The sequence below is a fragment of the Biomphalaria glabrata genome, chromosome 16 (genome assembly GCF_947242115.1).
Source record: "Biomphalaria glabrata chromosome 16, xgBioGlab47.1, whole genome shotgun sequence".
Taxonomy (NCBI): domain Eukaryota; kingdom Metazoa; phylum Mollusca; class Gastropoda; family Planorbidae; genus Biomphalaria; species Biomphalaria glabrata.
Window position 1 is genome coordinate 4,336,430 of NC_074726.1, and position 113,265 is coordinate 4,449,694.

General features: G+C 36.2%; 3 protein-coding genes across 4 annotated transcripts; 1 reads left to right on the plus strand and 2 right to left on the minus strand.

The window, feature by feature from the left end:
- The first annotated feature begins 4,633 nt into the window (after positions 1-4,633).
- On the plus strand, positions 4,634-55,039 carry LOC106068203 (innexin unc-9-like). 2 transcript variants are annotated; one of them, XM_056013763.1, is made up of 9 exons: positions 4,634-5,252; positions 39,784-39,929; positions 40,949-41,115; positions 42,344-42,512; positions 43,805-43,916; positions 44,419-44,520; positions 46,564-46,698; positions 50,638-50,773; positions 53,167-55,039. In XM_056013763.1, the coding sequence occupies exons 1-9, from the start codon at positions 5,248-5,250 to the stop codon at positions 53,419-53,421; spliced, it is 1,227 nt and encodes a 408-aa protein (XP_055869738.1). In that variant the 5' UTR covers positions 4,634-5,247; the 3' UTR covers positions 53,422-55,039. The 2 variants fall into 2 exon arrangements, with proteins under 2 accessions (XP_055869738.1, XP_013082957.1); XM_013227503.2 differs by lacking the exons at positions 39,784-39,929; positions 40,949-41,115; positions 42,344-42,512; ... (3 more) ...; positions 50,638-50,773; positions 53,167-55,039 and adding an exon at positions 30,034-35,011 and having other exon boundaries at positions 4,868-5,252.
- Positions 55,040-57,377: 2,338 nt separating this feature from the next.
- Positions 57,378-87,939, minus strand: LOC106068196 (mucin-12-like). The gene is made up of 8 exons (XM_056014289.1): positions 87,912-87,939; positions 67,338-79,307; positions 64,594-64,709; positions 63,671-63,729; positions 63,325-63,500; positions 62,263-62,434; positions 60,742-60,879; positions 57,378-58,986 (listed from the first exon to the last, which is right to left on the minus strand). Exons 1-8 carry the CDS (start codon positions 87,937-87,939, stop codon positions 58,875-58,877), a joined length of 12,771 nt encoding a protein of 4,256 aa, XP_055870264.1. The 3' UTR covers positions 57,378-58,874.
- Positions 87,940-89,828: 1,889 nt separating this feature from the next.
- LOC106068193 (mucin-2-like) lies at positions 89,829-107,561 on the minus strand. Its single transcript, XM_056013967.1, has 8 exons — positions 107,360-107,561; positions 102,552-104,911; positions 101,809-101,924; positions 98,941-98,999; positions 96,231-96,406; positions 95,494-95,599; positions 92,445-92,573; positions 89,829-92,174 (listed from the first exon to the last, which is right to left on the minus strand). The coding sequence occupies exons 2-8, from the start codon at positions 104,890-104,892 to the stop codon at positions 91,847-91,849; spliced, it is 3,255 nt and encodes a 1,084-aa protein (XP_055869942.1). The 5' UTR covers positions 104,893-104,911; positions 107,360-107,561; the 3' UTR covers positions 89,829-91,846.
- Positions 107,562-113,265: the final 5,704 nt, after the last annotated feature.

A 113,265-nucleotide genomic window follows, 5' to 3' on the forward strand; every position in this document is an offset into this window, starting at 1 on the left:
GTAAACTAATTCATTTCATAATAGGCATGCATAGATCTAGGTCTATGTATACAAACTTAATATTGGGACTACCAGCCAAAAATATAAACAACTTGTCTAAAAAGAATGAACTAAATCAATTTGTCATATGTTGTAGAAATGACTGACACACTCTTGTCAATAATACAGACTCATTCATTTCTGCTGGTGTCAGACTTACAAATATGTTATTATGTCAGTTTTGTGCATTTCCCCCCCCCCCCTTTGTTTTTTTAAATTCTTGATGTAAACTAAATGGTTTAGGTAGAAGCATTTATAGTTTGCTTTTTTGCTAATTATTAAATGTACAATTTGGTCAAACAATGAATTATATTTTAACCTTAAAATGTCATATTTTAATGGTATATTAGACATTATTACAGCCTGCAATTAGGCATACAACTCAAAGATTTCTTGGTGCAAACTAACTATATTTCTTTTCTGTGTTATGTTTTTTTTTTACTGACAAATGAAGTAGGATATAAGAGAATATGAATAGAATATTGAATTGTCCAGATCTACTAGAGTAACTAATCAACTTTCTCCTTTAGGGCATTAGACACACTAAACAAAAATTATTCTCATTCTTTTCAGTGCATTTACCTAGTTTGTCTTCACTGTTTTCCCCAGTATATTTCAGTAAGACTACTAAATGTTTTTTTTTTTTCTGTTCCCTTAATGGGTGGCGTCTTATCTTTTTCTTTCAAAATTGTAACTGTAACATTAGTTCTGGAGCAAAAGTTCAATGACCTTGTATGTGAATATTCAATGGTGAGCTGTTGTACATAGCAACGAATACAAATAATTCTTCACGATTTATTATTTTATTTGTTTCAATTGGTATCCTTTGCATTCAAGGAATAAATTAAACCTATGAATAAGAAATACTCCTATTAATTAATATAAAATTCGTAATCTCCGTGATACGGACATTTTATTGTTGTTCCAGAAGTCTCCTAAAGAATGAGAATTTTTTAAAAATGTATTGCGCTGATTCTATACAAAAACTGAAAGAGACACCATCGTATTTATCTTATTATGACCTTGACAAAATCTTTTTGGTTCAACAGTAGGCTACTTCACCATCGGACTTTGGGCAATTCCCCTCAGTTAGGTTCATGGGCAATTCCTCTCAGTTAGGTTCATGGGCAATTCCCCTCAGTTGGGTTCATGGGCAATTCCCCTCAGTTGGGTTCATGGGCAATTCCCCTCAGTTGGGTTCATGGGCAATTCACCTCAGTTGGGTCCATGTCCTCTCTGCCGTCTTTGCTACTTGTTCTACTGGTCTCCTCCCTGTTTGCTTTGACCTCTCGGTCTTTCTCTTCCTTGTGTGTCCCAGTTTAGAGCCTGATTGACAAACCCTTACTATTAAGGCTGCTACCGATTGCTTTGAAACCCCGATCCTGTTCATCAAGGAACCTGGACACAAAAAAAAAAGTGCCTGAGCTAGAGTGTAAACAACATTAATTGCTTGCAAAACGTCTAGGAGGATATCCTTGAAATTTTATATACTTTTTATTGTCTTCTGTAACACAGTAGTGCGATTCGTGTATGGTCTGTAACATCAAATCTATAGCGGCCACTCACAAAAAAAGATGAAACAACGTTGTGGATAACGTTGTGGATAAAGGTCTGTGACATCAAACATCTTTAGAGACCACATGTAGAAGATCATATGATGTTATGAAGAATGGGCTGTTGTAATAAGTCACACGTCTGTACAAAGATGTGTCGACAGAGAGATGCTAGTGCCTTGGGGGCACCAGGCTGGCAAAAAAAAAAAAGAAACAAACAAGGATGCTGTCATCAGATGGTTTTGAAATGATCCTGTTGGCAACCAATTTCAGAGCTAAACCTAGCAAACAGCATTTCTGTTGCTTTGTATCGAACAATGGATCATACAGTTTCCAAAATGAGGCGCAAAACAAAAACGGATACAGTACGTCATCTCACTAGTTTCGCTTTGAGTCATCTCACCTCATCGTTGTTGACAAAACTCAGTGTGAGAGAGTGTGTGTCTTAGGTCAACATTATTTAATTATTATTAGTATTATTCGCTTTTTCGTGTACATTTTAGATACGTCCAGGACTCACTGGTTTATATCGTGAACTCAATGAACTTAGTTTGAATAACAGGCTTAACAAAAGCACATACACATACAGGATGTCGCATTTTTTGTTTATTTCACTTTGAAGACAATATGAAACCATTGATATAGGCCTAACTAGGTTTCTGTGTCCGCACCAGTTCTTTACAAAACATCAACTTATGACCGACTGGGGCTTAGGGGTCGACAGCTAGTACGCACTGACATTCATTAAGAATGAATCTTTTATTTAAAAGTTTACTTATAATTGGTTAGTTGGTTTTGGATTATGCAAAAATGATTCTAGCGTCCCTATTTTGTCTTTGAAAATTGTCTTGATGATTTTGAGTTGAGAGAATCTGCAGTGGTTTACACTAGTTTTATTTTGAAAACGCCTTTAAAAGTATCGATGATGAACATCTAAAGGGCTTCTTACTGTAGCCTGTGTCCAACCTTTTCCTGTTACAAACAAAAACTTATGTTCGCTCTCTCTCTTATATACACACTCTTTGGGAGAGCGTTGTTAAGATTCTCCAGCGGAGGTCGGGGCGGAGACTTTTGGACAATGCATTTTCCTGTTCGACTTCATCCCACTATTCATTCTAGTTTTAAAAGCCCAAGTCAGTGTCTTATTTTAAGTTACATATAGCGAACGTCAATCTGCAATGGGCTTAAATCAGGTCATTTTTTTTTTTTACTTTAAAAGTCATCAGTAGAAGAACGATGGTGTACGAAAATCGTGTAGAATGGAGTGGGCAGACTGTCTTGAAATGATAACGTTTTGGAGTTGATCTCCTTTTATTTGGGCGTTCCTCATAGGTCGAGAACCGCTGCTCTAGTCTATTTGAATACCCTCACTGAAGAAACATGTTTCCACGTTGGCATTATGGATTATATAGTGAACGGTGAACACTAAAATAAAAATAGCTAATCCCTATGTGACTAAAGTCTAGTTCCAACATAGATCTTTGGTACCGTCATTAGTTGTGATTGTGTGACATGATTTAGAAAAAAAAAAGTATAATGATGGGTGACCCCGGACAGCAGTTGTAAATCCGGGTAAAACAGGGCTTTTTTTTTGGTAACCCTACTAATTTGACCCTTAGGACGTAACTTACAACTAAGGAAAATAAAAAGGAAACTGACTGTCTTATTGTAGATAATTAAATTTTATAACGTATAGAGAAGGCGAATCAAAGTGTGATATACAAAACTGGTTTGAAAAGACTACCATTAATATCTTAATACTTTCCCGTGACATCACATGCAATGTTAAGTGATTTTTTAACTTAATATATTAGCATATTGAAAAAAGGAATTCCTGTATTGTACAAATAAGCTTCAGAAAACAAGATATGAATACAAATGTGCTTCATTTTAAAATCATTTTCTTTTCATCTATTATGTCCGCATTTCAGTCATAAGATTTTTAGATTTAAATAGGTGTGTATGTGTGTCATTTCGATTGGGGGGGGGGGAGGCATTATTCTTATAAGCCACAATAAATGGATTCGTTTACTCTCTAAATAGCCTTTTTTAAATTTTTGAAATTGGAAATACTCTCGACTACCGATACTTCGTTATCTTGTCCTAGATTTGTTTTTTTTTTTTTTTAACGCTGCATAATTTAAAAGCAAGTCTAATTAACCGGTGACTTTTTATCTAAGCATGACTGATTTATTTGTGGATTTATTTATTTTTTTACAATATTTATGAACATTGGCTTGGAGAAATATTTGCGTTGAAGTCTAACTAAAAGCCTAGAAGAATAATAGTAATTATTAATATTATTACTATAATAAAGGACAATAAAATCAAAACTATATATATATATAGGCCTAATTTATTGTACTATACAAGATTACTTTGAGTGAATATGCTCCTGATATTCTAACTCCATATTGGTTGCAAATCTTACACTTTGAAAATCGGGACATTTTAGGAAAAACAAAATGGGGGAGGATTCCAGAAAATATCTTCTCCCCCAACTTCTCCATACATTTAATCATGTCCTTATTGTCTTGACATTCAGCCACTTCTCCCCTCCCCTGTTGTGTATTCAGCGCCTCTATCCCGTCCTCTCTTGTTGAAATCTCAAGTATTTCAAACGCTCTCCTAACACATAGACCATCTGATGGATATTATTCCTTTTTCCGTCACCTGTTTCATATATTGTATTAATTATAGAAGGACTGAATGAACTTTTTTTTTTTTTTATAGTTACATAGGACAGGTAGACAGTAGAGAGCGGGAGTAGTAGAGATATGTAGGTCACGTAGAAGGTGAGCCTCTCTGTGGTTACCACAATCTCGCTCTGTTTTGTTGTGCCCGTGGCTCACACTGCGCGCGAGGGTTTCATTCAGTTCCACGGAAAAAAAAAATAAAGCTTTCATTTGATTGGTCAGCACCACTTGACTTTGGTTTCCCGCCCTTCCACCACCCCACCCCCGCTACACAAACTTTGTTTAGTCCGGTTTTAGAAGTACTCTGTGTATGTCATGGGATTGTCACGTGGGCCCCATTCCCCAAAAATCGCCCCCCCCCTACTCATTACAGAAAGGATGATGAAATCACCGAATGCGAAGTTTTGTACCTTTTATAATTAGAAACGAAAACACTACCTTCAGCTTGTGTCATTGAGCAGTTGATTGTAAAAGAGATTACTTCATTTAAAAACGATCGATCCTACATTTTTTTTTTTTTAGATCTAGTGAGTTTAAAAACAATAGACCTTTTTTTTTTTAACTTAGGCTATCTAAAATTTTTTTTTTTAAATTTATGTGTGTGTGATACAAATATAAATATTATAATAAGAAAAAAGAAACAAACAGCTAAAATACTTAAGGCTGTATAATTGAGATGTGTTAATTATACGCTCGCGTGGATATCGAGCAAGGAAAGGACTTTCAACGTACTTCAAGATAGGACAACTTTTGTCGCAGCGCATAAAAATACAGGCCACAGGAGAAGAAGAAAAAAAAAAAAAAGGCGACCAGGCACAACGTGGTTTCATTTGTTGCTGTGTGTCTTCAGCGCGTGTGTCGGGAGTCTTGTGTACGGGGACCGGGATATACCGTCTGGTCCTCCACCCCCCCTTCTATGCTTGACGTGTTTCTTCTAATCTGTAGCGTGAGCAGCCACTATGTCGTGAGTACATTTTTATTTTCAATTTTAAATTATTATTGTTTTGTTACAATATTTTAGATCTAGAGTTACTTGTTTGATTTCAGTCGATGTTTTTTTTTTCTAATATTTGAAAGTTGTTGACCTGGTTGTCACATTACGTTGTTGTTTGTTTTGATTGTTGCGTGTTTACCTGTTTGGTTTGTTGAACATTTGTTGTCAATGTTGACTTGCAGTATCCAGGTTTGAATGCAAACAATGCCCTGTGGCTTTATGGCCTTAAATTGATCATAAAATTCATATCACATTAAGGCTTCATTAGGCTTACTAAAACACCTACAAGTCAATGAGTTCTAATTCTTAGGCTGCTAGATCTAGATTCTACTCTTTCCTATCACCGTTTACCTTGCATGGTACTATTTATCTTATTCTACTTAATACTAAATAAACACTGGCTACCCTGCCTTGTCCCCCAGCCTCAATGTTTTTAATGTCTGTAACTTAAAAATTGCTGTTGTAGCCTAAAACTGCACACATTTGTATCGTGAATCTTCTATGGTAGAACTCGATACTCTACTTTCAATTGCCCATCTTCTACATTGTAGCTTTATCGTTACCACTATTGGGGGCTCAATCCCTAAGTTACAATACGTACGAGTGGGTGTGATTATTTAATTAATTACATTTGTGACGTCAGTGGGATCAACTTTGACTTAAATTGAGACTTGAGCACACGCTTGTCTTTACTATTTCAGGGGCTTTATTTTGTGAGTTGAACGTTATATAATCCACTATGTTTGTTAACTTCCTGGCCTAATGGGCTGTTGGGCATATGCTCGTCTTTTTCACTTCGCACACAGCGACGTACACTTAGGTCGGAAATCCCAAAAGTTTTTAAAAAAAAGGTAAAAACAAAACAATGTGTGACTTAAAAATATATGAGAAAACACCTGTCTGCTTGTGCATGTGTCAGCACATTACCCCAACCTGAACTAATGAAATGGGTCCTAGGAAAATATTCTCTCGCTTTGACTATGTCTGACTTCTTTTCAGCATCTAGTATTTCTAGATCTTTATTTATTTGTTTGTTGAAGGAGCGCTATTTGAACCATTTACCTTTTTTTTCTAAGCAGTCCATTATAAGACTGAATTGTGCACTTATAGTTATACTATGGATCCTTAAATAATAAGCATCAAGTTTAGTTGGCGTAAGACCATACAATAAAGTGATGGATGCCATCGCCCATACATTTTTTTTGGGGGAAAGAAACTTATTTCAGACTTGATTAAATTCGTACTAATTGAGAATCTTGTCCTTCTGATTTCTGTATTGATTGGGGCAATAGGAATGATCAGATAGCATTGAACTCAGTTACAATTTCAACAAAAGTGACTGACAAAAGCGCCTTCTTACTGAAAGTTGTAATTTATTCGCTTGACTTCACCGACCAAGCTCACTTAGGCCTACTTGTAGTGACTGCATAGAAGTATTCCCCTACCGTGTACATTAAATCGTGTTTTTCTTGTGTTGTTTTTTTTTTAGTTAGGCGTTTGCTACTACATTACCAACACATTAAAACTGATGTTCTGGTGTTCTAACAATTTTTTGGATAAAGTGAAATGTTCATTCTATGCAAAACTCTTATCAACAGCGTGTCCACCACGTGTTGTTGAATTTATAGCCCCCCCCCCCCCTCTACCATTCTTTTTTCTTTCCCCCACCCCTGAAATCACGCTATTTGCTTGACCTGGTCAGCGTCTTGCTGCGTACATCGGGTCAAGGCCAGATCGTGTCTTGTCCCTCCAAGCCTAAAGCTCAAGCACACCTAGTACATAGCGGAGGCTGTACGGAGCCCTGTATGTAGTAGTTACGTGCTGGATTGACACGGCTAGGTTCCTTAAGCCCCCACGTCCGCAGTGGTTGAACAAAACAAAAAAAAAAAAAAGAGGATAAATCCCTTTGGGCTGAGAGAAGAGGGGATGGGGGGAGGAGGAACGGACCGCTCAGCGTTGGAAGTCAGAGCTCCACAACGAAGGAATGAAGTCTGGGGTCAAGACAAACATGCCACACAGGCTTTAAAATACAAAATCACTAGACGCTGGCCCTTGAAACAGTTAAAGAGAAACACCCTTTTCATACACACTATAGCGAGTCTTATATTGACCTCATTTCACCAGATGCTGTGTAAAAGTTGACACCAATCGCCTCCTATTTATCTATTTACGGGTACTTGAAAGTGCTTAATGGACCTCATTCATTAATCGTTAGCCACGTGGTTCTCTACCTCTTCTATACAAATTACGTAATCCATGAAGGCTGTCACGTGATACGTTTTGTTTTCATTGTTTTATCAATATCACGTGGCAAAATGTTTGTTTACGATTGGTGAATGAGGTGCATTGAAGGTACACTATGTTCGAGCTAAAATGAATGAGTGGCAATGTCTTCGATATCGACGATTAAGGATAAGTGCAATGTTTCACATGACCATGCAAACCCAGTGGCAACCTTCATATTTTCTCATATCTGATGTTTTTGCTAAAATAGAATAGCAAACTAACTAGTAAAATAAAATAGATTCAAATTCTATGTTTAAATAATAATAGTAAACTAAACATACATCTTTTGTGTTTGAAAAATTAAACTAAAATAATCGAAACGAACCGACGACATTTGCGTTGTTAGCGAGGCGATCAAGTTAACTATCCATCCATACAACTGTGTTCTAAATTTTAAATTGAAATTTCTTTACATTTATTATTTTTGAGCAACTTCCACCTTCCTTAGACTATGAAGGAAGTATTATTTTTATAGTGGGAAAGAATCTACCAATGTTTCAGTGTATTTTGTTTTTCTTTTGGAGCTAGTCAATACTGGACAAAAGCAAATCTTATTAGTTGTGCTATCTAAAAGTCCACACAGTCTAACGCGAAGTATCTCTCAGAAGCTACTGTCCTGTTTTTTATAATATAATAATATATAGTTTTAAATTACCCAGCTCTACCTTTAAGTTATATATTTTTTTTAAAAGTATTTTTTAAATTTCTTGTTTAATTCCATTCGTCGCCGGATTTTCTTGACAAACGGCGGTAAAAACCCACGAGTTCCTCCTGTCACACATACACATTATCAATCTTAAAAAAAATAATAAAATGTTATTTTTTTGTTGTAACTCATGTATTGCGTACAAAAGTACGCTATTGTAAGGGGAAACCCTTTCAAACCTCGTGATCAATGGGGCAGACGATGTAAAGCTCCATCTTCACCGGATTTCTTAACTCGGGAGGGCAGCTAAGCGCTCGGTCACCACGCCCCAGTATATGCGGTAGATAAATGCTTGGCGGCACCCACCTCTCACCCTACGTCATCTACTTACCTGCTAATGAGTGCTAGATACATTTTAGAGCTGGCTTGACTGTGACTGGAAGCTCAAATCTTAGGGTATCTGAATAGCATAGACTTTAACTCTTTGTTTCCTGATTAACGCTACTATCGTTGATTTGACCCCATTTGATTAATTTTCGGTTTTATGAACTCTAATTTGTGTTATATAAATATAAAAAAGTGCATGCATTCTCCTAACAATCTGTACCAAAATGTAGCGCTTTCTGATTACAAATAAAGTGTTATTAAAATTTAATGATAACAGGGTTGAATGTACAAATGTGAAAAAATGAACAATTCTGACAGAATGTGGAAAACAATTACTGAGATAAAGAGTTAATAGAGGTGCATGCGCATTGCTATAACCTTGATTCTCGTGTCTGAACCGCTATCTTAGTTGATTGCGCTGTCTAGTGAAGATGTTAATATTCTGGAGACTGATTCTATATTACTGTACATCTAAGTGGTCTATGATGAGTCAAACTTTGGTTTAGGCCATAGGATCATCCCTGACAGAAGCGCTCTGTCTTTGCTAGACTACAGCCTGACATGCGCACAATTAAGTCATTATTTACGCTGCATCCGCCTCGTTTTTAACACCTACACCCGCACTCACTTAGAATAGAGTGACCTTCTGCAGTTTGAAAGGAGTGTCACATATCAATCTGTTAAATGGAAGGGAAAGGGTTATCTGTGTAAGATGGTTACTACAGATGGTTATTTCGTTTAATAGAAAACAACTAATCAATTAATCAGACTAAAACAGGTGCAGTTTGTTTTGCATATTGAACTCACACTGCATTTCAGATTTACTAGTAAACAATAAAGAAGCAAGTAAAGATAACCTCTATCAGACCTATGGACGAAGGTTAACGAGGGTGTCGTGTGGCTTGCTTAGCGATCTTTACGTCCCCAACCAAAATGTAAGCTACTTAGTGAGTTGGGTCGACTCAGTGGCGTCCTCAAAATCCAAATGTTAAAAACTGAGTCTTTACCGGTATTCGAACTCGAGATTTCTCGTTTTAGAAGCCGAGCGCTTTACCACTCAGCCAACAACAACAACAAAAAAAAAAAAAAGGTTTATTCATATCGATACTGTAAAATAATTCATTAAAATCTCTGATACCGATACTGTCAAATAAAGTGCAGTCATATGCTGATACCGATACTGTACAATTAAGTCTAATCATATTCCGATACTAAAAAAAAAAAAAAGAAATAGGTGACTTCTTACTTATCAACACCTCCTGTGACGTCACTGTGTGTGCGTGTGTGTGTGTGATAATTGTCTCTATCCGGTTCTGGCACGTTCCCCTAACTTGTGTGTCAAAGTGTACCACTATATAGATTAGCTAGGTTCAAACCAAACAATATGTAGACATAGATTATTGACATGGCTGGCTGTGAGAACAAATACTATTGAGCCATTTAGATCCAGTCACTGCTGGGAAATGCCATTGTTTTCACCACTGCAGTGGTATTTGTTTTTTTGTGTGCCCTTAATAAAAAGAAATGAAAGTCAATCACGTATTGCAGTTTCACTTCCAGACTGCAAGGATAAAATACAAACTTTGAATGCATGTATGGCTACTGCTTAGTGCTTGCAGGTCGGACCAGGTTTCCCTCACATCGCCCAGAAAGAGAGATAAAACAAGCAAAATACAAAAAATCCTTTAAAAAATAACAACAAAGCTTACATTAAGTGTATCAATTAGTTTGGATCAGTTATGTAATTAAATTTGATGTAAGCCTCTAATGACTATCTATAAAGGGGACTGCTTCAGCTTATGCCACCACTTCAGCCAAGTACTGTTTATTTCCCTTGCAAAGAGGGGGGCTAATTCAGATTATACCTCCACTTCAGTCAAGTACGATTTCTTTCCCTTGTTTGAGATACCAAACAAAATAATTTATTACCAATAATTAATCAACAAATTGGTTACATTTAAAAAAAATCGATTCTTGTGTTGTCAGGTAAAAGTAATAATTGTGCAAAATTTCAGTTCGATCCGAGATTGGGTGCCGGAGAAATAAAGTGTACAAACAAGCATTATTTTGTTTTGTGTGTGCAACACTATTAGCTATAATATTCCTGAACTCACAATTTTGTGTTATAAGTAGCAACTTTTTCCCCGACCCGGGTTTCAGAACCATTGTTTATATTTATATCAGAAGTTAAAGTAGCGTCCCGCAATTCCATAACTAATTATTGACCACATTTTGATAAACAAATTAATAGTCCTTGGCCCCTCACCTTCGTTCACGATACGAGTGATAACTCGTCTGAACTTCAATCACATTTCCTACCGTGTGACAATAATGGTGAAAGTTTCTGGGCTATGAATCGCTATCATGGTCTGATAATACGAGGATAGCGAAGTCTTCTCTCTTTTTTAGCCATGTTTATCTTTCTGAAAATATTGAAACCTGCCTGGGTGGACAACTTCGGGGGCCGATTTTGAGTTGTTTGTTTTGTCTTTGTAAACTTGTTATTTTTGACATTGTTAGTATAACTTCTTATCCTAGATTTTCTATAGGAACTCCCCTCGTACACACATTATCTGGACATTTCAACGACATTTTATTTTTTCTAAGCATGTCGATCGTCAACTAGAGCGCATGTCTTGCCTACGTATTGCCTACTCTAGATAGAAGTAGGCCTACTCTGTGACTTTGTTGATATACAATGATAAAGTGAACATTTTCTTAATAGCTTGACGTAGATACAGTTCGAACGTTTGATAACGAGTCTATGCATTATGAGCAGTTTGATATCACTGAAAGTTTTATTTCAAAACGTTTGAAGTAGGCAACTCTTTGTTATCAAGTTGTAGATTATATTTTTTTGTAATGGTCTGCACGCTTGTTCATTTTACTTTTTTGAAATATAACTTTTTAAAACCAATGCTACCAGTTTGTTGAGTGGCCTGAACACCACCATTATCTTGGTCTTGTCAAGTCCGACACGCTTATAAGTTATGACTTGTTAGTATACCCACGAGGACGAGAGTCTAATTGTTATCTTACATCCAAACCTATCAGAGTACATAGACTCCATACGAGCTCTGACTGATCACGTCAATTGAAGGGTTATCGAGTCCCGCTACTTGTCAAGATAGTTTTATGTTGTGAGAAGACATACCCCCCTTCCCCCATACGTTTTCATGTAATGGGCTTTAATGGTAACATCGTATGTGGTATCTGTTGATATATACTATGTGCTGCTGCCAACCTTTGCCTTAGCAAGATTACATTCTATAATCGGATGTCGGAAATAACAAATAATACTAATTATTATTATAGATAATGAAGTTCTAAAGATGGACACTTAGGCGATCTATTTTGAATATAAATATTGATAATTAATGTAGTTTCGCTTTTTATCAATAAAACACGAAATGATATAATGGTGAGGGAAGTTGACAAAACTATGATAAACACGTGAAGAACGGAAGTAGTAAAAAAAAAAGTTATATTAAACTTTCCATTTCGAAGAGCTGCCTGTTCATTCATTCAATTTAGCGCGAACATAATTGAACAATGCTATTCATTGCTTAGCTGTTTAGCCTCACCCCCACTAACATAAGGGCTGTAACTTTCTAATGGGCAAGGGAGGTAACTAAAAAAAAAACACACCCCTATCGTTAGGTTTTCGATGTGTGCAGCTAAGTCGTATTGAACTAGGCCTGCTCTCAGCGTACTCTCACTTCTAAATACACATGTCAGCTGGCGAGAGTCTACTCATAATACGTAGCTGTTGACATTGTGTCCAGGCAGATCCGTCATAACATCCGCACCAGTGCCGCAACATGTCTTTCTTGGGTCAACCACCTAAACGCGCCGAGCACTTTTTAAAAAAATGTTTTGGCACTTGGAATAGTTCGGAACGTAAAGATACCTTTAAATTTAAGTAATGTAATATATAAAAGGCTCCTTTTAAAAATTTCAACTTATTTTCATTTTAATCATTTTGTTCGTGGTGAAACACGGACTACTTTCTTCAGCGGAGCTTCTCTAGCCAGATCACAGCTTGGCATGATCGAAAGTTAATCATTAATAGGTACTAGCTAGGTTGTTTTTTTACTCGGCTTTCCTCATGTTTTTATTTTTTTGTTTTTTTTTTATGTGTTTTTTTTTTTTCTTTTATATTATAAAAGATATCAATACTGTTGTAGTAGGTATAATCTATGTCAAGATGCCTCAGTGCCGTAAATCTAATAAACTCTCTTGTTGTAGGACAACTTTGCATACCGGTATCATAAGATCACCTCTATTGTCTAAGGAATGTAAATGCCAAGTGTCATCGAGATTGGTCGAACGGTTTTGATCTCTATGAAAGACATACAGACACCTGACATTCTAATTTATATATTAGAATATCAAATGAATGTATTTCTTTGACTATCAACCGTAGGGAGGTTGTTTCAGATGTTGTTGAAGCTATTGATTTTTCACTGAATTGAAATTAAATGCCTAGAAAGCCGTTATACTTGAGTCAAGACGTTCATTACTAGTTTATTATCTCATCAATGAGCGTTATCTACTGTGTGTTGTGTTCTTCAAGTCATCACATTCTTCATGTAGATCTTTGTCGTAGAACGGAACACAAGAGATAAGGAACTATTTTAAACTGATTTTTTTTTTAAATAACATTTCCATTTTGGAATGTTTATATAAGAAAAGGGACTATTGATTAAACATTGTCAACTGTCCAGTTTTTTTCCCCCTCCAGTAACGATAGAAATAATACACCAAAAGATAAGACGACGCAATAGAACTAGACTATATCACAAAGAATGTTGAATTGATTAAACAAAAAACAATATACATTAAAAAGGCCTAAATACTAGGAATATACCATATTTGTGATCTTTAAATTTAATGACCGCATCTCAAACGAAGAGATTAGAGACAGGGTTACTACAGCGATTGGACCCCACGATGATCTGCTAACTATTGTAAACAAAACGCAAAGTAAAACTCTGGCCATATAACAAGGCCCTCAAAGACCTTCCTTCAAGGAACAGTGCCAGGCAATGAAGAACAGGCAGAGAAAGCGATGGGAAGACAACATAAAAAAAATGGACGGGCCTGCTATTGAAAGATGTCATATATTTTTAACTTTTTTTTTTGGTTAAAGGAAGAATTGATATTGTTTACAATCGATATAAATTGTTGTTTATTTACTGAACTATTAAAATATAACAATACTCTTTTTTTTTTCCTTTTGAGGTTTTCTGTTCTCGAACCACATTCTACAGTGTATGTCTGTCAACGATTCATTCATCGCTAAGTCAGTTTCCCTAGTCTGCTATGCTATAGTTTACACAATTCATTGTTCCTTAACGATATTTCATGTGCGGCCTTTCTTCATTTGTTAATTGTATGCAGCCAGTGATATGTCATCATTCAAAGTCTATGGATTCATTGCGTGTGAATGATTCAGTTGTAGGCGATGACGCAATACATTTGACCGGAGTCAACTCCGATTTCTTTTTTGTATAATGTTTACAGTGTCTACGTACATTGTCTACAAGGTCAATTTGTTAGCAGCACTATTGTTGAATTTCTTATCATTCGTAGACTAAGTCTATGTAGCGTTATCTTAAAAAAAATATTTAAGTTTAAGTAGCAGTAGGGATGCACGTGTTAAGACTCGTGACTTTTTCTTCTTTGTTGTAAAGTAAAGAAATGTTTCCCTTTCTTGAGATCTAATTAATAAGGTTACATTACAATTTAATGTTTCTTCTTGGTGTAGGCTTGCAAGGCTAACAACTCCATTGAATGTTGATTATTAATGTCACATTTGTACGGGAATGTGGGAAGCGTGGTCGAGAGGCTAAGTGAGCTTGAACTTGGCTTGTCTATGAAATGGGCTCGAGGTTCGACACCCGACTTGGGCAGAGTTGTGTTTACTGAGCGCCTAAAGATAACACCCCCCCCCCAACTGGTCAACAACTGAGATTGGACCAAATCGCTATAGGCATGAAAGTAGCGCTATATAAAAGCCATAATTTATTTTAATTTAATGTCCATTTTTAATATAACAACAATACGCTGAGATGGTCAGTTGTAGTCTAACTGAATTTCCATTTGATTGGACCAATAACAATTATCTGAACTTCGATTGATGATCAACTTGAATGAATACCGAGAGATTTGACTTAATGCTAATGAGTGTTGATGCTTGATGTAACAACCTTACATAATATGGTCTGAGGTCTGTCTGACTCTGTAAACGACTTTCGGGAGTCCCTGGTTGATATTTCGCAGTGTTTGTTGTCCTGGGTCGCCGGTTACATTCCGGCGCCCCAAACATGTTTGCTGTTGTGATCAAGGGCGCTGGAGAAATTTGTGCGTTGACTCTTCTATCTCTCTCTTGCATGACATCATGGAATGACAGGAGTTTAGGATGTGTAACCTTTCTCTGGGTACTTTTCTATTTGGACAAGTGCTGACGGGACGATACCAAATGTTTAGACAAGTATCAAGCTTTTTTGGCAAACTGAACAACAATTTGCCTTTACCACAATAAACCCTCCCGGCTGGATTGGTACCACAGCCATGACCTCGACCCCCCCAAAATTGTTTTGTTTGTAGTAGACTGTTGTTCTCCGTCCAAAACCTGTATATATTGTGATATTGAAATACAAACCTGTATGTGATATTGAAATACAAACCTGTATATTGTGATATTGAAATACATGTATTGCTAAACAGTTTTTGAAATGTAGGAAGCGTGGTCGAGAGGCCAAGTGCGCTTGACTTGGCTTGGCTGCATAGAAGGGGGCTCGAGGTTCGACACCCTACTCGGGCTTAGTTGTTTTTACTGAGCCGATACCCTCTTCCCCCCCACTGGTCCACAAATGAGATTGGACCAAAAGCGCTTTGAGCATGCTATAAGCATGAAAGTAGCGCTATATGAAAGCTATAATAATAAATAAATAATGTACTAACACCCGAAATGGTCTGGTAATTGAGCTTACAAAAGAAGTTTTAAATGTTACATTTCAGTTTCATTATATTTTACTCTATCCCCCTTTCTTTATCTTAAATTAAGTTGGCTCAAGGGCGCCAACGTAAAGGACTGCAAAACTCTACTGAGATCTTCCGTGGACCAGACGAAGGTTCTTTTAAAAACCTTTTCTCATTTGTTTTCTACTCTTAATAGTCATATTTTTCTCAAGTAACTGTTTTAGACAATTGTATATAATTAATCTTTTTTTTCCCCTTTTCGCTTCAAACTTTTTGTTTATGGTAATGAAATTACGAAAGTTGTCAACAATCGTAGACTTAAAGGATATAACCGAGACCCGTTAGGTTTATTATAAACGCAAAATTTTTAAGCGTTAAGACATATCACATGGCGTAAATATCTATGTTGTTAATCAGCATACAAATGTAGATGCCTTTTTTTTTTCAAACGCCTGATAGTCGTATAGATGATTTGTATCTTTGTCTGTTACACGGGGATTATGTCAACTGGACTAACAGACACTGTCTTGGCAAACTAACGTAGAACAGTTGTGACTTAATGTCTATAGTCGTTTCGTTCGTGGTAATTGAAACACTTTGCCCTCATCACATACTTGGTAGGGAGTTACAATGGCTAGGTGTAGATAACCCAATATGCCTCCCCCTTAGCTTAACAAGTATTGATCCGACAGTGATTTAGTACCGACGTCTCCTTAGGTGGGATTTAAGTTTATAGATTATTAAACGCTATGCAAGTCTCAAATATATTTGTGTCCATCGTTCGGTTTACTATCTTAATGTTTTCAAAGGACCGTACATCTCTTAAGGACATAAACTACTTTTGTTTTTTTCTTTACTCGATCAAAATGTATAACATTTAATTAAATTCACTTATAGATCTACTCAATATTTAAACGTAGTCAATGCACCATACAGTTATTAGTGAACACATCACACAGTAGGAAGTCCTCAACAGATTTAAAAAGGCTGGATCTTATCCATTCTATATATCTCTGGCATTTTACGATCTTTTCCCTTTGCAACATCTTGTGTGACTAAAGAGGCCAATCCTTGATACACAGCTGCTATCGCAGGTTGGGCAATTATAATCACCAGGCGCCGTTGCATTTTCACCCTTCTTTCTGCTTCTGTTGTGTATGACATCTGCAATCCGTGACCCTTCCTTTATGTTCTCTCTCCATGTGGATCTATCCAGTGCCACCTCTTCCCAGCTGCTAGTGTCGATTTTGTCGCGTTTGCATACATCAGTATAAATTAAAAAAAAAAAAGGAAACTGGTGCAATGGCCTTATGATAAGATCCTGAGAACTTTCGAAGACCTTCAAGGAACAGTATTAGGACAAAAGGCTGAAAGAAACGAACGCCAGACAGTATCGAGGAATGGTCTTGTGCTTACATAGCTTGATAGCAACAAACATGGAGGAAGCTGGTGGCTAAGATTCACTCTTTGCCATTGGTTCAACTTGGGGACAGAGGAAAGTTATCTACGTATCGGAAGTTATATTCTTTCTCTCTCTTTCTCTCAATCTTGTGGTTGTTATTGTTGTTGTTATTATTGTTAAATGTCCATTGAGTAATTTGCAATTCCAAGCTTCATTTGTAACATCTTTTAACAACTGTTATTTGTTTGTTTGCTTGATGCATTTAATTTTACATTGCGTCTGGGTCCAGAAGGAGATGTAGCTGTCATCTGTTAGAAAAATGACCAAGGGACCGAACTTTGTATCACTTGACTTTTGACCTCGAAAATAACTTGTTTTTCACTAAACTCTAAACATAAAATAATTAAAGAATTATTACCTAATTTAATTAAGTAATATTGTCCTGTCTGTCCGCTATTCACATCCATCTACAAACACACACACCCCTTGTTTCTGTGCACGCGCAGACATTGTTTTCACAAGCATGATGGGATGTCACTGATTTACTTAGTTACCTGGTGTGGTTCTTTTGAGTTTCTGTCTTTATTCAGAGCCACTCTCCCCCCTTTTCAATGTTCCCCCTCCCCATTAATCAGAATACACCAGGCAGAAGTGGAACCTCTCGAACTGGATACCTGAAGTAATCTTAATGACCCCCATAAACATGACATCATGTCTTGTGGCTCTGTACAGGTCTTGGTATTGCACCAACTTACCATTAGTAAGTGTGGGCTCATGTAATAGAAGTCTTAACCTTTTTTTTTCAAGTTCACCTTTTCTCATTGGCCTGCCTATTAATTAGGCTTCAAGTTTGGGTCTCTGTCATATAATTGATTTTTAAATTATGTTTTTATTGTCTTGTATTAGTATAAATGTATCTACTGTTGGAATCTCGCTTGTTTGGCTGTGTCGTGAAGAGTTATAGTTTTATGATCCGCCACTTGGCCCCAGGAGGAGAGGTCAAAGAATGACAGCCAAGTTCTGCTTCCAGTACCGGAAATGTCGCCTGAATGAGTTGATGAAATATTGGCTTTCAATTTAGACAAGTGTCTCTCTCTCTATTTCTCTTGTTCACAAAAGTACGAGAAAATATTCATGATTAACTACTTTTTGGACATTTTTTTTTTGTAATCTTAAATCTGAAAAAAAAAAAAAAGAAAAGAAATTTTGATTTGTTAAAATATTTTGTTTTATAAATGTATACATTTCCTAAAATTTTTCTTTTACATGCATATATCGCTTTACTCTGTCTGTTTGTCTGTCTGGGTAGAATCTTGTAACCTTTTACTTCTCCCACTTCCCATTCTCAGATTAAGTTGAAGCTTTGCACAAGTATTCACTGTAATGACAACACATGAAAAAATATATTAAAAAAACCCTTAGTTAATCAGTTAGTCGTAATTAATTAAATTTGTTGTGGATAGGAAATGTTACTAATCTAAGCCTAAGATCTTTCGCTAAAAAATGGGAAACTATAGGCTTTGTTTTTTTGACTATAAATATATTTTCAAGTACTTGAGTAGCTCAGTGGCTAACACGTCGGCCTTCCATCGTTGAGGCTCGAGCAACTTTTGAAAAGGCAGCACGCAAACTTTCTCCCAGAACACCCCCCTCCCATTTTCCCCCCACAACTGGTCCACTGATTGGTCCATAAGGCACTGATCATGCTATAAGCATAAAATTTGCTCTAAGCAAACGCAATTAATTAAACTTTTTTAAAACCCACAATTAATTAATGTTAGCCTGCTTCTAGTAAATTGATTACATGATTAATTCAAGATAATAATATATATTGCCTTCTGTACAACACTTTTACTATCTGGTGACTTATAGATACCACTTTATAAAATAGACTTCTATTGTTGAAAAAGGGATACATGCACTGTAGTGGAATAGTCTTAAGGATTGTGATGTAGAATATAAAAACTTAGTCAACCCAGAAGAGAACTAGGTTCACCTTAAATTGTTTTCTAGTTTATTGCATTTAAAGAATATAACAGTCTGGGAATTCCAGACACAGACATTGGTGTGTTGTCTTGAAAAAATGTTTATCTTTCTTTCCATGATAACAGGAAAAAAAAGCCAATGAATTCTTCACTGCTGGCCTTAGGCTAATGTAATTAATGTACCAATATCTATATTTTCACCCACTTTTTATCTATCTTACTTATCATTTTCTTTTCACGGGAAAAATTAATGTACGCACTCGTAGGCTTGTGGTAGTTTTCTAGAAAATATTTCAAACCGAATTTAAATAGATAAACGCTGTTTCAACATTTGATCTTTGGTCAAGATTATAGAGGAAGTCTCATTTCTTCATTTTTTACAATCGTGACAATCTGATGATAATCCTTTACACAGACAAAGCATCGTCTATATCAGTGTTTCCCAAACTCTGCTCCGCGAGGCTTGAATAGGTGTTCCACGAACCGCTGGATTAATTATTATTAAATAGTAGGCCACCACGTGAATAAATCTCTCTAAAGAAATAAGCAAAAGGTTACACTAAATACTCAGAATGTGCGAAATGTTCCGTTAAGTGAAATGTTTGGGAACCACTGGTCTATAGCTTGCATCTGACTTGCTACTCGACACTAGGAAAGTAATCGAGATCCTAGTTTTCTGATTTCTCGCCTCTGTAGAGGAGGCACACAGCCGACGTCTACTGGTAGCTCAGCATAGGCAGTGGCAGAGCAGACCCGAACTATTTTTCTGGGGGAATGTTCTTAAGCTGAAATTAATCACAATCCATTGGTGTTTCTTATATCGAGCTGATCGCGTAGTTATCTGATCTATTTGAGACACATTTCCTGTTTAAAAATTTTGTCTCCTCCATTGTCATATTAAATGGGCTGAATAGCTAAAAAAAAAAACGATTAAACCCGTTTCATTTTGGAATAGTGAACTTTAAATGTATATATCTAAAAATATTTGAAACGAGGAAAATCAGAAACTAGACACTTTGCCAAAAAGAAACAGTTCAATGCAGAAACACTGGGAATTGAGAAATAATCAAAACTAGAACTATCAAAAAAAATAAATCAAATCTTGTTGAAAAATTACCTAAGACCTAAGTCAAATTGAAGGAATGTTATATGTGAACGCTAATGAAGAGTTGGTTAATTTAACTTCTCCAATATATATCAACTATCTATAATAATGCATGAAAGGTCAATCTCCTTCCATTTTATTCTGTACAACAAAATTGACGTCATCAAAATCAGCTTACACTGGGTGCACGTGATGCTCGTTAGCCGGTGCAGTTAGAAAGTGACATTTGGTAACATGCCGCTATTACAGCCAGATTATCGCAGTTCTCTACTTGGACCTTTCAGCTCGAACATCCAGAGTTAAATGTCATGTGGACCAAAATGGCGGACAGGATAAAGAAACGGTTTCTTTTTTTCTTTTCTAGATAAACTTCCCAAAATACTTTTGGTTGTTGTAATTAAAAATGTGCTGTGGTGATTTCAGGGTGACCTTCTGTCTCACCTTTTTCCAGCGTAGGGGACGCTATTCTACCGACCTGCCTGTGTTGATTGTTAAGTCAGTGTTAGCTTTGTCCTGGCTTGATTAAATCTTTATTACTTTTTTTTTTGTCACAAAGTAAAGTGCATGTATGCAATGGTAGTGTGTGTTTGGGCTCTGCGTGAAGGCTGCCATTAAGGTTTAAGAACACATAGATGTATGAGGACAAACAAAAAACTGTGAATACAACGAAATAAGTTATTTACTGGCTCACTTTGGGCAAATGTGTCCTTAAGACATGAAGCGCAATTAAAACATAAACTAATTACATTTGTATAAGAAACTCGTGGGGAAAACAATGGATAACTAACGGCCAGTGACTTAACTATCGTGTTTCCTTCAGTGTTTCTTTTAGTTTCTTATACTTTTCGATCGTGGTTGTAAAGTGTATTAACTATAAATAATAATTTATTCCTGCCTCATTATGTTTTTTTTTTTAGTTTGTTTTGTTTGTAAGGGATGCTGCATGCAATTTGTGATGACGATTCAGGTGACAAATTGTATAATTATATAAAAATAACTTGTTTACTGTTTACAATAAACAAAAGCAACAAACAAACAGTACCTATATATATAATTATACATTGACTTGTCTCTTTTATAACTTCACTTTACATCTTGTTTTTACACATCTTTTGATATTTACAACCAAAGTTACTGGGCTTCCAAAATGTAAAATGCAAATAAATTTGCTGCTTCCTAAATTATTTCTACCAATCGGTGATCTTGATTATAATTTTTTTTTCCCGTGAAAGACAATATTATCACCGACGTAGCTCTAAAAGATGGCATGTTGACTAGTGTGGTAGATGTGGTGCGCATGTTTGTAACGGGTCTGATTACTTAAGTTACCAAGTTTATCAACACTACTTCCCTAACCTGTTGCACCACTGCTGATGGGAGTTCTCCCAAGACATGCACCACCATCTCCGTACAGCGGCTCACCTTTTTGGCGCCGACGTTTTACCGCTCACGATGAGGTAGAGGTGCATATGCATCGATCTGTTTCTGTCCTGTAGTGTACAGCTAGATTACCGGCACCTCAGGCTTGCGGTAGGGGAAGATTCTTCTTGTGATTAGGTGTATACGATTCCCATGTGTGCCAATTAAAACACTTTTCGTTAAACGCAATCATTAGATATTAGTCGTGTACTGAGAATCTTCAAAGTATGTTCCTGAACACTAGAACGGCCCCGCTATGCACTGTACCTAGGGCTTGGCCTCTATACTGCTTGTGCTGGTTAAAAGTTGATCGGAATAGTAAAGCTTTAACTTAGTAACATTGATGGGTATCTTTTTGTTAGATGCTGAGCACGAAGTCATTACATATTGTATTACATATCTACGGTTAAGACCTTCTAGAATGTAACTGAAGTAGATGAATGTTTATATTACGTAAATATTGGAGTGAATTTGTTCATGTTTTATTCAGTTGTTATAAGGTACAAATAATGCTATTGTTAGCCTCAATGTACTTGTTCACTGTATTAAAATTATGAAATTATTGTCTCTGATAATTGTACAGTATGTAGAGAATTTTTTTTTCAAGATGTTTAATCTCTTTTTTTTTTTTTTACTTTGGGAAATTAATCTTTTTTTCATTGTGGAATGTCTACATTTTTGACATTTTAAAAAGAGAAATTGTTTTGTAAACTTTATCAATTTATATAGTTTATATCGACCTAGTGACCTAGAAGGACAAAAAGAATTTAGGGCAAGGCAGATAAACTAAAATCTTTTTGATTACTTCCCCTTTTATCTTTGCGTGAGCTCAAATCACATGTTTTGGAGACCAGTACATATTTATTCCCCACGTAGAGGTTGCCATTTATCTTGTAGCGAAGTAGTTTGACATTGTGTACAGTGGTCAAATAGGTTGTCGTACCATGATTGTCATAACATTACCAAAGATTAAAAAAACAAATACCACACAGTAGAATAGTCGTATTTTGAAACATGCTGTCACTTGTTGTACGATTAACGATCTTGTAAAAAGATAAATGGATCATGAGACATAGAGATTGAAACGAGAAAAAGACAGTGCTCTTCAGTGGTCACTGAAAAGAGAAAAAGACAGTTGCTCTGTAGTCAACAGATTGCAAGAATGTCGCAAAGTACCAGTCAAACTTAGATCTTTTTAGCACCCGAGCTGAATGGACTGTTCAGTGATCGCTTGATGAAACAAAACAAAAATGATTTCCACCGCTGTCCGAAACCTAGAACATTGGTCCACTAGTCCAGTGTCAGACGTGTACAATCTGTGTCTCGAGAGTTGTTCTCTTCCTTTTGCAACTTCTTGTGTGAACAGTGTGACTAAAGAGGCCAATCCTTGATACTCAGCTGCGGTCACAGGTTGGACAACCAGGCGCCGTTGTACTTTCTCCCTTATTTCTAATACTGTTGTGTATGGCATCTGCAATTCAGGACCCTTCCATTATGCTCGCTCTCCATGTGTCAATTTTGAAGAGCTTCATGTCGCGTTAGCATACACCAGTATACCTTAGAAGTGGACGACCAGCGGTTCTCCTGCCTTCTATTAGATCACCGTACAGAATGTCTTGTGAAAATCGACCTCGTGGCATTCTATGAACGTGACTAAGCCAGCCAAGGCGCCTGCTGCTGATTTCTTCATTAATACGCAATGAGATTGGTGTCACTATAATCTCATATTATGATGACCAAATATTTTATATGTAACATTTTACAGTACACATTCGGTTTTGGCTGAGCTAAAAAGTGAATTAAATGTATTTTTAAGTCGGCTACCTGTACGCTTAGTAGAAATATTATGGTATATCTATATCATTTACAGATCTACATCACCTGTTGCATTCCTTGTAACCTTTATCTCATTAATGTTCCTCATTCATAGTGACTTGATAGCTTCCCCCTTCCCATGTGCACTGTCTTGTCCTCTCTCTCTCTCTCTCTCTCTTAATTTCTAGTTTTCAGCCTCCTAGACGTCAATATCTTATGCGATGTCTTTACCACAGAGTTTGTTTCACACGCAGGCTTAATGCAATTTAGTGGGGTAATTACTAAATTAGTTCTGTGACATCACACCGTCTCAATGCCGGGCGGGGCGAAACGAAAGCTTTTAATCTTGTCTCCTTTGTAGGATTAAAATAAACCACCACGTAGAAAAGGGCAATGTTCTTTCCTCGCTTGTTTGATCGCACTGTTTTATCGGACAAGAGAAAGACTTACTAGACGCTAGCCCCTTTCCTTTTCCCCTTTAAAAAAATCTGTAATTTATCAGATCGCAGCTGTACTGTATGTTAATCATTGATCGACAGATAAATAACAAAACTGCCATTACCCCCAAAACACACCGGTAGAGAGTTTGTGCGCATTATTTTTAGAATTTCCCTTTAAGCTTTGAATCTACACCTCACATCACCACACTTGAGTTTTATCTTCTGAATTTGTTTAATAACCACATGAAGGCAGTTCATTGTATCGCCGGGGGGGGGGGGGTGAGGATGAAATGTCTTCATGACACATTGCCTTCTGATGTAATCTTGGAGTCTGTGAATTTCATTTGGTTGTTCTGCCCTTCCCCCCGTTTTCTGTTTTAAAAGCGCACAAGAATTTCGTTCTTTGTTTTCCGCTTACGATCCATATTTGTGGTTCATCATTTGCATTGACCCAGCAGCGCATGAATTCAAACATTGTGTTGATACAGTTAGATCACCAACTGCCTTCAGCTTTTTGGTTTTTTTAGACTTTAGTGGCCTTGTTGTTTTTTTTTTTAAAACTGACTTAAAGTTTGCATTGCTAGTATGTACTGGTTATTGCCGATGTCAGGGCGACACAGGACGGTGCTAAGTGTGTGTCCTCCAAAAGTTTGAAAGTCAAGGTGACACTATCACGTTTTTTTTCCTGACTGTTTCTTTTATTTGTTGTTTATTTCCTTTGTCTACAATATATTTATGTATCTCAAGGAAATAAAAGTTTTTAAAAAAGGTGTGGTGGGTGTGTGTGTGTGTGTGTGCACGCTGCCCTGCTACCATCAAAACACAACAAACGTACTGGACTACGTGCACTGTATTTCAAGTCAATACACCCATGCAAATGCCAAGGTCCTTTCTGCAGTAGTGTATCCTTATGTAAAGTGGTGGGGTTCAGGGGTCACTAAAATAAAATGAGACAAACATTCACATACATAAGGCAAAAGTAAATAGCAGATGTTGAAAGTCTAGCACTCCCAGCTAAATCAATACAGAAGAACTTGGTATATAGTAAGTATTAAGAGATATGAAACCGAGTATAAATTGTTCGTTAACGAAATGTGGATCTATAGTTCATAGTTAGTGTTAAATACATAACATTCTGATAATATAATTCTATTCAACGGTTTAAAACAACGTCTTCGGTTTCTGATTATTTTTTTGTTTTAATTGACTACTGATGGTATTGATGTCTCAACAGTAAAGATTTACTTGTTCCTACCTGGACTGTACGTGATTGGCATGCCCTAACTCTGAAAAGATTGCTTATAGAACTACCTTGTAAGACTGCCCCCATGCTGTGCTGACAATCAAATTTATAGCCTGTCTTGGCTGAGTTTTATTATCGTATAGATCTAGATCTTTTACCGACTATAAATCAACTAAGTCTATTAGACCTGCTTACTCAGGGCACTCTTCGGTAGCAACTAGGCCTAATTAACAAATACAAGTCAAGATTATAACCTTTAATGCCATCTTTGGTATTATCTCAGGTGCTTTCGGGACTTAGAATGATCGAAGTCACGAATCAAAATATATTGTCTCTAGCCAAAATGAATCCTTTGCCGTACCAAATGAAAGACGTCTCGCATGATCTGGCTATGTTAAAGCCAATGAAGGCCCGTAAAAATCTTTTTCGGATGCATGAGCTTGTAGACAGCTGCCGCATGCCGAACAAATTCAATGGCTGTCCATATCGAGCATTTGGGAGGAAAGGGCAGAGAAATCTGAATGGTGCCAAAAAAGGACAGTAGAATTCTGTATGGCTCATTAACGTATAGAGAAGAACTTTGCATGGTGCAAAAATGACATAGAAAATCTCTGCATGGTGCAAAAATGTGACATAGAAAATCTCTGCATGGTGCAAAAATGACATAGAAAATCTCTGCATGGTGCAATAATGACATAGAAAATCTCTGCATCGTGCAAAAATGACATAGAAAATCTCTGCATCGTGCAAAAATGACATTAGAAATCTCTGCATGGTGCAAAAATGACATAGAAATAGAAACTGTCTGCATCGTGCAAAAATGACATAGAAAATCTCTGCATCGTGCAAAAATGACATAGAAAATCTCTGCATCGTGCAAAAATGACATAGAAAATCTCTGCATCGTGCAAAAATTACGTAGTAAATCTCTGCATGGTGCAAAAATGATAAATGAGATTTCTGTAGCACAACTGAATGTTGATGTCTTCTCTAATTAAAATAATGCAGAACAGTGAGTCTTTCAGTTTTCTTTGTTGACGACCAGTCATAGTGTCACAATGAAGTCAAATTTTAATGTTATTGATTTTGGTTGTCACAGACATGTTACCACAAAGATCTACCTGCATTTCTATACAATGAACCAATTTTACCCCACAGTAGCCACAGAAATCTACAGACAAGGCCCAGAAGTTATAAAAAAAATAACAAAGTCAATACTGACTTTTTTTTTTTTTGAATGATTGTCTATGTCACTCATAGATCTATGTCAGAAAGGTTTTGTAAATTTAGATCCTATACTGGGAAGTAGTTTTTTTAATGGAGTCCATGAAGTTTTTGGTAGTTTTTGTTTTTGATTGCACATAGTCTAGATCTGTATTAGAAAGATGATAAAACATGAGCGTTAATTATCGTTGGATAAATGTAACTGTAGATAGTAGCTCTTAGTTGTCTTGACCTTTTGAAAGGATAATGTTATTTGGAATGGTACGAGTCAGGGGCGGACTGGCTATAAGGGCAACTTGGCAAAAGCCCTGTGGGCCGTTGCCTAAAATTGGCGGTGGGGCCTCCGAATGGGCCACATTAAATGTCATTAAGTCCCGTAAACTTGATTGGTCTCACCTTACCGTTGATAAAGACCTTTACATACTTTTATATACTTGACAGTGTATTAAAGCCACATAATGCGATATAATGGATTCGCTTATAGCAGTTTACTGTACTTCTGTAATAATCCTCTTAACACACTTTATACACACACTAAGAGATTAACTAACAGCCCAAGACCTATAAAAGTCGAACTAGTGTGAACATACTTGTGTGAATCTAAAACGGGACCCTGAACTGAAAACTAGGAATAATTCCCTCGTGTTATGATGTAATGTTTACACCAGTCTGTAGACCCATTGTTACTAAAAATTGACCCAGTGATAGATTGTCCTCTCTAATGTGCATTATATAATTGGATTGATCGGTTCGTCGCAAGATCCCGGGATTTCTCATCTACTAAGTCATTGATAAACCACAATTACTATTTAAACAGTTAAACATGTAACCAAATATAAATCGTAATGAAAAGGCAGAGAAAAAAATTTAGGGAGAAAAAAAAACATGCTGAAATCCTCTGCTAAAAGATGCAGTCAAAATACTGATTTCTTCGTCAGTTAGACACAAACAGTTCAGGAATGTTGCTGAATCTCATGATAACTCCATTTACCACTGGAGATCATGCCGCGTCAGGCGACGAAGAAACACTAGCTCATATCCACAAAGATGCAGACTTTAAACGCTCTTATTCCTGGATATACGTGTGCGCCTTTAAATTCAGATGACTTTTAATAATTCAGTGTCTTATACTTATAGGATACTTTCAACATTAAGGTTTTTGAGTATCTGAGATTTCTTAAACGCTTGAAGGAACTCTAGCCTCATTTCATTAAAGAAGTAAATTTCCCTTTTCAGACCATGCGATCTATAGGGCAGATGATGTTAAGGTCATGTTATTTTGGCCAACGGTTAACGAACAGGGTGCCATGTGGCCAGCACAACGACCAACCGTCTTTACTTTCCTCAACTAAAGCCAGGTACCCATTAGAGTTAGGTGGACTCAGGGGCGCCCTAAAAATCCCAAAAATTCAAAATCCCAGTCTTCACCGAGATTCGACCCCAGGACCTCAAACTCAGAAGCCAAGCGCTTAACCACTCAGCCACCGGATGGTCTCGGAGCTGATGAACTCGTGCCAATTTTTAATCGATAACTGATATTGGCACCATTTTTGTAATCGTGACTTGTCGATTGCCCGATGACATAGAGATTGACGCGATTAACCTGAGACTATCGTGCTGGAAAGTCAATGTATTTGGGTCTAGGAAACACGTAGCTAACTCAATTTGATCTCGTGATATTTCCTGTGAAGTTAACACGCCATAAAAAATTTGGGGAGGTCTGTTTTTCCAACAGAATGTATCTTTTCCGTTTTTTTTTCCCAGTTTGATTTTGATCGTAATTAAGGCGCATTGTTTTCAGGGACCAAGATTGATCTAAATCGTCTGAAGACCACATCAATAAGTTTTAAAATCACTTTGATAAAATAAAATATTGCGCATGTCTTCGTCTTCTTAATCGATATTCATTTACAATGTTCAAAGTATTTGAATTAAGGACAATAGCATAATTATTTTGGCCTATTACCCTTGTAATTGTAGACATTCTCATTTGATAAATGTTTATTAATTAGAACCTATAGACATTATTATTATACATAATGCTTCAGTTTTATGTTGTCACGCTTTTAAAAGTCCATTGACTGCTTGCTGGCAAGCAGCTCTGTTCTATTCAGTTATTAACTGATGTAGAGATGCTACCTGTACGATCTATTTGGGGGACTTACAAACCACATGTTGCTCTAGTCTAGTTCTCACGGTACAAACTTTCTATTGTTTGCTTCACTTCCCCAATATGATACTCAGGAGGTACTGGAAATCAATACTATTGTAAACATTTTTTTTTTTTTTGGTGAATGTCTGCCCGAAATAAGATCTATATCTAGTTGGCTACACACGATACATGCTTTTGTTTAGTGGACGAGATGCCAAAAGCTTAAAGCTTTTCACCTTTGACACCTGTGATTGATAGAACTTAGAGTATTGGCTTGGAATATATTGAATACACACATGAAATACTTACCTTATCTTTTGTTATAGGCCTAATGGTGTGGCATAAACCCTGACTTTAGGGGAACTTTTCTTAACCAGGGCTGTCAACAGTTGCCCGGATGCACTATTGACTTTTTGGGCACCTAAAAGTTGTGTACAAATAATTTATGTCAGTGGGAAAATAATATAAAATGGGCTGTTTCTACTTCCATGACTTGTCGATCCTCACTGCCTTAAAAAAAAAGTAGACTCAATATGTGTTCTAAAAAATGAGAGTAGTTATTTCCCTTCAAGAATTGTTTCTGTACGTTGTATTGCTCATCATTGTACACACCCGTCACTTTAGTTCTGAACATTTCTTCACTAAAAGTACCAGCCCTTGTCATGCGATCTCTTCCTTCTGTCTTTCCCTCTTGTAACCAGTTCACAGTAGAAATAAATGAGTTTACCTAATGACATGGTGCAGCTCTGTGGCTTTGGTTCGGGTCGTCACCTCTTGAAGATGTTTCTGGCAATTACTTTGTTAATGTGTCTTCCCCCCTGTATTATTTAGGGCCTTACGTTATAATAGACGGCCTTCTTACAAAGTAGTTCCTGTAAAGCCATGTGGCCACCATGCGCATGAAGTAACACTAGATGGGTGAACTCCTCAGGTCTAAACAAATCCCAACTCTTGTCTTCTACTTGGGCGCTAAGGTCGCTGAGAGTAATTCTAAGCGATTTGTTCACAGTGCTAGGGAAAATGAATACACATCTATTAGCTCATGGTTACCAGCATCACTAAGTAGATAACAATATGTTTTGGAGGTGATCTTAAAACGTAAAGGTCTGAGAAATTTTTTATTTGCCTTAAGATGATATGTCGTTGATTAGCTTGGTTATGTCAGATGATAGTTGGTTTTGCCCGATATTATTTGCTTAATGTCAGAGGTTAGATTGGTTTTTCTAGTTTGTAGTTTTTTGTTAGAGGTTAGTTTGCTTTGTCAGAGATGTAAGTTTGGTCATGTCAGATCTTTGCTAGTTTTGTTATGTCAGATGATAGTGTTTTTTTTGTCAGATGATAGTTTGTTATGCCAGAGGTAAATTATTTTTTTGTCAGAGGTTAGTTTGGTTATGTCACCTGCTCATTTGGTTACTTTGAGGAAGTCTCTTCTCTACTATGTTTCTGTATTTGATAACTTTTAAGCCATTGCTATTATATAAATGGATTTTCACTTGATACAGAAAGAGACATGTCTTTTAACCCAGGTAATGTTTTAATATATGGTGTTTGTTTTATTGTTTTGTTGTAATTAATTGTTATATGTATTTTATTGTAGTCAATTTTAATCCAGTGATTATTTATAGAGAGAATCACAGATTTATTTTTTGTTTCTTTTCAGTGTTTCGGCCATTCTCGGTGGCTGGACTTCGTACTCCAAGCTAACATCCAACAATGATGATGATTGGGTAGATCGATTGAACCACTTATACACAGTCATTCTTTTAGCCATCTTCACTGTTTTCATCAGCACTTGCCAGTATGCCGGCAACCCAATCGAGTGCTGGTGTCCAGCTTATTTCACCGGGTCCTATGTTTCGTACACGAAGTCCTACTGCTGGATCAAGAACACGTACTACATTCCAATCGATGAACAGATCCCAAGCTCCAAGCATGATAGAACATCAGAGGAGATCACCTATTACCAGTGGGTGCCCATCATATTGCTCTTTATGGCATTCTTGTTCAAGTTCCCAGCTTTGCTGTGGAGGATGTTCAATGGGGGCTCAGGCATCAACATCAACAAGATCGTAGACATGACATCCGCCGTCCAGATAGGGGGCCAGGACAAGAGAGATGAGACAGTCAACCACATTGCTATCTACGTGGACCGCTGGCTGGACGCCCACCGGCAGTACCGCTTCAACATTGTGGTTCGGATGAGGCAGAAGCTGTCCAAGTTCTTCTGCTTCTTGTGTGCCAAGAGAGACGGAACCTACCTGACTGGTCTGTACATCTTTATTAAGCTCCTTTATGTTGTCAACGTGGTGACCCAGTTCTTTTTACTCAACGCCTTCATGGGAAGCTGGTATAACATGTATGGATTCGAGGTCATTGGCGGCCTAGCTTCGGACCACACCTGGCCAGACTCACCTAGATTCCCCAAGATCACCATGTGCGATTTTGAAATTCGGCAACTGCAGAACGTCCAGCCCCACACAGTCCAGTGTGTGCTTCCCATCAATCTGTTCAACGAGAAGATATTCATCTTCATCTGGTTCTGGTTTGTCTTTGTTGCCATCTGCACTGCTGGCAATTTCCTGTTCTGGATCTGGCGGGCTCTCTTCCGCTCTAACAGGGCCTCTTACATCAAGAAATACTTGAAGCTTCTGGACCAGATCAAAGGCGAGGAGGACAAGATGCTGCTGCGTAAGTTTGCGGACCAGTATCTGCGCGACGATGGCGTCTTCATCCTTCGTTTGATTGCCAGAAACACCAGTGACATCCTGCTGTCAGACATTGTTCTGAAGCTGTGGAGCACGTTCAAGAATAAGCCAGGAGTGAAGAAGCAACAGGAAGATGAGATGAGCAAATTCACAGATTCACAGGCATAATGTTGAGTTGTCCTTCAGCGTTTGTACGCTCAAGTCACAGGCGAGGGAAAACACTTGGTTATTGGAGCTACTGAAGAAAGGAACCAGAGAAATCAAATCATTCCTTCTGTTTTGTTTGAATGCACTGCCCATGGCTTGTTGAGCCTCAGGGGGCTGTATATGCTCCTGTGAGCTAAAACCTTAAAGGGTATCATGTAATATAATAGTTTTTCATTGAGAATGTGTAGAGTTATAGATATGTATATATACGTTTTTACAAATATATGTTTAAATTGTGTGCAAGTCACATTCTAGAGGGTTGAATCAAAAAAGTAATTGCTAATAACAATAATTGTTTCTTTTAAACCTGTCTATAAAGTCTTCAAATAAAATTTTTATGATTTAAATTTTTAAAATTCATATATGAGATTTAGGAATTGAATGTGAAGGTGAGCTTAAACATATCATTATAAACATAAATATATATGTTTTATGTAAATAATTGCAGAAAGTTTTACATAATTCCAGCTATATGATCTTCTCATCTTCTAATTGGTCATGTTATCTGCTTACCATACTCTAAAAGAAAATTACAAATTTTATTTCCATTTAGTAACCCTAATCTTCAGTAAATAGTACTACCAATCCAAACTTTGTGGCATTAATTGGTATTTTTGTAATTTTTATTTTTATTATTAGTCGGTGGCATTAGACGAAATTTATATTTTGAACTTAGGCATTGTATTATTATTAGTATTTATAAATGTCCTTCATTTACTGCCAGCAACCTTTTTTTGTTTCTAGGATTTAGCTCTGGGCATTATTAACCTAGCTAAAGTATAAGAACAACATTACATTTTTAAACAGCATTACATTCTCTTGTTTGAAGCAGTTTCCAAGTTGTCTCTCATGACCTGCTGTTAGTGTAGAAATATTTTAGCCTAGTTTCATTTTTAAAATTTACATTGCCTTTACTATGTTTTTAAATACTATTTGTTCACCATGTAATGTCATTGTTGAACTCATTCCCTTTCCTCCCTGTTTTGGGGGAACACTAAATCCTTGTCTTCCAATGTTTGAGCACAACTGTATGTTATGCACATGTGTTGATAGGGAAGCTGTCCCTTTTTTTTTTTTATTTAACTCTTTCTCTTATTTACCACATTCTGGTGGAATCAACGTTGGTATCGTCTGTTAGGAGAGAAAGAGTTAAAGGCACCTGATTTCTTCTGAGAATATAAATATATATTTTAACACATCCAGAACTAAATGCTTCTTGAGTTATTTTCTTTGGTCAGTGGTTTACTGTCAGAATGTTCTCAATTAGCCAATTAAAATATCCAGAAATTCACCAGGGATCCAACTGTGGGCACTTGTTTTTTTACAGTCTGGTAGGACTTGATTTAGTATTGCATTATAATTCTTTATTACTCACCTATTGGGTTGAATGTGTTAGTTCTTAAGCACAAACTAAAATATGGGCAGATATGCTTTGACTGTCCTTTAGTTTAAGGGCACCACTATGGATTGTTAAAATTTGATTAGACATTTATCTCTCTTCAGGCTTCTTAATCATATATGGGGGATTGTATCAGTGTCATAATGCACAAAATCCTTTTATTAGTAGATGGTAAGAGTCACGTCTTTCTTAAACTGAACTCAAAACTTTTATTTTCGGCTATACTTGGGTTGTGACCATTTCTGATGTTTTATCTCGTGTGCAAAGCAAGGCATTCCTACATAGACCTGTACAAGAAAACATCAAAGAGATTGAAATCTTTTTTAATGGCTTCATTGACCTCCAGTTTGATTATTTTATTATTTAAGCTCAGCACCTTTGTTTTCCAAGATAATGTTAAAGTTCTGAATTTTTTTATAAATGATTTATTGATGCTTGTCTATTTTATTGGAAAGGGCCTATACCCTACCTGTCCTGAAGTCACATGTACACTTAAACAGACTCCAACTTGCGAGGTTAACGTCGACAAAGCTCCCTTATGATCTTACGTTTCTATTTTAAACCTTTCACTTGCCGCTATTTAAGAATCTTCAGCAACAAAATAAAATAACCAATGACTATAAATTAGACTGACCTATGTTTGACACGTCAAATATTCTCATTAGAACATCGGTCATCATAAACAATCTGGATTAAGCACTCTATACTAGAAATGGGAACGTTACTTTTTTTCTACTTGCTTCCTAGCTTAAAATATTTCTATAAGACTTGATTGCAAAGTTATTCCCCATGTAGTTTGATTTTGTTTTAAAACTATATATATATATAATATATATATGACACTAATGTCATTTTTATATGCAATATTGACATATTTTCATGTTCATTTTTAAAACTATTTTTTCATGTGTTAAGTGTGCATTTATTGAAGTTGAAGTATTAGAGTACATTTGTTAACCAAATGATAAGATGTGTAAGAAATACAATGAATTCCTGTTTGTTGATCCTGTGTGCTAGTTTCTAGCCTTTAAGTCCCCCACGAAACACACTTGGTTAATTGTCTTCTGTTTTCTTTCCATTGTGTGTTGATGTTTTAAAAATGATATCAGCTAAATAGGGTTTTAACAGTAACTTAATTGCAGCATGCTTATGAACATGTAGTCAGTACAGTCGAAGGGGATTAATTAACTTGTTTGCAGCTGTAGTTTAAATTGTTAGCTCCCTTTGATATGGCTGCAAACGGACATGAAGAGGATACAAATTTAACACTAAAGATAGCTTTGTCAATGTAACCTTTGGCAGATAGCCAGATCCAGTGCTGCCTTTATCTAGGTAGTGAGACTCAGTGTTACCTTTATCTAGCTAGTGAGACTGTTGGCTTTATCTAGTGAGACTCAATGTTACCTTTATCTAGCTAGTGAGACTGTTGGCTTTACCTAGTGAGAATCAGTGTTGCCTTTATCTAGCTAGTGAGACTCAGTGTTGCCTTTATCTAGCTAGTGAGACTGTTGGCTTTTTCTAGTGAGACTCAATGTTTACTTTAGCTAGTGAGACTGTTGGCTTTATCTAGTGAGAATCAGCATTGCCTTTATCTAGCTAGTGAGACTGTTTTGGCTTTTCTAGTGACACTCAATGTTACCTTTATCTAGCTAGTGAGACTGTTGGCTTTATATAGTGAGAATCAGTGTTGCCTTTATCTAGGTAGTGAGACTCAGTGTTGCCTTTATCAAGGTAGTGAGACTCAGTGTTGCCTTTATCTAGGTTAGTGAGACTCAGTGTTGCCTTTTGTTTGGTTGTGAGTTGTAGTGTTGCCTTAAGCTTGATCCTAAAACCTGTTGTTGCCTAAAAGTGTAGCCAATGTTTTTATATTCACCTGCAACTAGACCTGTTCTATTCCAATTTGTTCAGCTCTTGTCTTGTTACATCAGCATTGAAATTAACCTATGCAAATACGAAATGATGTTTACATGTTAAAACTTCTTGTTAATTCTGATAACTTCCAAACAAAATGTATGCCTTAAGTTGTTGTATATTTAAATGTTGTTTTTTTTTTTTATAACAAATTTACTTCAAATGAACTTTACTCATAATGAACTATCTCAGTACCACATATACATTGTATTCTTAATATATCTTATATGTGCACCCATAAGATTTGTATGGTTTCTTGATTCAGTTAGCCTTGTGAACCTATTGCTTATGTTTTATTATTGAATGTGAAATATGTAAAGAAATCAGAAGAATTATTCAATGTACATTTGATCATGTAGCTGTTTGAGACTTTGAACACTTGAAGACAAACCAAATAAACTGATTTATTTACTGTGTGTGTGTGGTGTTGATGTATCTCTTGCTTATCACTGCTGGCCCAAGGTTATCAAGATAGACAGTGTGGGATGACCCATTGGTTGGACCTGTTATCACTTGCTGGTGCATCTACCTCACGTGGGTGGTGTACAAGTGACAGCTTGTTGTAATTAGTTGGCTAATTATGTTAGGGGTTGAAGGTTGAAGTTGGAAAAAATCGATCGGCTATTTGCTTAAATTCAATAAAAAATGTAAAATGTGCTTGGCATTCTAGGTCAAAGGTATAACAAATAACTGTACAATGCCCAATCTTGTTTTTTTCCTAGGTTGAATCCTCCTTTTTTCTCTTTCAAAACAGTTTAACGTACGCCTACACTATTGCATCTAAAAGTAGCTCTTTTTTTTTAAATCAGAAATGAAACTCGCCATGCACCACGCTACTGTTGGTTTATTGCTATCTGGTAATGTTTCGTTTATCTATAGGCTACCTTACCGAGAATGATTGGTCAACTAAATAGGTGAGATACCTGGTTTCCATTCAAAAAGCCTTACATTGTATCAGTAGAACTAAAGCTTGACGCTATCGCTAATGTTGATTAACAGTAAAAAAAAAAAAAAAAAATCCGGTAAACGAACATTTTTTTTAAATCTTTAAATTTATAGAAAAACAACACCCCCTCTTCCCGCCCACAGTAATAAAATTATCAGAAACTGTAAGTTTGCCTCGATTTTTAAAATAAACTGCCAGTAACAATACAAATGTATATATTTTTTAAAATAAAAGCCTTTCCCTATTCCTTAGTCTGTTGGGGCACCAAGCAAGACTTGTCTTTCTTCATTCCTCCGCCTTTTGCCTTGTTTAGAACCTCTTTCGATGACAGGCCCGTCCATTCTTTTATGTTGTCCTCCCATCGCTTTCTCTGTCTGCCTCTTCTTCCTGGCACTGTTCCCTGAAGGAAGGTCTTTGCGAACCCTGAAGACCTTGTAATATGGCCATAGATTTTAAGCTTGCGTTTATTTTTACGATAGTTAGCAGGTCATCACGGGGTCCCATCGCTGCAGTAATCCTGTCTCTAATCTCTTGGTTTGTGATGCGGTCTTCAAATAAAACCCACAGTAATACAATACCATAATCAAAATAAAAACAACATAAAAATGAAATTTCTATAAATCTAAAAGAAAAGAAGGAAACTAATTTCTTTCATAAAAATCTGTAATAAATTATAAAAACAGTCTGTTTAGGCTCCCCTAAAAAAAAATGCAAATAATAAACTATTCCACTGTCGCATAAAAACACCCGACAAGTTATTAGACCTACCAGTAGTTCCACGGCGGCTAATTGCTTATTCCCTGTTTAATACAACTATCAGACTTGTTATTATCCTTGAACAACAATTAAAACTATTTTGTTAAAATGTTTTCAAGACAGAAGGTTGAAAATCAAAGCAGCAATAAAGTGTGAGCACTTCACTTAGCTAACATCAAAATGTAAACTAATGAATATGCCATTGATAAAAAAAAACTCTCGTATTTCATACGTCCCATCTCGTCTGCTCGTCACTTTGGTCCTAGGGATGCTCGGACAGTTCCCTCAACTTTTTTCCGGTCAGCAGCTTTTCGTAACAGGACATGAAGAGTGAGGCCGGTCCTTTTTTTTTCTTCCAGCTAGTTCTTCGGATAATCCTTTTGCTCGTGCTCCTTCCACTGCTACCTTGAAATGATGACTTTTGGCAGTGAGTCATGTCTCACTCAATATGACTGAACTAGCTCATCTTTAAAACTCTTCACAACAGTGCCAGCCAGAGTGTTGACTTGTAAATGTGTAAAGTCATTTGTCTTCTTTTCCTGGTGACTGATACCCAGCAGTTGGCTGTAGCATTTTGACTCTCAAAGGCTTGAATTCTTCTTTCAGCCTCAGTGTTCCGTGTCCAACTTTGACAATATGAAGTCAGTTATCGCTAATACGTTTGTTTTGTTTTTTTTTGTTGTTTTTTTTTAAATACTCTATGTGGGAAGCGTGGTCGAGAGTGAGCTTGAACTTGGCTTGGCTTGGCTACCTAGAAGGGGGCCCGAGGTTCGACACCCGACTCGGGCAGAGTTGTGTTTACTGAGCGCCTAAAGGCATATTAGATATCCCCTCCCCCCCACTGGTCCACAAATGAGATTGGACCAAAAGCGCTCTGAGCATGCTTTAAGCATGAAAGTAGCGCTATATAAAAGCTATAATAATAATAATATGTTATAGTGTAATGATAAGGGTAGGGAGTATTGGTTTGGGCGGGTGCGTCACAAACCACCTACATACATGGAGTTGCCCTGGCTGTTTGTGAAGGTCGTTGTCTGGGGGGGGGGGATTATTGGGAAATGACTTCAAGCCTTAGTTCAGTCTTGTGACGACAGGAACATCTTAACGTCTAGTAGCGGAGCAGTAACATCTTCAAAGAGACACAACTCAGAAGTAGGCCTATAGTTTAAACGTTAGTTAACTATATGCATATGAAATATCTACACAAGACATCGTCCAACCTGGACTATCGTTGATAGGAAAAAAATACACCCCCTTTCTTACACTCACAACTCTCGACTAACTCCAACTATAGTCTCTGCCATCTCACTCTCTCAGAGTCCAGTCACTAACTAACTCAAAATCACACCACTCATATACCCCTACACACATTCACTTGGACCAGTTGACCAGAATCTCACTATCTCGTGCAAGCCATGGTAGAGTAAAACTATCAATTTAGCCCTACCATTACAATAACAAACACAATTTGTAACAAGGTGGACAATGATGAAACCATGTCTGTCTTCATCTATGTTAATAAGTCCCTAGGCTGTGAGTTGAAGCGAAGCCCACAGTTGAAGAAATTGACGCCGGAGAGTAAAGGCGTGTTTCTGCAGTGTGGTTTTGTATAGAATATAATTTCATATTATTATTAGGCCTATATTTAGATCTCATCTTAAGTTGAGAATCTGTGTATATATATATTATTGTAATGAAATAAAAGTTTATAGCTTATCTATTGAAAATAGAATAAGTTTACATCGGTTAAGTTGTAATAGCAATCTAGTGCTACAGTCCAACGACCGACTATCAACATTATAGACACTCAACTTGTCGCTACAATAACTGTTAACTCTTAAAAGAACGTTTGTACGATTAGATAGGATTTCCAACATATAGGCCTACGTAGAGATAGGACACAGTGCAAGGGACACAACTGCATAAACAAACTGGATATTTTGAGTTAACGTTACTGTTTTCTATTTTTTTATTTTCATTTTTATTCTCTCTCGATTTGTTTCAATTTTCTACAAAAACTAAAAAGTTGAAACTGGCTTACTGATATTTGATGACGATGTTTTACATACAATAACTCAAGTTAGTCCTTTGGGTAAGTATTTTTGAAATGTAAATACTAAAAAGGTATTGATGTTTACATTAGTTTAGAATATAAAACCAATAACTACAGTTAGTAATATAATGTCGTTCTGATTGTATAAAAACAACAGTCTGTATACTCTAACTCTACTACCATAATGATAATGCATAATCTAAATCTACGTCTACGTAGGATAATTAAACGTTTTGTCAGAAATATAACTAAATAAAGAGACAGTGTAGATCTATCAGAAATTTTTAGTCTACAAACTTACTGAAACTTTTTCATAATTAATTCAACCATAAATGAAAATTTTTTTTTTATATAGATATAATCTAGTTACAAGTAAGACTAAGTAGAAATTAATAACATAATAAATCAAAATCTAAGTTTTCGGTATTCTTATCTAGATCTATATAGTTTTTTTTCAGTGCAGTGCTACAACTAAGTTGGACCTGTAGGTGTCAGAAGTTCCTTCAGAAATGATAATGATTTCAATGCAGCATAGCCCAAACTTCTGAAGGATGATTGAGATCAAGAATCAAAGTTCAAACCCAGACCATCAAAAGAACAATCTTCAGCACATGCCACACTGCTAGGCAGCTATCCAAATGACATAGATATTATTGCTCTTTAAGTATTTTACAATATTGTCCCTTACTTTATAATAGATGTAGGCCTAGGATGTGCATTTCTGACTGTGGTCATAATGGTCCCAGTTCAAATCCTACCAACTATCATTTCCCTGGCAATTTTCTTTAGTCTTTTGGCTGGGATGTAAATATCTGCAATATTTAAAGGTTTGTCTTTAACTTACAAGTCACGATTATAATGTCATTAATAGTTCACTAAATGATCTAGTTTCTTACTGCAGTGAAACAAAGCAGATGCTTCAAAAGACAGATTATACTCTCTAGCTGCCAATTACCTAATTTTATTGATATATACTTTTTTTTTTTTTTTACAAAGCTTATATCAACTCACTCAGTCTGGTACAAATCTTATAACACGTTAATTCTCCCACTTCTCATTCTCAGATCAAGTTGAAACTTTTCTCAATTATTCAATGTTGATGACAACACATAAATCAATAAAAAAAAATAATTAACCAATTAATTAATCAATTATTGCTAATTAACTAATTGTGTTTTATATAGCAAAGGGAGAAAAATCTTGCATCATTGAGAGCTTTGGCATTCATTGTTCGGTTCTTTCCCTTATGTAAGCTTAGTTTTAAAAGAGTATTTAAATTTTCTTTTTACAGTTTAAATATACATCAACTTGTCATAATATATCCTTCTATTACTTAAAATATCCATTTTATATTTTTATTATCGGTAAATATTGGTTGGCTTAAATCACAAAAAATGTTTCTTTTGTTCATTTTTCCAATTTTCTGCATTTAGACTTGACTATATTATTGGAGGGTTTGCTCGCTACCAGCGTCTTCAGTCTTCCAATGATGATGATGCCGTGGACCGCCTCAACCACATCTACACTGTGACTCTCTTGGTGGTTTTCTCAATTTTTGTTAGCGGCAAACAATATGTTGGTAAGGAGATACAGTAATGTTAGAAGAGACAGCTTATTGTTTAATAAGTACATACTACAAGCAGATGTTTCAGTGAACAAAAAATGGTAAAAGTTTTCTTTTCATACCATGAAGTCCATGGGCCTAATGATGTAAAGATGTTTCTAAGGCTGATTGTTAACGAGGGTTTTTATGTGACCAGCACAATGACAGGTACCAATTAAATTTGGGTGGATTCTGAAGCTCATTTTCCAGTCTACACCAGGTTTCAAACTCCACTCCTTGATTCGGAAGCCAAGCTTTTTACCATGCTACCACATTACACTTTTTGATGAATATAGCATCTTAAATATTAATAATCCTAACTTATAATTTAATTTAAAAGTCTTAGACATTAATCCTTCATAAAGCTTCTCTGTCTTGAAATAAAGTTTTTAATACCAAAGAGAAATTATTGACATGAAATTGTCAAATGTTATTGGAAAATCCACATTGGAAAATTCTTAAACAAAGAAAACCAGTAAATGAGAAACACTTTGTCCATGTATTGATCATTTTATAACAATATAATAAAATAAACTCCCCCTTTCAGACCTTGTGATCTATAGGGCTGATGTCAGGTACCCATTAGAGTTGGGTGGATGCAGAAGTGTTGTAAAGATACTGAAATTAAAAATCTCAGTTTTCACCAGGATTCGAACCCAGGAACCCCAGTTTAGAATTCAAGCGCTTTACCTCTCAGCCACTGGGCCTCCTTATAATATCATACTATGAAGATGATAATTATAATACTGCACATTATGTTTGCATAGCCCTGTAATGTAGCCTCAAGGTGCTAGAAAAAAGAAAACATAGAAAAAAAGAGTTACAATAATTATTGCATATTAATCTAAATAAGGTTTTTGAACATGTAGATCTCATTCTTCTTCTTGAAACTTGTGAAGCTGTTGGTTTTGTGTGAACTTAATGTGGTGCTAGCTGTTACTTTATTAAAACAATTTATCTGAATGTAACTCTTAGAACATTGTTTTGTCTATCAGGCAATGCCATTGAGTGTTTCTGTGACTGCGCTGAGTTCCCACCATCCAAGCGTGACTACGCCCGGACATTCTGCTGGCTGAAGAATACATACAAAGTGGACATCAGTAAACCTTTCCCAAAAGACCCCCAAGTCAGAAGAACTGAAGAGATAGCCTACTATCAATGGGTTTGTCCAATCTTTTTCTCATGCTAAATATAAGCTCTCCTTGATCTAATAAATCAACTCCCATTCCTATAACCAAAACTTTTTCTTAGTGACAGTTCTGTGTATATCAATGAATGTAGGCTACAATCTAGTCAGTTACAGGGGATAAATAAGTAACTGTAAATCTGAAAATACAAAAAAAAATGTAATTATTATTTCTGCTGTCGTCATTTATCATGTATCTCTTTTTAAAGTAATGGCTATGATAAATCTAGATTTCAACATTATTAATTGTGTTTATGTGTGTTACTAAAATGACATGTTAGGCCATGCTCTTCCTTTTATAGCCAGGTAAAACTGTACATTAATAAGGTAACTAAAAATAAAATGTAAGAATTATAACTTTTTAAGTGCAGTATATGTATGTCATAAAATAATAAATAAAATGTCTTCCAGCCACTAGATTCAAGCTCTGCATGTTAATCGCATATCTTAATTTATAAGTAATAGAGGCTCATTAAAAAAAAAAGAAGATAATTGAATTCTACAAGTATCCAAGAGTTTGTTTGTTAAATGTTACACAAGCTTCAGATCTTTCCTCAGATTTGGACAAAAGGGGATGGCAGCGGGCAGGGTTCAAACCTGGGACCATCAAGACCATCAGAAAGAAGGCCCAGTGCACATACCTGAGACCATTTGTTATTAGAATACCGGAATACTGACCTGCAACTTCACAACCTATAGGCACTTGAGACCTGTTTCTTGTTTCCACATGGTGCAGACCTGTAACGTGGCAACAAGCTATTGGTCTGAACTGCCCTTAGGTTGTGACATTACAGGTCAGTGTTCAGACTTCTATAATGAATACCACACAACCAAGCAGCCAGGCAGTTAATGTGGTTCTGTATATTTAAATTACAGATATTAATGGTGTTTTAAGGAGTGGGGGGGGGGGGGGTCGTTAAAACTAGCAAAACTTTTTTATTCATTGATATTAATTAACACTCTAGCTGAACCCCGAATGCAACTGAGACTGAGAACTTTGTTATTTTAATTTCTAATTCATTTCATGCAAACTGAAAAAAGGTTTGTTTTGAAGTAGTGATGTCTATCAAATTTCCTTGTATGTAAATGAGCTTAAAGATAGGCTGTAAGTAAAAATGTAAAATTGTTTTGTTATTTCATATATAAGTGTTTAATTTAAACTAGTTCATGTTAACAGCTCTACTTTTCATTCCCCATCTCCCAGGTACCCATTTTATTGCTGGTCATGGCTGCCTTGTTCAAACTTCCCAACTTACTGTGGCGTGTCTTCAGTTACAATTCGGGGATGGATCTCAACCAAGTGGCCTCCCTTGTCATCAACAGCCAGGTGGGACCAACAGAAAAGGCCAAGGATACAATTCGACAAGTGGCTGGTTAGTTGTAATAATAATATTTGTTCATTGCGCTTAATTTTTTTCATTTTGGCAGATTGCTTTAGTTTCATATAAAATAAATTTCTAATATTATTTGATATTATTAGATATTTTTATCAAAGTGGTTTTAATTGTCTTTAAACAGATATGAAAAGATATTCTCTTAATTAGGATCTTAATAATGTACACTATTAATCATGTGTATTAGTTCATCTGTACTATATTGCAAAAGTTTGGTTCACACTAAGGAAATTAAATTCGGACCAACTCTGCTAAATTTAGTGCTTTGTTGTGTCAAACAGTCTACAGTTTTTGTTTCAGGCCGCAAATGTAAGCTGCGGCCCAAATTTTAAGCAACACCCAAAATTTTGTCTGTTCAAAATGTGAACGTGTGTGTGTGTGTGTGGGGGGGGGGGCGCTTAGATTATAGAATATGTAGTAATTATTAATGAAATAAACTTAGATATCCATAATGATTTACTTGTCTTGACTTTAATCTTGTGCACACCCAGTGTAGCATAGGGCTCCCAACCACACCTCTCCACAAAATGTAAGCTGCGGCCCAAATTTAAGCAACACCCAAAATTTTGTCTGTTCAAATATGCAAACAATGGGGGGAGGGGGGGGGCTTAGATTAAAGAATATGTAGTAATTATTAATGAAATAAACTTAGATTTTTTAAAAATGTATCCATAATGATTTACTTGTCTTGACTTTAATCTTGTGCACACCCAGTGGAGCAAAGGGCCCCCAACCACACCTCTCCACGAAACTCTTCTTCATCTATTCCCATCTAATACCAGTATCCTCAGCTTCACTGACGACTAACCTCTTCCAGGTTTAATTTGGACTTGTCAGCCATGATGACATCGACAGTATTTTTTGCACCATACTTAATTAGCACATGGATACACTTAAGGCTGCTATGTTTTGTTTAAAGAAATGCCTTCTTATAAAATATAATGCCGAATATTTGTATTTGTTATTTTTCCACTTATTTATATTTCTTTGGTTCAGTCTGTCTTAACGGAGCAATGAAAAAATACCGTTAATAAAATTATTCAGATGAGGCAAAAAGACAATATAGTGTAGACATTGTAGCTTTTAATGTAATGTTTATGATAAGAAAAGGATAGGCTATGCAAGGGAGACAATATGAAAAAAAAATTTTGATCTTTACTTTTTTAGTTGCAAATTTGTTTTAAAGAACCTGACCTAAATATCTCATAGATCGTATTTATGATTTTGATGTAGAACTTAATGTTTGATTTATCTTCCATGTCTGTTTCTAGAATACATTGACCGTTGGTTAGAGGGTCACCGACAGATCAACTGGAATGCTGTGGTCAGAACTAAGAAGTACCTGTCCAAACGGTGCTGTTTCTTTTTCTATGAGGGGAAAAGGTGAGGATTTGCATGACCTTGAGGTTTCAACATTAGCAAACCATTACTAATACAAGAGTCGTGGTAGCTGAGTGGTAAAGCACTTGGCTTCCAAACTGAGGGTTTCTGGGTTTAAATCCTGGTGAAGACTAGGATTTTGAATATTTTTTATTTTAGGGTGCCTCTGAGTTCACCCAGCTCTTATGGGTACCTGAAATTAGTTGGGGAAAAGTATAGGTGGCTGGTTGTTGTGTTGGCCACAAAACACCCTCGTTAACCGTGGGCCAAGAAACAGATGACCTTTCCATTATCAGCCACAAAGATCGCACAGTCGAAAGGGGCACTTTACTCTTTTTTTTACTAATAAAATATCACCTATTATAAGTAAGAGAGGGGTAGACTTATTCATGTTTTGTCTAATTTAAAAACAGAAAAATGTAGAACTAACTCTTAGCTTACTTTCTCACTTACTCTAGAAGTATTAAAATACTTACATTATAATCTATTGAAATTTTAACTCAAGGTTTGGTACCTACTTAACTGGACTCTACCTACTGACCAAACTCCTCTTTGTTCTGATAGACATCTTTGTCTTTCTCATTCTACAGAAAGTTTTGGGCAACTGGTAAGTTTTTTTTTGTATTCAACCATTTAGTTCATATTTGTGACTAGATAATCTAATTGTTTGTTTAATTATCACACATTAGAAACAAAGATCATTAAGTCTCTTACAATAAGTTACAGATGTTCCTTCAACAAAAAAAGAAGATAAAGATCTGTCTCATGTGTTGAACTATGTCTATCATGTTTCTCTTACATGTTTTGGATGTTCCTTCAGTATTCAATAGACATTATTGTCCAGACCTCCCCTTGACAGATGGTATATTTGATTAGAGACTGTTAAATAATTGGTTTTACTGGCTGATGTTAAATAATTGGTTTTACTGGCTGATGTTAAATAATTGGTTTTACTGGCTGATGTTAAATAATTGGTTTTACTGGCTGATGTTAAATAATTGGTTTTACTGGCTGATGTTAAATAATTGGTTTTACTGGCTGATGTTAAATAATTGGTTTTACTGGCTGATGTTAAATAATTGGTTTTACTGGCTGATGTTAAATAATTGGTTTTACTGGCTGATGTTAAATAATTGGTTTTACTGGCTGATTCATGGAACCTGCTCCATGCCAGATAGCACTAGGAAAGAAAGAGCACTTTTACAAACTTCTCCTGTTTTGAGTATTTTGAGGTTATGTTTTTGTATATGGTTGCTTTGTCAACTCTTGAGGCTTGTCTTTTTATTGATAGATCTGAAAGATTTTATTTTTAATACAATCTACAGTACTATTAATAATATAATATCTGAAACAGTTTTTGTCTTCAATGCTTTTAAAAATAACCCAACTGGATATATCAGATAAGAGATATGCTTTCCTATGTGTATCAATAGGTAAAAGAGGTTAGTAATTTCCTTTACAAACCTCTTGACTTACCAAGTTTACTTTCAAGACTTATTTCTTTAACAGCTTTTCATTTTAAAGAAGAAAATTCATGTTGTCATTTCAAAATGAATTTAATGAATATCAAACCACTCATGGTATTGTGTGCGAATGAATTTTTAAAATGCCAAATTGAAATGATAATGGGATATTGCAAATCAAATGAATACCTTCAGTGCATGAACACATCAAAGGATTGTCATAATGGTGTATTTTACATGTAGCTAATGATCAGTATAATATTGCTTTTCACTACCTAACACATTTTTGAAGAAACCAGACACCCTTTAGCTTGGTCTGTTATATGAGAAAGATAGAAATATAACTGAAAAGTACAGGAAATGTAATTATCTACTTATAAACAGAAAAACGAAATGATCATTGATTTTGCAAGGAAAGTTAGGCACTAAATCTAGTTTAGTGAAAAAAAAAACAAGTAGCAGAAATTTGTAACCATCTGATTACAGGTTTAAACTATACTTTGATATTATATTCAAATTTTTAACACCAATTTACAAGGCTCAACAAATTAAATTTTAAAATATGTAAGACATCTTTTGTAATTCTGAATTAGAAAAACTTGGTCATTTTTTTTTTTTTAAAGTTCAGCTATATTACCTGTTTTGGTGATTTGAACATATAAATTTCATTGCAAAATAGAAACAACGATATTATTACAAGTTAAAATTGCTATATGCTTTATTATTGGAAACAAATACATCACTATTAGAAATAAAGTTAAAAAGAAACATCCTGAAGCAAAGAAATGAAACTAAACATAAATATGTCCTTATCATAACATGAAATAACAAAAAATAGCTCCCAAGTAATCTTTACTGTAAATTCTAACCAGGTGGAGGAAATATTTTAAATTAAACTTTTAAACTAGACTTACATCCCTTGGTGCTTTATATATGTATATCTATGCCCATTGCACATTCGAAGCAAAGGTGATATAAACTAAAAATGTTTGCTATGATAAGTAACGTAGATCTAGATTTAGTATAGATGATAAAAACTTTGTGTGGTTTTATTTGTGCAAACATAGTCACTTAAGAATTGCATGGTACAAATAATGATGAGATCAAATAGTAGACAAAGATAGTCTAAATGTATAGATATTCTAAGAATTGAGTATGTAACACTTATTTGTTGTTCTTTGTCACAGGTACAGTTTCTATGGGTTCAACCTATTGGCTGCAGCCTTAGACCCAACACAGGAAGACTTGTGGAACGAGTCGCCTTTCTTTCCCAAAGTGACTTTTTGTGATTTGGACATGTTACAGCAGGCGAATGTTATCCCGTGAGTAGATTTTGCCTTTATTTTAGTCTGTTTTCATTGCTGAAATAAAGAAGTTTAAAATTTGACATTCAATATCAATATGAACCTGAATGCATTTATTATTGAAAAGAAATCAAATTTTTTATCTGTGCATCTAATGAAACAGTATTAATGTGTTTGGCCATTTTAAATATAGAATAATGATTGACTAGAATGATCTCCTAAAATACAGATCTGGCGTATTCTTTATGTGCTAAAGATTTGTATAATATGAATGAACATTGGAAGTGCGTTGGCTGAGTGGTAAAGTGCTTGGATACTGAACCAGATTTCCGGGGCCTGAATCCTGGTGAAGATTTTTTTTGTTTTGGGGTCTTAAGGGCGCCTCTGAGTCCACCCAGCTCTAATGGGTACCTGACATTAGTTGGGAAAAGTAAAGGCGGTTGGTTGTTATGTCGGCCACATGGCACCCTCATTTACCATGGGCCACAGAAACATAAGGCGTTTAAATCATCTGCCCTATAGATCACTAAGTCTGAAAGTCATGAAAAATGAATGTGTATTTCACCATAATTTAACCCCACATCTTGCCTCTGATCCACTGCTACTTACTCTTTAATTTAACATTGTGGTTTGTCTCTTATCTACTGCTACTTACTCTCTCATTTGACTTTGTGTTTGGTCTCTTATCCACTGCTACTTACTCTCTATTTGACATTGTGTTTGGTCTCTTATCCACTGCTACTTACTCTCTCATTTGACTTTGTGTTTGGTCTCTTATCCACTGCTACTTACTCTCTCATTTGACATTGTGTTTGGTCTCTTATCCACTGCTACTTACTCTCTCATTTGACATTGTGTTTGGTCTCTTATCCACTGCTACTTACTCTCTCATTTGACTTTGTGTTTGGTCTCTTATCCACTGCTACTTACTCTCTCATTTGACATTGTGTTTGGTCTCTTATCCACTGCTACTTACTCTCTCATTTGACTTTGTGTTTGGTCTCTTATCCACTGCTACTTACTCTCTATTTGACATTGTGTTTTGTCTCTTATCCACTGCTACTTACTCTCTAATTTGACATTGTGTTTTGTCTCTTATCCACTGCTACTTACTCTCTAATTTGACTTTGTGTTTGGTCTCTTATCCACTGCTACTTACTCTCTAATTTGACTTTGTGTTTTGTCTCTGATCCACTGCTACTTACTCTCTAATTTGACATTGTGTTTTGTCTCTTATCCACTGCTACTTACTCTCTAATTTGACTTTGTGTTTGGTCTCTTATCCACTGCTACTTACTCTCTAATTTGACTTTGTGTTTTGTCTCTTATCCACTGCTACTTACTCTCTAATTTAACATTGTGTTTGGTCTCTGATCCACTGCTACTTACTCTCTAATTTAACATTGTGTTTTGTCTCTGATCCACTGCTACTTACTCTCTAATTTGACATTGTGTTTTGTCTCTTATCCACTGCTACTTACTCTCTAATTTGACATTGTGTTTTGTCTCTGATCCACTGCTACTTACTCTCTAATTTGACTTTGTGTTTGGTCTCTGATCCACTGCTACTTACTCTCTAATTTAACATTGTGTTTTGTCTCTTATCCACTGCTACTTACTCTCTAATTTAACATTGTGTTTGGTCTCTGATCCACTGCTACTTACTCTCTAATTTGACTTTGTGTTTGGTCTCTGATCCACTGCTACTTACTCTCTAATTTGACTTTGTGTTTGGTCTCTGATCCACTGCTACTTACTCTCTAATTTGACATTGTGTTTTGTCTCTTATCCACTGCTACTTACTCTCTAATTTGACATTGTGTTTCATCTCTGATCCACTGCTACTTACTCTCTAATTTGACTTTGTGTTTGGTCTCTTATCCACTGCTACTTACTCTCTAATTTGACATTATGTTTTGTCTCTTATCCACTGCTACTTACTCTCTAATTTAACATTGTGTTTGGTCTCTGATCCACTGCTACTTACTCTCTAATTTAACATTGTGTTTTGTCTCTTATCCACTGCTACTTACTCTCTAATTTGACTTTGTGTTTCATCTCTGATCCACTGCTACTTACTCTCTAATTTGACTTTGTGTTTGGTCTCTTATCCACTGCTACTTACTCTCTAATTTGACATTATGTTTTGTCTCTTATCCACTGCTACTTACTCTCTAATTTAACATTGTGTTTGGTCTCTGATCCACTGCTACTTACTCTCTAATTTAACATTGTGTTTTGTCTCTTATCCACTGCTACTTACTCTCTAATTTGACTTTGTGTTTGGTCTCTGATCCACTGCTACTTACTCTCTAATTTAACATTGTGTTTGGTCTCTGATCCACTGCTACTTACTCTCTAATTTAACATTGTGTTTTGTCTCTTATCCACTGCTACTTACTCTCTAATTTGACTTTGTGTTTGGTCTCTTATCCACTGCTACTTACTCTCTAATTTGACATTGTGTTTTGTCTCTTATCCACTGCTACTTACTCTCTAATTTGACTTTGTGTTTGGTCTCTTATCCACTGCTACTTACTCTCTAATTTGACATTGTGTTTTGTCTCTTATCCACTGCTACTTACTCTCTAATTTGACATTGTGTTTCATCTCTGATCCACTGCTACTTACTCTCTAATTTGACTTTGTGTTTGGTCTCTTATCCACTGCTACTTACTCTCTAATTTGACATTGTGTTTTGTCTCTTATCCACTGCTACTTACTCTCTAATTTAACATTGTGTTTGGTCTCTGATCCACTGCTACTTACTCTCTAATTTAACATTGTGTTTTGTCTCTTATCCACTGCTACTTACTCTCTAATTTGACTTTGTGTTTGGTCTCTGATCCACTGCTACTTACTCTCTAATTTAACATTGTGTTTGGTCTCTTATCCACTGCTACTTACTCTCTAATTTAACATTGTGTTTTGTCTCTTATCCACTGCTACTTACTCTCTAATTTGACTTTGTGTTTGGTCTCTTATCCACTGCTACTTACTCTCTAATTTGACATTGTGTTTTGTCTCTTATCCACTGCTACTTACTCTCTAATTTGACTTTGTGTTTGGTCTCTTATCCACTGCTACTTACTCTCTAATTTAACATTGTGTTTGGTCTCTGATCCACTGCTACTTACTCTCTAATTTGACATTGTGTTTGGTCTCTTATCCACTGCTACTTACTCTCTAATTTAACATTGTGTTTGGTCTCTGATCCACTGCTACTTACTCTCTAATTTGACATTGTGTTTTGTCTCTGATCCACTGCTACTTACTCTCTAATTTGACATTGTGTTTTGTCTCTTATCCACTGCTACTTACTCTCTAATTTGACTTTGTGTTTGGTCTCTTATCCACTGCTACTTACTCTCTAATTTGACATTGTGTTTCATCTCTAATCCACTGCTACTTACTCTCTCATTTGACATTGTGTTTCATCTCTTATCCACTGCTACTTACTCTCTAATTTGACATTGTGTTTTGTCTCTTATCCACTGCTACTTACTCTCTAATTTGACTTTGTGTTTTGTCTCTTATCCACTGCTACTTACTCTCTAATTTGACTTTGTGTTTGGTCTCTGATCCACTGCTACTTACTCTCTAATTTGACTTTGTGTTTGGTCTCTGATCCACTGCTACTTACTCTCTAATTTAACATTGTGTTTTGTCTCTTATCCACTGCTACTTACTCTCTAATTTAACATTGTGTTTCATCTCTGATCCACTGCTACTTACTCTCTAATTTAACATTGTGTTTTGTCTCTGATCCACTGCTACTTACTCTCTAATTTAACATTGTGTTTTGTCTCTTATCCACTGCTACTTACTCTCTAATTTAACATTGTGTTTGGTCTCTTATCCACTGCTACTTACTCTCTAATTTGACATTGTGTTCCATCTCTTATCCACTGCTACTTACTCTCTAATTTAACATTGTGTTCCATCTCTGATCCACAGCTACACCATCCAGTGTGCTCTTCCAATCAACATGTTTAATGAGAAAATTTTTGCTTTCCTTTGGTTCTGGATGTTCATGGTCTCCATTATAACAGTCATCAACTTTCTGTACTGGGTTTACAAGTGGGCCTTTGGGGTAAGTACACGGATGTCTTACTGGTTGACGTCGACATTGCTTAATTTAAATAGTTAGAATGCCTTTATTAAAGGCCCCTTTGTCTGCGTGCTAATTAGTTTTTCCTCATCATTATTTTAAAAACTTGTTGATGTTTATAAGTTTTTAGTGATCACTTTGATCATTGAAATAGTGAATTTCTTAGTATTAAAGGTTACCAGCACCTAAGAGTTCTATATGGATGGCTGCCTGGTCAGGTCATGTGGTATGCATTCTGAACTGTCATGTCAATGGTGCTGGGTTCACACCCTGCCTGCCTCTATGTATAAATGGATGTAATTGTCTTCAATTATGAAGAAAGAACATATATATATAACAAAACAAATATTTGTTTAATATTAATAGTAATTTTTTTGTACATGTCTTTAAGTAAAAATCATCTAAAAAAAATCTTGGGCTAGTCACATTTTATTTAGATAGTGGATTACTGTTACCATTAATGCAAGACTATTTTGTTTTTAATTAGTGTCCATAATGTCTATGTATCCCTTTTGAAGTGTTGTAAATTTATTTCTATTTTATTTTAGCATCCTTTTGTGCTTAGTCTCTTTAGAAATTATTTGAATAATCTTCTTTAGTTATTATATTCATTTTGTTTGTTGATGGATTTGTTTGGACCTGCTTTATTCATAATTGGGATACATTATATTTTCTTTTATAAATTACAGACATTCTTGCAAAAAAACCTTGTAATGAAATAACTCAACTAGAAAACCACTATCTTGGCTTTATTCAACAAGATTAGACTACAGTAAACAGTGAACCTCTCACATGACATTTATGAAGTATTATGAACACACACACACTAGACATGACCTTCATGTGCAGAAAATAAAGAACTCATTTATGTCCCACTGTTCTCCTTGTGCTTCTGCAAGCTATTATAGCACAGTGCAGGACAGGCCACTGTCCTGTTGGCTCATATTTCTCGCGGCTATGGCCAAATTTCGATTCATGGTGCCCTCGCTGCGGGGAAGAAGAGGAAACAGTGCCTCATATTCTGTTTGACTGCCCCAGACTTGCTGATCTCCTTCTCGACAGGTCTGGGAAACCAAAAATTCTCAACCTGTATGGCGACATTTATACACTATGCAAGACAGCAGGTTTTCTATCCAGGGCTTTTGCAAAAGAGGATTTGAGCCTCTCAAGCCCTCACTCTAATGGAGTTTGATGATGATGATCCTTGTGCTTAGTTCAACATTGTGTTTTTCTCTTTCTTTTTTTTGTCTGATTGAATGGAATCAGTTTTAAAATAAATTTTTTTTGCCTATCAGGTGTATTGTATTTTGATTTCACTATTACACAGAAAGATTTTTACTGAAGCTTTTTTTTTTCTGCATTTTTGTGTGCTAGTTGTTTATCATTATTATTATCAAATAGTCCAGGAATAACTTCATCTACCACTCCCTGTTTGTTTGGGGGATGTGCTTAAGACTGTCATCACTGTCATGCGCATCTACAGCTGCTTCTTTCTGGTGTTTTTTTTTTATGCACCATAATGATTCACGTGCTCTAAGTTTCTAAGGACGCGTTTCATTGATGTCATTGCCTCTTTGCCTCTGTTGTGGTTGTGGCGATGGCGAATCTTTTGTTGGAGTTGTTTTCTTTGGTATTTTCTTCCCGAGTATTGGGGTTGCAGGTTTGGGACTCTGTTAGAGTCAAGCCTGATTGTATGGTTTGGTTCTTGCCTCCTTGGTTTTAGGTTGAGGGCTTCGCTGGCCCTGATCAAGTTGAGACACTGAGATTAAGGTGTGCTATGTTATTTGAATAAGTTGCTTGTTTGTATTTGACCATGTATAATACTAGTTACCAAACCCGTATTCATCTGTTTTGTCATGTTACATTATTTATTCATTAAATTGTTGCATTTACATTCTTGTTATTCAACTGATATAAGTTGTATTAATATTGTTCACGCTGAAAAATTGTCGTTCATTTGGATGACATGTATTCGAGGTTCAGTTTAAGCCATAGTTCTAAAGGCCATTATTCTTTGTTTTGGTTTATACTGTCGAGGTGGGGAACCTGGGAGTTCAAGGAACTTATGTCTACCCCTAAATCAATGAGCTGGAAAACCCACCAGACAATCACAACATCACAATTGTCCTAGGTCCTAATCCCACCCCCTTCCTTCCCCTTCCATGTGTTAGGACACAGATACAAAAAACTTTATTTCTGCTGAATGAACATCCAAAACTATTTGTATTCATCAAGCAATAACAAAACTCTTCTTTTTATGAGACATGTTTATGATAATCTTCATGGTTTTTAGCACAATTCTCATAGATTTTGTTTCCTATGTTGTGTAAGTTTAACTCTATAAATTGAATGTTCATTTTTTTATTTATTGACAGGGCTTAAAGTACATTTATAATGTCAAGAAATTCTTGAAAGCTAAAGGAGAACTGGTGACTGAGTATGACCGCCTTCTGGCTGCCAAGTTTGGGCGTCAGTACCTTCGCCGTGACGGAACCTTTGTGTTATCTGTCATACTGAACAATTCTAATGAGGTGGTCATGGGTGACCTGGTGTCTGAGCTGTGGAAGCTGTACAGAAGTAAGCCCATGAGTAAAAGTGACAGAGCCCAGGGAGATGTTATGTATATCTAGACTCTGATTCTCGCTGTCTTTTTGTCATTGGCTTTTTTTTTTGTTTGATGTACCATTTAATGAATTGTTCTGTTGTATGACATTAATAGTTTAGTTTTCAATTTCTTGGGAATTTTTTTTGCCCAGTTATTTTAAGCTTATGCTGAAGATGTTTATTCTTAGTTTATAAAACAATTAGTTTGATCAAATTTGATGCTTAAAAAAATTGTGATCAAATTTGATACTTTAAAAATTGTGAAACATTTGGAGATATTCAATAATAAAGTCTCTGCTGTACTAATTTATTGATAAGCTATATATTTTTTAAAATGTAAAACACATTTTCGAGCCATTTTTAGCACTGAAGAAATAAATTGCTAAGCTCTCATAGCATGAAATATTTTTATTATTATTTAGTTAGTAATATTGTCATTCAGTATTACAGTGAAGAGTAATCTCTCCCAACCATTCTCTTTTTATTTGCATATATTTATCTTAGGTTCCATTACATTTTCCCACATCTTCCCATATCACGCTCTCTTTTTTGTTTCATATGTTTCAGACATTCCTTCAGAAATGAAAATTATTATTTCCTAGCCTAAACCTTCTGTAGGATGGCAAACTACTGAGATGACAGCCCAAAGCGCATAACACACAACAAGACAGCCATTATCTTTGTTCTGCTTGTTGTATTTTATTACTTTAAAAATGTAAACAAAGAGAATATGATTGTGATGAACTTTAAGTATTGACAATAACCTAAACATTTAAATCACTTTAATAGGAAGATCAAATTACTTTAAGTCAAGGGTTCTCAACCTGTGAGTCGAGACCCCCTTGGGGGTTGATTGACGATTTGCCAGGGGTTGCCTAAGACCATCAAAAATATGGATTGCATTTTGTCTGTGAAGGGGGGGGGGGGGGGGTTGGCAGAGTTGGTGATTGTAAAAAGGTGTCGCCGAGCATAAAAGGTTGAGAACCGCTGCTTTAAGTAGAAAGACAATGGAACCAACAGTTTAAGATTTGTCTCATGGCTTTCATGAAATTTAAAATGATAATGATTTTTTGTTGTTATTGGCAGTGTAGTAAATTAGTTGGTTTTATATGAAATGTTAGTTTTAAAGATTTAAGAGAAGGAATAGTGACTGAAATCTTTTATTCTTAGGACATCTTAATGTATACTGGATTATGTTCTCTACCTCAACTGTTTGTAAAAGCTGCTTGCATTTTTTTTTCCTTTTTTCTCTCTGTAATTTTTGTATGTAAATTTTTTTTTGTTCTGCAAAGTATTAAACAAATAATAATACAATTGATTTAATGCTTCCTAATTGTGTGAGATCAAAAACTATATTTGTTCCCCACCATTTCGTTAATAGACTTAAATTATAATAAGCTTTCTTGTCCATGAGGAACTTTGTCTCACTTTTTGTATATTATAACTATAGACAAACAAATATACCTTTTATGTCAGTTAAAAATCAAATATGGTGGCAAGTTAGCAGCTTTTATTTTATTTGGTTGCCACGCCAATTGAATATTTTGAGGATTTGAAATGAAATAACTTTTTCAGGTATTCATTTATTGTTTGATGTCCCTTTTTAATATTCACATTGTTTTTAATAAAAATTATTTAATATAGGCCATAGCTTTTATGTAGTTTTTAAAAGCAATATCTTACATCTTTTTTGAATGCATGCTTTTAAAATTTAGCTGAATTTAGGATTATAGACAGTCAAAGGTTTCTTTTTACTTCTTGCTTTAAAATGGAAGAAAAAACAACAAAAAAACTTATCACTAGGTAACAAATGTACAATTCTATAACACTATTGCCTGTTAGTGGTCACAAATGTATTTAACCTCAAATGTGAATGTCAATATCAAGCTTACTAATTCTGAGAAGAACTATAAAGTTCCCCTTTCAGACCCTGCAATCTATAGGGGCAGATGATGTAAAGGTCATATTTTTCTGTGGCCCACGAGAGGTGTCATGTGACCAGACCAACAGCCTTTACTTTTCCCCTATTGTCAGGTACCCATTAGAGCTGGGTGGACTCAGAGGCCCCCCTAAAGATCCCGAAATTTAAAATCCTAGTCTTCACCAGGATTCAAACCCAGGACCTGTCGGTTCGGAAGCCAAGTGCTTTACCACTTAGCCACTGCATCTTAAATTTACTAATTCTGAGAAGTCCTATACACTGTAATTATTGTATGTTGTTTTTTTTACTGATAATTGGGTTATTTAAAAAAAATGTTCTTAGTTTGAGGGTCATAACTTGTCTGCCCTTACATCTAAATTCTTTTCTCTGTTCTGTTCTTATATCTACTTACCTTTATTTATTTTGTTATTGCTTGACTTGCTAAGTTAACATGCTTGAAAAAGTCTTGGTCCTCAAAGTTAAATTATCATGCTATTTATGCAACAGTGTTATTTCTGTAAAAGTACTTGGTAGTTAGCTTGTCATTAAACTTGAAATTACATTAGGGTAGAAAAAGCTGAGTTGGATAAACAACATTGAATTGTTTCTAATCTAAAAGTCCACAATCGCTATCAATTTATTTTCCATACCCTGACACCCTTCTTCCCCCCCTTCCTATTACTGTAAACCTTTTTAGTCCAAGAAACATGAGAAATCATAAAAAGAGATTTTTGTTGCTTATGCCCCTCACCTCATTTCTGCCTTCACACATTTCCACTTAATGGCAAAGCATTTTTTTTTCCACTTTATGGCAATGCATTTTTTTTGTCCACTTAATGGCAATGAATTTTTTTTCCACTTGTCAATAAAGGCTGTATAATGGAGGATTGGAACATGCTTGTTGACAACAAACAAGGGAAATAAAGGATGTTTGGGAGATAAAAACATTGTTCGCCAGAGCTAAGTTGTAAGCTGACAAATCCATGACTAACATAACATTAATGATATTTCTTCCTGGGTCCTAATCACCCAAATGTGTTATTGTGGTTTTTATCTAATCCTGGAACACTTCACTGATTTGTTACACCACTTGTAAGATGTTGACACTTCCAGACCCAAACATGGCATAATAGTAATTGCATATTTATCTCCCTTCACTTTTTTTTTTAGTTTCTAAAACAAAAAAAAACAAAAACTACAATTCTTAAAGACACTTTTTTTTTTTACTAAGAAATCGTTTTTCGACTGAAGAATGCTAATATGTCATCAATTATACTAAGATTTAATTTTTCTTTTTTTTTGTCTCTCTTTTGCTTCTCTAAAAAAATTGACACAAGAAATAAACGAACCAAAACAAAAGAATTTTTTTTTTACAAAGTTCATATCAACTCACTTTGAATAGAATCCTGTACACATTTCTCCCACTTCACTTTCTCAGATCAAGTTGAAATCAATAAAAGAAATTACAAATCAGCCTATCAATTAGTTCTAATTAATTAATTATATTTTATATAGAAAATGTATTAAGCTATGATGAGATAAGCCTTGTGTAGAGAATTTGGTTGTCCGCTAAAAAATAAATTTGAAACTAACCGTAGATGACTATAAAACCTTCTGTTTTTATAAGTACTTGCAAAGCTCAGTGGTTAAACACCAACCTTTCACTGTGGACATTCAAGACCTCAAGTCTGAATTGACTCAAACATATTTAAAAAAAAAAGAGTGTAACCCCCCCAACCCCCCCAAAAAAAAAACCAACAACAACTGATCCACAAAAGTGATTAAACAGTAGCACGCTCAAATAGCTTTTCAAAGGGAAGCACTGAAACCTTCTCCCAAATAAACCCCTTCCACTCTCCCCAAAAGTGGTTCACAAGAGTGACTGGGCCATAGTGCACTGATCATGCTTTATGCATAAAAGTTGCACTAAACATAAAAAAATTAATTTTAAAAAATTCCACTGGCACAAATATATTCTTGCTAGCCTAGATCTATGAAATATTAATTGCATGATTGATTCAAATTAGTTGATGCAATCTAAAGCTTTTTTTTTTTTTTAAATTTCATTTGGTTTAAATCATTTATTATTTTGTGTATATACTACTTCATACTAAAGATAGTAAGTCCCCCCCAGCCCCTTTTACCCATTTATTAATTAAACTCATTGGTTAACATGCGCAGGATGTAATCATCTTCTTTTTGAAGTAACGTCTGTATTGTGGAAAAGATAAGATACGAACTACACTCTTTGTTCAGATCATGATTAATACAATGTAGCTAAAACATTGATCAAATCAAAAGCGTACCGGTATATAGATATACAACAACTTTCATTGCATTGTACAATGCTATAACTTATATAGAGTTTACACTGTTTAAAAAAAATTAAAACAAGGAAGATGATGATGATTGTGTATGATAAAAATGAGAAATAGTATATTTGATGAGCATATGAAAAACAATAACTACATGATCTGCATCTTATTATAATATACTTTACCACAAACAATTCAAAAATCTTCTGTACATTAAGAATCAAGTTTTATTAACACAAACTGACCGCAATTGTTCAAATGTTGATGACATTACTTTTTTGTATGGGAGATAACTGGAACTGAAATGAATTAATCTCAGATTGTTATCTCGAGTAGTGGAGCCCATTTTATTTCCGGATTTAAACCTGGGACCCTAAGGTGGGTGAACATTGTAAAAAAAAACAACCAATGTAGCTCTCGTCAAGTGTTGATTTGTACATCTAGTTCACTGTAGATCAATGGAACAAACGTAGGCTTTTTTTGTTTTAATGAAAGTCTTACAGAAATGAACTAATTCCCTGGCACCTCCAAGCTCGAGCCTCGTTAAAGGGAAACAATTCATTTTAGTTCCCCATAACAGTGTCCATATTACAAGATCCACTGGGCTCGCAAAGACCTTCCTTCAGGGAACAGTACCAGGAAAAAGAAGAAGAGGCTGACAGAGAAAGCGATGGGAGGACAACATAAAAAAATGGACTGTCCTGCCATTGATAGAGGTTTTAAACAAGGCAAAAGACAGGGAGGAATGGAGAAAGACGGTCGACAAGTCTTGCTTGGTGCCCCAACGGTCCAACAGACTAAGGGATAGGTAAAGGTAAAAAAAGTAACAGTGTCCATTGAGGAATTTACTTGTGATGGGGCAGGTCTGGAATAGTGCCCCCCGTCCCCCTTAGCTACTTTGCGCACCGTCTCATATAGGTCAAGACCGTCTTTTTTTATGTTTTTAGTAACGAAACTAGAATCTGAGTAGATTGATACAAGGGCGTAACCAGGAATTTTTGCGTGATTGAGGGGGGGGGGGGATAGGAGAATACGTTTTCCTTTATCTGAGTCCTTATTAAGAGGAAAGTAATCGCTCTTAGAATAAGACACCAGCTTCAATAAAGAATTGTCTTTATGTTATAATTATGTTACTTGAGTTCACTTCAGATCTATTGTTGACGCCATGTTTCATTTTGCTGCTGAGATTGTTTGTCGTTGAATTATGGGATCGTTGACCTCATTTTTTTCAATCTCACTTCCTCTAAGCAAGCCTGGGACGTGGTATCGTAAACTTTGGTAGCTCTGATGTGAGTTCTACTTCCTGTTCACTTGGAGCCTCACTATCAATGTCTCGTGACGGGGATACCCTGTTGCTGTGGTGATGGTGGTGTTTTTAATAGAAGGAGTAAGAAAAATGAATCTTTGTAATGTTCATTAAAACAACATATTGAAATGTACACTTTTAGTTAAACCATAGAGGAGTTCGAGTTGAGTGAGATAACTGAAAAGAAAGTAGCCAGAACAATCATCCCATATTAGATTAGCCCAGGGGCGGACTGGATGTCAAAATCAGCCCGGGCATTTCTTAACAATCCGGCCCATAAATTGTATGTCATAATGATATAAACTTGTCCCTCAACCAATGCCAGGTACCCATTAAAGCAAGGTGGATCCCGAAATTAAAAACCACAGTATCACTTACATTAGTTTTACACTGTAAAAGATTTTTTGAATACCAAGCTCAAAAGTGACTTTTATAAGATAATATTATAAGACCTCAATTTAGTGAGAATCATAATGGCATCCTTGAGATTCTTTAGGTTCCTTACCGGCCCGTTTGGGTACCGGCCCACCGGGCATTTGCCCGAATGCCCATATAGCCAGTCCGCCCCTGGATTAGCCTGACAGTTTGTATGTGAAGTAGCTTGGCTCATAAAATAGGTCTCTACAAAGTAGGCTACATCAGCTTGTTTAATTACAGTAAGCTTGCAAACACACAATTTTTGGTGCTTATTCAATGATTCTAATGATTGATTTGATAATTTGTAAACCCGTCAAAATTATGAATTTTCCAAATTATGTTCGATGCAGGGGCCTATCTAGGGATTTGGGGGCCCGGGGGGACTCGACCTGACATGAGATAATGTACTTAATAAATAGGCCTATATAAGTATGATTTCTAATTGGTACAGTACCGGTAGGCCTATATAAGTAAAATTAACAAAGAATAATCATTTAGACTCTTTTAATGAATAATACCGTTGTTTATTGGCGAGATAATGCACAAGTGACAACTCTCAATTGACAATTCTGTGCAGCAAAGCACCTATAACATCATCTTGATCAATGATGTCTAGTATTTTTGACTCTACGTGATTACATGGCAGTGGCGTAATATATTATATTTAATGTAAAAAGATAAGGACATTCATTAGGATCCTTTCCCCCCAACCTATCTACGCCACTGGTTCGATGATTGAGGGATATAATTAAACCTTACATTTGTAAAACTCTATTAATAAACATTTTATAGACTGAAGGAGTTGTGACAACATAAGAGACAAGAAAAAAAGTTACTTAAAGTTCGTCATCAGTTTAGTGAAACATGTGGTTTGTTTGAGTTCAATTAAGGGTAAGAAGTGCTGGATTCACCTATAGGCAACATAATCTATAATTTATGACCCCCATTGGCCTGTTCTGTGGGCCCGAAAATAAAATAGGTTTGAAGAAAAGTACAGCAATAATTTGCCTTGTGTTGATTACAAGGGACCCATATCTCAAATAGCTTAGGGCCTTATAGAGTCTAAATCCGGCCCTAGGAGTGAGTTTCAAGTTTCAAACCTCGCTTTTTTTCCCCATGCAGTACTGCTCCGAATTCGCTTTCAGCAAGCATTGCAGTAGCTGAGGCGGGAAAGTATAAATGCCACGACATAGTATAGCTTTATTTACATTCTAATTAGACTAACCATTTCTTCTTTAATTTCACAAATTTAATTCTATAGTTGCCACATGGTACAATAACCAAATATTTATTTTTACGATTTGAAAGGTAAAATACAAATAAAGGTGGTTAAAATGTAAAAATGTTTAAGATGTGTATTAATATTGTAATTTAAACTCCTACTCACCTTGGTCTTTTCAATTTCATAATGATTACGATAATTAAACTTGCAAGGAGCAAAGCCCCACAGCCCACTCCAACTGATATACCAATGATCTGTTTCTCGGAATCGCTTAAGCCTGAGCAGTCTTTGTCGGATTTACACCTGCAGTAGAGTGCATAGAACAAGTGAAGATGGATTTACACCTGCAGTACAGTGCATAGAACAAGTGAAGATAGATTTACACCTGCAGTAAAGTGCATAGAACAAGTGAAGATAGATTTACACCTGCAGTACAGTGCATAGAACAAGTGAAGATAGGCAAGTGTTTAGGTGCATTGTAAGTAAAAGTAAAGTTCCCCTTTCAGACCTAGTGATTTAAGGGGCTAGATAATGAAAGGTCATCAGTTAACGAGGGTGCAATGTGGCCAGCACAACGACCAACCGCATTTACTTTTACCAATTAATGTCAGGTACCCATTAGAGCTGGATGGACTCAGAGGCTCCCTGAAGATCCCGAAAGTAAACATCCCAGTCTTCACCAGGATTCAAACCCGGGACCCCCGAAGCCAGGCGCTTTACCACTCAACCAACGCGCCTCCTTTAGGTTCATTGTAGTGAGCTGCATATTTAAAACTTGTAAGATTAATTTTTTAAACACAAGGAATCCGCTATTCGTCCGTGTTTTGATTTTTAAATCCAAGTAATACAATACAACAAAAAAAGCTGAGAGAAGAAGAGGGTCTATCTGCAACAGAACAAACCCACCCATGCATGCGGCTGGCATTGGACTTTACAGTCACCTTCGAGTACATAGGAAATGAGAAATGTGCTCATCTTCGATCACGAAGGAGGAGTTTTGTATGAAGGAATAGAAAACGGTTTGGAGAAATGTCGGTGCGATGTAAGCTAACCTAAGATATTGGGATATATGGATATGAATCGAAATGTTGAGAGAAGTTTTTAGCTTAGTTATACATAAGTAGGTGAGTTGGTTAAATTTGTATTATTTCATTATGAATGGGTGGAAAGCGTGGTCGAGAGGCCAAGTGCGCTTGAACTTGGCTTGGCTACCTAGAAGGGGGCTCGAGGTTCGACACCCGACTCGGGCAGAGTTGTGTTTACTGAGCGCCTAAAGGCACGGAAAACCAACTCCTAGATAACCCCTCCCCCCCCCCCCAACCGGTCCACAAAAGCTCTGAGCATGCTATAAGTAAAAGTAGTGCTATATATTGGCTATAATAGAAGAAAAAAAGAGAATATATATATATGAATCTAGTCTAAATATTTTGGTTGCCAGTCCAGGCGTTCTCCCCTTATAAGTTCTCTCCCCTAATAAAAAAACAAAAGTGAAATATTTAAAAAAAAATTAAAACTATATCTACCTGTAATGTACAAGCTAATTCCCTTATTCGATATCAAAAATAATTAGGGCCTATCAATAAGAAAACTGGCGGATTAACAATTGAAATGTTTGAGGTCGAGAAAATAGAGGTTACCACTCCACGCCGCCCTTCAACATTGGTAATGGTATGCTGGTAATCTTACCTGCATTCGGCGTTCCCGTGTTGATCAAAGCGGCAGTAAGAATTCTCCAGACACAGCAATGTGTAACAGAGTTTATAGCACTTAAAATCTTCTGCGTCACAGTAGAAACCAGAGTCGCAGGAGTCTTTGGCCAGACATGGGTTGTCAACAGCCTGCTGAAAGTGTTCCACCGCTGGGAATAGAAGCAAAAGCTAGCGATGAAAGGCAAATGTCAAAACCTTTATAGAAAGTATATAATGTGAAAATATTGTCAACTATTAAATTTGGATAGTTAATAGCCTATTAGGCCTGTTTTCTTATAGCGCCTTTACGTGATTTTACATCTTGCTCAGTTCCATGTGCGTAGACAGCATTTTTTTCGGGATGGGGGGGGGTGGTAAGGGGTGTATGGAATTAAGTGACTGTCGATTTTCTTTAGTTTTTCTTTTTAAACTAATTTATTGGAGATGGGGAGATAACCTTAAAACACTCATGGACTTTGGTAACTGTAGTTTAGCGTTAGTATTTTGTATGCTGAGTACAAGGGCATGAGACGCCGCCATGGAGGGTGTATATGGGAGAAGGTTTCCATGATGATCGTAGAAAACAAGTTAAATATGTAAAAATACTTTAAAAAAAAAACAATCTTATATTTAGTGAAATTTCACCCTTCACCTATCCTTTAGTCTGTTGGACCGTTGGGGCACCATGCAAGATCTGTCGACCGTCTTTCTCCATTCCTCTCTGTCTTGGATAGAACCTCTTTCAATTGCAGGCTCGTTTATTCTTTTATGTTGTCTTCCCATCTCTTTTTCTGTCTGCCTATTATTCTTTTTCCTGATACTGCTTAGCTTAGTAGGCCTACATTTTCTTTATAAAGCAAAATTAATTAATTTCGACTAATTGAATAGTTGGTTCATGTTTTCATTGATTCATGTGTTGTCATCGACAATGAATAATTGTGCAAAGTTTCAACTTGATACGAGAATAGGAAGTGGGAAATATAACGTGTAAAAATTCTATCCAGAGTCACTTGATATTAGTTTCGTAAATAAAGTCTGGAAAACGTAACTTCTTCTTCACCTGTCTTTATTTGGTTCTCAAACCCAGTGTTCAGGAAGTCCCTGTCTATCAAAGGAAGAGTTAGCATCTCTTCTTTTACTTTATGCAAACCGGCCTCAATTTGAGAACTGTTAATAGCGTTTGTGATGTCATAGACATGCAGTTGGACATTGCTGTCCACGTTGATACTTCCTGGTCTGTTGATAACAAAGAAATGACCTTTGAAATAATTAAATATACACACAAAATATATGGTGAGTAACTTCAAAGAAAAACAAATGGTTTCTGGTTTTCAGAACTGGGTCTTGTTATATGTAATCTTTGCATTGCTAGCTGTTTAGCTCTAAATTGCAAATTTTAGACTTACGTAAACTTGAGAATTTCAATTCCTTTAAAATTCGGCAAATTCTGGAATGGTAATTCTAGCTAAAAAAAGAGAAATAATAAATAAAATATTATTTGCAGCTTATTATAAGTGAAATAAAAAATTATATTGGAAAACAAATCCAGCAAGACAAATAGATCTTATTCTTCGCAATAGATTCAATGCTATGGTACCTACGAATGTCAAATTTAGTTTTGCTTTTTTGTAAAAACATTATTTTGAAAAACAATATACTTGTCTTCTTTGAAAAATGATATGTAATTATATCACAATATAATAGCCTTTATAAAGATCTAGTTTAACGCTTATAGAAAAATGTTCAGAGCGCTATCTCCTTTGTGGACCAGAGGGGGGAGGTAATTTTCCTATCTGGGAGAAGGTTTTTCGTGCTGCCTGTAGGCTCTCAGTAAACACAACTCTGATCGAGTCAGGTGTCAAACCTCAAGACCCCTTCATAGGTAGCCAAGTTCAAGCGTACTTAGCCTCTCGACCACGCTTCTCACATAAACATATACAAACATTAAAACAAATAATTGTTACTATTTTGGTTATTTAAAAAAAAAAAACAGATGAATGTACTTTTGTATAGAACAATTCTACATTAATAAAGACTATCTTTTATAAATGACAATATAGTTGTTTAGAGAACAAAGATTTTTTATGGAGGGCAATTTAGCTTATAGAAGACAACAAACTAAAGGTATAGAATTACATAATATAGCCAAAAAATATCAACTCAAAACCTAGAATGCGACCTTTCAGATTTAAGCTCGGATCCCCAAGATGCTTTGTGAAAAATTGGCCCCATAGTTGAGAAATTTGTTAACACGATAAGTTTATTGAACTCTTTTTAAAGTACTTTTGCTCGAAACATTAAATATAAGAGAAAAGAAAAAAGGTCTAACCATAGCTTTATATTTACTGGCTGCTACTTTAAACTCTTCTGAATCCTTTCGCCTTAAGTTTTCATGAAAAGTTTCGTTGAACTTTAGTGTAAAATTTGTTTCCACTGTACTCAGTGCTAATAGAAGAAAGGAGAGAAGAAAAGAAGTTAAATTAGATTTGATCTGACTAATATACGTACAAAGGAATATTAAAGTATATTCTATTTTTTTTAAATTTCTTATTAACTCTTTCTCTCCGTAATTATTTACCACATTCTGGTGGAATCAACGCTGGTATCGTCCGTTAGGAGAGAAAGAGTTAATAGCCCATTTTTTTTTAAAGGTGGAAGGTGGTCAAAAGATAAAAACTCAAACAAGGTTACAGAGACAGTTTGTGTGGAAACACAAACTCAAAATCGGCCCCCGTAGAGTTCCTTTAAGTGGCTCTAAGGCAGGTAAAAAGGCAGGTTTCAATATTTCCAAAAAAAATATCAGAAACTATGAACTACAAACTATCAACAACTACAACCTTATCTCCGTCGATACAAAAAGAAGAGACGTGATTGTGTCAAAAGTGTTGCCGATACTGTCGTATTGTTAGTTCGACTAACGACCTGATACCACAGGATACGGAGATTTATTCATTTTATTATTATTATATTGCTAATATTCATATGTATTCAATGAACTGATAGATATAGTTAAATCCTAGGTGTCACTTACAAAGACCGCATCACGAATGAAGATATTAGAAATATGATTAATACATCAAATTGGACCCCAAGATGACCTACTAACTACTGTCAAAAACTCTAAAATTCTATAGCCACATCATAAGGTCCTTAGGGCTCGCAAAGACCTTCCTTAAAGGAACAGTACCAGGAAGAAGATGAGAGGAAGACATATAAAGCGATGGAGAGACAACATCAGGCCTGTTCAGTGAATGAAACTCTATAAAAGGCAAAGGACATGAGGAATAGAGAAAGATGGTTGACAGATCTTGTGTGGTGCTCCAACGGTCCAACAGAGTAAGGGCTAGTTGAAGGTGAAGCTAAATGTGAACCTATCCTAAATGATGTTATTGAATGATTATCTAATTGATCTACCTTTTTTTGTAAAGGGCCAATGTCTCATTCAAAGCCTAAAATAAAACAAGGCTACAAAGACAGTTTGTGTGGAAACACAAACTCAAAATCGGCCCCCTTGCACGTGCAGGGCAAGGTTCTCGTAATGATCATGGCAAATGCTACACCCAAAAAAGTTGATGTAGAACCTCCAGAAATGATATTGTCAGCAATCCATGGTGACATTTCAATCCAACCACTGTCAGTCTATCTATCTATCTCTATCTCACTCTCTCTATCTCTCTCTCTTTCTCTCTCTCTCTCTCTCTCTTTATATATATATTCCACATATATATATATATATATATATATATATATATATATATATATATATATATATATATATATATATATATATATATATATATATATATATATATATATATATATATATGGATCATCTCATGGAAATGAGATGAATGCCAGGGCATTAGCAGTGGTCGGAACGATGTCGCCCACACATCAGTTCCCTCCTCTCCACGCAGCTAATGTATACAAAGGAACGGCAGTGCCAATACAGTTTGGGGTCCGCGGCGTCGCAGGTTCTGCCAGGGTTTAGCACTGGGTGCTGCAAACTGTCTAAGGGTCGCCAGCTCCTGATTTTTCCAAAGTGTTGACTCCCGAATCCTTTCCTATGACTGGGTATAGCAGCAAGGCAACAGAGGTTTTCTCCTAGGTCAGGGGTCGGCAACATGCAGCTCGCGAGCCACATGTGGCTCTTTGTATTTTCAGTTGCGGCTCTTTAGTTCTATGCGCAAATATTATTTACTTTATTGAAAATAAAAACATTTAAAAATCGTTATGATTCGATTCTATCTCTCAGCCACTTGTACTCGCTTTTCAGCGCACTCCGCCCCCATGTCTTTAAATGTAACGTATTTGCAGGTGGAAAATATTCAACTTTCTTCTGCCTTATCACTTGCTATAGATGAGCCTTGCGACATAAAAGACACGGTACAAGTTAAACTTTTTGTCCCATATATATCTTCCCAAGATCCAAAAGAAAAACTTCTAGGATTTCTACCGCTCTCGTGACAAACTAGAGGAGAAGGTACAGCTAATGGCATGCAAAAATACTTTGAAGATAATGCAATCAATATTAATAAAATCGTTTCAATAGCAACTGATGAAGCCAGAAGTATGACAGGAGAAAATAAAGGAGCTACTACAATTCTTTGGCGCAAAATAAACCAAGAAATTCTTAGGTTTCACTACATAATACACCAGCGCTTTGTGTCTAAACATTTCCGGCCGAAATTGTTGAGGTCAAGATTTTTAACAGTATCTTGTCAAAAGCCCTCTGCCATCTTCAGTTTAAAGAATTCTCAACGCAATGGAGACTCACAGTATTCTGACCTCCTTCTTTACAATAAAGTGCGATGGCTCGAAGCTTACTGGTTAACGCGCCAGTTACTCGTCTTTGCCCCATCTACTGTTTGGGAGAACAGTTCCGCCGGACTCAATAACTGAGCCACACGTGAAGGCCAGGAGTTGGACTGGTTGTCAGAGGTTATTTGAGACGCATGCCATTTGGAAGCATTTTATAGGTAGTGGAGTGCTTACATCCATTACCACTTCAGGCAATTTGTATGTAATGTACACATATAAATTAATTAAAACAATAATACAAAAAAAACATACCGTAATTCCTTTCACTCCAAGTAAAATCTTTCTTCGTATTCGTAGTGGGAAAAATATGTTGTGTATTTGTAAAAAAAGTTCGTGTAGCTAGAGATGCTGGTGTAGAAAAAGAAGCAGTAGGTGTTTTAGTTTCAAAACTAGTAGAGATTTTTGTGCGATCAGAATTATTAGATGCTGGTGTAGTATCATTAGTAGTAGATGCTAGTCTCGTTTCAGTAGTAGTAGTTGTTGGTGTGGCTTTAGTAGAGCTTGTAGATGTCAGTGAGGTTGTAGAACCAGTAGATGCTGGTGGAGATGTTGAGGTAGTAGTTGTTAGTGTAGTTGTAGAACTAGTAGTAGTTGGTGTAGTTGTAGAAATAGTAGTTGTTGGTGTAGTTGTAGAACTAGTAGTTGTTAGTGCAGTTGTAGAACTAGTAGTTGTTGGTGTACTTGTAGAACTAGTAGTTTTTGAAGTAGTTGTTGAGATAGTAGTTTTCGGTGTAGTTGTAGATGCTAATGTAGTTTTAGTAGTAGTATATGCCGATGTTGTTTCACTATTAGAAGATGATGATGTAGTTTCAGTAGTCGTAGATGCCGGTGTAGTTTCAGTAGTAGTAAATGCTGGTGTAGTTTCAGTAGTAGTAGATGCTAGTGTAGTTTCAGTAGTAGTAGATGCTGGTGTAGTTTCAGTAGTAGTAGATGATAGTGTAGTTTCAGTAGTAGTAGATGATGGTGTAGTTTCAGTAGTAGTAGATGATGGTGTAGTTTCAGTAGTAGTAGATGCTGGTGTAGTTTCAGTAGTAGTAGATGCTGGTGTAGTTTCAGTAGTAGTAGATGTTGGTGTAGTTTCAGTAGTAGTTGATGATGGTGTAGTTTCAGTAGTAGTAGATGATGGTGTAGTTTCAGTAGTAGTAGATGATGGTGTAGTTTCAGTAGTAGTAGATGCTGGTGTAGTTTCAGTAGTCGTAGATGATGGTGTAGTTTCAGTAGTAGTAGATGCTGGTGTAGTTTCAGTAGTAGGAGACGCTGATGTAGTTTCAGTAGTAGTAGATGCTGATGTAGTTTCAGTAGTAGTAGATGCTGGTGTAGTTTGAGTAGTAGTAGATGATGGTGTAGTTTCAGTAGTAGTAGATGATGGTGTAGTTTCAGTAGTTTTAGATGCTGGTGTAGTTTCAGTAGTCGTAGATGCTGGTGTAGTTTCAGTAGTAGGAGACGCTGGTGTAGTTTCAGTAGTAGTAGATGCTGGTGTAGTTTCAGTAGTAGTAGATGATGTTGTAGTTTCAGTAGTAGTAGATGCTGGTGTAGTTTCAGTAGTATTAGATGCTGGTGTAGTTTCAGTAGTCGTAGATGCTGGTGTAGTTTCAGTAGTCGTAGATGACGGTGTAGTATCAGTAGTAGTAGATGATGGTGTAGTTTCAGTAGTCGTAGATGACGGTGTAGTTTCAGTAGTAGTAGATGATGATGTAGTTTCAGTAGTAGTAGATGCTGGTGTAGTTTCAGTAGTAGTAGATGCTGGTGTAGTTTCAGTAGTAGTAGATGCTAGTGTAGTTTCTTTATTAGTAGATGCCGGTGTAGTTTCAGTAGTAGTAGATGACGGTGTAGTTTCAGTAGTAGTAGATGATGGTGTAGTTTCAGTAGTAGTAGATGCTGGTGTAGTTTCAGTAGTAGTAGATGCTAGTGTAGTTTCAGTAGTTGTAGATGATGGTGTAGTTTCAGTAGTAGTAGATGATGGTGTAGTTTCAGTAGTAGTAGATGCTAGTGTAGTTTCAGTAGTAGTATATGATGGTGTAGTTTCAGTAGTAGTAGATGATGGTGTAGTTTCAGTAGTAGTAGATGCTGGTGTAGTTTCAGTAGTAGGAGACGCTGGTGTAGTTTCAGTAGTTGTAGATGCTGGTGTAGTTTCAGTAGTAGTAGATGCTGGTGTAGTTTCAGTAGTAGTAGATGATGGTGTAGTTTCAGTAGTAGTAGATGATGGTGTAGATTCAGTAGTAGTAGATGCTGGTGTAGTTTCAGTAGTAGTAGATGCTAGTGTAGTTTTAGTAGTAGTAGATGCTAGTGTAGTTTCAGTAGTAGTAGATGATGGTGTAGTTTCAGTAGTAGTAGATGACGGTGTAGTTTCAGTAGTAGTAGTAGATGATGGTGTAGTTTCAGTAGTAGTAGATGATGGTGTAGTTTCAGTAGTAGTAGATGATGGTGTAGTTTCAGTAGTAGTAGATGCTGGTGTAGTTTCAGTAGTAGTAGATGCTAGTGTAGTTTTAGTAGTAGTAGATGCTAGTGTAGTTTCAGTAGTAGTAGATGATGGTGTAGTTTCAGTAGTAGTAGATGCTAGTGTAGTTTCAGTAGTAGAAGATGACGGTGTACTTTCAGTAGTAGTGGATGATGGTGTAGTTTCAGTAGTAGTAGATGATAGTGTAGTTTCAGTAGTAGCAGATGATGGTGTAGTTTCAGTAGTAGTAGATGATGGTGTAGTTTCAGTAGTAGTAGATGCTGGTGTAGTTTCAGTAGTAGTAGATGCTAGTGTAGTTTCAGTAGTTTTAGATGCTGGTGTAGTTTCAGTAGTCGTAGATGTTGGTGTAAATTCAGTAGTAGGAGACGCTGGTGTAGTTTCAGTAGTAGTAGATGCTGGTGTAGTTTCAGTAGTAGTAGATGATGGTGTAGTATCAGTAGTAGTAGATGCTGGTGTAGTTTCAGTAGTAGTAGACGCTGATGTAGTTTCAGTAGTAGTAGGTGCTGGTGTAGTTTCAGTAGTAGTAGATGCTGGTGTAGTTTCAGTAGTAGTAGATGATGTTGTAGTTTCAGTAGTAGTAGATGCTGGTGTAGTTTCAGTAGTATTAGATGCTGGTGTAGTTTCAGTAGTCGTAGATGCTGGTGTAGTTTCAGTAGTCGTAGATGACGGTGTAGTATCAGTAGTAGTAGATGATGGTGTAGTTTCAGTAGTCGTAGATGACGGTGTAGTTTCAGTAGTAGTAGATGATGATGTAGTTTCAGTAGTAGTAGATGCTGGTGTAGTTTCAGTAGTAGTAGATGCTGGTGTAGTTTCAGTAGTAGTAGATGCTAGTGTAGTTTCAGTAGTAGTAGATGCTAGTGTAGTTTCAGTAGTAGTAGGTGATGGTGTAGTTTCAGTAGTAGTAGATGCTAGTGTAGTTTCAGTAGTAGTATATGATGGTGTAGTTTCAGTAGTAGTAGATGATGGTGTAGTTTCAGTAGTAGTAGATGCTGGTGTAGTTTCAGTAGTAGGAGACGCTGGTGTAGTTTCAGTAGTTGTAGATGCTGGTGTAGTTTCAGTAGTAGTAGATGATGGTGTAGTTTCAGTAGTAGTAGATGATGGTGTAGTTTCAGTAGTAGTAGATGATGGTGTAGTTTCAGTAGTAGTAGATGCTGGTGTAGTTTCAGTAGTAGGAGACGCTGGTGTAGTTTCAGTAGTTGTAGATGCTGGTGTAGTTTCAGTAGTAGTAGATGCTGGTGTAGTTTCAGTAGTAGTAGATGATGGTGTAGTTTCAGTAGTAGTAGATGATGGTGTAGATTCAGTAGTAGTAGATGCTGGTGTAGTTTCAGTAGTAGTAGATGCTAGTGTAGTTTTAGTAGTAGTAGATGCTAGTGTAGTTTCAGTAGTAGTAGATGATGGTGTAGTTTCAGTAGTAGTAGATGACGGTGTAGTTTCAGTAGTAGTAGTAGATGATGGTGTAGTTTCAGTAGTAGTAGATGATGGTGTAGTTTCAGTAGTAGTAGATGATGGTGTAGTTTCAGTAGTAGTAGATGCTGGTGTAGTTTCAGTAGTAGTAGATGCTAGTGTAGTTTTAGTAGTAGTAGATGCTAGTGTAGTTTCAGTAGTAGTAGATGATGGTGTAGTTTCAGTAGTAGTAGATGCTAGTGTAGTTTCAGTAGTAGAAGATGACGGTGTACTTTCAGTAGTAGTGGATGATGGTGTAGTTTCAGTAGTAGTAGATGATAGTGTAGTTTCAGTAGTAGCAGATGATGGTGTAGTTTCAGTAGTAGTAGATGATGGTGTAGTTTCAGTAGTAGTAGATGCTGGTGTAGTTTCAGTAGTAGTAGATGCTAGTGTAGTTTCAGTAGTTTTAGATGCTGGTGTAGTTTCAGTAGTCGTAGATGTTGGTGTAAATTCAGTAGTAGGAGACGCTGGTGTAGTTTCAGTAGTAGTAGATGCTGGTGTAGTTTCAGTAGTAGTAGATGATGGTGTAGTATCAGTAGTAGTAGATGCTGGTGTAGTTTCAGTAGTAGTAGACGCTGATGTAGTTTCAGTAGTAGTAGGTGCTGGTGTAGTTTCAGTAGTAGTAGATGCTGGTGTAGTTTCAGTAGTAGTAGATGATGTTGTAGTTTCAGTAGTAGTAGATGCTGGTGTAGTTTCAGTAGTATTAGATGCTGGTGTAGTTTCAGTAGTCGTAGATGCTGGTGTAGTTTCAGTAGTCGTAGATGACGGTGTAGTATCAGTAGTAGTAGATGATGGTGTAGTTTCAGTAGTCGTAGATGACGGTGTAGTTTCAGTAGTAGTAGATGATGATGTAGTTTCAGTAGTAGTAGATGCTGGTGTAGTTTCAGTAGTAGTAGATGCTGGTGTAGTTTCAGTAGTAGTAGATGCTAGTGTAGTTTCAGTAGTAGTAGATGCTAGTGTAGTTTCAGTAGTAGTAGGTGATGGTGTAGTTTCAGTAGTAGTAGATGCTAGTGTAGTTTCAGTAGTAGTATATGATGGTGTAGTTTCAGTAGTAGTAGATGATGGTGTAGTTTCAGTAGTAGTAGATGCTGGTGTAGTTTCAGTAGTAGGAGACGCTGGTGTAGTTTCAGTAGTTGTAGATGCTGGTGTAGTTTCAGTAGTAGTAGATGATGGTGTAGTTTCAGTAGTAGTAGATGATGGTGTAGTTTCAGTAGTAGTAGATGCTGGTGTAGTTTCAGTAGTAGTAGATGCTGGTGTAGTTTCAGTAGTAGTAGATGTTGGTGTAGTTTCAGTAGTAGTTGATGATGGTGTAGTTTCAGTAGTAGTAGATGATGGTGTAGTTTCAGTAGTAGTAGATGATGGTGTAGTTTCAGTAGTAGTAGATGCTGGTGTAGTTTCAGTAGTCGTAGATGATGGTGTAGTTTCAGTAGTAGTAGATGCTGGTGTAGTTTCAGTAGTAGGAGACGCTGATGTAGTTTCAGTAGTAGTAGATGCTGATGTAGTTTCAGTAGTAGTAGATGCTGGTGTAGTTTGAGTAGTAGTAGATGATGGTGTAGTTTCAGTAGTAGTAGATGATGGTGTAGTTTCAGTAGTTTTAGATGCTGGTGTAGTTTCAGTAGTCGTAGATGCTGGTGTAGTTTCAGTAGTAGGAGACGCTGGTGTAGTTTCAGTAGTAGTAGATGCTGGTGTAGTTTCAGTAGTAGTAGATGATGTTGTAGTTTCAGTAGTAGTAGATGCTGGTGTAGTTTCAGTAGTATTAGATGCTGGTGTAGTTTCAGTAGTCGTAGATGCTGGTGTAGTTTCAGTAGTCGTAGATGACGGTGTAGTATCAGTAGTAGTAGATGATGGTGTAGTTTCAGTAGTCGTAGATGACGGTGTAGTTTCAGTAGTAGTAGATGATGATGTAGTTTCAGTAGTAGTAGATGCTGGTGTAGTTTCAGTAGTAGTAGATGCTGGTGTAGTTTCAGTAGTAGTAGATGCTAGTGTAGTTTCTTTATTAGTAGATGCCGGTGTAGTTTCAGTAGTAGTAGATGACGGTGTAGTTTCAGTAGTAGTAGATGATGGTGTAGTTTCAGTAGTAGTAGATGCTGGTGTAGTTTCAGTAGTAGTAGATGCTAGTGTAGTTTCAGTAGTTGTAGATGATGGTGTAGTTTCAGTAGTAGTAGATGATGGTGTAGTTTCAGTAGTAGTAGATGCTAGTGTAGTTTCAGTAGTAGTATATGATGGTGTAGTTTCAGTAGTAGTAGATGATGGTGTAGTTTCAGTAGTAGTAGATGCTGGTGTAGTTTCAGTAGTAGGAGACGCTGGTGTAGTTTCAGTAGTTGTAGATGCTGGTGTAGTTTCAGTAGTAGTAGATGCTGGTGTAGTTTCAGTAGTAGTAGATGATGGTGTAGTTTCAGTAGTAGTAGATGATGGTGTAGTTTCAGTAGTAGTAGATGCTGGTGTAGTTTCAGTAGTAGTAGATGCTAGTGTAGTTTTAGTAGTAGTAGATGCTAGTGTAGTTTCAGTAGTAGTAGATGATGGTGTAGTTTCAGTAGTAGTAGATGACGGTGTAGTTTCAGTAGTAGTAGTAGATGATGGTGTAGTTTCAGTAGTAGTAGATGCTGGTGTAGTTTCAGTAGTAGTAGATGATGGTGTAGTTTCAGTAGTAGTAGATGCTGGTGTAGTTTCAGTAGTAGTAGATGCTAGTGTAGTTTTAGTAGTAGTAGATGCTAGTGTAGTTTCAGTAGTAGTAGATGATGGTGTAGTTTCAGTAGTAGTAGATGCTAGTGTTGTTTCAGTAGTAGAAGATGACGGTGTACTTTCAGTAGTAGTGGATGATGGTGTAGTTTCAGTAGTAGTAGATGATAGTGTAGTTTCAGTAGTAGCAGATGATGGTGTAGTTTCAGTAGTAGTAGATGATGGTGTAGTTTCAGTAGTAGTAGATGCTGGTGTAGTTTCAGTAGTAGTAGATGCTAGTGTAGTTTCAGTAGTTTTAGATGCTGGTGTAGTTTCAGTAGTCGTAGATGTTGGTGTAGTTTCAGTAGTAGGAGACGCTGGTGTAGTTTCAGTAGTAGTAGATGCTGGTGTAGTTTCAGTAGTAGTAGATGATGGTGTAGTATCAGTAGTAGTAGATGCTGGTGTAGTTTCAGTAGTAGTAGACGCTGATGTAGTTTCAGTAGTAGTAGGTGCTGGTGTAGTTTCAGTAGTAGTAGATGCTGGTGTAGTTTCAGTAGTAGTAGATGATGTTGTAGTTTCAGTAGTAGTAGATGCTGGTGTAGTTTCAGTAGTATTAGATGCTGGTGTAGTTTCAGTAGTCGTAGATGCTGGTGTAGTTTCAGTAGTCGTAGATGACGGTGTAGTATCAGTAGTAGTAGATGATGGTGTAGTTTCAGTAGTCGTAGATGACGGTGTAGTTTCAGTAGTAGTAGATGATGATGTAGTTTCAGTAGTAGTAGATGCTGGTGTAGTTTCAGTAGTAGTAGATGCTGGTGTAGTTTCAGTAGTAGTAGATGCTAGTGTAGTTTCAGTAGTAGTAGATGCTAGTGTAGTTTCAGTAGTAGTAGGTGATGGTGTAGTTTCAGTAGTAGTAGATGCTAGTGTAGTTTCAGTAGTAGTATATGATGGTGTAGTTTCAGTAGTAGTAGATGATGGTGTAGTTTCAGTAGTAGTAGATGCTGGTGTAGTTTCAGTAGTAGTAGACGCTGGTGTAGTTTCAGTAGTTGTAGATGCTGGTGTAGTTTCAGTAGTAGTAGATGATGGTGTAGTTTCAGTAGTAGTAGATGCTGGTGTAGTTTCAGTAGTAGTAGATACTGGTGTAGTATCAGTAGTAGTAGATGATGGTGTAGTTTCAGTAGTAGTAGATGCTGGTGTAGTTTCAGTAGTATTAGATGCTGGTGTAGTTTCAGTAGTCGTAGATGCTGGTGTAGTTTCAGTAGTCGTAGATGACGGTGTAGTATCAGTAGTAGTAGATGATGGTGTAGTTTCAGTAGTCGTAGATGACGGTGTAGTATCAGTAGTAGTAGATGATGGTGTAGTTTCAGTAGTCGTAGATGACGGTGTAGTTTCAGTAGTAGTAGATGATGATGTAGTTTCAGTAGTAGTAGATGCTGGTGTAGTTTCTTTAGTAGTAGATGCCTGTGTAGTTTCAGTAGTAGTAGATGACGGTTTAGTTTCAGTAGTAGTAGATGATGGTGTAGTTTCAGTAGTAGTAGATGCTGGTGTAGTTTCAGTAGTAGTAGATGCTAGTGTAGTTTCAGTAGTAGTAGATGCTGGTGTAGTTTCAGTAGTAGTAGATGATGGTGTAGTTTCAGTAGTAGTAGATGCTAGTGTAGTTTCAGTAGTAGTATATGATGGTGTAGTTTCAGTAGTAGTAGATGATGGTGTAGTTTTAGTAGTAGTAGATGCTGGTGTAGTTTCAGTAGTAGGAGACGCTGGTGTAGTTTCAGAAGTAGTAGATGCTGGTGTAGTTTCAGTAGTAGTAGATGATGGTGTAGTTTCAGTAGTAGTAGATGATGGTGTAGTTTCAGTAGTAGTAGATGATGGTGTAGTTTCAGTAGTAGTAGATGATGGTGTAGTTTCAGTAGTAGTAGATGCTGGTGTAGTTTCAGTAGTATTAGATGCTGGTGTAGTTTCAGTAGTCGTAGATGCTGGTGTAGTTTCAGTAGTAGTAGTAGATGATGGTGTAGTTTCAGTAGTAGTAGATGCTGGTGTAGTTTCAGTAGTAGTAGATGCTGGTGTAGTTTCAGTAGTAGTAGATGATGGTGTAGTTTCAGTAGTAGTATATGATGGTGTAGTTTCAGTAGTAGTAGATGCTGGTGTAGTTTCAGTAGTAGTAGATGCTAGTGTAGTTTTAGTAGTAGTAGATGCTAGTGTAGTTTCAGTAGTAGTAGATGATGGTGTAGTTTCAGTAGTAGTAGATGCTAGTGTAGTTTCAGTAGTAGAAGATGCTTGTGTAGTTTCAGTAGTAGTAGATGATGATGTAGTTTCAGTAGTAGTAGATGCTAGTGTAGTTTTAGTAGTAGTAGATGCTGGTGTAGTTTCAGTAGTAGTAGATGATGGTGTAGTTTCAGTAGTAGTAGACGCTGATGTAGTTTCAGTAGTAGTAGATGCTGGTGTAGTTTCAGTAGTAGTAGATGCTGGTGTAGTTTCAGTAGTAGTAGATGATGTTGTAGTTTCAGTAGTAGTAGATGCTGGTGTAGTTTCAGTAGTATTAGATGCTGGTGTAGTTTCAGTAGTCGTAGATGCTGGTGTAGTTTCAGTAGTAGTAGATGCTGGTGTAGTTTCAGTAGTAGTAGATGCTAGTGTAGTTTCAGTAGTAGTAGATGCTGGTGTAGTTTCAGTAGTAGTAGATGATGGTGTAGTTTCAGTAGTAGTAGATGCTAGTGTAGTTTCAGTAGTAGTATATGATGGTGTAGTTTCAGTAGTAGTAGATGATGGTGTAGTTTTAGTAGTAGTAGATGCTGGTGTAGTTTCAGTAGTAGGAGACGCTGGTGTAGTTTCAGTAGTAGTAGATGCTGGTGTAGTTTTAGTAGTAGTAGATGATGGTGTAGTTTCAGTAGTAGTAGATGATGGTGTAGTTTCAGTAGTAGGAGACGCTGGTGTAGTTTCAGTAGTTGTAGATGCTGGTGTAGTTTCAGTAGTAGTAGATGATGGTGTAGTTTCAGTAGTAGTAGATGCTGGTGTAGTTTCAGTAGTAGTAGATACTGGTGTAGTATCAGTAGTAGTAGATGATGGTGTAGTTTCAGTAGTAGTAGATGCTGGTGTAGTTTCAGTAGTATTAGATGCTGGTGTAGTTTCAGTAGTCGTAGATGCTGGTGTAGTTTCAGTAGTCGTAGATGACGGTGTAGTATCAGTAGTAGTAGATGATGGTGTAGTTTTAGTAGTCGTAGATGACGGTGTAGTTTCAGTAGTAGTAGATGATGATGTAGTTTCAGTAGTAGTAGATGCTGGTGTAGTTTCAGTAGTAGTAGATGCTGGTGTAGTTTCAGTAGTAGTAGATGCTAGTGTAGTTTCTTTAGTAGTAGATGCCGGTGTAGTTTCAGTAGTAGTAGATGACGGTGTAGTTTCAGTAGTAGTAGATGATGGTGTAGTTTCAGTAGTAGTAGATGCTGGTGTAGTTTCAGTAGTAGTAAATGCTAGTGTAGTTTCAGTAGTAGTAGATGCTGGTGTAGTTTCAGTAGTAGTAGATGATGGTGTAGTTTCAGTAGTAGTAGATGCTAGTGTAGTTTCAGTAGTAGTATATGATGGTGTAGTTTCAGTAGTAGTAGATGATGGTGTAGTTTTCGTAGTAGTAGATGCTGGTGTAGTTTCAGTAGTAGGAGACGCTGGTGTAGTTTCAGTAGTAGTAGATGATGGTGTAGTTTCAGTAGTAGTAGATGCTGGTGTAGTTTCAGTAGTAGTAGATGCTAGTGTAGTTTCAGTAGTAGTAGATGATGGTGTAGTTTCAGTAGTAGTAGATGCTGGTGTAGTTTCAGTAGTAGTCGATGCTAGTGTAGTTTCAGTAGTTTTAGATGCTGGTGTAGTTTCAGTAGTCGTAGATGTTGGTGTAGTTTCAGTAGTAGGAGACGCTGGTGTAGTTTCAGTAGTAGTAGATGCTGGTGTAGTTTCAGTAGTAGTAGATGATGGTGTAGTATCAGTAGTAGTAGATGCTGGTGTAGTTTCAGTAGTAGTAGACGCTGATGTAGTTTCAGTAGTAGTAGGTCCTGGTGTAGTTTCAGTAGTAGTAGATGCTGGTGTAGTTTCAGTAGTAGTAGATGATGTTGTAGTTTCAGTAGTAGTAGATGCTGGTGTAGTTTCAGTAGTATTAGATGCTGGTGTAGTTTCAGTAGTCGTAGATGCTGGTGTAGTTTCAGTAGTCGTAGATGACGGTGTAGTATCAGTAGTAGTAGATGATGGTGTAGTTTCAGTAGTCGTAGATGACGGTGTAGTTTCAGTAGTCGTAGATGACGGTGTAGTATCAGTAGTAGTAGATGATGGTGTAGTTTCAGTAGTCGTAGATGACGGTGTAGTTTCAGTAGTAGTAGATGATGATGTAGTTTCAGTAGTAGTAGATGCTGGTGTAGTTTCAGTAGTAGTAGATGCTGGTGTAGTTTCAGTAGTAGTAGATGCTAGTGTAGTTTCTTTAGTAGTAGATGCCGGTGTAGTTTCAGTTGTAGTAGATGACGGTGTAGTTTCAGTAGTAGTAGATGATGGTGTAGTTTCAGTAGTAGTAGATGCTGGTGTAGTTTCAGTAGTAGTAGATGCTGGTGTAGTTTCAGTAGTAGTAGATGCTGGTGTAGTTTCAGTAGTAGTAGATGCTGGTGTAGTTTCAGTAGTAGTAGATGCTAGTGTAGTTTCAGTAGTAGTATATGATGGTGTAGTTTCAGTAGTAGTAGATGATGGTGTAGTTTTAGTAGTAGTAGATGCTGGTGTAGTTTCAGTAGTAGGAGACGCTGGTGTAGTTTCAGTAGTAGTAGATGCTGGTGTAGTTTCAGTAGTAGTAGATGATGGTGTAGTTTCAGTAGTAGTAGATGATGGTGTAGTTTCAGTAGTAGTAGATGATGGTGTAGTTTCAGTAGTAGTAAATGATGGTGTAGTTTCAGTAGTAGTAGATGCTGGTGTAGTTTCAGTAGTATTAGATGCTGGTGTAGTTTCAGTAGTCGTAGATGCTGGTGTAGTTTCAGTAGTAGTAGTAGATGATGGTGTAGTTTCAGTAGTAGTAGATGCTGGTGTAGTTTCAGTAGTAGTAGATGCTGGTGTAGTTTCAGTAGTAGTAGATGATGGTGTAGTTTCAGTAGTAGTATATGATGGTGTAGTTTCAGTAGTAGTAGATGCTGGTGTAGTTTCAGTAGTAGTAGATGCTAGTGTAGTTTCAGTAGTAGTATATGATGGTGTAGTTTCAGTAGTAGTAGATGATGGTGTAGTTTTAGTAGTAGTAGATGCTGGTGTAGTTTCAGTAGTAGGAGACGCTGGTGTAGTTTCAGTAGTAGTAGATGCTGGTGTAGTTTCAGTAGTAGTAGATGCTGGTGTAGTTTCAGTAGTAGTAGATGATGTTGTAGTTTCAGTAGTAGTAGATGCTGGTGTAGTTTCAGTAGTATTAGATGCTGGTGTAGTTTCAGTAGTCGTAGATGCTGGTGTAGTTTCAGTAGTAGTAGATGCTGGTGTAGTTTCAGTAGTAGTAGATGCTAGTGTAGTTTCAGTAGTAGTAGATGCTGGTGTAGTTTCAGTAGTAGTAGATGATGGTGTAGTTTCAGTAGTAGTAGATGCTTGTGTAGTTTCAGTAGTAGTATATGATGGTGTAGTTTCAGTAGTAGTAGATGATGGTGTAGTTTTAGTAGTAGTAGATGCTGGTGTAGTTTCAGTAGTAGGAGACGCTGGTGTAGTTTCAGTAGTAGTAGATGCTGGTGTAGTTTTAGTAGTAGTAGATGATGGTGTACTTTCAGTAGTAGTAGATGATGGTGTAGTTTCAGTAGTAGGAGACGCTGGTGTAGTTTCAGTAGTTGTAGATGCTGGTGTAGTTTCAGTAGTAGTAGATGATGGTGTAGTTTCAGTAGTAGTAGATGCTGGTGTAGTTTCAGTAGTAGTAGATACTGGTGTAGTATCAGTAGTAGTAGATGATGGTGTAGTTTCAGTAGTAGTAGATGCTGGTGTAGTTTCAGTAGTATTAGATGCTGGTGTAGTTTCAGTAGTCGTAGATGCTGGTGTAGTTTCAGTAGTCGTAGATGACGGTGTAGTATCAGTAGTAGTAGATGATGGTGTAGTTTTAGTAGTCGTAGATGACGGTGTAGTTTCAGTAGTAGTAGATGATGATGTAGTTTCAGTAGTAGTAGATGCTGGTGTAGTTTCAGTAGTAGTAGATGCTGGTGTAGTTTCAGTAGTAGTAGATGCTAGTGTAGTTTCTTTAGTAGTAGATGCCGGTGTAGTTTCAGTAGTAGTAGATGACGGTGTAGTTTCAGTAGTAGTAGATGATGGTGTAGTTTCAGTAGTAGTAGATGCTGGTGTAGTTTCAGTAGTAGTAAATGCTAGTGTAGTTTCAGTAGTAGTAGATGCTGGTGTAGTTTCAGTAGTAGTAGATGATGGTGTAGTTTCAGTAGTAGTAGATGCTAGTGTAGTTTCAGTAGTAGTATATGATGGTGTAGTTTCAGTAGTAGTAGATGATGGTGTAGTTTTCGTAGTAGTAGATGCTGGTGTAGTTTCAGTAGTAGGAGACGCTGGTGTAGTTTCAGTAGTAGTAGATGATGGTGTAGTTTCAGTAGTAGTAGATGCTGGTGTAGTTTCAGTAGTAGTAGATGCTAGTGTAGTTTCAGTAGTAGTAGATGATGGTGTAGTTTCAGTAGTAGTAGATGCTGGTGTAGTTTCAGTAGTAGTCGATGCTAGTGTAGTTTCAGTAGTTTTAGATGCTGGTGTAGTTTCAGTAGTCGTAGATGTTGGTGTAGTTTCAGTAGTAGGAGACGCTGGTGTAGTTTCAGTAGTAGTAGATGCTGGTGTAGTTTCAGTAGTAGTAGATGATGGTGTAGTATCAGTAGTAGTAGATGCTGGTGTAGTTTCAGTAGTAGTAGACGCTGATGTAGTTTCAGTAGTAGTAGGTCCTGGTGTAGTTTCAGTAGTAGTAGATGCTGGTGTAGTTTCAGTAGTAGTAGATGATGTTGTAGTTTCAGTAGTAGTAGATGCTGGTGTAGTTTCAGTAGTATTAGATGCTGGTGTAGTTTCAGTAGTCGTAGATGCTGGTGTAGTTTCAGTAGTCGTAGATGACGGTGTAGTATCAGTAGTAGTAGATGATGGTGTAGTTTCAGTAGTCGTAGATGACGGTGTAGTTTCAGTAGTCGTAGATGACGGTGTAGTATCAGTAGTAGTAGATGATGGTGTAGTTTCAGTAGTCGTAGATGACGGTGTAGTTTCAGTAGTAGTAGATGATGATGTAGTTTCAGTAGTAGTAGATGCTGGTGTAGTTTCAGTAGTAGTAGATGCTGGTGTAGTTTCAGTAGTAGTAGATGCTAGTGTAGTTTCTTTAGTAGTAGATGCCGGTGTAGTTTCAGTTGTAGTAGATGACGGTGTAGTTTCAGTAGTAGTAGATGATGGTGTAGTTTCAGTAGTAGTAGATGCTGGTGTAGTTTCAGTAGTAGTAGATGCTAGTGTAGTTTCAGTAGTAGTAGATGCTGGTGTAGTTTCAGTAGTAGTAGATGCTGGTGTAGTTTCAGTAGTAGTAGATGCTAGTGTAGTTTCAGTAGTAGTATATGATGGTGTAGTTTCAGTAGTAGTAGATGATGGTGTAGTTTTAGTAGTAGTAGATGCTGGTGTAGTTTCAGTAGTAGGAGACGCTGGTGTAGTTTCAGTAGTAGTAGATGCTGGTGTAGTTTCAGTAGTAGTAGATGATGGTGTAGTTTCAGTAGTAGTAGATGATGGTGTAGTTTCAGTAGTAGTAGATGATGGTGTAGTTTCAGTAGTAGTAAATGATGGTGTAGTTTCAGTAGTAGTAGATGCTGGTGTAGTTTCAGTAGTATTAGATGCTGGTGTAGTTTCAGTAGTCGTAGATGCTGGTGTAGTTTCAGTAGTAGTAGTAGATGATGGTGTAGTTTCAGTAGTAGTAGATGCTGGTGTAGTTTCAGTAGTAGTAGATGCTGGTGTAGTTTCAGTAGTAGTAGATGATGGTGTAGTTTCAGTAGTAGTATATGATGGTGTAGTTTCAGTAGTAGTAGATGCTGGTGTAGTTTCAGTAGTAGTAGATGCTAGTGTAGTTTCAGTAGTAGTAGATGATGGTGTAGTTTCAGTAGTAGTAGATGATAGTGTAGTTTTAGTAGTAGTAGATGCTGGTGTAGTTTCAGTAGTAGTAGATGCTGGTGTAGTTTCAGTAGTAGTAGATGACGGTGTACTTTCAGTAGTTGTGGATGATGGTGTAGTTTCAGTAGTAGTAGATGATAGTGTAGTTTCAGTAGTAGTAGATGATGGTGTAGTTTCAGTAGTAGTAGATGATAGTGTAGTTTCAGTAGTAGTAGATGATGGTGTAGTTTCAGTAGTAGTAGATGATAGTGTAGTTTCAGTAGTAGTAGATGATAGTGTAGTTTCAGTAGTAGTAGATGATGGTGTAGTTTTAGTTGTAGTAGATGATGGTGTAGTTTCAGTATTAGTAGATGATGGTGTAGTTTTAGTAGTAGTAGATGATGGTGTAGTTTCAGTAGTAGTAGATGATGGTGTAGTTTCAGTAGTAGTAGATGATGGTGTAGTTTTAGTAGTAGTAGATGCTGGTGTAGTTTCAGTAGTAGTAGATGCTGGTGTAGTTCCAGTAGTAGTAGAGGATGGTGTAGTTTCAGTCGTAGGAGACGCTGGTGTAGTTTCAGTAGTAGTAGATGCTGGTGTAGTTTCAGTTATAGTAGATTCCGGTGTAGTTTTAGTAGTAGTAGTTGCCGGTGTAGTTTCAGTAGTAGTAGATGCTGGTGTAGTTTCAGTTATAGTAGATGCCGGTGTAGTTTCAGTAGTAGTAGATGCCGGTGTAGTTTCAGTTATAGTAGATGCCGGTGTAGTTTCAGTAGTAGTAGATGCTGGTGTAGTTTCAGTTATAGTAGATGCTGGTGTAGTTTCAGTAGTAGTAGATGCCGGTGTAGTTTCAGTTATAGTAGATGCCGGTGTAGTTTCAGTAGTAGTAGATGCCGGTGTAGTTTCAGTTATAGTAGATGCCGGTGTAGTTTCAGTAGTAGTAGATGCCGGTGTAGTTTCAGTCGTAGGAGACGCTGGTGTAGTTTCTAAATGATTAATTTGAGTATTTAAATTATTAAACGTTATTTCTGCGTTGATGTTTACTATGTAGTATAAACTTAAAAACAATAAATGAAAATACGATTTGTTTTTCATTTTCTAGAAGATCACATCTGAAAAAGGAAATAAATGTATCTTAAAATTTATATTTTAATATTTTTTATTGATCTTTTATCTCCACATCGCTCGTCCCTAACCCTCTCTTTCTCTCTCTCTCTTTCTCTCTCTTTCTCTCTCTCTCTCTCTCTCTTTTAATGTCCCTGTCTATCTTTTTTACTTTGTAAGTATTTCGTTTTCAGTTAGGTCTCTTTCTTTTTCTCCTATTAAGGTTTGTCTCTTTATTTATAGCTAAGGGATTTGTGACAGAGCGCTAAAGCTATTGGATTATAAAAAAGGCGTCTTAAGTTATAAGACTTAGACTATTTTGTTAGTTCTAATGGACCACTATTTTGTACTGGAGAAAGTACACAACCCCTATACGTAGTAGGCCTACTTGAGTTAAAGATTTGGTGTTGATGATTTTAGCAAACTGTGGACGTTATGTCAAAAAAATTTTAGAACCCATGCTGACATTTACATTATTCAGTTTGGTGAACATATGTATGGCTGTATGGCTGTATGGTATTAAACGCCGTTGGGATATCTACGAAGAGCACACGTGCATATGTTTTGGGTGTATCGAGATATTTATAAAGCTGGTCCAACATGCAGTAGAATTGCATCCTTAGCTCCCCTAGCTGTTTTATATGCGAATTGGTGAAGGTCTTGGCTGTTGTTGGCTTTTGTTACAAGCTTAAATCTAATTATATATTTTTCAAAACATTTCATGACTATAAGTGTAAGTGGTTGTGCGCGGAAATCAAACAAACTATCTATTTTAGGTTTCTTTGGTACTGGTAGAATTTATGAAGTTTTCCAGATTTGTGAAGTAAGCCATCTTTTTAGCGAGTAGTTAAAGATTAGTGATAAGATATTCGTTCCGCAAATAGATTAATCAGCTTGCCGCTTATTTTATCGGCTTCAGGAGCTTTTGTTACATTTACTATTCTAAATAATTAGGTCACCTCAGCTTCAGTTACAAAACTGTCTTAGGGTTCCTGTTTTTCTTTGTTGAAAATTTCTTTTTGTAGGCCAAGAAAATCTTCTCTGTCGAAAGAGAAGTCATTAAGTTCGTTAGTGAATTTCTCCTCATCATCCACTGAAAGTCCTTTTTCGTTTTGAGGCGCAGCCTGTTATTTTCTTTAATCCTTCCCAGCATGCTTTTGAGTTGTTATTTACAAAAGAATTATCAATTTTTTTCTTTGTGTTTTTTTCCCCTTCACATTAATGGTTTCCTCATTTCTTTTTTTTTTTTTCGCATCAATGAACTCTTGGTTGTTAGTCTTATTCTTTTCAATGTTCTTTTCAATAATAGCATCTTTTATGTTTTCTGTCATCCAGGTCTAGTTGTTTCATTAGACTTGTATTGTTTTTGTTGGAATTATCAACTCCTTGCAGAATAATAACAGTTTCGTCCTATATGTCTGGACAGTCCCAAATAGAGATTTCCAGTCCGTATTTTTAATTCATCCTCCTTGTGTTTCTACAGCCTCTTTGTGTTTCTACAGCCTCTTTGTGTTTCTACAGCCTCTTTGTGTTTCTACAGCCTCTTTGTGTTTCTACAGCCACTACTTGATCGTTTTTTATTACTCTCTTTGTTGTTTTAAAAGTAGGTTTGTAATGGACCTCATTTACCAATCGTAAACAAACAATATTTAGTCACGTGATCATATTGATAAAACAACGGAAAAAAAAGTCACGTGACAGCCACTGTGTATTAAAATTAGATCGTAATTTGTATAGAAGAGATAGAGAACCGCGTGGCGAAATGTTGTTTGTTTACGATTGGTGAATGAGGTCCATTAGGTATAAGATGGACAAGTGCGTGGTTAGATTCTCCTAGTGGGAACAAACTTTTCTATGAGCAAACCTGCTTGATGCCAATGTAGCATTTGTCCAGCGTTCGTTTCTGCCTTGTGGGGAAGGAAAACCCAGTAAGTTGTCAATATACAGTGTTGTTGATATCTTCTGTTGCGATACAAAGTCTGGGTGTTTTGATTCACATTGTGAAATAAAAAGGTTCCCGAGTTCATCTATTTCTCTTTTAGATAGATTCTTGTGTTGTCAGGTAAAAGAAATAATTATGCGAAATTTTAACTTGATCCGAGATTAGGTGTCGGAGAAATAACGTTTACAAACTTTTTACCAGACAGACAGACAGACAGATAGAGAGAATGTTGATATAAACTTTGTAAAAATATGTTGACAAAGCAAAGAAAAAAGTTGCGTCTAACACAAGCTTTGTTTGTATGCGTTTTATTGCATTTCAGAACTCTTCCTCGGTCATTGTTTCTTATAAATTATATTATGTTTAGAAAAAAATTATAACCAACTTGATAAGTCTCACTTAAGCGTGTAAATTGTTTGTCTTTTTTTTATAGCTTGTGAAGGCCTCGTGGCCCGAAACGTCATTTGTTTGACTTTGTCCCGCAGGGTTACATTTATGCATGTTTATTGTATTATCCATGCAGTCGTTCACCCGTGCAGCAGTATAGCTTTGTTTTTAGAATGGAATGAATAGCAGTTGTGATATTTGATATACATGTTTTTAAAAGGAAGATGTAATGCATGAGATTACTTTGTAGACACCCCAGAATATACATTTCTGAGTTTCAAATGCAAGGAAATAACGCACGACGCCCGGGGTAACTAAGACGTTGTCGTGATCAACATCTCAGCGATTAATTTTTCTTAAAAAAACAATCGTTTAAGCTTTGTTCCTCTAACGAAACATTTAGGAAGAAGCAACAATACTATCAAGGCGTTATCTAGAGAATCACACTGATCTAAAGATGATTCCTCACAATCTTATGGATTCTTTATTCTATATCTAATCCAGATTTATACGATAAGTAGATTTAAATCTAAATAAATATAAATTAAAACAAGGTTACAAAGACAGTTTGTGTGGATACACAAATTCAAAATCGTCCCCCGAAGTGGTCCGCTTTGGTAGGTAAAAATAGGCAAGTTTCAATATTTTCCACACAAAAAAAAATCAGAAACTGTGAACTACAAACTATCAACAACTATAACCCTATCTCCGTCGATACAAAAAGAAGAGTGTCGAAAGTGTTGCCGATTCTGTTGTGGTGTTAGTTCGACTAACGACTTGATACCACAGGATACGGAGATGTAATAAAGTTATCATAAATCACAACTACATTGTTTTCTTACCTTTCGATTTATTTACGTTGATGTGAAAGATGTTTATGATGTCACAAAAAACAACAACATTTTATTAAATGACATGTAACTAGGCTACTGACATGTCTCCATATAAAGCAACTAAATGAAAATTACAATCTTCCATACAGCCATTTAAGGATGTAAGTTCTAATTACAACAGCACTGTGTTTGTATATTAATGTTGACTTAAGAGTCGTTAGAGTAATAGTCCCCAAGATAAGGCTTATCATAGTTTAAAGCACTAAGATTACCCATTCGAAGAAATCAGGGTCAAAGTTCACAGTGCTTAAACTTCAAATTTTTTTAAAAAATTAAAATATTTGTGAGAATAAAATCACGCACTGTTAGGCAACCATTTCCTTTGATTACAGATATGAAATTAGATCTAACGAATGGACTCAGAAAGTCATTGGTTTGAAGTTTTGATCACTTTTTAAATGTTGTGAGAGACCTGAATTCGAATTCGTAGGCTAAAGCCTTCTCAGGCCAACACCGTAACCGCTCTTTAGTGAAGAGGTTGTGAACAGATAAGATTGTATAGTTATCAATCGTCCTATTTCATGTTCGTGTTCTTATCTTCTTATCTTATATAATACTGACGTTACTTAAAAAAAAAAAGATGATTACTTCCTACTCGTCATGCGTTTAGTCATACATATGCCAAGTCACTAGTTTTCCTGGCTAGCTCAGGCAACCCATTCCATGCTCTAATAGCACTAGGGAAGAAGGAGTATTTGTACAAATTTGTCCTAGCATATGGGACGAGGAATGTGCCTTTATCTTTGTGTCTTTCAGAGTATTTTATTAAATTTTGTTTTTGTATTTGAAGATTACGGTACAGTGTTTTATGTATAATTGCTAATTTACTTTTGAGCCTTCTCTCCTGAAGGTTTTGTAAATTTAGTGATCTTATTAAAGATGTTACTCAAGTCAAATGTGAATATTCGGTTGTTATGAATCTCACTGTTCTATTTAGTGTCTGTTACAGTTTTATTAATGTTTTCTTGAGTTGAGGGGTCCCAAACAGAGGATGCATATTCTATTATTGACCTAACGAAGGTTAAAATACATTTTAGTTTTATGTTCTTATTTGATTTTTAGAAATTTCTTTTAATAAACCCTAATGCTTTGTTTGATTTTTTGATAGTTTCATCAATATGGGGATTCCAATGACATTTTTTTTATTTATTATAGCACCTAGGTATTTTGCGTTTTTAGTCTGTGTTACTGGTTTGCCATGAATAAGATAAGTGGAATTAATTTGTTTTAGTTTTTTTTTTGTTACTCGTAATAACTGACATTGTTCTGGGTGTAAAGAGATGCTCCAATTTGATTTCCATTTCTGTAATTCATCTAATTCTCTTTGTAAAATTTCTATATTTTGTGTTGTTTTTATTGTTCTATATATTATAGAATCGTCTGCAAATAATCTGACTTTTGTTCCTGAACTAATGCAATTTGGTAAATCATTTATGTAAATTAAAAAGAGTAGTGGACCTAAGACTGTTCCTTGAGGTACGCCTGAGTTTAATGTTATTGGTGTTGATTTAGAGCCATTTATTATTACAGTTTCTTCTCTCCCTATCAGATAATCTTTACTCCACTGATGCAATGGACCATCAATGGCAAAATATTTTAATTTTTTTAAGCAAACCATGGTGGTGAACTTAGTCAAAAGCCTTGGAAAAATCTAGTAAGATAGCATCTATTTGCGTACTAACATATAAATCAGGGGTGGGCAACCTTTATGTATCGAGGGCCGCATTAAAACAATTTTGGGAATGGGGGGCCGCATATACGTATTCATGTATTTGTACTTACAACTTAGAAAATAACGTTATCTAACTGTATAATGTCTATTAATATTCATATTTATACTGTTTATACATTCCCTTTTCGTTATTTCACACTCCCAATTGAGTAATTACAACAAGAATGTGCTATTTCTGAAACCATTTTTACGATTTAAAAAAACAACATTTTGCTTTTGTCTTAGTACGTCACATTTCACCAAAAATGTACATTTGTTTTTAATTTGAAGTATTTCACTGTTTATTCTCGTGCGTAATGTTCCGGAACTTGTTGTTATCTTTGTCACTGCATCAAACTACAGCGGAAGTATTGAATGGAACGTCTCTTTCAGGTTATAATTAGCATGGAGCTCTGTGTTTGTTGTCTGGAGCTGAATCAGCTTCTGCGCTAAATTGGGAGCTGATAGTATTGAAAACTGGATTCTGACGTCTTAAAATTTGCCTTTATAAATGCCACACTTACGAAATCTAAAAAAAAGTCTTGTACTATTAACCTTTTCACTACAAATAGTTTCACCTTTCAGCGAAGGAAAGTGATAAAGCCTGTTTTCACATGCTTGCCTGGAGAATTAGGAAAACCTTGTTTAAAAAGACTTATCCAGTGCAATAGCTGCTATGAAAAATACTCTTCATTACAAATATTTGTAACTAGGTCAAAGTCCTTCAAGGAACATAAAAATTTCTTTCTTGAGATTTTATATTCTTCTCAGTACCTTACTTTGCTAGGCCAGCGTATACATTGGAATATTTTGTTTCTAAATCTTCAAGTACTTTTCGAAACTGCCTGTGGTAAGGACACCCTAGATCTGATGACTTTGATCACTAAGATACCTGTTGCCCAATAAAGTAATGTTATTTGCTTTTTGCAACTTTCCTGTTTAGAGTTTATGGTTGGGATATTCTTTAAAAAAAAACAACCTGTTTTTCTCAGTCAAAGATCGAGCTCCATCAGTTGTTACCCTTGCCCTCTTGTTCCAAGCATACCCAAGACTCAACACAGTTCTTCATAGCATTGAATAAATACTGACCTGAGATTGTGTCATTGACTGAGTGTATTGAAGTATATTCAATAAGAATAATCTTCGTTTACTTGAAACGCTTTATAATGAGAAAGTTTCAATAATTTATAGAGATATTTAGAGTCATTTTTAATACATTTGCATTTTTCTATGTATATTCTGTGAGCACACCTGATTTCTTTCGGTGTCCGCGAGCCGCATAAAACACTCAGGCGGGCCCCATCTGGCCCGCGTGTCGTAATTTGCCCACCCCTGATCTAAACCTTTAAAAAAAAATCATCAATTATTCCTATTAGTTGTGTTTCACATGATCTATATTTCCTAAAGCATCACTGAGCATCAGATGACGACCTATATAGTCAGGTAGAATTTCTTTCCCTTATTCGAGATACCAAACAAAATAATTAAATACCATCAGTTAATTAACAAATCGGTTAATTTTTTAAAATAGGTTGTCAGATTAAAAAAAATAATTTTGCAAAATTTCATCTTGATCCGATATTGGGTGTCGGAAAAATAACATGTAAAAACTTTTTACTGGGAAGAATGAAAAAGCTTTTTTAAAATAAAAATTCTATAGTTTCGCTACCCTATTTCGTCATATTGCTTTTCTTTTTTTATTGAATCAACAATGCTTTGAAAACGTAAACCGGACTCTAAAAATTCAAATGAAACTAAGAGTCTATCATTGTGATTCGTTTTTAATTTGAAAATACACGACTAATGTGAATATAGTTAATTGGCTCCTTTTAATTTGTGAGTAGATAACTAACAGATTATTTTGGTAAAACTTATTGTTACAAATTTGATTTTGGGAAGGGTGGGGGGGCAGCATCACTTACAAAATACACTGGGTCATACTATCCCTAGCAACGTCTGTGGTATCGTATTGTTATCACTCGGTCGTTGGTTTGTAGCCCCAAACAGTTAGTTCATCTAAACTCTAAACCGATGCAGGAGTGTTTAATTTTTAGTGTCTAACTTCAAATAAATTTGAACAGATTTTTTTTGAAGCAACCTTGAATATAACTTTTATTTATAAATTTACATTTATGCAAAACCAATTTTAAGTTGATAATTTCACTCACCAAATACACACGTTCTCTGCTGGGTGGCTTGCCACACGGTCACCTACTACGCCAAACCTACGCGTGGTTACATCAGAAACTCTACAAAACCAACACATCCGCCCTACTTTTTACATGGTTAAATTCGAAACACACACACTGATATCCATGTGAATTTAGTAGGCATGAAATAAAAAGTTACATCAGAAACTCTACAAAACCAACACATCCGCCCTACTTTTTACATGGTTAAATTCGAAACACACACACTGATATCCATGTGAATTTAGTAGGCATGAAATAAAAAGGTTTGCTTTCCGAAGACCAATTCCTTAAGCATCCATTTTGACCTTAATCATCGGAATCGAATACACTGCCTTTATAAATATTTCTAATTGAAAAAAAACATCAACACATTTTCATAATAAATAAAACAACGAAATATTTTATTCTTTTATTGAAATTAAAAAAAAATCTTCTTCCCTGCTATGAGTGACGCACATTAGTTATTAGCAATTAAAAATAAAATGTGCTTATTGTCTCTTTGCAATATCGTTGCTCTTAAATAATTGAAAAATAAAAAAAAAAGTTTCAATTTTAAAATTGGTTGTTCGTTGATCAGTACAGTTAGTCGATTTCAACAACTTACTTCACTTTATAGTTTTTATATGGCGCTACTTTCATGCTTAGAGCGCTATGGCCCAAATCTCATTTGTGGACCAGTAGGAGTATGTGGGAGTAGGTTCTTCCGTGCTCAGACTGGCTCAGATAACACAACACTGTCGAACCTCGAGACCCCTTCATAGGTAGCCAAGCCAAGCCGGTTCAAGAGTACTTAGCCTTTCGACCACACATCCTAACAAATAATTTCTACAAATATATATTCAATTACCTCAACAGGACCCATTTAAGTTCTCAAATAGCTTTCCGCTGTTCTAGATTCTTCAAAAAGTTGATTTCCATTTATATCAGAGTGTTTCTTCCGTAGAATCAGTTAGTTTAGACAGCAAATTGGAACAAGGTTTCAACCATTCTTCATAGTAAATATTTTATTACGCAAACTTTACGCTTAATGCATTTATTGTTGTATCAAGTATGGTATTTAAGAAAAAAAGATTTTAAAATTGTTTTATAGGCTATTAACACTTTAGTCATAATACTCACCACCAAACATGTTTTCATTTTTATATCCTATACATATATCAGCACAATTTTACAGACGGCAATATAGGAATCTCTAACTCCTGATTAAGCCATTTTTAAAATTAAAATAATGATTGGAAATAACTATTTGGCCGTTTCCCAAATTGGGCCCAAGGTGCATTAGGTCGCAGCGGCCATGAGTATTTAGAAAAAAATATTTGTGAAAATGAAATCATGTACAGTTAGGCAGGCACTATGATAACAGATATAAAATTAGATCTAACAAACGGACTCAGAGCGTCATTGTTTTGGAGGTTTTGATTCCATCATTTCTAGTCTGAGCAATCATGTGACCGGGGGCATTTCACTGATACATAACTCTGTAACGCGTTAAGGGATTGAAGTCATTTTTAAAGACGAGAGCTTAAGTTTTTTTTAAACACCATCAGTCATCAGTGCATCTACAATTAAGAAATGCCCTTGTACTTTAGTGAACTGATCACTCCATATGTCCCCCAGAGAACACTGCACTCTATGGACTCAACGCTTCTAGTGATGCCACGTTTCTCCGCCAAAAGCTACGGCCTGCGGGCTATTTCAGTACACGGACGAAACTTTGGAACTCACTCCACATTGATCTCAGACAGACAACATGCTACAATACATGCAAAAAGAACATTAAGACCTATCGGTTTAAAACTTGTTTAGATTAGTTTGTTATTGTAGCTCTCCTGTTTATGTTTGTCATGTTATCACAGTGCCTTGAGCCGATATCATGCTTGTTAACAGCGCTCTATAAATGAGATTATTATGATTATTATGATTAAGTTGCACGATCCTTAGTCCAACTTGACCCTCCGCTAAAAGCCAACGGAACCTGGCGTGTTCCTTTCTCGTCTACTGGCAGGAAGTGACCGATGTCCCAAGACGAAGATTTCCGCCTCCAGTTTTTGCGTACTTGTTGTTGGCCGCTGATCTGCTCTAAGGGGTAGCTGTTTCTAGCATCAAGGTCATTAGGATGAGCTCTGCTTGAGTTGATGAGCTTAGGTCGAGGGATGGACAAAACTGTTGATTCAGTGGCCAGTATCCTTCCGCTCAGAGATTCACCAGGCTCTTCACTGTCTGTTTCACTTGAATTGGATTTTTCGAAACTGTTGTAAAAAAATATTATATTTAAAAAGAAATTTATGCATGAAAATGGCTAATGTGGTACATTTGTATTTGGAGATTCAGGGTTAGAATAAAAGAGCTACTGGTAGGAAATAGTAAAATCCATAGCATAAAAAACAATTGAATTAGTTAATGTATAACTATTAAAATTATGTATGTGTCATGTGGAATCTTCATCAAGTTACAGAAAAGATCTTCTTGTCTTACATTCATGAAGAAAAACAGGTGCACACTGTTCACCATAAACTTACCGTCTTTTTTTAAACCGTATTACAAGCAGCACGATTATGGCCCCTGTAAGAATAACGCCTACACTGGCACCAACAGCTATTCCAATGATCTCATCAGAAGTGAGAAGGCCTTCATTTTTAACTTTAGGTCTGGAATATGTGAGATCTTAAGATGTGAACACATTTTAATAAACCATACTTGTAGCATATAACAAAAAAAAAATACTTCAAGGAAAAAAATACGTTTTCTATTCTATTGCTTTGTGTTGTTTAGTAAACAGACGTCAGATGTAAAGTAGATTTAGGTCTAGATGGAGTTCGTTTTCAACCAACAACATATACCAACTTGTATAAAATACTTAAGAAAAACGATAGATACTTAACAACTGTTTAATCCAGAAAAGGGGCACAGTCCGAATGTCGACAGTTACTATAGATGATGTCTCGCCGTTAGGAGTAGAAGTCAGTCGTTCTTTCTTGTCGTCTCTAACCGTTACAATCTATCCCATCATTTCTATATAGTTAATATTAGAGATGGGAAACGAACCGAACCCGAACCGAACACACCGAACTCGAACCTCACTTATGACCGAACCGAACCGAACCCGAACTTTGAAACTGCTCGGTACGAACCGAACCGAACGAACCCTCCTTATCTTAACCGAACTAATTTTGCAATTTCTACATCTTTTTTTTTTGTTTAGTTTAATAATAATAATAATAAAATACTTAAATATTTTATTTTAATTCTAATGATTCCATCATCCAAACATGGGATAGATAAAGGGGATAGGGGTATTTTGGAAACTAAAGAAAAATTAAAGCGCGCGCGAGGTATTCCCATGGGTTTTTCCAAACTCTCCCTGCCCCTGAATTTTCGCGGGCTGTTTGCAATATTTCTTTTGATCCGATTAGCCCGCCCTCTCAGTAGATCTAATAAGTAGAAAGTCAATTTTAAAATATTGTCACTTTTATTGAAATGGCTGTTAGTTGAGAGTAGAATATTTTTGGACGACTATAGAGTGTAGATATAAATCTTCAATAAGTTCATATGTATTCTAGTTTAAAATACATTTAATTATCTTCTTTTTATAGTAAAATCAGTTTAAAACGGAATCTCTTTTATAAATATTTAATATTAGAACTATCTAAAAAACTTAATATTTAATTTCTAAATAACGGTATTTACATTTCTTTTTAGTGTTGTATGTTTAAAAATTGTGAAGTATTCCGTATAGGAATATTATTACTATTTTTCTGGTTTGCATTAGTGATCATCAGTATTTTTAATGCAGGGGTGTGGGGATGGCGAGTACCTCGAATTTGGGGAGGGGTGGAAGCAACTTCCTGACAAATAGGGGGTGTTATAGAGTGTGTGTGTGTTTCCTGGCGGCGGTAAGATGAGGTTAAGCGATTGATTGGTGTATGCATGTATGATGAGGATGATGAAATTAGAGTAATGAAAATGTGAAACGGCAGACAATTTTGAGAAATGAACGTGTAAAGACCTTGTTTTGTGGTGAGCTAGATTTCGTTTAAATATCAGTATATTTCATTAATATTACATTTATATCTCAAGTTAAATATGTGAATATTGTAATAACAGTTAAGCTATATTGAGCTGCTCGCATACGAAATTTCTTTTAAAGTTTAAGTAAAAATATAAAACGTCTTTATTGGCTCAATAAACTTCAATTATACTAGCTGTTTTGTAAGCGACAAACCAACTAACGAGGAAAGGGGGCGTCGAAATAATTGTTTTCTTTTCAGTGTAACTTATCTGAATATTAGTAAAATTATATGTTTAAAAATTAAAATATATTAAGTAGGAATATCTTCTAATAAGACCTTGTTAAATGTAGACTGCTTTTGCGAGGCGCGTATGCAACAAAATGGGTCAAAATGTTTTGAAGAACACATTTTAAAACATCTCCGCTATTGTGATTCTTCTGGATTTTTTGTCTCATTATAGTCGAATTTTATTGCTATTCATTATAGTGACGACTTTTGTAGGAAAAAAAAGTTTGCGACAGAGACGTCTTATCACGAAGAATATTTTTGAAAAAGATCACGCCTATTACAGAAGTACGTGTGCAATATGTCGGCCTAACTAGAATGTCCCTCGAATAATACTATTGGTCAAGGCTGCTTCTTTATTACTAGATTTAATATGGCCCTCGACTTTTTTAAAAATAAGATGACTAGTGCGTTCTGTAAGAAAACATAAATATTAGCTTTTTAAAAATTATCTCTTCTTACTATGAGATAAAGTTTAGAATACGCTTAGCGCCGCGTCCCGCCCGGAATTAAACCCCTTGCCGACTTGAGCGAAAACATGCCGCATCTTCAATTCTATCTCCATGAAGAAACTTTTACAACGCTTACAATTTATGTATGCAACATTATTTCGGGAAAAAAAAACTGACCATAGGCCTACTTTATATAGGTGTGAGACACTGACTCATTAAGACATTTTTTAAAAACCCTTGAAATTTATGTAGGCAACATTATTTTGGAATGAGTATTGCCCATGGGCCAATTATATGTTGCAAAGTATTTGTTTTATGAAAAATTCAAATGAAAGTGTTTTATCTAATAGGCTACATTTCATTAAGCCTAATAACTTAATTTCGCTATTACATAATTTCAGAACATCGAACCGAGCCGAACCCGAACTTTGGACCTGACCGAACCGAACCGAACCCGAACTATACTCGTCATCGAACCGAACCGAACCCGAACTTAAATCTGACCGAACCGAACCGAACCCGAACTTTAAAAGTTGGGTTCGATTCCCATCTCTAGTTAATATCCCATAATTCCTATGTCCGTCTAAAATAGTCTATTTATAGTCTCTTCAAATTCCCACTAAAGTAAACCTATAACACTATATACATAACTTATAATTTCATAACATTTCCTAGAATACTGCTGCAAAGAAACCTATTGCAACAAGTTAACGGTTTTTATTATGGTAAAAATCATATTAAAAATTTGCATGTAACGTGACGGACCATGTACAAATTAATTGCTATTATCATTATTATTATTTTCTTTTGTGTATACAGACCTGCAGTGAGTACTTCCATCTTCAGTCTGGTCACATGTGGAATAGGTTGAACATATATTTGTAGCCAGGCACGGATTACTTACCACTCGACTTACGACATGTACAGCTGTGGGGACATTAAGAAACAAAACAAAATATTACATCAAAAGGTAGGGGTACTTAATATCGCTTTTGTTGCTGTGTTTGTTTTTTGTTTCGCTTAGAAACATGCGTAGAATCTACGTTAAAATAGAAGTCTGAAGATTTTAAAATATTAGCTCGATATATTATATGAACATAGAGTTGAAGCTAGGTGCTGAAGCAAATGTGATACATACATATATTAAACATTAATAAATAACAGCACCAGGGACCAAGTTTTTAAGAGAGAAAATAGTGAATTAAAATGCTACGAAAATAAGGGCATGCGCCGACCGAGGCTCGAACCTGTGACTCCGGATTCGACACAACCGCCTAGCGATAACGCACCAAGCGAAATTAACCTCTAGACCATCGGAATGTCAATAAACATTCTTCTGATCCAGTGTCATTTCTCCCGTATATATAATAGACTTTTGAGCGACTCCGCGCTGTGTCTTGTGCAGGTAAGTAAAACAATTATCCCTGATAATAAGTGTTTCTCTTCTTAAATCTTCTTATCCCTAGTTCTTATCCCTAGTTCTTATCCCTAGTCCGTAGAATAAATTCCCCCCCCCCCCACCCCCGCATTTCTGTCCGCGTAACTTTCAAAATTATACCTGCTTTTATCTGGTCGTCGAAGTGGTCCCGTAAATAAGTCTTGTTTACACCGGGCAGTATCATAATCTTGTTCTTGATATCTTCAAGGCTCGCCTTAATTTGAGATTCGTTAATTATCTTTGTAGAGTTGAACACATGCATTTTTACTTGGGACTCCACATTGATGCTTCCAGGCCTGGGTATGATTAGACGTTGGACATTAGATATCAAAACATTATGCACAATATTTCACATAAAGTACCCTAATTAAATATCAATTTTTAGCGGCCCCCGAAAGGGGAAAAGACGCTATTAGTTTTGTTTGAAATGTCTGTCCGTCTATCCGTCTGTCCGTCCGTCTATTTTAGACCATTCAAAGTTCTGATGCAACGGCTACTTTTTTTTTTCTGAAAGCGAAAAATCTAATTTTTTAAATCACTTATGCAAGCAGTTAAAGAGAAAAGGCTAATTAGTATGCATTATAAGTTAGACCTAATTTAAAACGAATAATAATCTTGTAAACTCCATTTTCTTGAACATACATTATTACCGAGTTCGCATTTTTTTTTTTTTTTTTTTTTTTTTAAAGGTTTTGAAAAAGAGATTGAGCCTTTTCAAAACAATTACATCAATTATAAGACTTCAGTTAGGTCAGGAGAGGCGCGGTAGCTGAGTGGTAAAGCGCTTGGCTTACGAACCGGGGGTCCCGGGTTCGAAGACTAGGATTTTCAACTTCGGAATCCTTGGGCGCCTCTGAGTCCACCCAGCTCTAATGGGTACCTGACATTAGTTGGGGAAAAGTAAAGGCGGTTGGTCGTTGTGCTGGCTACATGACACCCTCGTTAACCGTAGGCCACAAAAACAGATGAACTGCCCTATAGACCACAAGGTCTGAAAGGGGAACTAGTAAGGCCAAGCTCACATCTAACTTTACATTCACTTGCACCTATCCTTTGATCTGCTTGACCGTTGGGGCACTACACAAGATCTGTTAACCTTCTTTCTCCATTCTTATCTCTCATTTGTCTTTGATATAATTTCATTCGGATGTTCTTTCTGAAAATATTGAAGCCTGCCTTGGTGGACCACTTTGGGGGCCGATTTTGAGTTTGTGTTTCCACACAAACTATCTTTGTAACCTTGTATTTTACAAGTCAATTTCGGCTCTGTACACAAGAAATGCAATGTATCCTAGATCTAACTTTGCAGTAGTGCCATATTGTGTCTGAACACAGTCAAACACTATAAAGTGAAAATTAACAGAATACTACAAAAATATATGCTTAATATATAAGACTAGCCATAAATTACCCGCGACCCGCGGGTCTTAATTTGCGTATCACTGTCGATATAGTCACTGGGAGTGTTTTGGAAACAATTAAACGAAATAATAATGTTATAAGAAAGCGAATGCGTGAATGTAAAAATAGTACGAATGAAGCTATCAAAATAGCTAATCAATTCGCCTAAATCAATTTAAAAAAAAATAAAAACATATATTTAGATCTAGATCTAGAGTCTAGATACTATTCTAATAGATGTAGACCTACTATTATAAGAGTGAATTTAAGGGGTCTAAAAGCTTATTTATTATTATATGTTAGTATATTTAATATCCCTCATATAGAGTTTACATCGTAAGGAGGGCCAGAGAGTTTGCGTGGTGTCCCGCATGGTTGGGTGACGTAGAGAATTATATATGCAGATATTTGCTGGAGAAATTAATGGAACTCGTGAGGCGTGTCATGTATTAACTCTTTCTCTCCGTAATTATTTACCACATTCCGGTGGAATCTACGCTGGTATCGTCAGTTAGGAGAGAAAAAGTTAATGCGCGTTGGCTGTTTTATGATACCTAGGAGAAGGTGAAATTAACAACTGCACAATTTAAAAAAATATATAGTGTAGAGCACAGGCAATAAGCACAAATTAAAGAGGCAAATTTAGTTAATATTTATTGAATATAAAAATATCTGGGTAGGAGAATGGTGCTTTTGATTGTATATAAAATGAAAAAAACAAAAAAAAAACAAATAGTATTTGTTGTCATCATGTGATCGGATTGTGCCACAATTCTTAGTGCCTGGTTTGCTTATCTTTGGGCTTGCGTGGTTCAAAGTTGAAACATATTTTCGCTGGGCGAATTGGGTCTCTAGCTGGTTGAAGACTGCGAATTGGGTCTCTAGCTGGTTGAAGACTGCGAATTGGGTCTCTAGCTGGTTGAAGACTGCGAATTGGGTCTCTAGCTGGTTGAAGACTGCGAATTGGGTCTCTAGCTGGTTGAAGACTGCGAATTGGGTCTCTAGCTGGTAGAAGACTGCGAATGGGGTCTCTAGCTGGTTGAAGACTGCGAATGGGGTCTCTAGCTGGTTGAAGACTGCGAATTGGGTCTCTAGCTGGTTGAAGACTGCGAATTGGGTCTCTAGCTGGTAGAAGACTGCGAGTGCACGGCAGTGTTAATATATATATATACATGCGCTGTCATTTATTTGTTATTAAGAGCGAAGTAATCACTTTTACAAACCAGCTTCGTAAAGGACTAATGTTGTTGTGTTTTTGTTTTTTTTTTTGCTTTTTTTTTTTTAAATATTTTAATTGTTTTTTTTTTTTTCAATTGTAATGATTCGAGAATTAGAAACAAAGAGTAAAGCTTGATTCTTTTTCTAAATCGACGCGAGAAGAATGCTTGAAATGTGAACAGACAAGTTGTAATTACGTGAAGAGACTTACGTGAACTGAACGATCTCTATGTGATCAAAATTGGGCAAATGACTGAATGGTTCTCGTAGCTGAAAGTAAAAATGGCGCAGTATGAGGTAATATAAGAATAGCATGTTGGGTAACAAAAAGAAAACAACGCACATTAGTATGTAGTTTTAAAGTACTTGATAGAATATCATACACTGCAGGGGTTCTCAACCTGTGGATCGCGACCCCCTTTGGGGATCGATTGACGATTTGCCAGGGGTCGCCTAAGACCATCGAAAATATGGATTGTTATTGTCTATTCTTCTATTGCACTGTGTGTGTGTGGGGTCGCGGCAGAGTGGGGGATTGTAAAAGGGGTCGCCGAGCTTAAAAGGTTGAGAACCGCTGTGGCATACAGCGAGTCAGTAGTTTTGACTTCTGAACAGGAATGCGTTACATCGAGCCCATTCGTTATAGAAGACCTCAACACTGACCTTCGCAACTTTTACGTCGTAAAGACCTTTGACCTGGCTTCGAGCTATTTGTCTTCATTGCCCACCTTGCAGGTCAGTGTTCAGTCCTTCATTGATGATTGGTCTAGGTTACATCCAGTGATTAGTATGATTATATAGTCCTCACTCCCCCCCCCCCCCCTTTCACCCAACAACCGCAATATGTTTATTTTGGAGGGGGGAGGCCGGGGCGGACTGGCTATATGGGCAAACGGGCAAATGCCCGGTGGGCCGGTACCAAATGGGCCGGTCTGGTCGCGACCAAAGAAAAAAAAATTCAATGCAGAGTGGGGTAAAATCCCCCCCCCCCAACCGAAAATATATGACATGCCATTTGTGGGCCGGTTTATATGGTAATGCCCGGGCCGATTTTGATACCCAGTCCGCCCCTGGAGGGGGCATATTATAATCCTATACCATTTCATCTTAACATTGTTCGTGCCTTGATAAGTTAACACGCTTCTATTTCTCTGGGTATCACAGAAACACTTTCTATTGCCATTTAAATATTCAATGTGAATTTGTTGAGCCTAGAGTGTGAAAATATAAAATGTAAACATGAGTTATCAGATGACAGGTAATACAAGTGGAAGGGAGAGCCACATTAAAGTCAACCAAGTTAGACAGTCAAACGTCAGGCAGTCAAGTTAGTGATTGAAGTTAGACAGTCAAACGTCAGGCAGTCAAGTGAGTGATTGAAGTTAGACAGTCAAACGTCAGGCAGTCAAGTTAGGGATTGAAGTTAGACAGTCAAAACGTCAGGCAGTCAAGTTAGTGATTGAAGTTAGACAGTCAAACGTCAGGCAGTCAAGTTAGGGATTGACGTTAGACAGTCAAACGTCAGGCAGTCAAGTTAGTGATTGAAGCTAGACAGTCAAACGTCAGGCAGTCAAGTTAGGGATTGAAGTTAGACAGTCAAACGTCAGGCAGTCAAGTTAGTGATTGACGTTAGACAGTCAAACGTCAGGCAGTCAAGTTAGTGATTGAAGTTAGACAGTCAAACGTCAGGCAGTCAAGTTAGGGATTGACGTTAGACAGTCAAACGTCAGGCTTTCAAGTTAGGGATTGAAGTTAGACAGTCAAACGTCAGGCAGTCAAGTTAGGGATTGAAGTTAGACATTCAAACGTCAGGCAGTCAAGTTAGGGATTGAAGTTAGACAGTCAAACGTCAGGCAGTCAAGTTAGGGATTGAAGTTGGACATTCAAACGTCAGGCAGTCAAGTTAGGGATTGAAGTTAGACAGTCAAACGTCAGGCAGTCAAGTTAGGGATTGAAGTTAGACAGTCAAACGTCAGGCTTTCAAGTTAGGGATTGAAGTTAGACAGTAAAACGTCAGGCAGTCAAGTTAGGGATTGAAGTTGGACATTCAAACGTCAGGCAGTCAAGTTAGGGATTGAAGTTAGACAGTCAAACGTCAGGCAGTCAAGTTAGTGATTGAAGTTAGACAGTCAAACGTCAGGCAGTCAAGTTAGGGATTGAAGCTAGACAGTCAAACGTCAGGCAGTCAAGTTAGGGATTGAAGTTAGACAGTCAAACGTCAGGCAGTCAAGTTAGTGATTGAAGTTAGACAGTCAAACGTCAGGCAGTCAAGTTAGTGATTGAAGCTAGACAGTCAAACGTCAGGCAGTCAAGTTAGTGATTGGAGTTAGACAGTCAAACGTCAATCAGTCAAGTTAGTGATTGAAGTTAGACAGTTAAACGTCAATCAGTCAAGTTAGTGATTGAAGAGTTAAGAGGTAGTTGTTGTTTTTTACGTTCATGTATAAACAAGAAATAATAGTCACCATATAGGCTCGTTATAGAAATTAGTACCAAATAATTATATAATTGAAGTGTATAGTAATATGTCAGACTACGATGTTTCACAGTGTTCATAAATGAAGTTATTTATCATGTAATTATTACCTGTTGGCTGTGTATAAATTTCATGTCATAGATTTACACCAGTGTTTACAATATACTTCTGCCTCGGAAAACTGAATGATCACGAGAATTATTGTTAATTGTAAATAAACATTACCTGTGTTCAAGTACTGAAGAGTTAAGTTGATGAGGTTGTCAAGAAGTAAGTCCCAGTACGCATACAATTATAATAATTATAATAATAACAATAATGAAACTGCCATTGATATTTTAATGAAGTGATGTCATAGTCAAACAAATGTGTACTACTTGTAAATAGTATAAATTTGACATCGCACAGCTACAAGACAATAATGTTTATTAGAAATTGGCCCGATATATGTCCGCAACAGAGGCCAATTTATAAAAGTATAGATTTATTATTTATTATTTATTATATTCTAAACGAAAAACCTAAGTAGAACATGTCAGAGAAAAAAATTACTATGTGTCAAACAACAATTACAAATTATAAAACACAAGTAATTTTACTTACCAGGTTACTATAGTTAGCAGCAGTTCTTTTAAATTCCTCGGAGGTTTTATCGCTCAACTCTTTAGTAAAATTTTGATTAAATTTGATAGTAAAGTTTGTCTCAATCGTACTGGTTGCTACGATACACACACAAAAAAAAAGGAAAATAAAAGAACTACATAGATCTAGAATTAAACAGATATACTACTGTACTATAACAAAAAGTACATAATGTAGAAAAGTAGATGTATACATTCGATATACCACGATTCTTTTTCTCCAGTTGGATAAGAGGGCAATGGGGCAGGGTAAAAAAAAAATTCCATTTTTTTTAAAATTCACCAGTTATTAAGAGCAAAATAATCGTTCTTTAAGGTATTGTCTTTAAAAAAATATTTTAAAAAGTTTTTCTTGTTTTAGTATGGGGCAGTAGGCACCAAAGGTTGAAACTATTGCCGTCTGACCGGAAACTGACGTAGATGCCTCATTTGAATCAGAATTGCGCCAAAAGAAAATACAGGCAGAGTATGAATGGGAAAGTGGAGAGGTCATTGTTGTCTATAAATTTCAGTTTTGTCCGGAATGAAGCTGCTTGAGGATGCACAGGAACCTTGGAGGGCATCCAAACTTAAACAAAATACTCCATAGATCATAACAATTCACAGAATAAAAAGCTTCAGTAAGTGCACAATAACGAGAGCCTTTATTACATCCAATGATGATAAACTGTGGGTTTAAAATGATAATAATGTGAAAGAATTTACCGAAATTTATTTCCTTTGTACTATCCTCTTTAACTTGTATTGTTGTTGTGGCTATCGGTAAAATCGATGTGCTTAGTTTTGAAGTAGCCACTGTAGACGACGTAGTGATATCCATTGCAGGTAATCCAGTTGATGCTATTAATGTACTAGATAAGGATGTTGTTGTATTTGGTAGTTTAATTATAGTTATGGTCGGTGTAGATTGCGTAGTTTGTATAGTTAATGGAGGTTGTGTAGTTGGTAAAGCTGTTGTTGGCTGTGTAGTTAGTAAAGTTGCTGTAGGTTGTAAAGTTGTTGAAGATTGTGTAGTTAGTAAAGTTGTTGTAGGTTGTACAGTTGTTGTAAGTTGTGTAGTTAGTAAAGTAGTTGTAGGTTGTAAAGTTGTCGTAGGTTGTGTAGCTAGTAAAGTTGTTGTTGGTTGTAAAGTTGTTGTAGGTTGTGTAGTTAGTAAAATTGTTGTAGGTTGTGTAGTTAGTAAAGTTGTTGTAGGTTGTGTAGTTAGTAAAATTGTTGTAGGTTGTGTAGTTAGTAAAGTTGTTGTAGGTTGTGTAGTTATTAAAGTAGTTGTAGGTTGTAAAAATGTCGTAGCTTGTGTAGCTAGTAAAGTAGTTGTAGGTTGTAAAGTTGTCGTAGGTTGTGTAGCTAGTAAAGTTGTTGTTGGTTGTAAAGTTGTTGTAGGTTGTGTAGCTAGTAAAGTTGTTGTTGGTTGTAAAGTTGTTGTAGGTTGTGTAGCTAGTAAAGTTGTTGTTGGTTGTAAAGTTGTCGTAGGTTGTGTAGCTAGTAAAGTTGTTGTTGGTTGTAAAGTTGTTGTAGGTTGTGTAGCTAGTAAAGTAGTTGTAGGTTGTAAAGTTGTCGTAGGTTGTGAAGCTAGTAAAGTAGTTGTAGGTTGTAAAGTTGTTGTAGGTTGTGTAGTTAGTAAAATTGTTGTAGGTTGTGTAGTTAGTAAAGTTGTTGTAGGTTGTGTAGTTATTAAAGTAGTTGTAGGTTGTAAAGTTGTCGTAGGTTGTGTAGCTAGTAAAGTAGTTGTAGGTTGTAAGGTTGTTGTAGGATGTGTAGCTAGTAAAGTTGTTGTTGGTTGTAAAGTTGTTGTAGGTTGTGTAGTTAGTAAAGTTGTTGTTGGTTGTAAAGTTGTTGTAGGTTGTGTAGCTTGTAAAGTTGTTGTTGGTTGTAAAGTTGTTGTAGGTTGTGTAGCTAGTAAAGTTGTTGTTGGTTGTAAAGTTGTTGTAGGTTGTGTAGTTAGTAAAGTAGTTGTAGGTTGTAAAGTTGTCGTATGTTGTGTAGCTAGCAAAGTAGTTGTAGGTTGTAAAGTTGTTGTAGGTTGTGTAGTTAGTAAAGTTGTTGTTGGTTGTAAAGTTGTTGTAGGTTGTGTAGCTTGTAAAGTTGTTGTTGGTTGTAAAGTTGTTGTAGGTTGTGTAGCTAGTAAAGTTGTTGTTGGTTGTAAGGTTGTTGTAGGTTGTGTAGCTAGTAAAGTAGTTGTAGGTTGTAAAGTTGTCGTAGGTTGTGTAGCTAGTAAAGTAGTTGTAGGTTGTAAAGTTGTTGTAGGTTGTGTAGTTAGTAAAGTTGTTGTAGGTTGTGTAGTTAGTAAAGTTGTTGTAGGTTGTGTAGTTAGTAAAGTAGTTGTATGTTGTAAAGCTGTCGTAGGTTGTGTAGCTAGTAAAGTTGTTGTAGGTTGTAAAGTTGTTGTAGGTTGTGTAGTTAGTACAGTTGTTGTAGGTTGTAAAGTTGTTGTAGGTTGTGTAGTTAGTACAGTTGTTGTAGTTAGTAAGGTTGTTGTAGGTTGTGTAGTTAGTAATGTTGTTGTAGGTTGTAAAGTTGTTGTAGGTTGTGTAGTTAGTAAAGTTGTTGTAAGTTGTGTAGCTAGTAAAGTTGTTGTAGGTTGTGTAGTTAGTAAAGTTATTGTAGGTTGTAAAGTTATTGTAGGATGTGTAGTTAATAAAGTTGTTGTAGGTTGTAAAGTTGTTGTAGGTTGTGTAGCTAGTAAACTTGTTGTAGGTTGTGAAGTTGTTGTGGGTTGTATAGTTAATAAAGTTGTTGTAGGTTGTGTATTAAGTAATGTTGTAGTAGGTTGTGTAGTTAGTAAAGTTGTTGTAGGTTGTATAGCTAGTAAAGTTGATGTAGGTTGTGTAGTTAGTGTAGTTTCTATTGTTAATAGGGTATCAGTTTTTTTAATTGTTGGTGTAGTTTGAATGTCTGAAATAGAATTTGAGGTGGATAGCAAGTTGGTTTTACTTTCCCCTGTATCAATGACTAGAGTGGTATTGATTTCTGCATTTATTACTGCTGTCCGCATGACCAAGAGTAACGTAGTTAAAAAAAATCGTCTTGCAAATGGATTCTTCATTTTATTGACTTAGTTTCACCTGAAGGAAAATTGAATATAAAACTAATTAATATCTTATGAAATGTTTTGTTTTTTTATTTATTGTGAACCAAACAATCTTTACCAACTTCACATATCTTTGGGCTGCGTGTCTAGACTGTCTATCTGTAATCCGATCTGCCTTACACGTTAGTAAGAACGCCTTTCATGACAGGCCTGTCCATTCTTTGAGCTTGTTTTCCTATTGCTACTTCTGCAGAAAAGGTCTTTACGAGCCAGGACCTAATCATATGGCCATACAGTTTAAGTTAGCGTTGTTGGGTTTTTTTTGTGACAACGGTCAGCAGGGTTTTGTATGTGATACATTCAATTCTTTTACAGCATCTCTATTCCAGGGCTACGATGCTTCTCTCCTATTCTGCGGTAAGCGTCCCAAAATTCTTAAGCTTACAAGGATGTCTTCATGAACTAATTACATTACTTAATCTATAAGCAGAACATGAAGGAACAGGTTTTAATAGAAGAAGAACATTTATGCTTATTACAAAGCTTATAACAATTCACTCTGTCTGTCTGTCTGTCTGGTACACCTTTTGTGCAGCTTATTTCTCAAACTTCCGGACTTCGGATCAGGTTGAAATTTTGCACAATTATTTCTTGTACCTGACAAAACTAGAATCAATTAAAAAAAATTAACAATTAGTTCAATAATCTTTGTTAATTAATTATTTTGTTTGGTATCGATTAAGGGAAAGATATTGTACTTGGCAGATTTGGCGGAATAAGTTGAATAAGTCCCCTTTATACTTTGTGTAGAGAAGTAGGTCGTCGCTTCAAAGTTTGAAACTAACAATAGATAGCCACGAAACCTTCTATTTTCATTAGCACTTCGCTGGCACAGTGGTTAGTGTAATCGCTTGAGGAGACTTGAGTTCGAATTAAAGTTCAACATTTTTTGTGAAAATTATAAAATACATTTCAAAAGTTATCACGGTAACCTTAAACAGAGATTCCGTCATCTCCCCCACCTTTCCTAACTGGTCCAGACAAGTCCAAGTGATAGAATGACAACGCTAAACAAAAACAACTGGTAAATATATTTCTAATCGTACAGATTTTTTTATTGCTATCTACTTAATCATTGAATACAATCCCACTTTCCGTTGTAAACTCGACATGTGATGTTTAAAGAGAAACTGTCATATGAATGTATATTTTGTGTGCTAACGTATACATTGTCTTCTCTTATAAAAGTATTTTTGTTATGTGTATACATAATGAGTTCTATTCAAAACTGTATGATTTTCTTCATTTTGGAGTGATGATGAGTCTCTGTAATCTGCAGTCATATAATGTATGTGCTGTGTGTGGATATAATAAATTATAAATTATTATTATTTTCTTTATTATCTGTAAGGAAATTGGTTTTAGAACTATGCATACACATAATAATACATTATAGGAGAAAACAATGTCTTGGATAGCACACTAACTATGCATTCATACGACAGTTTCTCGTTAACAATAAATGTGAAATTTACATTTGAAAGTTGAATTGTATCGAATGATTTAATTACCAAAGGAACACAAGACTTTTTATATCTGATTGTTTTTATGATCCTTGACTTGTACCTTTTTTGTAACGGTAAAAATATCCCGAACCAGAGATTTTTTGAAAGGTTAAAATTGGAATATAAATCAAATTGATTTTATTCAAAACCTCTGAAATAAACCCATCCCTTTGGAAGAGGGTCTCATGGACCGTGGATACGCTGAAACCGTTTAATCGTCGTATGAGCTGAGCCGAAGGCTCTTCGAGCTTATAGTTTGAAAAAAAACCTGTTTGGACGCCAAACAGTAAAAAAAAAAAAAAAAACATGTGAGAACACAGTTCTGTTTGAGAGAGACCCGAGTCAATGCCAATGTAAAGCATTGCTGTTTCCAATGCATTTGGCCCCCAACGCTAGACACGGCCGAGGGCCGAGAACACCCTGAGCCTCCGCCATTTTCCTTCATTGAACCAAGCTAACCGTGGGGGACTCGCCATTTATGTAACGGTCCCTTTGAGGAACAGCGCATGGATGTGTGACAGGTTTGTGGGGACTTTTTTGCAACACCGCCCGTGCAAGAGGTGGACTCTCGTCTACCCGTGGGCATCCCCACAGGAGTTATGTTTCGCCATTCATTTAGCCTAGTTGCCCCCTCAAGTAGCCGTTTCCACCCGGGTGCCACGGTGAGGCAGAACAGTGTACCCGGGTACGCTGAAACCTGACCTTTCAATAGTGTTAATAATATCGCACGAAGGTTATTCTACATTCTTGTGTTGGTGATGATATCATTGCATATCCTAGAGTCGACATTATATTATCACACTAAAAAAAAACCTGACATTGTAATTAAGGAAGAAGATAATATCGAAATATTGTGCACACTAATATGAAAATCATATATACAGAACATCGGATGTTCATAATATGTAAATACTTACTAAAAAGACACGAATGTATCATAACAATTTTGTTATTAATTATCCGTAGTGAGTTAGTCCTTGCTGCTAACATAGCTATATTATAATATTATTATTAATTATCCGTAGTGATAATAAAGGTATATCATAATAATATTAGTTATGCGTAGTGAGTTAATCTTTGCTGTTAACAGTTTGGGTCATAACTGGCTAGGCTTTTTTTTCCATTGAAGGGCAGTCTTCTTAGAAAAAATCCTCAGCTGATAACACGGCACTCCGTTGGTTTTTTTTTGTTTTTTTTTTTATATACTTTTAAAAGATATAACAAGATAACAGGGTCAAGGTCAAAACACGTCATTCATATTTGTGTAACTTATAAAGTCGGACTTTTTACAAGTGTATGGCATTATCCCACACATTATTATATTGGCCCTTCTACTAAGACTAAGACTAAGACTAAGACTGCTTTATTGATCCTTACGGAAATTTGTTGTGATTACAAGGACTCGTTTTCTCATATAAAGACAACACAACAGAAAAATACACATAAATACAACAGACACAACATAAAGAGTTCATTCAGCGACTACACACAGGCATCTTGGTCCTTTTCATGTTCCCTGATCAATGAGTGGAGGTGATAGAAAGGATTAGATGTTTTAATCTATGTTCAGCAAGATAAAAAAAAAATAGACTTTAGATAAATGCTCATTCCGTTTGGCCAATAAATGACTTTTTGTTCAACCAAAAAAAAAATGTGAAAAATAAAAATAAGTACAATATTTTTTTAAATCCTTAAAAAGAAAAAGAGAAAGGTGATCTAACTATATAACTATACCTTTCAATAATGTAGAAGCTATTTCCCTAATTCGGTTTAAAACAAAATAAATATTTACCAAATATTCATTGACTTATTGGTTAATTTTTTAAATTGATTCATGTTTTGTTAGGTACAATAAATAATTGTTTAAAGTTTTCCGTATCCGAGAATAGGCATGGGAGAAATAACGTGTTCACTTTTCGAAGGGAACGAAACCCTACATATTTAGCGGTTTCTGTAATTACTATATCTTATCTTATCTTATATAATACAGATGTTACTTCAAAAAAGAAGATGATTACGTCCTACGCGTCATGCATTTAGTCATGCATATTAACCAAGGACTTAGTTGATTTGAAAAAAAAAAAGTATTTACCAGTAATTAATTGACTAATTAGTTGTTTTTTTTTTCTATTTCATTCATGTTTTGTCTATGCCAATAAATAATTGTGTAAGGTTTCAACTTGATCCGAGAATGGGTGTGGTAGAAATACCGTGCACACACTTTTTACAAGACAGACAGACAGACAGACAGAGTTGATATAAGCTTTGTAGTAACATAGATTACATCTTTGTAGATATTTTATTATATTTTTATTGTCAATTTTTGAGCGGCTTCTGAAAGATTAGAACTGTTTATTTTGTTTGTACCTAAAAGTATTTGTTACTGAGCGATATCATTTCCTATTATTATTACGTATAGAATTGACCAATTCAAATTTTCAATGCAAAGTCAGTAAAGTCAATAAAGTTAAAAAAAAAGTGTTATTATTATATTTGTATGACTGGAATCCCGTCGTCTCGGATGGCCATATGTATCAAATAATCAAACGATATATGGACAACAACTTAAGCAACACCAACAAAAAGTACAGACCCTCATCAACAGATGTCCGAGAAATATCTTTAAAAGACACTGGTATGACAAAATAGAATTAACACCAAACTGTGGGAGATGGGCGGACTAAGAAAAATAGAGGTGAAGATCTTAGAGAGGAAGTGGAGATGGATTGGTCACACCCTAAGAAAAGATACCAGGAACAGAGCTAGGCAGGCCTTAGAGTGGAGTCCCCAGGGAACAAGACGTAGAGGAAGACCAAAAAGAACATGGCGATGCAGTGTACTAGAGGAAGCCGAGAGGATAGGAAAGAGCTGGGAAAACATAAAAAAAAACTAGCAAGAGACCGTGTTGTTACTGAGGCTCTATAACTAGAGGGAGGGGGGTAAAAAGTGGGGCTCATGTAACCGACTGCGAATTGATGTCATGTAACCCGTACAACGACAGGTACGGATTAGAGTTGTGTGGACGCCCTTACTATCCCGAAATTAAAAATCCCAGTCTTCACCGAGTTTTGAATCCGTGACAATTGATTCGGAAGCCAGACGCTTGCCCACTCGGCCACCACTCTTCCCGTAGAGCTTCTCAAGAGCAGGGGTGTGTAGGATGTGAGATTGTGTGTGTGTTTGTTTATTTTATTAGTTGGTTTGTAATTTTTTTTTTATCACGGGTTTTTCAAGGGGGAGTAATTGCTTATCTAGTGGTCAGTCTAGTCAGTTGGAGAGCTGACCTGGTCTGAGTAGGGTGTTGGCTATTGTTGTCAGTTGTATTGTCTAGATTAAGGAGATATTATTTCTGCATTGTGTATACTGTATATTGTGGTAATGCTATGTTGTGTCATGATACCCTTAAGTAATCTAGTATTGAATCTAGTCTAGGCGCCCTGGAATATTTAATTTGGGCACATTTAAATACTCTTACTATTGATGATTATGTATTCTATATAATGTGTGTAACCAATTGAAATGCTGTCGATATGTAACAGGATCTACTCTGGTGTTGATCGTACTTTATTACACGTCTACACTTTAATGATCTACCGTTAACTTACGCCATTCAAAGAACTAACCTAAGTTCTTTACAGGGCTGCTTGAAGTCCTACTTAACAGCATGGAACCAGATTCTACTAGCTTACAAAAGTTATATCTAAATGCATTATTTCAAACAAATATACGACCATCATTCGAGGATTTTATCTAAGGGCGTTCCTAAATTATTCTATTCATAGTAATTGTTTCCCCTTTGTGGAGAGGTTTGTGTTCTATAAATTATCCTAAAAAGGAGTCACAATAATTAAATGTTTCACAATGAATCGAAACTATTTTCTTACACGATCACCACTTAGAATGAGTTAAAAAACAACAATAACAGCTGATTAACGCCTACGATCAAGTTCATATCTCAGAAACATTGATTACTTGTGAAGTATTAAGACTATTGTTGTGTTTAATCAAAGCTTCATAAACTAAATATACTGTAAGATTTTAGTAGCAATGTGAGATTTTAGTTTCCGAGTTGTTGCGGTTTCTGACGAATTTCGAAAAATTAATTTTTGCTCAATAATGTGTGTTACATAAAAGCTTTTGGTAAAATGAATATTATAGCCACAATGAAGGAATTATGACAAATATCCAAATTTGAAGTAAATATAAGAAAAAAAAAAGAATAATAAAACAACAAAGCAGGAAATAAGACACCAACATGAATTAAATATTTAGTTTTATGAGATTTGGTGCAGATAATTCATAATTAGTATAATGTACCTAGTGTACACTATTAAAAAACAACAACAACAACATATAATATTATTTTTCACTCTTCAGCGCTCTAGAATTAAATTCCAAAACTGTTTCGACAGTAGCGCAGAGTAATTTGATTATTTGGCTGTCGCTGGCATTAGGCTTTAGGTATTGCCATTGGCTTTTTCTTACTGCTGTTAGGTTTTGGTTTCGGCAATTCAATTTCTTCTTCGTTTCGGAACTGAAAGCTGTGTTGTATTTTTTAGCGTTCAGTGAAAATTTTAGTTGTAGGTGAGTAGTAAAGTTGTTGTCTTCCTGTCGAGGGATCTCGGAATCAAATCCCGATGGGGATCTAATTTTTTTCAGTTTACCACGCCCATGAATTCACCCAAGTAAAACATTAGTTAAGGAAAAGCAAAAGCGGTTGGTCGTTTTGCTGGCCGCATGAAACCCTAGTTAACCGTGGGCCTTACAAACATGATCTTTACCACCATCTAATTGTCCCTTCAGTCGTCAGGAGAACATGGTTTAGCTGTCCAATCAGGTTTACAAAAAAAAAAAAAAACAATGACAAAAAAATAGAAATATTTGTTCCGAGAATTCTTTATCAGTGACACCATTTTGTTTGGTTTACGCATTTACTTAAGATAAAGATAAAGTAAGCAAGTAACAAACAACGATGGGTTACCTGACAATGTTAAGGGCATAAGATAAACACAGATCTGGGTAGTCTCAATGACTAATACTAGCAGGACAAAGTTCAAGAGGCGTGCATGCACCACACCCATATAACTTTCCTTGTGTGCATGACAATTTCAAATTCATGTTCTTACTTTAGTAAATCTGACATAAGGTGACCTTCTTCAGTGGAGAAGCGACCATTGATCATCTCATAGAAATGAGATGAATGCCTGGGAATCAGGTGTAATAACAATAATAATTATAGCTTTTATATAGCGCTACTATAGCTCAGAGCGCTATTGTTCAGTGGGGTGGGGGTGGGGGGGGGGGGGGTCTGTGTTGCCTTTAGGCGTTCAGTAAAGACAACTCTGCCCGAGTCGGGTGTCGAGACTCGAGCCCCCTTTATAAGTAGCCAAGCCAAGTTCAAGCGTACTTAGCCTATCGACCACACTTCCCACTATGAGTAGGAACAGCTCCTCTCTGGAAAGTAACGGTAAGTGCCGATAATGTTTAGAATCAGAGTCGTCGGAGGCTCTGGCATGGAGTAGCACTGCCTCAAGTGTAGCCGACTCCTGATTCTTTCCCCGGGGTTGACTCCCGAAACCTTTCCAATATTTTCCAAGGCAGCAGAAGATTTCCTTCTAGGTGAGTAGCCTAAAGCTTATTGGCTAAGCCGCCAGTCACTCGCCTTTGCCAGTTCTGTTACAGAACAAAGGTCCGCCGAACCTATTACCGGAGCCACACGTGAAGGTGTTGTAGTGGTTGTCAGAGGCCATCGTAGACGCATGCCATTGGAAACATTTTATAAACAGTAGAGTGCTTGTACCCATTACCACTTCCGGCAATATCCATCTTAGGACACCTATCAAGGAGGAAGTCTCACCAAAAGAAGGAAGAAACTTTGCGGCCCCTGATGATTTTAAATGCACAACTTATGACCACGCATGAGTACTATGAATTGGCCTCTTTAGTCACACGAGAGGTTGCAGACGTCGATAGCCATTTATCTCCTGTGAATACCCCCTCCCCCACTAAAATAATATATATATATATATATATATATATATATATATATACATACAAATAAATAAATAAATAAATATATATATATATATATATATATATATATATATATATATATATATATATATATATATATATATATATATATATATATATATATATATATTATATATAACTTTCTTTTTTTTAGCCTACATTTTTAATGTAAACAGGTATGTGGAGCTATGTCATATACAATTAATCTGTTAGACACATTTACTTCTAAAACCATGAATATAAAAATAAATTCAAATTTAAATATTTCCATTTAACAGTCCTCATTCCATATGCTAGGACAAATTTGTAGAAATGCTCCTTCTTCCCTAGTGCTATTAGAGCATGGAATGGGTTTACCAGAGCTAGCCAGGAAAACCAGTGACTTGGCAGAATTGAGGTCATTGCTTAATATGCATGACAGGATGCATGACGCGTAGGACGTAATCATCTTCTTTTTTGAAGTAACGTCTGTATTATATAAGAACAGGGTATGATTTCCATAAATACATCAATCAATCTTGGGTAATTCTAACAAAACTTACATGTAAAACAAATTAACAATGCCTCTGATTTTTCTTTACCTCACGACTAAGGTCGAAGCTGATGCCAATTGGTTCAAGTATTCAAAAACCCACAAACTTCAACACAGGGGCCAGGATCTAAAATATTCATCCATACCATGTATTAGTTATATCATAGTCAATTGTGTAGCACCTGTCTCTACTTTGTAAAGAAAAGATCATCTCATTGAATATCTGAGCAATGTTAAAATTAAAGTTTATTGCATACT

Excerpts from the sequence above, each read along its gene's own strand:
- LOC106068203 (XM_056013763.1), top strand. Across the intron at positions 46,699-50,637 it reads CAGCAGGCGAATGTTATCCC|CTACACCATCCAGTGTGCTC; the intron begins GTGAGTAGATTT and ends TCTGATCCACAG. Across the intron at positions 50,774-53,166 it reads TTTACAAGTGGGCCTTTGGG|GGCTTAAAGTACATTTATAA; the intron begins GTAAGTACACGG and ends ATTTATTGACAG.
- LOC106068196 (XM_056014289.1), bottom strand. The coding sequence starts at position 87,939 with ATGGTTTCAGAAATAGCACATTCTTGTT. Across the intron at positions 63,501-63,670 it reads ATTGAAATTCTCAAGTTTAC|ACCAGGAAGTATCAACGTGG; the intron begins GTAAGTCTAAAA and ends TGTTATCAACAG. Across the intron at positions 58,987-60,741 it reads ATGAAATTGAAAAGACCAAG|CAACAGGGTATCCCCGTCAC; the intron begins GTGAGTAGGAGT and ends CCATCACCACAG.
- LOC106068193 (XM_056013967.1), bottom strand. The coding sequence starts at position 104,892 with ATGAAGAATCCATTTGCAAGACGATTTTTTTTAACTACGTTACTCTTG. Across the intron at positions 101,925-102,551 it reads TACAAAGGAAATAAATTTCG|CAACCAGTACGATTGAGACA; the intron begins GTAAATTCTTTC and ends TGTGTATCGTAG. Across the intron at positions 92,574-95,493 it reads GATGGAAGTACTCACTGCAG|ACCTAAAGTTAAAAATGAAG; the intron begins GTCTGTATACAC and ends CACATATTCCAG.